We start from the raw sequence: 144,179 nt of genomic DNA on the forward strand, positions 1-144,179 counted from the left end.
CTTGTGGACTGCGGAAGGCCGAGCACGCGCTTGGGGCCGGTTCTCATTAGGGAGTCGAGCTTGGCCTTTACGCTTTACCCCAATTAAGGTACGGCGCGATGCAGACGACATGACTCAGGAAGAATGCCTGATAAGGTCTGGGCAAATTGTCCTCTTTGAGACCGCGTCTTCGATTTGAGACGCGGGCTACAAGTCTTAGGACATTACTAGCCTGTCCAGTGAGCCTGTTGAGGGCCGTCGAGTTAGAGCTCTTGGCATCAGTGAGGAGACCTAGAATTTTGACCGAATCCATCCTCGGTATGAGATGCCAATTTTTAGCTCTGCATCCGTTTCGTCTGGCGGGACTGTTTCATTTCTGATTTTTCGAAAAAGGTGCCAGTCCACATACTGATATCTCGGGGGTGGTCTGGATTTAGCACCCAACAGAATTTCCAGTATATGTAATGGTCACTGCCTAGCCCTTCCTGGAGGTTGTCCCACGTACCTTCGATACCTCGGAGGAAGGTGAGATCGGGAGTCGTATCTCGACTGACCGAATTACCGGGTCTGCTGGGGCAAGTATTACCGGGTCTGCTGGGGCAAGGTCTGTGACAAGTATTAAGCCGAGCTCTGCAGCGTTGAAGGCGAAGTTCGTCCCTTTTGCACTTTTGTAACCGTACCCCCATTCCGTATTGGGTGCATTAATGTCACCCGCAACAACGAGAGACGCGCTTCTCGCCGCCGTAGACGTGGTGCCTAGTAATGTTTTGAAGTCTCTTTTCGTGTCCGATGGTGCGCTGTACACGTTGAGAATGAAAACGTTAGAATTGATTGTTCTGTTGGGTACGATTTCTATTAACTGGGCCTCGAGGCCCACTTTGTACGCGCGGACCTTGTGCTCAACGAACGAGATGTTCTTTCGGATTAGGGTAGCGATACCTCTGCCCTTTTCTCTCCTGTATGCTACCGTGCGGTACCCCGAGTGGGAAATTTCAGCTGTACGTAGCGTTTCCTGTAACAATATAACTTGCGGCTTGTCCGCAATAGACCTGATAAGCTGTACCAATTGGGCCTTGCGCCTCTGGAAACTTGCGCAGTTTGTTTGGATCGGGACCGCTGGTACGATCTGTTGGGAACTCGGCGCTGACGCCCGTGGTTGTACCTGGGTCGCAAGCCCCAAGGGTAGCGTTGGCCTGGCGGCCTGGGGTACAACTGGAAGCATCCGAAGGTCCCGGCAAAGCATGAGTCGACTGGTAACAACGAAACAACTTGTTTATTTTAACATCGCAAAGAGTTGGCGGTCAGGTTTGACCGAAGTAGAGAGACGGGAGAGCACTTCACTCAACAGAAGAAATCGGAGCCCTCCTTTTGGCGTCCGGGGGCAGCTGTTTTTATACTCTCGCAGTTGAGGGCAAGAAGGAACCCCTCAAAAGACGAGCACGTGAATGTACAATGGGCTAATGGTGACGCACACTGTCGTAGCGATGCCGTAGCACCATGTCGAGCACGATCTCGTAGCACCCTGTCGTGGCGCTGCCGGTCGGACACAATGACTGTAATGAGAGAATGGTCCCTGCTTTGGCATCGCCTGTTTCGGGCATAATGACTGGAACGAGATCCCTGCTTTGGCATCGCCTGTTTCGGGCCCAATGACTGGAATGAGATCCCTGCTTTGGCATCGCCTGTTTCGGGCACAATGACTGGAATGCGAGGATGATCCCTAGGCGGTCGCATCGCCGCAGACGCGCCTGGAAACACCTGGCGATGAGTGTTGCGGCGACGACGATCGGGTCAAAATGTCCGCCGCCCCGCCGCAGTCGCGCCGGCAAAACCACGTGTCGCAGGCGAAACGCAACAGACCGCCCCGCCGGGGGAAGGAGATACCGATGGACAGGGGACTGCATCCGCTGTCCGGAGGGATGTCGCTCGATGATGCTCATAACCGAAGTCGGGCGTCCCTCGACGTTTCTTGAGCGCAGCGCACAGAGAAGGCCTCGTTCTCTCGTTCAGGTTCGCACGGGACACTGCAAAGTGACTTCGGGAGAGTTCACATTTTTGTTCTCGTTCCCGGCAAGCGTTAGAACTACGCTGAAACTCAACCGCTCAGTCAGCAAGCACGGCACAACCCTCACTAAGCCCTGCCAGGCTCTTTCCCCTTTTTATACCACTGCCTAGTTCCTTACAGTAGTCTAGCATCACTCAGAACGCGTCCACCAATTGAAAAATTGCACTAGAAAGCATATCATCACTTTGAAACACTAAACAAAAGCAATATGTTAAAAAAAAATCCTGCCTCAGGAAGAAAAACATCAGTAACAAACAATTTTGAGGCTGATTCCTACGTTAGGGGCTTCGACTTAAGCCATCGGCGTTACCGTTGAGACTCCCCTTTTTGTAACGCACCTCAAAGGAATATTGTTGTAAAGCGAGGCTCCAGCGCAGGAGGCGGCCATTTTTGGGAGAGATGGTCTGCAGCCATTGGAGAGGGCAGTGATCCGTCTCAATGATAAACCTTGAGCCGGCTAGATAGCATGACAATTTCTGAACGGCCCACACGAGACATGCACACTTTTTCTCGGTGGCGCTATACGCCTGCTCACGACTGGTCAGCTTACGACTAGCATACAGGACGGGGTGTTCTACTTCTCCATTTTCCCGTTGGCACAGTACAACGCCCATGCCTCGCTCACTAGCATCGCACTGAACAATGAACCCTTTTGTATAGTCTGGCGATCGTAGCACAGGCTGGCTTGTTAGGGCACTCTTTAGGGCGCTAAAAGCTCTTTCCTTGGTCTCGTCCCAGACGACTGTTTGAGGCTCTGTCTTTCTTAGAGCATCCGTCAGGGGAGCCGCGATATCAGAGTACCTAGGGATGTACCTCTGATAGTAGCCGGCGACACCCAAGAACGACCGAATATCGGTCTTGGTGCGCGGTTGCGGAAAGTCTCGCACAGCGGCCACTTTTATTTCAGAGGGGCGGCGACGACCCTGACCAATCACGTGACCGAGGTAGACAACCTCGGCCTGTGCTAACTGGCACTTAGGAGCCTTGACTGTCAAGCCCGCTTCGCGCAGGCGGGTTAGCACTGCCCGCAAGTGTGTCATATGCTCAGACCAGGATGCGGAGAATATCGCTACGTCGTCTAGATACGGTAAAGCGAATTCTTGCTGTCCCCGCAACACTTTATCCATGAGGCTTGAAAAACAGTATGGCGCGTTCTTCAAACCAAAACTCAACACTTTAGGACGGAATGTTCCCATTGGTGAAATGAACGCCGCATACCTACTAGCCTCTTCTGTAAGTGGAACCTGCCAATAACCCCTGACAAGATCTAGGGTGGAAATAAACTGAGCGCTACTAACTTTCTCAAGGCGCTCCTCGATGTTAGGGATCGGATAAATTTGATCCTTAGTGATGGAATTAAGCCTGCGGTAGTCGACGCAAGGACGAGGTTCCTTGCCCGGTACCTCAACTAAAATCAAAGGGGAGGTATAATCACTCTCACCTGCCTCAATAACACCGAGCTGTAGCATTTTCTTTACCTCAGCCTCCATAATATCGCTCTGGCGGGGTGACACCCGATACGCCTTGGATCGTACTGGCTCTGGGGAGGTAAGTTCTATATCATGAGTAAGTACAGAAGTCCTACCAGGCCTCTCAGAGAACAGACCTTGAAACTCTTGTAATAGCTGGTGTAGTTCGGTTTTCTGCTCAGGCGACAGCGGTGCTTTACTGATAAGGTCACTAATGACTTGACCGGTGTCTTCCCTGTTCGTCACTGAGCCTAGTCCCGGAAGCTCGACCGGAAGCTCTTCAGGAACGTTTACCATCATGCACACCACTGCTTCCCTTTGTCTATAAGGTTTGAGCAGATTACAGTGGTAAACTTGCTGTGCTTTCCGCTTTCCTGGCAGACTTACCACGTAGCTAACGTCCGACAGTTTCTGAACAATTCGTGCTGGGCCCTCCCACTGCACGTCTAGTTTGTTGTTTAGCGATGTGCGCAATATCATGACCTCATCGCCCACCTCAAAACGACGGGCCCTGGCTGTCCGATCATAATAAACCTTGGCCCTCTGCTGGGCCTTTGTCATTGCTTCACCTGACAACTCCTGTGCCCTTCTTAAGCGTTCGAGGAGCTTAAGCACGTACTCCACCACGACTGGGTCGTCGCCCCTACCTTCCCATGATTCTCGAAGCATGCGAAGCGGAGATCGAAGCGAGCGACCGTACACCAGTTCAGCTGGCGAAAACCCCGTAGCCGCATGCGGCGCGGTCCTTAAAGCAAACATCACCCCAGGCAGACACAGCTCCCAGTCAGTTTGATGTTCAAAACACAAGGCTCTCAACACGCGCTTCATGACGGAGTGGAGCTTCTCAACGGAATTCGACTGTGGGTGGTACACTGAGCTGTGTAACAGCTTTACCCCACACCTTTCGAGAAAAGTTGTCGTCAAAGCGCTAGTAAACACTGTGCCCTGATCTGATTGGATTTCCGCAGGAAAACCAACTCGCGCAAATATGGACAGTAGTGCATTAACTATCTCAACTGAGCTGAGTTCTTTAAGCGGCACTGCTTCAGGGAACTTTGTCGCTGGGCAGATCACAGTCAAAATGTGTCTGTACCCCGTGGCTGTTACCGGCAGAGGTCCCACTGTATCAATAACGAGCCGTCTAAAAGGCTCCGTTATGATAGGTACCAATTTCAACGGCGCCCTCGATTTGTCCCCTGGTTTGCCCACCCGCTGACAAGTGTCACATGTCCTCACGAAATGGTCTGCGTCCCGAAAACACCCTGGCCAATAGTACTCTTGCAAGAGACGGTCCTTAGTTTTCTTAACTCCTAGGTGTCCGGACCACGAACCCCCGTGTGACAAGCGCAACAGATCCTGACGATAGCATTGAGGCACGACCAGCTGATCGAACTCCACTCCTCGGCGGTCTAGATACTTCCGGTACAGGACTCCACCTCTTTCCACAAAACGCGCAGTTTTCCTGGCGATACCTTCTTTGACATTGCAGCGCACGTTTTCCAGGCTGCCATCCTTTTTTTGCTCGGCTATCAAAGCCGACCGGCTGACTTTTAGCAACCTATCAAGTCCGTCTGACGTAGGCGCGATGAGCAAATCAGTAGATAGCTCTTCTAACTTTCCCGAATCGGGATTTTCCTCTCCAGTATCTGGCGCCTTCAACGCTACAGACTCAATTTTATTCTGTTCGGGCGTGCTCTGAATATCAGCTTGCTGCGCCTCTGACCCTTTTTCGTTGTTTGATAACGTCGGCCCCGCAACTACCGCCTTTGCAGCGAGCTCCCGAACTTTCGACCTGGTTAAGGCCTGAACACTAGCTTCACCAAACAAAAGCCCCTTCTCGCGCAGGAGGTGATCGGACCTGTTTGAAAATAGGTACGGGTACTGGGGTGGCAGCATAGATGACACTGCCGCCTCCGTCTCAAGCGCTCCGAAAGGTCCTTCAATAAGCACTTTTGCTACCGGCAGACACACGCTATGAGCTTCCACGGCTTGCTTGATCCACGCGCACTCGCCCGTGAACATATGGGGTTCTACGTAAGATGGGTGAACTACATCCATCGTAGCTGCGGAATCGCGAAGCACTCGGCACTCTTTCCCGTTCACGAGGAGGTCTCGCATGTAAGGCTCGAGAAGCTTCATGTTCTCGTCCGTGCTGCCTATTGAAAAAAACACAACTTTTGGTGTTGTTTCCGGACACTGCGCCGAAAAGTGACCCGGCTTCTGGCACGTATAACAAACGCCCGCTCGCCTCATCTCGAACCGCTTTCTGCGTTTGGCTGCCGCCGTCTCTTTACGTCTGGTCGGACTGCTTTCACTCGCATCCGCACTACGCGTGTCCCCCTTTAATCTCATGGGCGTGAACCTTGGCCTCTCAAACTGGGAGCCAAATTCACCCTTTTGACCGTCCTGAGCTCCGCGAGCTCGACGCGTCACAAACTCCTCGGCTAGCTCAGCGGCTTTAGCCACCGTACAAACGTCTGGCCTATCCAAGACCCAGTATCGCACGTTCTCCGGTAACCGACTATAAAACTGTTCTAGCCCGAAGCACTGCAGAACTTTATCGTGGTCACCAAACGCTTTCTCTTCTTTGAGCCACTCCTGCATGTTCGACATAAGCCTATACGCAAACTCTGTATATGACTCACTTCTGCCTTTCTCATTTTCCCGAAACTTCCGACGGAACGCCTCCGCAGACAGCCGGTACTTTTTTAGAAGACTCGATTTCACTGTGTCGAAATCCTCTGCCTCCTCTCTATCCAAGCGAGCGACTACGTCGGCCGCCTCGCCGGGTAACAAAGTGAGCAAGCGCTGTGGCCACGTTTCCCGAGAGAACCCCTGCTTCTCGCACGTTCGCTCAAAGTTAACCAGGAACAAACCAATGTCCTCTCCAAGCTTAAACGGCCGCATCAGGTCCGTCATTTTGAACAATACGCGTTCTCCTGCACCGTGTGCCTGACTTCCATTACGAGCGCGTTCCATCTCTACCTCGAGACGCTTCATTTCCAAAGCGTGTTCGCGCTCTTCTTTTTTCTCTTGTTGCTCTCGCTCTTTCTGTTCTTTACGTTCACGCTCTTCTTTTTCTTTCTGTTCTTTACGTTCACGCTCTTCTTTTTCTTTCTGTTCTTTACGTTCACGCTCTTCTTTTTCTTTTTGCTCTTTAAGTTCGCGCTCCTGTCTTTTTGACCTCTCCTCAAAGTCTCAAGGCATTCCGACAGCTCGTCATCCTCAGCCTCTAACTCAAGAATAGCCTTTAGCAGTTCAGGTTTTCTTAGTTTGTCTGAGACATCCAGACCCAACTCTCTTGCAAGCTCCAACAATTTCGGTTTGCGCAACGACTTCAAATCCATGGCTGCTCTGAATGCTGCTTTCTCTACTGCTTACTATTGTCTTGCCGCAAACTAACCCGGCAGCAACGACAACCACAATTACCAGCTCTGTTTCTAACACTAACAAAAGCCTGGCAAAGCTCAGAAGAAGAAAGTCCCGCACTCACCAAACCTCGCAGGCAGGAATTCCGCACAGTCGTTCCGCTGCAGGCAACCAGTCGTCACACAGGGCTCGTTGCACTGCTCCCGGATCGTCGTTGAGCTGCTCAGCATACAGTCAACTGCATCTCTTCGCTGCTGGCCTCCGTTGTCGCGATCTCACCGCTGGCAGACAGTTGTTTGAAGTCGGAGGCGATCTCACCGCTGCCAACCAGATGTTTGGATCGGGACCGCTGGTACGATCTGTTGGGAACTCGGCGCTGACGCCCGTGGTTGTACCTGGGTCGCAAGCCCCAAGGGTAGCGTTGGCCTGGCGGCCTGGGGTACAACTGGAAGCATCCGAAGGTCCCGGCAAAGCATGAGTCGACTGGTAACAACGAAACAACTTGTTTATTTTAACATCGCAAAGAGTTGGCGGTCAGGTTTGACCGAAGTAGAGAGACGGGAGAGCACTTCACTCAACAGAAGAAATCGGAGCCCTCCTTTTGGCGTCCGGGGGCAGCTGTTTTTATACTCTCGCAGTTGAGGGCAAGAAGGAACCCCTCAAAAGACGAGCACGTGAATGTACAATGGGCTAATGGTGACGCACACTGTCGTAGCGATGCCGTAGCACCATGTCGAGCACGATCTCGTAGCACCCTGTCGTGGCGCTGCCGGTCGGACACAATGACTGTAATGAGAGAATGGTCCCTGCTTTGGCATCGCCTGTTTCGGGCATAATGACTGGAACGAGATCCCTGCTTTGGCATCGCCTGTTTCGGGCCCAATGACTGGAATGAGATCCCTGCTTTGGCATCGCCTGTTTCGGGCACAATGACTGGAATGCGAGGATGATCCCTAGGCGGTCGCATCGCCGCAGACGCGCCTGGAAACACCTGGCGATGAGTGTTGCGGCGACGACGATCGGGTCAAAATGTCCGCCGCCCCGCCGCAGTCGCGCCGGCAAAACCACGTGTCGCAGGCGAAACGCAACAAGTTCCACTGCCAGATTTTCAGCTTGTTGCTATTCGCTTTCGCCATTTTGCCTACTGAGAATGATTAATTAGCCCTTTAGAGCCACTTTCGGGATTCGGGTTTGCCTGATTCTGCACTGTCGACACCGTAAGCCTGCCTTTGGCTAGGACCTTGGGTCTCTCTAGTTGAGTTAATCTCGTCGTCTCCATCCCGTAGAGCATTTCCATCATGCGTCCTAGGGTCTTTTCTATGGCAGCTAGCTTTAAGTGAATGCCAGTACATGTTCCCACAGTTGCACTAGTTCCAAAGCACGCCTCTTGCAGGCAAGAGGATGACGCTTTGGAAGCGTGGAGGTTGGGATACACAAAGATGTCGCATTTGCATGTAAAGAACGCGGCCACGAATATAGAGTGAAGAGGGGCTTTCAGCCACTCAGAAAAAAATATATAGAGAGAGAGATATATATTGTTATTTTAATGCGAAGTGATGCCGCAAAGAAGAAGCAGACGACACATGAAAGCCCACGCGGCCATTGAAAAGACGAGTGCTTCCGCAATCACTCCTTGTCACTGCTGACGCCACTGTCGGTGAGAACTGCGCTGTCCTCCGTGCCACCTAAATTATCATGCAGGCAGCACTTCGCAATTGTTCGTGACACAATCGAACACGGTAAATCATTGCACGCATTGTATACACATACATGCGGTGATCCACCGCGCGACTTCGAAGATCACTCGCTTGACGCGGATGGCCAACAGTGTCTATCGTCCTTGCTGCTGCGGTAAATACTTATTGTAACCACAGTGATGGGACGCTGGCAATGTCTTATAGATTGAGAAAAGAAGGTACAAATTGCACAAAAGCACTCTCACAGCTCGAGGTGAAGTGGCACGACCAAAAAAAGATAGAAAAAAACAAGAACTCGCTATATATATGCTGGCGAACGCTTAACACACCAAATGTTTTGTCCGTTGGTGCCTGTCAATTGGGCACAATTCATGGGTCAATGATTACACAAGTTCACTGAAGCGTCAGGTAGGTTTAGCGGCTAGTGTACCGGCTGTGGGACACTGTATCTTTATTTTATGCCTAAATTTATGTATAAGCCCTCTAGAAACTTCTATTAGCGTTTACTTGCCCAATGCCTCGTTTTGAATATTTGCCTTCGCCGCTTGTGGTATTCTGTTTGATGCGCTTTTCAATCAGCCCAGTGTGGCCAATGGGTACGAGCCATATTTTGAGGCAACAATAACAGCAACAAACAAACCCAGTGTCAGGTCAGACACCTTATGAGGCTCAAAACCTCTAAAAAAATATCCCGTTATATCCGTACAAACATGGCATTTTATATTTCATACTAAAGCTAGATCCGAAATGCTGTACCCGCCGTCATCAACGTGAGGATCAGGTCACGGCATAAAGTATGCAAGATCTGTTTACGTCGTGTGGCGATAAGTCTACAAGGTATAATGACGTTGCTCATATATATATATATATAAAATCTCATTTAGGAGAGAAGCAGACCATAGGCCGTCCCTATAGCATCGCCTAGTTTACTTTTGCTTGCTTCTCTTCTCGCGCCCGCGGTCTGAGCACTCAAGCTCAGCCTCAAAGCAAATAATTAAATTAATAAGTAAATGACAAGTCTGAAATGTCATTTCAGTGCTGCTCTAATACCGGAGATGCATGACAGTGCCAAATGATAGTTTCCAAACAATAACGCTGCTCGTTGTGACAGGAACACAACTGCGAACTCCCTCATGCAGGCTTCTGTTCCATTGGCCGTTTCTCCAACATATGTGACATTGGCTTAATTCTGACTCCAAAAGAAAAGGTACGCTTGGCACAACTCCCAAGCTTGTCAAGCGGTGGTTACAAGAGCAATTTATAATCATACATCACACGTGCGCTTTCGTGTAATTACGCGCATATGCTAAGCTTTCTGATCAGTTACTTCCTGTTTTCGTTTTATGTTGATGAATCTATGCCGTTAGTACACGCACCTCTGTGCTAGGACGATGTGACTGCGACTGTCGTGCTGTGTTGTCGCCGTACCATACAAGCAAAGCACGTCGCAGAAAGGCCCGTTTCTTCGCACTCTTCCGGACCGTCCGTCGAAGGAATTAAGCGAGCGGAGGCCATGAAGTCTGGTCTGCTGTGACGAGAGCACATTGCAATCCGGACTCGAACTACCCATATCAGCGGCTGTGATTATACGGCGCTTTGTATCAGTGGGCCGATGGGGGCTCTATAAGCAATCCTGTAGAGAGAGGGCTGCCTGGTGGCCTGTCCTCTCCAGGTGGATGTCCATCTGGGGCGTGCTTACTCCAGGTGGGGACGAAAAATGGAAAGGTATATATGCGCGCATTCCACGACACCGATACACAACATAAGCAGAAAACAACCCCCAACACTAAATTAGAATGTCTCATTGAGACCAACCGGTGTCGCTAAGGAAACAGAAAAAGTGTCTTCGCTGCATGGGCGAATTGCACAGGCGCTGCTTGGGCCAACGACGTGCCTTATAGGTCGAAAAATGATGGGATTTTTACGTGCCATAACCACGATCTCATTATGAGGCACGCCATATTGGGGGAATCGGGAAATTTGAACCACCTGGGGTTCTTTAAGGTGCGCCTATAAATCTAAATGCACGGCAGGTGTTTTCTCATTTCGCCGCCACCGAAATGCGGCCGCCGCGGCCGGGATTCGCTCCCGCGCAGGACGGGCCGCGAGAACTCATAAAAGTGCCTTAAAAAAGAAAACACCAGAGCATATTGTGGGCGAACGCTACGTTTCTTTCTTGTTTATTTTCATGAAATGGAACCATCAAAGACAACTGAGCAAAAAAGCAAGATACGCAAATGTCACGTCAAGCACGCATCAAATCGAATCTTTATTTCCACCATGTATGCATTACAGATGGAGGACAGCGGGAAAAAAGCTGCCAATAGGCGGCTTGACGAGCCCACAGCCCCACGTAATGAGCGGCATCTTGGCTACAGCAATGCCAAAAAAAAAAAAGAAAAAAAAAAAGAAAGGAAACGATGCGAGTACATTTGGTGAGTGCCGAACAAAACTAAAACGCGGTGGTCCGAAATAACAGACGCCAGGATAACTAAAATCAGCCTTCTTCTTCAAAGATAGATCAAAGTTAAGGAGTGGAACACATAATTAAACCGAAATTAGCAGATTGATACTGGTTTAACAGTGATCGCAAAAAAATAACACAGCTAGGCCTTCCGTGCCAGAGTTCAAACGGCGTGCAACAGCATTCCAATATTCTCCATGTCCGGTAGCATAACATTGCTCATTTTATTCCTAAATGTGCCAGGGTACCCAGGTTATTTATATTTTATCTGACTTCATAATTGACTTTATAGTACTCTATCGATAATGGTATAGTTTGTGATAATTACATGCGCTCTATGGAAGAAAAACTGTAGTTGTCGCATTAATAACGAGCGTTGTAGACATGGAGTCGGTATCGATTCTGCGTATAAAACTGTAAACAGAATATATTAGGCACGGCTATGAGACTGGTGTGTAGCATATAGGGCTCAGAGAACTACAATTTTGAAGTAAGTAAACAAAAACGTAAAATGGAAACCTCCGTACCGTCGTATTCGTAGAACGTGAAACAGTCTCGTAGCTGATGCCGACGGGCAGGCAACATCTGTTTTCATTGAGGAGTTATGAAATTGTATTCACAATGCTTCCTATTTATTAACTAATTTCCTTCACACTTTTCAAATATTTTGGCGGCCAGAATAAAAGGTCCAGCCTTAAGAGTCTAATCAGTCGCTTCAGAGGCCAACTAACGAAAACACTCGCGCGTTTTTCATCAGTTCAAAGCTTTCCTCTTGGCAACGCTTACAAACTTTCATCTCTCTCACAGTAAAATCTTAGAGGACAGGTAGTCATTATCTCTAAGTATGAACTTTCAGCAACGGCTCGCTTCCAGGTGAGCGTAGGCGGTACGCGACAACGAGCTCATTGCACCCATTTCCTCTGCGCGTTCGTTGCTCGTGGAGGTAAAAGCCGGCACTACGTATAAGAAAAACACCAGTGCGGATCAAAAGTTGGGCAACGCCCGCGCAGGTAAGATGGCGGTTGGTGACACCCAAGAATAAGCCAAGCGCATTACCGGCCCTTTCCCCTCTGCCGGCCTCCATGGCACGGCGACTGTATACCAGTGTCGTCGCAACGGTCGAGACGCGACGGCGCGTTTCAAGTGGCGGAAACAATTAGTTTCCGTCTACCTCCCCCACGGACGCGTCGGTGGTTTCCACTTCGTCCGGTCTTGCAAGTAAAGAAATAAGGCGGCGGTGGTGGCCGTCTGTCCAGAGGAAGCGCGGATTAACGATGCAGAACGCGCAAAAGAGCGAAAGCGTACGTTAAGCCGGAAGTCACGTGTAGCCAGAAGGTGAAGAGAGGAGGCCGTTCCCAAAGCGAGGCATCGCCGGCTTTCCGGCACTTCCGGTTCACACGGTCTTGCTCGCCGCCGTCCCCCTTCGCATCTTGGAGCCAGGAATCTCGTGCCTCCGGGGGGTGACGACTAAAGGCTAACTGTCTCACGTCAACAGGCACCGACCACCGCCGCCGGACGGAGTCGCAGACCCGAACCGTCGCCGCTCGGCCACCCGTGTGCCGCACGGCCAGTGGCGTAGCAACAGGGCCGTGGGCCTGTTGCTACGCCTGCCGGGGGGCCGTGGGCCCCGGGTGCAAGGGGCCAGTGGGGGGTGTCATACACGCCTGAAGACACCCCCTTTCCGCCGGCTTCACTGGGCGCAAATTGCAAAGAATGCTCCGGTATCCAGTAGCCCAAGCTCACGCACCCGATGCGTTGCGCCGCAGAATTGTCGGCTGCAGCTCTATCAACACCCCACGAAAGAATTGCACGAATGTGCGGGTTCAAAGAACTTAATTCGCGAAATGGTCGCTAAACTACTCGCCTTAGCGGAACGTTTCATGTGGGGTGCGCTCGCGCTGTGCGTTCATGCTGGGAGCAGGAGTCGCTAAACATACAGTGAGGCGTTGTAAGGCGGTGGGGCTCTTGGGTCCCTCTTCCGTTCATAACGCGCAGCGAAGACGAACAAAGACAGCAGCAAGAGGGCGTTCAACCAGCGCGCCGGGCGCTCGCGTTTACGGCGAAGCGTTCTTTGAGAGCGACGTTGCATAAGTGGGGCCGTCAAAAGTCGCGAATGGGATTCTCTGGATCGTCTTCGGACTCGGTTCGGCCGAAGAGTTTGGCGGCGTATGACTCGACAGGCTGTAGTCGCGGGCCCGCCGCAATGTCCGGCTCGCTTTCACTTCCTCTCTTCCGCTCGCTCCGAGAAGCCGCTGCGGAACCTGCCGTTATGTTTCACGCTTTCCTTCTTAACCTCGAAAGTTTCAGAAAACTGTTGTTGTTGCGTGACTTCATGTTACAAGTACAGTGTCTGTATCAGCTGCACAGAATTTTATAAAGAAAAGGTGAATTTTGTAAGGATAGTTCCCGATCGAGATACTATGAAGTTGTGTCTTTCTCTGATTACTAGGAACTCGGTAGCGCGAAAAATATGGCAGATAAAGTAATAACCATATCCTTAATAATCCCGTAATTAGTACTTATAGAGGAAGCACTTCAATATCAGAATTGAGGACTCAAAGTCATGTTATTAACTCAACAAAAACTTCTTAAACAAAACCGTTTTGGGTGCTACAACCTACACTATACTTTGGCACTGTGGACGGCGCCCAGTATATGGCAGCAGCGAAAGAAACATGAAATAGTGGATCAGTGACGTTGATCCGTTAATCCTCTCCATTGCAAGTGCAGACCAACAGTAGTGCAAGCTTTCGCTGGCACGGGCTTCATCGCGGCCTTTTCTTTCTTTTTTTATGGTGACGCCAAGAATCGACGCAAAGCGTGCTCTATACTGTTCCAAATCTTGCAGTGCATGGTACCGCAGCTCGGTTAATCACGTTTGTTAGTATAGCAGCAAATGAAAACAAGGCTTTATTGATCAGAATGAAGAGAACTCGTAATTGTCATAGCATTGGCGCCCGCGCAGCGGGGAGGCAGGTAGCGTTTTCTAATAGGGTGGGGAGATCAGCGTCACTGACAAACAATTTAATTTTCGTTTTCGTTAAAGGCTGCCCACAGACAAAATACTGCGTGCCATAGTGCCTACGACGATTTTTGTGAAGTTGTTGTTGGGCAAGATATGAATGTCGGGCTTCAATTTTGCAAATGCAATATTGGCGCTAAAATTGGTAATTAAAACTTTATTATAAAGATATTTTTTGTTACTTGTGACGTGAGCCATATTTTCTACGATGCCGCATTTGTATCGGCTGCCAAGCCTTACAGTCTGACAGAAGATGTGCACGTGGGCTTATCACACGTTGCCAGTGCAGCACCCTGTGTTACTTGGCGCAGGAAAAACAGCGTGTATATTTGCTGCATTCGCGATCTCTGGGAAAGAAAGCGAAGGAGAGGGGGACCCGGGGAACGTGCGCGGTATCCAAGGCGGCTGCACTGGTGCTTAAACCCGGAAATTGTCGATATCCTCGCCTTCCTCGACTACATCAAGGGGGGGGGGGGGGCGTGACAGAAGACCTATGGGCCCCGGGTGCCAGACGACCTAGCTACGCCACTGCGCACGGCCCTCTCCCATCCACTCCCCCCGTTCCTCCTCGTAGTACTACGAGACGTGACGAGCGCAGACGCGGCCACTCACGACGAGCGTACGAAGCAACTCCATTCTGGCCCGGTCGAGGAAAATGAAAACGGACGCGCGGGTGGCCGCGCTCGACTGAATGAGCGACGACGACGATCGCCACGTTCCCTCCTTTATTTTTTTTTTCTTTCTGTTTTTCCTTCCTCGAGGTAGCTGCGACGGGAATGAGGACGCGATACGACGCTACGCTGCGCCGCTCCCGCTAGCGTAAAGGCGTTGTCGCTCCCCCCCCCCCCCCCTCCCTCGTCGGCGAAACGATCGGCCGAGACAACCGGGGCACCGGACGAACGACGACGTCGTAGTCGGGCGAAGCGCTTTGTTCGCAGGACGTTCGTCCCCTTGGGGGTCGAGACAGCCCCGTCAGTGTGTGTCCGAAACACGCTCTCTATGTGTGACGCAGACCATTTTCCCCGCCCCCTTTCTGCGAGCGCGCGGTGGCAGTGTACCTTGAATGGTTTCTCCTCGCGTACGAGCCTTCATTGACGAAAAAACGGGACGCGCGCGGCGTCACTCCATTGATTGGCAGCGCCGCCTGGCGACGGCCATGCGCCGCACGCCTCCGCACGACGTCCTCGTTCGCCGAGCAGGAAAGCGCATTCGGTGGAAGAAAAAAAAATGGTGTAAAAAAAGCATTAAATAAAACGAGGTGGTGGTGTACGAAGCCGCCCCACGACGGCTTCGCGAAGACCTCGCAATAATGCCGTGCCCCGCTGCATTCGCGTAGTGGGAAAGAAAACGCGTGGGCAGAGCCTGCCGAAACCGTGCAGCCGCGCCCTCCTCTAGCGCCCGCGCACCACCTACGCGCGCGGCGCGCGCGCCATCTTGGATTTCTGTGCGGGGGAAGTGGGCGGAGCCTGCACCGGTGCTATAGAGGGCTTTTCTTTTTTTCCTCTGCTTCCGCAGTCGTGACGTAGCTCCCTCCGGCTGAACGCGAGCGGCCCGCCGTGCGCGCGTTTGCCGCCCATTGGTCGGCAATCTCGTGTCGTCACCAGAAGCGGCGCGTACCCTGTTCGGCCGCTCGCGTCCGGCGCGCCGCCGAAGCTGCCGGGAGAAGCGCCAGTGCCCGCTGCAATGGCGGTGGAGCTGCGCTGAGACCGTGTTCGTCCACTGCCGAGCCGTGCGTGTGTGTGTGTGTGCGCGCGCGCGCCGACGGAGCGTGCGGGAAGCCTGGTTCATCGCTCGTCGGTGGTGTGTCGTACTCCGCGAATAAGTGCCGGCCCATGCGTCCTCGGCCGGCGGTAGCATCATGCCTTCCCGCGAGCTGTCGACGAGCGTGATGAGCGGCTCGTGCCCGACCGTGGGGCCCGACTGGGTCGCGGCGAGGGTTCGCGAGCCAGCGGCGCCGGAGTCGGCGCTGCTCCTGCTCGACTGCCGGCCGCCCGACCAGTTCGCGCGGTGCCGGTTGCGCGGCGCGCTGGGCGTCAGCCTCCCGGCGTCGCTGCTCGTGCTGAGGCGGCTGTCCAACGGCAAGCTGTGCGTCTCCAGCGTCCTCAGGGACGCTCGGCAGCGAGACGCTTTCGAGGCGTGTTACCGCCAGCTGCCCATCGTGCTCTACGACGCGGACGGCAGCTACGCCGACGTTCAGGTCACCGGAGTGCTCGTTCAGCGGCTCCGCCAAGATGGCTGTCAGGTGTCTTGCCTGCAAGGTGAGAGCGCTCTTCCCGAACCTAATACCTCTGCCGGCTCGCAGGTGTGTGTATACGGGAGTGAGCCCATTGTTGTCGCTGCCGTCTCCGCCGTGGCGCATGCACCGTTCTACCGTGTGCCGCTATCCACGCTTTTACGATTGTCGCGTTTCGCCGGAACGATTTCATTGATTCTCCCTCGGATCCTGCTACATCAATAAGCACAGCCTTCCATAGGGAGAATGTAGAAAAGTAAAAACGAGAAATAGCGAAACACGCCTCGGAGGATATACCAATTATGTGGTCGTCGTGGCGAGTGGTTGGTTTCTCTCGCCATATACTGTTCGATACGGTTTCCAATTCGCGCGCGGTGGCTCCGTTGAGTGTACTTTCAGAAGACGGCTTCACCTGCATTGTTCGGTTATGCGGGCGACGGCCGAGCCAGCGCCGATCTTTTACAAGCGGCCGCCCGTGCGCCTGCCGGCCTCTCCTCTCTGCCCGCGCTTGAATCGAGCAGGTACACGCTACACGCTCGCTCGCGCCCACGCGGCGTCAAAGCGCTCTTTTGCCTCCATTAATGAAATCGCTGGGGCCGGTCGGCCTTGGACGAGACTCTGCGTCCTTGTCCCACGGAATGAAGCCACCCCGCTGCTGTGGCCTGTAAACAGCACGCGCTGCCCGTAGCGGGCGTGAGCCAGCTTCCGTTCGCTAGCAGCCGCCCGTGCGGTTTCGTTCACCCCCTCTCTCTCGCCCTCTCTCACTAAAACATACCCCGAAGCAAGCGGGACTAAGCTCAAGCGGTTGCCGAGCGGGTTCGCGCTTCATTGGATAGCTTGAATCGACAAATGAATAATTCCTTTGATGCCACGAAAGGATTCTGGAATCATTTAGTATGCCTGTGCGTTTGTGATAGTTGTGGAAAGCGGCAGACTCAGTCTTTTAACTGTTTCTTGGGTAGCCGGTTTTTAATGTTGCCCACCTGCCCGCTTGTCTACACTCATTACACACAAGCGAGCATGTCGAACAACTTTTCAACACTTCGATGGAATGTTACTTTGCCAATTATAACGCAAGGTGATTTAAAAAAAAAAAAAAAACTAAACGTGACCCTCGTTGCTGTAACGCCTATCGTTTGTATAGCTTGTGCGAGTGCAAGTATGAGGAGGCAGTGGGAGCACCTGCTGTGCTTTATTTTCACCTGTGCGACCTAACCATGTGCAACCTAGGCAATTTTTAGAGACAAATCTAGAACCTTGGCTCGCGTCCTTCACTAAATGCGTTCACTGTGTCCCTATACGAGAGTAACAGGCCCAGAAACCCGCATAGCGGGCTGTGCTGCCATTTTTGACGCCGCCGTTTGTTTGCAAACGTGGTGTCCCCTCCTGCGCACAGCTATCGTTTACCCTTACCCCTGCGTAGGGTAGCAACCCGTTCTGACCTCTCTCTCCTGTTTCATTGGCGTAGCCTCGCTTTGGCATGCTTCCAAATTGCGGCATTCAGTTTAAATATTTAGCTGGCCAAGGCACCGGAGGGGGGGCGGGGTACATTTAGGTGTCATAACACCCTCGGGAATTTTGCTGATAACCATAAGAACATACCCATAACAAAGAGAATCGCGTCATTAGAAGCTCCGAAACATTCGGCGTAGCTAAAAGCAGGATGAGCACCCCTGTATCCTCGGCTCTTTATGCTCCATAGCACGCAATGCGGTGTGGCACGAAGCGTAGAGCTGAATAAGCAGGCGCTGCGGGCGACGGTGGAGCATTTCACAATTCAAAATAATTTGCGGGTTGGGCTTTCGTCGAGTGGTCCCCCCTCCCCCTTTCATTCGCTATCATCTTGCGACGTGTTATACGCGGGTTATTAAGTTATTTGCCCAATGCCAGCGCCCTCTTTCCGTCCATTCGGGGCTACCGCTAGCTGCAGGAGGACGTTACGTTGAAGGGCGTATGGCGCGTGACGGTTACCCGTGAGCGCGTGCGCTCGCCTATAACTTCGACTACGCCGAAAGATGCAGCGTTATCCCAGAAAGTGGCAAAGTTCAGCGGCGTTTCACAATTTTTCGATGCACCTTTAGGCCTGGTAACTCATTACGAGCAACCTGCGTAGCGTGACTTGACTGTTCATGAGCGCAAAAAAAAAAAAAAGAATATTTGTGCAAACTGTACGGCGATAACTTATGTAGATTAGATAAATAGATTAGATAAAGAACTTAGATAAATTTATGTAGTCAAGATATCAACCTCTGCCCTTCAAGTGGCCAACAGCGGGGACATGCCATCGTCTGCCGTTCGTGCCTCTGCCATGGCCTCCGAGACCGGGTGGACCGCGCGCGCTGGCCGGTCTCGGGAGCCATGTTTTATGCCATGACTGTTCGTTTACAAACGTGCAGCTTCTCTACATATTCTGCCGACTGAAGTGCGCTCCCCCGCTCCGTTGTTGAGCATTGCGCAAACTTCGCGTGTCTTAAACGATCACCGCATAATCGCTACATTGTATGCTTAGAAGGATCGTGCTCTACTCGTGCACTGTAGGAAACGCGCGTTGATTTACGACGCACACCTGACGTGCTCGCTCCTTGCCTTCTTTTTAGAAGGCAAGGAGGCACATCTGGCGCGTTCTATCACTCCGAATCACTTTACCTGCTTGGTTACACCGAGTCGCTGCGTTGCATGCTTAATCCTTCCGCCCCACACGGCGGCTACACTTCTTACGAGCCTGCTTATTCTGAGCGCTGTTGAGTCTCAAGATAAACAAGAGAGGAATATGTGAAGCAGTAAACAGGGCGGATCCCGGAGACGAGATTAATGAAATCTGTGCCAATGCAGTGCAACCGAAGTTCGTCGCGTTCATCATTCAGTCCTGCTGGTTTTGCACGATGTGTAGCCCTGTCGAGAGGATTTTGATGCGCATCGTAACGCTGGCCAATCCTGACAGTAGTTAAGCGTAACATATCAGTAGGTCTACGTCGCTCTTTTCCAGCTATTGCAGAATGGAATAGTTTACCGGACCGCGTAGTAATCGAACGTAACCATACCAAGTTTCGAAACATACTAACGAACTTTCTTAGTATTGATGCTTAATGGATTTTACTTTTTTACTATATCACACTTTTTTGAGTGCATTGGTTATTACCTTTTGTGATTGACATTCATTTGATTGCACCTTCTTTGCCCTTCTGAATGTTTATTGCTATTGTTTCTTACTTCAGTCATGACTCTTTGTACGTTTCTCTTTCTTATGTATGCTCCCCCCTTATGTAATAACCCAACAGGAGCCTTTAAGGCTCAATAAATGATGATGATGATGATATATACAAGTGGTTATATTATTTACTCTGCCTGCCCTGCCGGTCCCTTTTTCGCGTTCTGACGTCACGATAATCTCGATGGTGTCAAGTCGCGCATTAAAATAGCTTATATTCCTTTCCAAACCGTCGTGCGCTTACACCAAGCACCATCATTTCACGTGCTAAATGCGCGCGGTAGAGCGTACGCAACTTCCAAAATGTGTGCCATCAGTGTACTACCCCTTTTAAAGGCGCGTTCCCGTTAAGCGTGACGGAGGCTGTACGTGCGTCGTCTGCTGCTTCCAAATGCACTTCTGCGCATCAGCTCGGCTCGCTCTGGACCGCGCGCAGCCCCTGTAGCCGTGGAAGAGAAGCGAAGCCTTGTTATGTGGTTCTGCGGTGTTTGTCTCTCGTTGTTTTTGAGCCGTGCTCGGAGAAGTGTCGGTTGAACCTCCGAGGAGGAGGAGCAGTGCTGCTCATTCAAGCCAGTTTCCTTTCCCCTCCCGCTGCTTTCGGGGTGAACGTTCTTTCGCTTCTCGCTGCCCCCGCTGTGTTAGTGAGCGTGTGTGTTGGTGGCGGCGCCGGTTTTTTTAGCTGCCCCGACGCGAGGGCCTCCGCGTTCGCTTCGACGGCGACCGGGCACGCGCGGAGGCTCGGCTCATTCGAAGCTCCTTTCACCTCGCACATTTTCGGAGCACGATGATGCAGATAATGACAGTAAGAAGCCGTTTATTCACGTACATGGGCATACCCGTATGCAAACTGTAGTGCGCTGCAGCGTAATTGAGGTAAGGGAAGACGGAGCAATACTCACAACTGAGGTTCGTTGGTAGAAATCGAACGCTTTTGTCTGCTTGATTTCTTCACAAGTGTGAAGCCGCAAGTTTTTTCTGAACAAACACTTACGCCATAGACCGGCCCGAGACCGGCCGTTGTGTGAGATCCGTCTAATCTCGGAGGCCATGGTCACGAGGCACGACGAACAGCAGACGCGGCCATGGTTTCGCTAATCTCCTCCGCTGTTCGCCACTTCGAAAGACAGCCTTTAAAACTTGTAGTGTGCTGCTTCGTCTGTGCGTTTCCTTTCCGTAGCGTTACGTCTTATCGCGCTGTTCAGCCAAGCTATTACAGTTTTCTGCAGAAATCACTGATCAATAACAAGTGCATGGACTTGTCTAGTATTCGTGCTTATGGCTTCAGACGTTCTTGTGGCTGTATTTGTTGGGCTTCGTAAGCCTTTACTGGCGTGCATTTCGAAGCATTTGTAGTTTACTAAACGCACAAGGCTACAAGACACTGTGCGTAGCTTAATCGTTGCGAATTGTCATCGCATTTGTAACGCAATATTTTATTCAACATTATCGTATTTCGAAGTCACAAGGCCGTTTGAAGCCACAAACACGAAGTTCAGCGAAATCAATGCGCTGACCATCCATTTCCACGCTGACTCAACCACCTCGCTCGCACCTCCCGTCGACACTAGCGCCAGAGTTTCCCCTAGTGATTTTAATAGCAAACTGTACGGCCCCTTCGGCTTCGTGTCATGCTCAGGGTCATCACGCTCCACGTCACAAGTCGTTTGCAGCACTGTGGATCCCTGCCGGACTCCTTAGCCAATAGGAAGGCCGTATGACCGTCGAGATGTGTTCATCCGCGCCGAGTCGTCTGCTCAGCGGCTGCTGAATTCGCGGTATACGACTTGCATGCGCAAACTTCTTGACATGTCACGTGTCGCTGTAACGTATCATGTACGAGGAAAAAAGAAACGAGACTCTAATGCTGCCATTAATCGGACAGTTACACACGGAACTATGATCCGCTGGCCAAGCATATTGCCTGTGTCCGCCTCTACTAGCTTAGCGGTATTGCCAGTAATAAATATACTACAAAAATAACTGAAAAGGGACCGGGGAACTTCAGAACGAAAGCACCAGAGAATAAAACCAGCAAATAGATATGTATGTTAATAATGCGAAAAGTGGTGTGTAACATGTCAGCCTCCCTGTAGCAACGATTTATTCATGTACAAACTACACATGTGGTACTTGGAGAGAGAGAGAGAGAGAGAACTTATTGAGCGCAGGGCTTGAAACGGTTCGCTGCTCGTCGAAGCGAGCCGCTTTCAACCCCATCTATTCTTTTCTTATGCCTGTCACGTCCCTGTTCTTTCCTTTCACAACGCTCGGTCTTTCTTTCTTCTTCGTTTCTTTCTTTCTGACACGTACCGTAGACTCCGGGGACGCACCGTTCTGCTGCGCGAGTTCCTTTTTCCCACGGCTAGCGACCCCCGGAGTCCGGGCTACGGGTCGTGTTTTTATTTAGACGGCGCGGGAGTCATTTTGGGACTCGGCTGTGTCTTTCTTTTTTATATATTTGCCGTGGTGTTCGCAGGTCGCTCGGTTGCCAATGGATAACTGTCCTTTGCGTCATGGCGGCGCATATACCCCACAGCCTAAAGGTCTTGCACCCGCAGGTGCCGTCCCCCTCTTATGGCTATTCTTTCTTTCTTTTTCTTTTTTGTCAGGCTGTTACGAAGTGAATCGGGCAGTAAATTGTGGCAAAATAGCAACGGCGTTATCAACTATCTTTGAAACAAAATTCAACGCGAGAATGGATGCTGTACTTTCTTGCCTCTGCGGCTGTGTACATTGTCTACTGTGCCTGACCGTTTGTTTTTCTTTGTCGTCTGCGAGCGGCAGTGCAGGTGTCGTCTGTGGCAGACGGCAGCATCTTGTCTTCGCTTCATTCTTTTTTTAGCCCATTTTTTCGTTCAACGCGCTAGGTATAAATACGCCGCGCAGTTTGTGGTCACCTGAAGTAAACATGGCTATTTGCGGCGACGAAGCGAAGAAATGAAGGGGAAAAATATTTTAAAAAACGCGTGCCGTGTTTTCGTTGTGCTTATGTTTACTATGCGCAATGTGAACGGGGTGTCCTACGCCGAAAACCGTTTCCTCGGCGAGGCGTTTCAACGCGCCGTTCTTGGCGACCGGCCTCTACCATGCCTCCGTGAACATTTGACGTCATTTCGGCCGTCGGTAGTGTAAAGGATCTAATAGCGCAGACTACGTAACCCCATATTGGAAGAATTTTCAACTTCTTGTTAAAACGTGGGCAAGCCTTTGTTGAGGCCAGGGATGGCTAAACGGACCTCAGTTTTCAAAACAAACGCATAATTCCAATTTTATGAGCCAGAGTTAATACGTATCAAATCAAATCAAGTTTATTTCAACATACAACTGATGCTGAGTTCCGTGGACAAAAAGCCAGCAAGGCTTGACGTGGTCCATGGGCCCGTTTTACAGGCAGTAACAAATGCAACAAATGATTAGCACGGTTAAATACAATAGTAATTGAAAAAATAGGATTTCCACACTAATAACTGCGAAACATTAATCATGATAACTATGAGCAAGTATAACAAAAAAGTAAAGCTTACATGATGAGTAATTCTCATAAATACAGCTAGTCATGAAATACATCACAAAATACACAAGAGATAACAAAACAAATGCAGCACTATGTACATCACTATTACGACACAATGTATGAAAATATTTAATACAGTAACATATGCAGAAGGATTCGATACGCACAATACAAAAAAAAACATGATTATACAAGAATTGAACCTGTTCAAAGGACATTCATACGTCTGTGTATATTCGCATCTAGATATATGTTTATCCTAGCACAGAAATAAGCATTAATTTATGTTTGCCTTGTTTAAATGGTAGGGTAGTCGAAAACGTAGCATTTGATAAGTATAATTTGTTCTAGGCCTTCGTAGTTCCCATATTTCAGAACTCCTTGTACTGACCGCCTTATGTTTTGCTATTAAGTTGGAAATACGTTTTAGGGTGTCGTTGTTTCTTTTAATACTGGTCATATAATTTCGTAGTAACATATTGTCATAAATGTTAGGCATTGACAGCAAATTGAGCTTTTCAAATAGAGCACTAGTATGTGCTAAGTAAGGGACATCGAGTATCATATATGAGACACCCTACAGTCACGGGTATATTTTGGGACAATCAGAAATACATTTGAATTGCAGAAAACTTGCAAAAACTCAACAGAACCACTGAAAAAAAAAACTTCATACTTAGTTTTACGATGAAGTGCATACTTATTGCAGCTCCAGCGAGTACAAGTTTCCTCAGAGTTTGATGACGTCATTCTACATTCCTCAGTATCTTAGCCGTAAAGTATAGCCGGATTAGCCCGGCCTCATACCTTACATATGATAGACTTAAGTGAAAAGTTGAATAAATCATATCTGCTCATCCGGAGGAAGCCCCCCGTTCCCGGTTCTTCTTTTCTCTTTTCATCATGAATTCGTTTTATAAGAAAAAGATGATCGATTACTGAGGTCTACGGAACTCACACTGCTGCTCACTTGAGAGAATACTGGCAAGCCGACAGGGGTCGTTCGCTCGCGTATTCAGCTGTCACTGCTGTTCCAAAAGAAACCAGTGACGACATGTGCACTTTATTACGGTGCGAAGAAAGCGTACGCGGGGCTGGGGGGGGGGGTTGTAGCAGGAGAACACTTTATTTCATTCCAACGGATGAAACATTCAGCACCGTAGCTTGTGTCATTACAAGCGTTGAACTCGAGAAGTGTGTCCACACCTTTATATCTGAAAATGCCGCAGCTCGCGTCCCCGTTTGTATGCGGTGGGTGGGCGTGACTAAGAATTCTGCATTCACGGACAGATGCGCCGACAGCACAATTTCTCTGAATTCACTCGCAGTACGCTGTCGTGTGCGTCACGCTGCCTGGGGAAGTACCGGGTGTTTTTTTTTTTTTTAAGCACGAATAGCATTCTTCGCATCGTCAGACTAGTTTTCTTTCCGGCTATCTAGCCCTCTAGCTGTCCCACCAAGAATGCGGGCCGCGACCGAATGTAGCGCCAGTCTAAAAAAATAAAAAAATATATATGTTGGTGGACTTCTCGATGGCGCCACCAGAAGGCGCAGCGTGTCCAGAGATAAGCGCGACAGAGGAGCCAGGCTGCATACTTGGATTCGCGTACTTGGATGGTCACCGTATAGATCAGTTCGGCCTTCATTTTTCGTCTTGAGCAGGACACTGGGAAGAAAATCGTGTTTGGGCTGTTTGGATCCGACTGCTGGTACGATCTGTTGGGAACTCGGCGCTGACGCCCGTGGTTGTACCTGGGTCGCAAGCCCCAAGGGTAGCGTTGGCCTGGCGGCCTGGGGTACAACTGCAAGCATCCGAAGGTCCCGGCAAAGCATGAGTCGACAGGTAACAACGAAACAACTTGTTTATTTTAACATCGCAAAGAGTTGGCGGTCAGGTTTGACCGAAGTAGAGAGACGGGAGAGCACTTCACTCAACGGAAGAAATCGGAGCCCTCCTCTGGCGTCCGGGGGCAGCTGTTTTTATACTCTCGCAGTTGAGGGCAAGAAGGAACCCCTCAAAAGACGAGCACGTGAATGTACAATGGGCTAATGGTGACGCACACTGTCGTAGCGATGCCGTAGCACCATGTCGTGGCGCTGCGCACGATCTCGTAGCACCTGGTCGTGGCGCTGCGCAGCACACTGTCGTGGCGCTGCGCAGCACACTGTCGTGGCGCTGCCGGTCGGACACAATGACTGGAACGAAATCCCTAGGCGGTCGCATCGCCGCAGACGCGCCTGGAAACACCTGGCGATGAGTGTTGCGGTGACGACGATCGGGCCAAAATGTCCGCCGCCCCGCCGCCGTCGCGCCGGCAAAACCACGTGTCGCAGGCGAAACGCAACAGACCGCCCCGCCGGGGAAAGGAGATCCCGATGGACAGGGGACTGCATCCGCTGTCCGGAGGGATGTCGCTCGATGATGCTCATAACCGAAGTCGGGCGTCCCTTGACGTTTCTTGAGCGCAGCGCACAGAGAAGGCCTCGTTCTCTCGTTCAGGTTCGCACGGGACACTGCAAAGTGACTTCGGGAGAGTTCACATTTTTGTTCTCGTTCCCGGCAAGCGTTAGAACTACGCTGAAAACTCAACCGCTCAGTCAGCAAGCACGGCACAACCCTCACTAAGCCCTGCCAGGCTCTTTCCCCTTTTTATACCACTGCCTAGTTCCTTACAGTAGTCTAGCATCACTCAGAACGCGTCCACAAATTGAAAAATTGCACTAGAAAGCATATCATCACTTTGAAACACTAAACAAAAGCAATATGTTAAAAAAAATCCTGCCTCAGGAAGAAAAACATCAGTAACAAACAATTTTGAGGCTGATTCCTACGTTAGGGGCTTCGACTTAAGCCATCGGCGTTACCGTTGAGACTCCCCTTTTTGTAACGCACCTCAAAGGAATATTGTTGTAAAGCGAGGCTCCAGCGCAGGAGGCGGCCATTTTTGGGAGAGATGGTCTGCAGCCATTGGAGAGGGCAGTGATCTGTCTCAATGATAAACCTCGAGCCGGCTAGATAGCATGACAATTTCTGAACGGCCCACACGAGACATGCACACTCTTTCTCGGTGGCGCTATACGCCTGCTCACGACTGGTCAGCTTACGACTAGCATACAGGACGGGGTGTTCTACTTCTCCATTTTCCCGTTGGCACAGTACAACGCCCATGCCTCGCTCACTAGCATCGCACTGAACAATGAACCCTTTTGTATAGTCTGGCGATCGTAGCACAGGCTGGCTTGTTAGGGCACTCTTTAGGGCGCTAAAAGCTCTTTCCTTTGTCTCGTCCCAGACGACTGTTTGAGGCTCTGTCTTTCTTAGAGCATCCGTCAGGGGAGCCGCGATATCAGAGTACCTAGGGATGTACCTCTGATAGTAGCCGGCGACACCTAAGAACGACCGAATATCGGTCTTTGTGCGCGGTTGCGGAAAGTCTCGCACAGCGGCCACTTTTATTTCAGAGGGGCGGCGACGACCCTGACCAATCACGTGACCGAGGTAGACAACCTCGGCCTGTGCTAACTGGCACTTAGGAGCCTTGACTGTCAAGCCCGCTTCGCGCAGGCGGGTTAGCACTGCCCGCAAGTGTGCCATATGCTCAGACCAGGATGCGGAGAATATCGCTACGTCGTCTAGATACGGTAAAGCGAATTCTTGCTGTCCCCGCAACACTTTATCCATGAGGCTTGAAAAACAGTATGGCGCGTTCTTCAAACCAAAACTCAACACTTTAGGACGGAATGTTCCCATTGGTGAAATGAACGCCGCATACCTACTAGCCTCTTCTGTAAGTGGAACCTGCCAATAACCCCTGACAAGATCTAGGGTGGAAATAAACTGAGCGCTACTAACTTTCTCAAGGCGCTCCTCGATGTTAGGGATCGGATAAATTTGATCCTTAGTGATGGAATTAAGCCTGCGGTAGTCGACGCAAGGACGAGGTTCCTTGCCCGGTACCTCAACTAAAATCAAAGGGGAGGTATAATCACTCTCACCTGCCTCAATAACACCGAGCTGTAGCATTTTCTTTACCTCAGCCTCCATAATATCGCTCTGGCGGGGTGACACCCGATACGCCTTGGATCGTACTGGCTCTGTGGAGGTAAGTTCTATATCATGAGTAAGTACAGAAGTCCTACCAGGCCTCTCAGAGAACAGACCTTGAAACTCTTGTAATAGCTGGTGTAGTTCGGTTTTCTGCTCAGGCGACAGCGGTGCTTTACTGATAAGGTCACTAATGACTTGACCTGTGTCTTCCCTGTTCGTCACTGAGCCTAGTCCCGGAAGCTCGACCGGAAGCTCTTCAGGAACGTTTACCATCATGCACACCACTGCTTCCCTTTGTCTATAAGGTTTGAGCAGATTACAGTGGTAAACTTGCTGTGCTTTCCGCTTTCCTGGCAGACTTACCACGTAGTTAACGTCCGACAGTTTCTGAACAATTCGCGCTGGGCCCTCCCACTGCACGTCTAGTTTGTTGTTTAGCGATGTGCGCAATATCATGACCTCATCGCCAACCTCAAAACGACGGGCCCTGGCTGTCCGATCATAATAAACCTTGGCCCTCTGCTGGGCCTTTGCCATTGCTTCACCTGACAACTCCTGTGCCCTTCTTAAGCGTTCGAGGAGCTTAAGCACGTACTCCACCACGACTGGGTCGTCGCCCCTACCTTCCCATGATTCTCGAAGCATGCGAAGCGGAGATCGAAGCGAGCGACCGTACACCAGTTCAGCTGGCGAAAACCCCGTAGCCGCATGCGGCGCGGTCCTTAAAGCAAACATCACCCCAGGCAGACACAGCTCCCAGTCAGTTTGATGTTCAAAACACAAGGCTCTCAACACGCGCTTCATGACGGAGTGGAGCTTCTCAACGGAATTCGACTGTGGGTGGTACACTGAGCTGTGTAGCAGCTTTACCCCACACCTTTCGAGAAAAGTTGTCGTCAAAGCGCTAGTAAACACTGTGCCCTGATCTGATTGAATTTCTGCAGGAAAACCAACTCGCGCAAATATGGACAGTAGTGCATTAACTATCTCAACTGAGCTGAGTTCTTTAAGCGGCACTGCTTCAGGGAACTTTGTCGCTGGGCAGATCACAGTCAAAATGTGTCTGTACCCCGTGGCTGTTACCGGCAGAGGTCCCACTGTATCAATAACGAGCCGTCTAAAAGGCTCCGTAATGATAGGTACCAATTTCAACGGCGCCCTCGATTTGTCCCCTGGTTTGCCCACCCGCTGACAAGTGTCACATGTCCTCACGAAATGGTCTGCGTCCCGAAAACACCCTGGCCAATAGTACTCTTGCAAGAGACGGTCCTTAGTTTTCTTAACTCCTAGGTGTCCGGACCACGAACCCCCATGTGACAAGCGCAACAGATCCTGACGATAGCATTGAGGCACGACCAGCTGATCGAACTCCACTCCTCGGCGGTCTAGATACTTCCGGTACAGGACTCCACCTCTTTCCACAAAACGCGCAGTTTTCCTGGCGATACCTGCTTTGACATTGCAGCGCACGTTTTCCAGGCTGCCATCCTTTTTTTGCTCGGCTATCAAAGCCGTCCGGCTGACTTTTAGCAACCTATCAAGTCCGTCTGACGTAGGCGCGATGAGCAAATCAGTAGATAGCTCTTCTAACTTTCCCGCGTCGGGATTTTCCTCTCCAGTATCTGGCGCCTTCAACGCTACAGACTCAATTTTATTCTGTTCGGGCGTGCTCTGAATATCAGCTTGCTGCGCCTCTGACCCTTTTTCGTTGTTTGATAACGTCGGCCCCGCAACTACCGCCTTTGCAGCGAGCTCCCGAACCTTCGATCTGGTTAAGGCCTGAACACTAGCTTCACCAAACAAAAGCCCCTTCTCGCGCAGGAGGTGATCGGACCTGTTTGAAAATAGGTACGGGTACTGGGGTGGCAGCATAGATGACACTGCCGCCTCTGTCTCAAGCGCTCCGAAAGGTCCTTCAATAAGCACTTTTGCTACCGGCAGACACACGCTATGAGCTTCCACGGCTTGCTTGATCCATGCGCACTCGCCCGTGAACATATGGGGTTCTACGTAAGATGGGTGAACTACATCCATCGTAGCTGCGGAATCGCGAAGCACTCGGCACTCTTTCCCGTTCACGAGGAGGTCTCGCATGTAAGGCTCGAGAAGCTTCATGTTCTCGTCAGTGCTGCCTATTGAAAAAAACACAACTTTTGGTGTTGTTTCCGGACACTGCGCCGAAAAGTGACCCGGCTTCTGGCACGTATAACACAAGCGCGCTCGCCTCATCTCGAACCGCTTTCTGCGTTTGGCTGCCGCCGTCTCTTTACGTTTGGTCGGACTGCTTTCGCTCGCATCCGCACTACGCGTGTCCCCCTTTAATCTCATGGGCGTGAATTTCGGCCTCTCAAACTTCGAGCCAAATTCACCCTTTTGACCGTCCTTAGCTCCGCGAGCTCGACGCGTCACAAACTCCTCGGCTAGCTCAGCGGCTCTAGCCACCGTACTCACGTCTGGCCTATCCAAGACCCAGTATCGCACGTTCTCCGGTAACCGACTATAAAACTGTTCTAGCCCGAAACACTGCAGAACTTTATCGTGGTCACCAAACGCTTTCTCTTCTTTGAGCCACTCCTGCATGTTCGACATAAGCCTATACGCAAACTCTGTATATGACTCACTTCTGCCTTTCTCATTTTCCCGAAACTTCCGACGGAACGCTTCCGCAGACAGCCGGTACTTTTTTAGCAGACTCGATTTTACTTTGTCGAAATCCTCTGCTTCCTCTCTATCCAAGCGAGCGACTACGTCGGCCGCCTCGCCGGGTAACAAAGTGAGCAAGCGCTGTGGCCACGTTTCCCGAGAGAACCCCTGCTTCTCGCACGTTCGCTCAAAGTTAACCAGGAACAAACCAATGTCCTCTCCAAGCTTAAACGGCCGCATCAGGTCAGTCATTTTGAACAATACGCGTTCTCCTGCACCGTGTGCCTGACTTCCATTACGAGCGCGTTCCATCTCTATCTCGAGACGCTTCATTTCCAAAGCGTGTTGACGGTCACGCTCTTCTTTTTTCTCTTGTTGCTCTCGCTCTTTCTGTTCTTTACGTTCGCGCTCTTCTCTTTTTGCAGTCTCCCTCTCTTCAATAGTCTCAAGGCATTCCGACAGCTCGTCATCCTCAGCCTCTAACTCAAGAATAGCCTTTATCAGTTCTGGTTTTCTGAGTTTGTCTGAGACATCCAGACCCAACTCTCTTGCAAGCTCCAACAATTTCGGTTTGCGCAACGACTTCAAATCCATGGCTGCTCTGAATGCTGCTTTCTCTACTGCTTACTATTGTCTTGCCGCAAACTAACCCGGCAGCAACGACAACCACAATTACCAGCTCTGTTTCTGACACTAACAAAAAGCCTGGCAAAGCTCAGAAGAAGAAAGTCCCGCACTCACCAAACCTCGCAGGCAGGAATTCCGCGCAGTCGTTCCGCTGCAGGCAACCAGTCGTCACACAGGGCTCGTTGCACTGCTCCCGGATCGTCGTTGAGCTGCTCAGCATACAGTCAACTGCATCTCTTTGCTGCTGGCCTCCGTTGTCGCGATCTCGCCGCTGGCAGACAGTTGTTTGAAGTCGTAGGCGATCTCACCGCTGGCAACCAGATATTTGGATCCGACTGCTGGTACGATCTGTTGGGAACTCGGCGCTGACGCCCGTGGTTGTACCTGGGTCGCAAGCCCCAAGGGTAGCGTTGGCCTGGCGGCCTGGGGTACAACTGCAAGCATCCGAAGGTCCCGGCAAAGCATGAGTCGACAGGTAACAACGAAACAACTTGTTTATTTTAACATCGCAAAGAGTTGGCGGTCAGGTTTGACCGAAGTAGAGAGACGGGAGAGCACTTCACTCAACGGAAGAAATCGGAGCCCTCCTCTGGCGTCCGGGGGCAGCTGTTTTTATACTCTCGCAGTTGAGGGCAAGAAGGAACCCCTCAAAAGACGAGCACGTGAATGTACAATGGGCTAATGGTGACGCACACTGTCGTAGCGATGCCGTAGCACCATGTCGTGGCGCTGCGCACGATCTCGTAGCACCTGGTCGTGGCGCTGCGCAGCACACTGTCGTGGCGCTGCGCAGCACACTGTCGTGGCGCTGCCGGTCGGACACAATGACTGGAACGAAATCCCTAGGCGGTCGCATCGCCGCAGACGCGCCTGGAAACACCTGGCGATGAGTGTTGCGGTGACGACGATCGGGCCAAAATGTCCGCCGCCCCGCCGCCGTCGCGCCGGCAAAACCACGTGTCGCAGGCGAAACGCAACAGGGCCCTTGTCGTTTTTGCTGAGAGGAAGCGGAGCTAGGCAGATATTAAAAACATTACATTTAATTGAGATGTTTGTCTAAGCGCGGAAAATTGTTCCTTTAATTACTCCTGCTTTCGTACAAATGTTGCAATTGCGAAATGGCACCACTTTCCAGATGTGCGATCTCCGAGCATTGTATTCGATCACCGAGCATCTTTTCCCCGTTGTTACTTGTCGTGTCACCACCGTAAATTCGGCGATGACGGCAAACTGGGACTTAACTGACGCTTGCACACCCTGAAGATACCTGCCTACTTTCTCATCAGTACTAAATATAAGGGTACGTTTAACCGAAGCCAGAACGTACCATTTGTAGTGGATTCTAAATGTTGCTTAAGCGGAGCTGTGAAAAAAAAAAAAAAACAATGGTAGCGCTAGCGGAGACAGGTGACTAATTCGAGGAACACAGACACACTGCCAGTGGGTCTAACTGTCACAGACCGGCGCCAACCATGTTATATATATATTTCTTTAGAGTGCGTTTTCGGGCATCACGTTCCGAGGCTACGGGAAGAGGCCGCGAGAGAGGGCGGAGAGGACTGCCCAGGGTCGAGGGGCATCTGGAGACGGTCGGCTTTGTGAGCCGCGCAAGTGGCGGTTCTTCGGAGGCGGCTTCGCTGTCCCCTTCGACGGAGTCGGGGCTTGGCCGCGGTGTAAGATTACCAGAGTGGAGCAGGCAGAGCGCACGGTGAAGCGAGTTGTGCGCCCTGTGTCCACTGTTCGGTCGCTTCCGCTGGTCGGGATCGCGGAGACGGCCGGGGCCATAAATCGACAGTGCGCATGCTGTCTTCGGTGGCACCGAGAAAAAAGAAACGCCCGTAAATAACCGCTGGGCACAGCGCTGTCTTTAACCAGCGTCTTCGCTCCGCCAGCTCGTTAGCAGTTCGGTGGGAAGGGACACAGTCGGTTGGAAAGAGGCAGCGAAGAAGGTGGTGTGAGTCTTTGCGGCGTGCGGGGCCGAATTCCTGACGGCGAGGCGCGCGCTTCATCGCACCGGGCCCGCCGCCTTCGAGCCATCGCCGCAGCGACTGCCACACGAGCCGTCCCCGTTCTTCGCCGCGCTCCGATATGGTCTGTCCGCCGGCTTGTCCTCTTCTTCTTTGTTCTGTTAACTCTCAATGACTCCTGTGCCTCTAAACTCCTTTGTTTACTGTTGTTGTAACCCTGCCTGATTATTGTATGTTCTGGTCGTGTTTCGAATTGTGTGTGCTTCTCGCCAATTCTGTTCGTTCCTACTTTGAATCCTTTGTTCTCTTACTGACCTTGATCAGTTTTGTGTATGATTAAATGCTTGTTGTCCCCTTTCAACGAGTTGCTTCGTGATTGCCGACGCACCGATACACGGGCGCCTTGCTCGGGCTGACCAACCCTGAATAAATAAATGTTGCACAAAGACCACTCGCTTGTAGGCCAGGGCGAAGCGTAAAGCGGACCCCTGTGTTCCGTCGGCTTGCGCCTGGCAGCCGGATCGGCGAGCGACTTGTAGGTTTTTGTGACACTAACAATAACTATTATTAAGAACTATTCCGCAACTGGTCGTTTTGTTTTTCGCCACAACACACGCAGCGTTATTTGCATTCATCAGAGCCGCTGAATTATGGATGTGCAGATGAGAGCGCGAAGTGCACCGGTTCTTGTGACGTTCGCTCCGGTCTATGACGTCATCATCGAGCCCGTATATCGCCGACTGTACGCTGCGGTAATGACTCACTGGCAACGCTCTGAATGGATGACGTATGTGACTGGCTCCCTGCACGCCCTGAATCCGTGACTCGTTTCCTATTCCGATCGGCATGGGTGCGTCGAACGTGACGGATAAGAGGTTCGCATGCGCCGCAGTGTGATTCCAGGACAGGATGCAGCCGACGTGAGGTCAATGATCCGAGTGGCTGGTGGGAAAAAGGTTAACACGGCAGAGAGATTGACAAAAAAAAAAAAAATGAACAAGAAGCCACGATTTGTGTGCGAGAACAAATTGAACAATTGGTTCACTATAGAGTGAACAGAAATCTTCACTTTATAGAAGAAGGTCTTCTCGTAGGTAGTCTTATTCAGTTTATTGTCGATAAAGACCCCCCGGAGGAGATATTTTATTACGTAATGGGTGAGATTTAAATATAGTGCACATCATTTGCACGTCAATAGGTATAAAGTGATCTGTCACGCGCTGTTGGAAAGAGGACGTGCAGATAATGGCAACAATGTCAGCAGGAAGGCTGCTCCAGTCTTTGGAAGGAAGGACGCGGTTGCCTCTTACATGAGGAGGGAGGGAGGGAGGGAGAGGACTTTAGGCGAACCTCGTGCCGGCCCCCTCTGTGGACCCCGTCCTATGACATGCTGCACGTACGCGGGTCTATACGCCATACGTTCTCCGATACGGCAGGGAGCGCCTGGTCCGGATGTGTACGTGTATTCGTCCGCACGCAAGCACGCGGCCTGTTCGTCGTCGCACATAGCCCACCGCCGGCCGATCTGCTTGCCTCGCTCGAAGCCTCCTTTCGGCGGCTGTCCGCAGGGATTCCCTCGCCTCGTTCACCTTCGTTCACCGACTTGGTTGTTCTTCGACTTCGTCGCGTCCACGGTTCGAAGCGAGAGCGTGGCGGAGCCCGCTGTTTACGCACTCTAGCTGACCCCCCGGGCTGCAGCGGGGAAGGGTACTCCTCGCACTCATATATGTTCTCTGTCGTTGTGGCGTTTTTTTGGTTTCGTTTTCCTTTCGGCGCGCGTGATTCCAGGTAGAACGAGCCACTCGCGTGCGTTGTGTATCCACTCGGGGAGGCCGTTCGTGGTCGGGCCTTTTACCACCGGAAGGAGGAGGAGGCGAAGGAAAGTGGAAGGGCCCCACGTTCGTTCCCTTCTCCCTCTTCCTTCTTTTCGATCTGTTGAGCTGGTGGCGCTCTGGCGCCGCGGTGTCAATGACCTCCTTTCTCAGCCGCCAACCCCCTCGCCCTTCTCCCCAGCTCTCGCATTATTACCCAGTGGTGCCACTTCATTTGTAAGCCTCTCCCCCTGTTCCCTTCCGGCCTTCCGTCTCCTCCTCCCGCCCTTCTGTATCTCCGTAGCCATGTCCGTAGGTGACGTGCTCTCGGCAAGTTGAACTGCGAGCGCGTCGGACGCGGTTGCTTCACTAGCGCGTACACACCGGCCTTCGCTCATTTAGTCGCCACCCGTTCGTGTTTGTTGGTAGCAGTTTTGCGTGTGGTTTCTGTACGGAGTGGGGAGGGGGAGGGAGTGGAGCTCCGTGCGGGTTGTAAACAGCGACCGTGTTGTGGATGCCGCTCGCAACACGTGTGTAGTGAGAGAAGCTTCTATAGGCCGAACCCAGACAAACCCTTAGCCACTTTAGTGTTCTCTCGAAATTCTTATTTCCGTTAACTTCGCGGGTGGTGGGTTGATTACCAGATGAGAAAGTGAAGACCTAAATTCCGTATCTGAGTTTCGCGAATAAAACCCCTGCGACAGTACTGCTAGATAGACGTCATGAATTTCAAACTTGTCTGTGCTGTTCTTTTCTTTTTTCGCGTTTACACCGTTTCGGCTCGGTGAATGTACTCGGAACTTGCTATCTTCAGTCTTTCGCTCCTTTAGAATATATGGCAGTCTACTTTACCCACTAAATATTTCTAAGGTCGAGTGTACGCCTTAAAAACTATGACGTCACGACAAGCTAGAGCGGTAGCTTCATGGCGACGTTGACAACCGTCTCTCGCATGTCCGTCTTTTCTTGCTTGTCGAGCCTGCTCTAACGGTAACGATATGTTTTTTGGTATTCTAGTAGGCCAATTATTTACTAATATAGCTCAAGCCATTTCTGCATTTAGTGTCCCCTTAATATACCCAATGTTCGTGCGCCTGCTAATGCAAACACACACACACACAAAGAAAAACCAATGGATCCGAAGGTTAGGAAGCAGGCGTGTGCTGCTCCCATTTCATGGAGTTCCGAGGTGTGTTCTATTCAGTTTAGTGTCTTTCAGTGTTTCTATGGTGTTGGGCTGCTGAGCACGAGCTCGCGAGATCGAATCCTGGCCATGGCGGCCGCATTTGGGTGGGGGCGAAATGCGAAAAACACCCGTGTACTTAAATTTGGGTGCACGTTAAAGAACCCCAGGTGGTCGAAATTTGGGGAGTCCTCCACTACGGCGTGCCTCATAATCATAAAGTGGTTTTGGCACGTAAAACACCATATTTTTTTTTCAGTGCTTTCCGCTACCCACCACGTGCAGTTCTGTCATGTCGACACGCGATCACCATCCGACAGTCCGGTACAATCCTACCGAGTCCCGTTTTTCGTTTGTAATTTAGGATGGCCAAACCACTCGGTCTAATATTCACTTCGATTAAAAACCTTTTCCTGATGATTTTAATGTTGCGTCTGCTGATTGTAAGTCCTCTTTATTAGCACGTGATATCGTTTCTCAGCCGCAGGGCGGGGGGGGGGGGGGAGGGTATATGTGAAAATTTCGCGATTACAGAAATCTGACGTATTGAAGCCAGTTCACGTAGTCTGTGGTAACTGGATCGGACAAGTCTGTTAGGAGCATCGTTCTTTTTCTCTCTCTCTCTCGATTTGTTATTGTTCTTTGTTTCTTTCTTTTCTTTTTTGCTTCCTTTTTGCCGCCTCTCTCGGTGCCCAGGAATTCGCTTCCGCCGGCACCTCTCAGCCTCGAAAACATCACGGTGTTACTGGGCGTTCCAAAAATTGCCGACGTTTTCGCCGCGCTCTAGCCCACGCTCTGGCCACCGGTGCAGTATCCCAGACGACGGCCATTCACTCGCTGCTCTTGACGTCATAACTTTTGACGCCGTGTGGCTGGCAGCCTAGTTGTTTCTCTATCAGCATACCACGATTATACTGCGCGCTAAGGCAAATAACGCCAACCTTTTGCAGCTCTAAGAACTTTTCGTGCGCGAAAGCAGTCCCAAATGCAGTGAGACGCGTGACGTCGCACTAACGTCAACGGGATTCGTGGTTTGAGCACCAAGTTCAACAAAAGTAGTCTCGCTGCCATTTTTGCCGCGGTTATAATCAATGTTTCTTTTTGACACCAAACTTTCCATAGGATTGGTCTAGGTAACTTAACCCAATTTATTAAATATATGTTCCGTTTACTAGGGCACCGACGGGGAGCGTTAAGTTAGGCTCTGTTAGGAAATTTCGGTTTGTCAAAAGCAATACGAGCGCTCCTAAACCGTGGAAGAAGACTTGGTAAGCCTGTAACAGCGCAAAAAATCTAATAAGAAAGAAAGAAAAGAGATAAAGAAAGCGAGAGAGAAAACGAAAAAATGAAGCCGATGGCGGCGCCGTCCCGACGATGCCGCAGCGGCCCAACGTGACGTCACAGATTTCAAGAGCGTTTATCGGGGCTAGATAATTGTTCGTGAGCACACGAGCTCCAGAATAAGCTGCAAAGCAACCAAGTGCTCTGACTAGAAAGTTTGTCGAACACGTCCTACCTTAGAACGGGCACCAATATCGGAAACAATATTTTGGAAGCGTCGTGGCGGTGTCGATGTTCGTGCGCGAAAGTAAGGGACGGGAAATCGACCCTCGTTGTATTTCGGGACGATGATAATTTTCTTTTTCGGTCAAATCAACAAAAATAGGCGTTCGATCTAGCTTAGAAGCGCGATGGGTCGAGCTATAGTCGACAATATCGCACGAGTTACAGCGCAACACGGGGAAGCGCTTGTGCTCGCCGGTCCTGTCCGGTGCCCCGCCTTTCAGCAGTGCCAACTTTATGGGTAACCTTACGGCCGTCTCCGTGAATGTCGGCCCCTCGTGGTTAGGGTTAACCCTTATTAGAGTGTTTCAGTTTAGGACACGCAAGCGGCTTGCGCACGCAAGAACTGGGGGCGACGGTACTGCGCATGCGCAGGCCTCTACGTACGAGTCTGCGCATGCGCAGTACCGTCGCCCCCAGTTCCTGCGTACGCAAGCCGTTTGCGTGCCCTAAACTAAACCTATCTAATGTAAATCGTTCCAAATTACGCGGCGCCTTGCTCGCGCAAGCTGCTCCCCACGGCTCCCCTCACCGCGAACAACCGACGTGGCCCGCGTGTGCACGCTGACGTCAGCGCGCGCAAACCACGCATGCCGCGTATATGCGTTGTATGTATAGACGCGCATAGCTTTCCGCCGCGTCGCCCCACATCGATCGGTACGGTGCGAACTTGGGAGCCCGGACGGGGGCGAGGGGCGGCGAGATGCGCGACCTCTCGTTAGGGGGCGCACCTGTTGCGTTCCACTGCTTTTGCCCCACCGGTGTATGTGTGCGCCGCGTTTTTATGAGGAACGTATCGTCGCACGTTGGCGGTTTGTGCGTGGGTACTTTCGAACGTGCGGTCTATCTAGAGCCCGTATATTCTTTACAGGCGTCGCCGAGTGCATGACTCGCTCCAAGTCAGGCCGTGTCCTGGAGCGACGCGGCTTGACGCAGGGCGTCCATTGCGGCCGAATTCGCGAAGCGTCTCGTGCGGTGCCTATTCTGCTTCTGCCGACGATACCATTGTAAGGCAGCTTTAGAAATAGCGCGCCCGAGCGTCCTTGCGTGTACCCGAAGGCCCACTTACGAGAAAGCTTAGAGGGAAGCTTGGCAGCGTTAAGTTTTGCGCAATCGTGGCCACGCCACGCGCAGGCCGCGGAGGCCTATACCAAAGAACGCGAGAAGATTCACGAAAATGCGTAGGCCTCTGGCGCGCCAATATGTCTGGGCACGCGATTTATAACGTTCCCTGTTGTTACAGTATGCTTCATGTATGCCATACACGGGGCCAATTTCTTTGGGTGAAGGAGTCGACGGCCGCTTCGAGAAGTACAGGCAGACTCTGCGTACCTCTTTCAGCTGTTCGCTGTCACCGCGACGGATTGGCTATGACGACTTTGCCGCAGCGCGTTCGCGAACCCTCCTCTGCGGCCGAAGTGCTCCGTGAAAGCGTGGCCCGAAGCTTTGCCGGTTACCTGTGTTGGCGTGGCAACGGAGCTAGCTTCCTTTCGACGGCGCTTCCGCTGGGGCTTGTACACGCGGCCGGTAATTAAGGCGCCGCTCTGGTTTACTGCGCAACTTTCCACGCGAGAGATTACTGAACGGCTACACACAAATGCTCGCTTGTGTGTTTTCTATGGCCACGTACTCGTCTCGTCTCGATCCTTGAGGAAAGCGTCGCGGTAAACCGAAACGCCGGTAACGGAGCGGTCAGACTTCGGGTTCTTTCTACAGCGAAGCTCTTTACGGCTGTAGGTTCCTGCGGATCTAGTTCCGTGGACATAGACCAACAATTTGTCGTACGTGGGCCGATCCCGGAGATAGTGAAATGCCGGGCCGACCCGCGGCGGAGGTGCAGTGCGCCATTAAAGGGGCCCACATTCACAACTTCGCTGGTCATCCTTCTTCACAGCGCGGTAGGGTGCTGAATTGTTTTCTCTTTTTTGGATTGGCTGCCGCTTGTTTTCCACGGTACGTTGACTTGCAAAGCACCGCGTATTGGGTGGGGTGGACTCAAGATTTTTCCTTCAATGCTTAATGGGAGTTGGTGGCATGCAACAGGCCGCCAAGCTTCGTCCCATTTTGCGCGTTTTTTTTTTGTATTTGCCCCTCTTAATGAGGGGCGCTATAGTCGAACAGAGGACCCTTTCGAAATGTATAGATTGGGGAGGGAACCCTTGTTTCGAGAACTCCTTGTCAGGAGGAGGTTGTGGTTAATTCGCTATTCGTCCACTAGATAACGCCGCCGCGATGGTTTTGGATTATAGGTGTAGCCAGCGGCTATAGTCATGTTTGCGGCGCTGTTACGTGACGGGTCTCGAATTGTGCGTCGGTCGGGTGCGTACAAGAGACGACCTCCGAATCGGATCGTCGTTCGGATCGGATCGTTCTGAAACACGCCTGCGTATAATTTCTATAGAACCGTGCGACGCAGCTAAAGGATCGCACGCATCGTGGCGCAGTCAACTGCCCAGGTGTCAGTCGGTGAATGCACACGGGCGGCGGTATGCGCTCCGTGCCTCCAGGTTCCGCGGTTATTCATACGCCGATTCATTACCGCCGAAGCGCCGCGCAGTGGGAAACGCTCCGTGATGAAAGGGTTTGCGTAAAGCCGAGAGCTGTCTCGAATGTAATGCAGGAAACGGCGCCCGAACGAGGCTGAAATATGGGAGAAGCGGACTACACGGACGGTGTGTCCTGTCTTAGTCCTGTTTGTTTGTTTGGCTATTTATTTATTTATTTATTTATTTGTAGCAAGAATATGTACTCGCAGGGTATCTTCGGCGTTACAAAGAGGAGTGATAATGTCACGCAAAACAAAAAAAATATATAATAACGTGCCACCTGCACGTGCTTATGCAATGTTAGTGACAGCAGGTTTGAATAAAGCGCAGTCGGCATCCGGCTGTGCTTTATTGGTAACCACGCCGTCGCAGCGACAAGCGCGGCGTCTGCCGTCGCAACCTTACGCGCCGTTTCGCTGCGAGCGCCGGCGTCTCGCCGGAGACGTGCGCGGGGCCGCAGCCGCCGTGTGTCTGCGTGCGCACGGGTCGGGGCGGTTTCGCGCCCGTCGTCGAGGACGATCGAGGTGCGAACTTCTTCTCGAGGGCTTTGCTTTTGTTTCCTTCTCGGCGCCGGCACCTTCTGTCGCTCCACGCGCCGCGCTCGTCAAACGCTCGGCTTGCTCGGGGTGGCCGTGGTTACGGCGCGGTGGCTTGTTGACGTAACCGTGCTTTGTACCTGCTCTCTCTCTCTCTCTTGCTCGCTCTCTTGTTTTAAGTCTCTTGGCACGCGTGGCCAGAGCAATAGCAGCGTTGTCAAGCCGAGCATAAAGAGTGAAGGAGACAGCGAGAGCTCCCTATTTGAAAGCGGCGAGGTCTGCCGGCGGAGGAGTGTTCCCGTACGCAAGTGGGGGAGAGAGAGAGGAAGGGAATGGGGTTCCGAGGAACGTGAATAAAAGGAGGGGGGAATAGTAAAGCGAAAAAGAAGCGGCGACAAAGAAACACTGCCAGATGCCTTGATTTCACTTTTGGGTCCAACTTGTCCGAACGTAGGAGTAAATTTGGCTTCACTGCAGGCTTTCTATACGATGTAAGCAGTCTCCGAATGGTAAATGGAGTGTTGAGAGGCAGCCAATTGATTCGAGAATGATCCGAGGCGAAAACGACTGTTTGGCGTTGCATTCGTTGAGTATGCTGCAGGTAACTAATAGCTCCGCATAGAGCAATAATGCAAGGTTACACGAACAAGGAACGAATAGACAAATCTGTGGTTCGCGGGAGCTCTTGGTACAGGTGATATGAGGTTCAGACAGCATGGAAATGACGTGCACTACGTGGATTCGACCAAACTTCCTACTCCACTCATTCGAGCGTCATTGCAAACTGATCATTTTCCGTGAGGTACTGCGTTACGGGTGCGACAATTCTCCACGATTACACTCATTCGAGCGTCATTGCAAACTGATCATTTTCCGTGAGGTACTGCGTTACGGGTGCGACAATTCTCCACGATTACACAACTGCGCATGAGAATTGCCGCGTTGCCGTGCTGACAAAACTACGATTTCTCGTAATTCTGAAAGCAACAATATATATATAATGATTATCATCAGCATACTTTTATGCCCACTGCAGCACGGAGGCCTCCCTCACGTTCGCCAGTTACCCCTATCTTGCGATAGCTGATTGCATCTTGCACCTGCAAATTTCCTAATTTCATCATCCCACCTAATTGTCTACCATCCTCTACTGCACTTCGCTGCCCTCGGCGCCCATTCTGTTACTCTAATGGTGCGCCCGTTATCTACCTTACGCATTGCATGACATGTCCAACTCCATTGTGTTCTCTTGACTATCGGCTATCCGCGTTTGCTCTCTGATCAACACCGCCCTCTTCCTCTCTCTCTCTCTCTCTCTCTCTCTCTCTCTCTCTATATATATATATATATATATATATATATATATATATATATATATATATATATATATATATATATATCTGTGTGAGTGTGTGTGTGTGTGTAAAACATGGCGGTCATGGCGCGTTTCCGGCTTCGCAATTACTCCCGGCAGGCGCTGTTTGCGAAAGCTTTCGAGAAGATCGGTCTCTGCTACGGAGAGAGGAAACCGCCGCTAGTGCGCGGATTCAGACACCATCCGCAAACATCGCCAGTAGAACGCCTGAAGCCACAAACACGACGGTTAAACGAGTCAGTGTCTGCAGCCCATCGCATAGACCACGGGAGCCCAGCGATGGCGCAGTGCCAGTGGTCCCTCTTGGGATTTTAGTGAGAAACTCTGTGAGCGATTGGACGCTTCATCGTTTTATCCGCGGAGTCGGCGCATTCGGTTTTCCGTACGCACGCATTCACGCGCTATTAAAACTCTTGCGCGCTCATTCGTGCCGTAATTATTCTGATTATTCTCGCTGTTACCGCCGCTCACGCTAGCTTAGCCACTCCGCGCGACACCAAGGCCGTCCGTAAATTCTCCCTGTCGCCAGAGTGGCCTTACGTAAGCAGCTGGCGGAGGAGGAAACAGGTCAAGGCGGGAATGAGGGTGTGTTGTGGAACTGCGTTCATTAAAGGCGGTTTAAAGTCGTGGTTCGTTGTTGAACGAATCGTTCTTTTGTTGCGTTGCAGCCGTGAACGCCAGCCGAAGTGATGAAGATAATGAAAGCGAAAGGGAATGTGGCCTGATAACCAATTAAAAATGAAAAAAGTTTTCTTACCGCGAGGATCATATGTATCAATTAATGTAAAGTGAACTGGAAAATGAAAGAAAGCACAACTTTTGTAGCAGGTGGGAGCCCAGCAACTCCACGTGACGCAAGCGACGTTCTATGCAAATTAATATTTGTGCGATGCCAGCTGTCCTCCTGTCTGCCTGTAAACTGCACACACTGTAAACTGATTCACGCCATAATTAAGTCGCGTCCTTACACCCGTAAGGTCGTAAGTGTGTGAGATATCGACCGACTTGCACCCTATAAGGAATCCCCGAGGGTGTAAAACGGTTTACAGGGTAGGAGGCATTTAACACGTGCATCGGTGACGTTACCCTGGGAGTGTTAGACCGCGTTACTCGGTTGTTTCGCGCACACCATCCGGCATACATATTCCTGCAAATTTTACTAAGTGGATCTCTAGCGCTGCTGTCTGTGTGCTCGAATCTCAGTCGTGGCGGTTCAGCCACACAGCACGGGAACTAGGGTGTGCGTGCAGTATACGTGGATTTGCCTAAGCGTCGTCCTTCTGGCTTGGAACCGCTTTGCGACGTTTTGAATTGATAAACTCGGTAGCCGTGCTGTTTTGTTAAAATTATTATTCTTTCGAAGTTTAGAAGGATAAAGCGTAATAACTAACGCAACAAGAAATAATGAGGCCATATAAGCGCAGACATTAAAACAAGTTCACGCATCTGGCGCATAATTCTCGGGGTAACGGAAGAATGGCAGTGGCAGAGTAAGTGTCGACGGGAAACTGCCCAACAGAGCCCCCTCGAGCGGAAGTCGAGATTATTTCTGTCGTCATTTACTGGCAGGAAGAGCACCGTTGTCCTCTCGACGTCGCGAGATGCTGTAAGGGGACCCTGAAAACCTTTTAACAAGAAACGTCAGAGGGCGCGTGCTGCTCAGCGGGTGTAGAGTTACTGTATATGCTACCTTTGGTAGCATATACAGTAACTCTAAGCGGGTGTTCCTCACGCCGCTCTCGTAATGCGTGCGCTTACGAGAGGCTCTTGCGTTGACCCCTGCGGGAGGAGGCGAGCAGGTCGTCGAGGTCGAAGCGAATTCGGACACGTTCGGGGTAAACGGGACGAGCAGTTGACAGACGTATGCTACGAGGCACCGCATACGGAGAGGGGGGAGGTGCAATTTCACGGAGCTGGCGGCCTCGCGTCGGAAGGCTGCAAGAGTCCCGCTCGTCGATTTTGCAAGCGCAACGACGGAGCGGGTGCGTCCGGAGGAGGAGGACAGCGTCGGAGCGGAGCAGAATCTGGCGTTCTGCGGCCGACTTCCTTGTTTACGCTACGCGGGCCTCCGTGGCGCGATTCACTCGTCCGCGGCAGCTGGCACCTGTCCCATGCGACCGCGGTGGCGCCATTCGGGCCTCTTTCGTTTCTTTTTTCTCTTCTGTTTCGGGTTCTTTCTCGCTAAATTTAAACGCCCCCGCTCCCTCTCGCGAGTAGTGGCTGTGACGCACCGCTGCGCTATGTCGACAAGCCGTGCGTGAGCGCGCCCCTGCGAATCGCCTTTGGCAGTCCAGTGATGGCGCGGGGGAGGGGGAAGGCCGGCAGAGGGGGGAGGGAGTGGTAATGAGGTAACGGAGCCGAGCCTTTTCGACTCCCCGCGCCCCGCGGGGCTTATATCGACTCGCGCCGCTACTCTTGCATGCTGCTCGTGGGCTGCGCCCGTTCACGAGGGACCGCCGCCGCTGGCCGTTTGCGCGCCACGACGCACTGCGGCGCGTCGGCGAGCACTCGCTTCCACGGGCCTCGCGGACGCCGTCCTTTCTCTAAAGGCCGTCCGCAACTGCCTCTGCGCAAGAGGCTGAAAACAAGATGGCGTCTCTGAAGAGACGAAACGAACTCCTAGAGGGACATATCGGGTCCAGGGGAGACCCCCTAGCGCAGCCAAAGAAACCCGCGGAACTAAATGGGTCCGCGGAAGAAGTACCGATCCTGGTATTCGTGTGGCCTTCGTCGTTTGTTCTGTCATTGACGGCGCCCGACATCTCGCGCAGAAGATCGGCACTCTTCAAAGGCGCTAACCGGGGTTTCTAATCCGGACGCGGCCGAATTTCGCCGTATTCTCAAACTTCGCAGCGGCGACGCTTTAAGATAATCGGGAAAGCCCGTTGCAATACTGTGAGCCAACGAAAGGGATATCGAGTTCGACACTACCTAGAGCGCCATCCAAAGCTTTGCCATCCTTCTGAGGCACTTATTTTTGTTGTTCCACGAGGAGGGGCACTTGTCCGGGCAGCCATTCACGTAAAGGTCGCATACAAGGTGACGGCGCGGTCGTCGTATGGGCGTGCTCCCCCCCCCCCCCCCCCCCCTCTTAGCGCGACCTCCTTCGCAATCGTGGAAAAAGCTTTAATCGCTGTCGGGGGCTCTGCGTCACGCGAATCAGTGCGCGTACACACGACAGGCGGATCTATATCCAGGAAGCTAAGCGTGAGGCATTTCCTCTTAGACAAAGGAAACAAATAAAAAAAAAGATCCCCCGGCGGAACTGTCGCGCGGTGACGACACCATCCGTCTCCCTTGGAAGATTATTTTGCCCCTTAATAGCCATGCGACTCGCTCACTGTTATGCAGACCGTTGCCCCGGCTGTGGCAGCTCGCCCACAATCTTCCACGTCACGATTGAGTGCACTGCAAACCTCTTTCCTCCCTTGCCAACTCTCCTTTACCTCCTACGCGACAAAGAGCTGTGGGACGATGCCCTCCGCGACGGACCTCCCGAGGTCCCCCGTTCTGTGATACAACGGGCTCGAAACATCGCCGGAATCATCTTAGGGACCCTGGACTGAGGGTTCCTCCCACACTGCTCTCGCCATTCAGATATTATTAATGAAGATGTTTTACTCTCTCTCTCTCTCCTACGAGTTGCATGGAAAAACCGCAAGTCTTTGTCATATCGATGAGGGCGAGCCTGGCTTGCGTGCAGGAGAGGGTATAGCCCTTCAAAACACACGGCACTCCCTCGCTCTTCTACAGGCATAGGCACACCGTTCGCATGTCCGGAGATTTGTGGCCATCCGCCAGTGTAGTTTGTGTAATCTGATAGTGATACGGAAGCGCTGGAGAACAGAGAGCTCCGCGGTAGTTGGTACAGATTCACTGTTAAATGCGCGCAAACAAACGGACACAGAGCACACGTCAGTTATGTATGCTAACGCTGACAACAGAAGCTCAGAGAGATTACTGAAACATTTTCTTATTAACAAGAGCTGCAAATAGATGCGCGAGTTCTTCGTATCGCTTCTAGAATGTCACGTGCTGTCCACGGACGCGACATTTTTCAATTTCTTCCCCACATGTTCTTTGTTCATCTCTCTCTCTCTCTCTGCTTCCTGTATATTTATTCCTCGTTCGAATAAACCAGTTGAGTGCTTGTGGTCGTAGAATTTCCTACTATGATTGCTAGAGGGAACTCTGGCGCTGCCGTCGTTCAAGGAGTACGTGGATTTGTCTGATCTTTGTGCTTGTAGATTCAGACGTTCTTATTACTTTGTTTGTTATGCTTTATATGCCTTCATTATCGTAAATTTCGGAGCAATCTATACTTTTCGAACTGCAGAAGGCGCTGCGAACGCGCAGAATCGCTACTAATTGCAAACATCGAGCTTGTCGAGGTGGCCAAATTGAAACGCGTTTCAAGACACTGGTTTGCTTGCAAGAAATTAGAAATTTGGAGAAAGCTTAAGCTTCGCCTTTAACAGTGGAACGCGATAGCATCCAAAAATCCCTGACTAATTGTCACGCTTTCCGGCAACCTCAGTTTTCTTTCGGATGCGAGCGCCATCTGGATGCATGTTGTTGCAAAGAAACCGAGCGCGCCGCTCTATGAATGGTGGAAACGCAGGAAAGGAGCTTGTGTTTGAGTTTCGGCGTAACAGAATTATGTTTTCTGGAATACTTAAATTACATCGGCGCTACAATGCCTGTAGGTTGTGTTTAGGTCGTACTTTACTATTCTTCTGACGTATTTTACTTTGACAAAATCAATTAGTTTAGTAAAGCCTCTGCGCCACGCGCAGGGCCTGCGCGGTTGTGGTTCGGAAGGATTTTTCGCGAAGCGACGTTCGACGCCGACACCGAACTTTCGTACTTCTCCTATTTTTTTTTTTTTTCTTTTTTTTTGCGACACGGTGCCTGTTCTGTGCGCATCGCGAATGCACGGCCGGACTTTTCTTTCAAGAGGGAAGCGAGCCTTCCTTACTTTTATTGCTTTCTCTTTCACTGGCCCCCGCGGACTCCGAGCTGTGCGCGAAAGAAAGGACCCCGCTCCCTCCGTTCGGTTCCTGGAAGTGACCCAGTGACGACGCTTCGGGCTGTCGGGTGTTGTTTCCCGCGCCTGGGGGCGGCGACGGGGATGGAAACCGCGGTTGGAAAAGCGCGGGACGGGCAGACTCGCCCCACCGGCCCTAGAGAACGGACCACTTTTTCACCAGGGGCTAAAACTGAACGTTTTGTGTATTTTTAACTTGCTTTTTTGACCTTCTCAGTGTAATTAAAGTTTGTTTTAAATGTTCAACTGCGTTCGACCCGTTATCTAGCTGGACAGCGGACGCTTTGATCCCGTCAAGTGCGATCCGCGAGGCCAGCATAGTGCCCTTAACGTTCTCGCGTTACTGTATACATGCAATCGTGCGTGGCGTAATGGTCTCAATATTGGGCATCTGTGCTTGAGGCTCTGTGTTCGAATGCAGGTGTCGGACAATTTTAATAGTGTTTATTGATTACGCAGTACTCTGTTGAAAATGACGAGTTTACCAAAGTTGCGAAGCCGCTTGAAGCCAGAAAGACGAAGTTCGGGGAAATCCACGTACTTCCCACATTGGCTGAGCCGCTCCCGTAGACAGCCTCTGGTAATTATTGCGTGCAACTCTGTGCTTGTAGTATCCGATGTAGTAGTGTCCGTTTGTTTTCGCTCTCTTACAATGCACGGGGAAGCGATATCGCGCCAGCATCTTTGTAGCCGTATGTTGTGCGAGGCGCCCATCTCCGGTCCGACGACGTGAATACTTTTTTTTTTTTCGCGGAAGGTGCAAGTTGATCGCGCATGCCTGTCTACACGCACGACGTCTGATACGAGCGAGTGTGTTTGCCACGGGCACGGTGTAACCACGGCGGTGGCCCGGTGTTGTGCTCGCGGCTGCGCGGTGCGGCTGGTTCACGTCGGGTCCGCGCCTCGAGGAACTGCCTGCAGCGCCCGCGACATTAGCTTCCGTCCCGCAGAGCAGCAGAGAACTGTTCTAACGCTCGCGATCACTCGCCATCGACTGCCTGGATGCGATTGCGGTGATCACTAGCCGTCAAGCCGAGCCGAGCTCTTTGTTGGCCAGTGTACGTTGCGTTTAAATTTTCGACGCTGTCCCGGTTGCAGCCACATGTGCAAAAGGCAAAACGAACAATACGTCATGCCGGCGCGGGCGCATCCTATCCGGTCCGCTCTCTCATCTTGAGGGGCTCTCTACTCACGTCGTTCTCGTCTGGTTCGGGACAGGGCGAGACTCGGGGATTTCCATGAAATGCCGTGGACACACGGAAGACTGCCATTTGTCCACGTTCTTCGAGCGCACAAACAATTTCGCTGCAAGTTGGGTCGTGATTCTGCACGGTCGCAGATAACTGCCAAATATTTCTTTTCTCTCTCTCTCTCTCTCTGTGTGTGTATGTGTGTGTGTGTTTTCATGTTGCTACGGCCGTGGTCTGTTGCCCAGTACAGTAGTTTTGGCAGTTCCAACGAGATCGCGCGGACGCGTCGACACTGGTTACGCCGTTACCTTGAAGGTCGCTTACGAGACGTAGGGTGCTACGCAAAGCTGTGCCAACTGTTAAGGGAACACAGCAAATGCTGGATCCAAGCATCGCTTTGTCATTGACGCACTTCCAAGACGGCGCGCGCTAAGTGCACGTCCTTGCGAACGCTGCTAACGCGAAGAAAACAGCGAAATCGAAGATAACAGTCATGACCGTGAAAAGGTCAAGTGTCCCTAAAACGTCACTCGAGCCCCCTCGAACACCCATGGGCAGTGTGTGGCCTCCGGACAACTAGTAAAATAATTCTGATCGCACAACGCTCCAAATAACCTCCCGCTCTTGTAACTTTGCCCGTGCATCATCCTTACAAGCCCTCCGCACATCTCTTAGAATTTTCAGAATACGCTTGCGCGTTTGGCTTCTCGAACAGCTGCGCCCATTTGGCATTGGAGTGTTTAAGCCTGTCCATAAACTTATTCAAGCTTACGTAATATACCGGCACTACCGATGACGCATACATGCACAGCAACGTTGGTGGCGTCATCTGCAACGAGGACGTCAAGTATAGGGCACACCGAACAGTAATTGGAATGACTATGTTCCACCCATCTGCTTGCACAACAGCGTTGGCAGGAATAACGATGAGCATTTGTGGGATTTTTATTCCCTGTCTGTGAGAACAGCGGTGCCAGGCAATCACTTCTGGCGCGTTGGGGTTAAACGTAGCGTCACGTGGTGACGCTACCAGCTCTGTTACCGTCGACGTCACCGGTGCTCCGGTACACCATTAAAGGTAATAGGTTCGCGGATAGGTCTCATGAGCTCTCCATTAAATTGCTTCTCTCTCGAGACTTATGTTCACGTTTCACGGCAGCCTCAATCGCAGGAAGAGCTTGCCAGCAAAATGATGGAAGGCTAGGTAGTCGTAGCCTCCGCTTAACGCTGACGATAGGTATTTTTAGCTTTTCCGCGAACGTATTAAACCATTTAGTGAATACCTCGATAACGGAGACACGGACGGCAGTAGCAATGCTGGTAGCAGCGACATTATCTGATGCTTTGTTCAGCCAAAACGTGAGTGTTCCCGTCCAACGAAATCTGTAAAAAGGCTGCATGTTGAGCGATCGTGTCCCTGCCAACGATTTACATAAACTGCTTAGCGGCATGTGATTAGCCAATGGGATAACAACGCTTTGACCTTTGTGATTAGAATCTGCACCGCAAGATGGCGCCACCAACACGGCTGTTCACGTCTGCGTCTACGGTAACCCCTGTTTCGTAAATTAAAGGTAACGCGTCACAGGGACACGCTATTACAATGTTTATGTTTACGTTTCTGGGCGTTTGCAGTCGGAGCAACAGATTCGCTCGAAAATAATCGAGGGCTAGCTATTCGTAGCCTCCGGTTATGCTGATAACGTAACGGTCTCGTTGCGGTTGGCGCCCTGCATCGTTTGCAAAATGCGGAGAGCGGGTCTCTCGCACGTATAACCCTACGTTGTCCACGTCCCGTCGCGGCAGAAAAAGCGGCCGTGGGCGTTGGTTTGGCGGGGCGCCTCGCTTCCGCCGATAGCGGCAGGTCGGCCGATACGCGCGGTGCTGGTCGGAGCGGAGCAAACCGTGAAGGGACAGCGTCGGCACTTCCGGTGAGACCGAGTTGCTGCGACTGACTGTGCAGGGGGGCCCCTAAGCGATATCCTCTCTCTCTCTCTCTCTCTCTCTCTCTCTCTCTCTCTCTCTCTCAAAAGCTCGGATCAGGCCGGGCTGATAGGCTCCCGGCGAAAAACGATCTCTTACATAGCAGCTGACCAGTTTACGCAGGTAAAATAATTGCGCGTGAGCGCAGCTGTGCGTTGTATCAGTTGCGAGGTTTAAGTTTACACACACACACACACACACACACACACACACACACACACACACACACACACACACACACACACCTGAGTAGAAGAATCCGAGGGGCTCAATTTTAGTATTATTCACAACCGTATGGCTTCTACGTCTGTTTATTCACAGCTGTGTATGTATATATATTTACCGTGCGTTTCAGAAAACACTTTCAATTTTTTTTTTTTTTTTTTAAGTTGCGTGTGGGCAGATAGCACAATTCTAGTCCATGAAGTGGTCAACCCGAAGAGGCGGGCATTACTTGCACATCGAATTGAAATGTATGATCGACTAACAAAAAAAAATCACTAATTAAGCTTTAACTACTTACATTATGGCACATATTGCAATTTAAAAATTCTAGTCGGGGACTTCGCAAGGCGATCGGATCCACTTCGAACTAATTCTCAGGATGACCCCAGTCTCGAGATATTAATTCCCGAACTTTGCGGAGAAGTGCATCGGCGTTCCAGTTACTTTTGTGCTTCAATGCACGAAACGACGTTTTGCTCAGATAGTAAGTGGAACGACAGTGCATTTTTACCGCATTCTTGACAGTGCATTTCTCGTAAACGGCGTCATCCACACAATTCTTTTTAAGGGGATATGCCTTGCAGTCTCACCCGCTAGAATTTGTAAATTGGGATATGTGCTATAAGGTAATTAGGAAAAAACTTAATTCCAGATTTTTTAAGTTAATCGATTATGCATTTCAATTTATTGTGCATGTCCGCCTCTTCGAGTAGACTACCTCGTGGAGTAGAATTGGGGTATCTGCCACAGGTAATGTGATGTTTTTTTTTTTTTTTGATAGTGTTCTCTGAAATACCCAGGATATATATGCCGGGAATTTTTTATATGGCAGAATCAAAGTACAAAATTACATTATGGGTTTTTGCGTGCCAGAATCACGATCCGATTATGAGGCACGCCGTAGTGGGCGGCTCCGTAAATTTGGACCGCTTGGGGTTCCTTAAGGTGCACCTAACTCTAAGTACACGGCTGTTTTCGCATTTCGCCCCATCGAAATCCGGCCGCCGTCGCCGGGATTCGATCCCGCGACCTCGTGCTTAGCAGCCCAGCACCATAGCCAATAAGCAACCACGGCGGGTAGAACCAAGGTTGACTATCCGAAAGTAGTGACCCGGGGCCAGTAGCCACGTCCACACATTGGTTTCTTTGAGTCGTTCATTATTTGTTTGTTATTATTGTTATTTCCTTCGTTTGCGTCAGCAATCTCCCTGCCGTCTGTTACTATATAGGGTCTCTCGCTGCCATTTTCATTTAGGGTTTTCCCCACACCGTGCTTAACACCCAGCGCATGTGGCTCGCTATAACTATAGGTTCGCTCGGATCTATCGCGCGTTGCACTTATCGCGAGCGGATGTCGTCCCCCGGCGGCTGAGGCAGCAGCTATCGCTTGACGGCTCGTCTTTCTGACGGGCGTCGCCGTATTGAAGCGCTTACTGAGCTTTCCCTCGCGCGCGACGTGCGTTGTTGTGTGTCCGTCTCCGGGATGATGTCCGTGCTGACGTTCGGTGTAGCGCGCGCGCCCTGTCTTGCTCAGTACCAAATGGCCGGCTCGACCATTTCGTATGTGTTTGTTTGTTTGTTTTTCGATTTTTTTTTTTTTTCGGGCCGTCCCTCTATGGGGCTTTTTCGTCACCAAGCAGGCCGTCTGCCAAGGATCTTCCCTTGTTTCTACCCCTCAAAGCTTCGTATCAGTTGTGTGCAGTGCCGCTTAAGGCGTGCCCACGTCCTCCGCACCTTTGCCCTCCCTGCAGCAGTTAAGCTCAACTGCAACGCACTGCATTGTTGAATGACCTCGCTGGTCACTGGCCCAATCCCTTTTGCGTTCTCAAAGGCTAACTGCGGCGCAATTTTAGACCACGTACGAAGCTCGACTTCAGAAAGCGCATGCATATTATATATATATATATATATATATATATATATATATATATATATATATATATGTGACGATAGTGGGAAGCAACGTGCTTTTCTAAGTACAACATGGTAATCAGCCGCCGTACGCATGCGTAATCATTGCGCCTTGCACTTATCACGCTGAAAATGACCAATTTCAAAATCCAGAAGCCGTTTTGAAGCCTGGTTAAACGACGAAGTATCGGCCCCCCAAATCCGTGTATACCGTGATAATACACATCGCTGCCATTCTAGCTGGTTGAACCGTCACACTCGAAGCTGCCACAGACGCTAGCGCCGTAGTTCTCCTAGTAAGCTGTGCGCGAAACTGGTTTACGTGGATGGAAGCTTCTTTCACCTCGAAACCAAAGCGCAGGTTTTCAGGGATGGAAACGTCCGCGCGAGTCCGCCACCTGGACCGACCCGTGGTGCAACACCTGAAGGCCGAGTGAACTGCACGCGTCCAAAGTTTTGCGCTCCAGCTTGCCTCTACAGCGGGGGCCGGTTAATTGCGGCATTGTCCACGGAACGAGGACTGGAACGTTGCTAAGAGCTAGCTGCCAAGCGGGCTACGAATGGGAGAGTCAACAGGCGTTGGCTCAGGGACGACTACTCCGTCGAGCCACTACCACAAGTTCTGCATGAGGAAGGCCTGCGCGCTTTCATTTGAGTAAACAACCATGCCGCAGGGAAAGCTTCGCGAAAAAAGACACGCAGATACCGCTGACGATGCCTGTCGATGTAAGGGGACAGCCGAACGGCTTCGAGAGAGCTCTTCACTTCATTAAAGGCATACTGCGTTTGACGGTGCAAGCTTATTGCAGGGAGGATATTTGGTTGGCGTTTGTCGTTCCATTGCGTAATTCCGTAGAGAACAGCAGTACATAGGCCGCCAGCGCGTGTGTCTGAAGGAGCTACACGCGCGCTTTTTGCCTCAGCTGCGAAAGTGCAAGCTCCGACCACCAACCACGAGAACGAGCGAAAAATCAAGAGAAAGCTGTGCGCTTTAAAAAAAAAAAGGAGAACAACGAAAGAAACAAAGAAGAAGTCATCTCTGGAGGCGCACTCGCGGCGGACGCAAAACAGCACGGTGTACCCTCGTCGTCTCATCTGGCCTGCGACGAGGGGCTCTCGTTTCCGAATCCTCGTCTCTCGTCAACAAGCGACCGCTGACTCAGCGGGGGCGGCCGCGACATCTTCCAGGGTTCCTGTCACGCGCGTTAGCCCCGCATTGACCGTTTCTTCTTTTCATTTCTTTCTCCCTTTCTTCGTCGGTTATTTTTCCCCGGTGTCATTTTGGCCCGCTCGCATGTGCTGGGGAATGTATTTGTCGTTTCCGGTTACCTCGAACATTGCCCACCCTTATGCCTCGTCGTCCTGTCCTCTCTCGCCGATGCACCAATGCGTGAAGGACTGACTGTCTGTGGGTTGGCGTTTTTGGTCCACAGGGCCTGGAATATTGCTTCGCCTGCAGTATCGGTGTCTGAGTTTCCGTTCGTTAGTGACGAGCAGTTTCGCGTTTGAGAGGAGGAAGAAGCAGAAGTAATAGACGATCCAGATTTGCGAAAAGCAGTCTATATTAGAAAAACGGACTGCGCGGCTGGTTAGCACATGTTAGCAGCTAAAAATCGTGCCCGGAAACAAGACAGCACGGGAGACGCGTCCTGGCGCGCTACTTATCTGAGCGCCCGGTCACTCACGTGTCTTGCTTGTCATGTCTCGTTTTCGTACCCTGGTTTTTTTTAGCTGCTTGGAATCTGCCTTGTTTTCCCTAAACATCGAATAATCTCGTATTGATCTCATTCCGGCTTTTGTTCATAATCTCTTAATATCTAAACGCCATTGAGCACGAGACATATCGGTTGCGTTTGCCACGCCCTTCAGTCTGTGCCTGCGACATGTCACGTTAAAAAAGCCTTATCAATACTGGACAATTAATCGCGCGAAGCAGCGTCACTTGGGGCACGGCGTGTAATGGCGTGAGGCGCGCTCATGACGGCGAAAAGCATTCAAAGGCACGCGGGCGTTATTTAGGCGGCAGATGGCAAACACGATCTGCCGGTGCGCACGCACCTACAGCGGTAGTTCTGTTGTGGAAGGGTTGAAATCTGGGCCAGTTGGTACATACTTGAAGGAAAAAACCAGTCAAAAAACACAAAGTACAAGAGGAGAGGTTTTGGTGTGAGCAGTCGTTGTGGTGTGAACCTCTCCTCTTGTCCTTTGTGTTTTTTTACTGGTTTTTTCCTTCCTGCTGTTGTGGTTTTGTAGTTCCAACAGTGCGGGCTCAAATGACTATCTCTCAAGGCCGACGCTTAAATCTACAGGCAGGCTCCGAGCACTTTTGGAAGGCGCCACAGGTGGGCGACGTCTGGAGCGTAGATTACGCTCGACTACATGTGCCCTTTCTCTGTCCTCGCCTTTGGAACCCACCATGTACAGGCGTTCCCTTGAAGCTGTGGCGTGTTAATTGCTGGTGATGGGGGCGGCTGGTTTTTCCCTTATCTTTTTTTCTTTATTGTGTTGCTCTAAAGTGAGGAAAGACACACAGAGTGAAGAGCTGCACTTTACTGTCCCCACCAAGCAGATATCTATCCGTGCGAGGGCGCCAGCCGAGTATGCGTCGTGCGACAAGAGCAGAAGACGAGAAACGCTTCTGCGGCGGCATGCAACGAGCAGCCGAAGGGACGTTTGCAGACTTGGTAGATGTGGCGTCCTGTGACGTCACGGGAGAGAGTGCGCGTCGTGGAAGAAGAAGAAAAAATGAATAAACGTAAGATGAGGAGGGACTGGAGCGGGGGGGGCAGAGTGGCCATAGGCGATGAGGACGTGAGAGGGTAGAAGAAAAAGTGTTGGTGCCCTCTGGCAGCGCCGAAGGGCAGCGGAAGTTGATGGCCGCGTCGGCGGCGTCTGCATTTGGTTTCGGTTGGCGTTCTCTCGTCCTCCTCCTCCTCCTCCTCGTCTTTCGTACGGCCCCGTCCGCCGTCGTCGTCACGGTTGCTGAGCGTGTTGCTCGCTCTGTTCTGCCGCGGAGGCGGACAGCGGGGAGAGCGGACGCCTCCATGGGGCCCCCGTGTTGTGTTTTGGCTTTCAAACCGGACGTAAAATGAGTGTGGCTGACTGCGGGAGCCGAGACGGGGGTTAGTTGTGCGCGGGGAGTGTATGCGTGCCGTGTCTGTAACCTCCAGTGCCTTTCTCCTCTTTTTACGGTCCCCCTTCCTTTTGTCTGCGGCGTTCTTTCCTCCTCGTGTCGGTCGTGGCCGGCGTGGCGGGAAGCCGAGGAGTGGGGTGCGAGATAGGCATCTCTGCGCGGCGGGCATCAAATGCCGCGTGATCGTCGTCGTCTGCTGCGCTGCTGTCTCTCCCTCTCTCTACGTCCTTTCGCTCCCGTCGTCGTCTGCCCGCGAGGTTTCAGTTCTATGTGGTGCCTGCATGCCATGCCGTTTTCTCTATTCGAACTGCTTTTATCTTGGACTAGTTCTTCTTTTCCTTTTCTTTTCTTTTGCTGCTGTGTCTCGCTTTGTTGCTGTTGCTCGGGTCGTTTCCGTGGCGTGCGCGGATGGGGGAGGCGGCTTCTCGGTCGAGCGGGTCTCGATGTGCGAGCCGTGGAAAGGGGGGGAGGTGTCGCAGGGGTTGCCATCGAAGGGCGCCGCGCAGCGGTGCACGAGAACACGTGCAGGCTCGCAAAGATTGAGAAAAGTGCGGCTTTGGCGGGTTGGGGGTGGGGGAGTTCGTTCAGCTACGCGCTGTGTCGTCCGGTCCACTTTGCGTCGTCGTGTCTGAGCTGTCTGTGCCACGATGAAGGGAGGCGTGGACGTCTGAAGCGGTCGCGTATCTTTGTCGCTTTCGTTTCTCCGTAGTCGATCAGCGGGGCGCACCGCTTCTTCCAGACCCATATGTGCGAGCGGAGAGCTTCCCAAAAGAGGAAACCAGGGGGTGCGGCTGTAAGTGAGCGGGTCAGCAGTGGAACGCGTGCTTGTCGTGGGCTGGTGTAAACGAGGAGTGGAGGCTTTTGCGTCCGCGTGCTTCCGAGCAGCGGTGAAGGGTTGTTGTTGCTACAGCTGGTGGGAGAGCGGTCACGTGTTTGGAAAGGTTCGCGGACAGCGAGTCGCACTCGGTTGGCTTGGCTTCACGTGGTGGCGCTGGAGGCTGCTGGCAAATAAAAGACGCTTTCCTTTTTTTTTTTCGCAGTTGCGGTGTAGCGAAGTTGGAGAGTTCGGTGAGCGTCAGTACATAACACCTGCACTGGACATTGTAGGGTAGGCTTACGAGGGCTGGCGATTTTGCCGAACAGCCCTGGGACTGGCAGTACTTATTTGATTTATTTTGTTATAGTGCCGACAGTTAAATCTACTCCAGGTGCACAATAACGCACCCCGTTTGTCATCACGAACTTCAGGAGTCCAGCAATGAACACACTTTGGCCACAGCGCTTACTTAAAATTCTGGATAGTTAAGCAAGCACGGACATATTTGTTTGATGTTCTAGGTCCCTGTTGTTGTTCTTTTTTTCATTTCTTTAGTGCATGTATTGTGATTGAAAAACAAAGAGCCTAGTCGTGTTTTTATTTCTTTCTTTATCCGTCGTGAAGCACTATTGCTGTCGTACCAGCTAGCCACAGCTCTTTTCCACTGCCAGCAGTTCAGACCCTTTTTAACATCCGGGCACATTAATCTTCATTTGAAATCGGGCTCCATAACCTGTCGAGGGCATCAGGCGCCCTTAGGCGCTATGTGTTCTATAGAAAACAAAACTGTAAACTCTTACCATGTGTAACGATCAGTGGAACGAAATGTGATAGCCGAAGTTAAAAGCCGGGAATACGGCGGTGTCGATTAGAGAGGAAACGGGAGCAGCCGGTTGGCACTTAGAGAAAGAAAAGGAGCTGGGCAGGCCACGTGATGTGTAGGGCGGATAATCGGCGGTCTATTAGCGCTACATAATGGCTGCCATCGGAAGGGAAGCGCAGGATAATTTGTAGGGGTAAGATGGTGTGAACCGGTGTTGGGCAGAGGTAATTGGGGATCTCGGGAGGAAGGCTTCCGTCCTGCAGTGGACACAAGTAGGCTGGCGACGATTGCGATGGCCCCGTGAAGATGCAAACAGTTGTTTAAACCGAGTGCCTTGTTCGGAGCGTATACCCATGTCCCACACGTGTAGCGGCGTCGCGCTGAAACCCCTTCCCCGCGCGCGTGACGCAGGCGGCTTCTCGGAGTTCCACTCGCGCTACCCGGAGTGGTGCGACAGCGGGGAGCCGCAGGAGCCCGGGCCCGGCTCCTCCTCGCCCCCGGGGAGCGCCGCCAACCCGGGGCCCGTGTCGGTGACCACGACGCGCGCCCTGCTGGGCCTGGAGACGCTGCGCATCTCGACCGAGTGCGGCTCGCCCAAGGACCCGCGCGACGACCCGGACCGCTGCGACAGCGGGCTGGCCCGCGACGACAGCCCCGGGGGCGCCGACCCGCCCTTCCCGGTGCAGATCGTGCCCTTCCTCTACCTCGGTGGGTCTCCCTCTCTCTTTTTTTCTCTCTCTCTCTTTTTTTTTTTTAGTGCTGCTCTACCGCGGACACAGATAGGTACGCGCAGTTGCCTCCTCACCAGATATTTGGCTCGATGAGTGTTCACACGATCACTTTGGTCTTTATGCATGTTGGCCCCCTCGCGTTATCTGGGCCGCGGTTCGCTACAAAGAGTTAGAGCGTGGGGCAAATCGACTCTGAGGAATCCCGCAAGATGGAGGAAGATTTCTGAAAGGGAAAAAAAAATGTGATCATGCACAGTCGGTCATTACGGCCGTACTACAGTCGTGTGGATGACCATTTCTAGGTGACTAAACAAGGTACTTAATTTTACCGACGAATTTCAGCTACCGATTCAAAGAGCAGTGAGCATCGGCGAATGCGAAGTTTCTAGCCTATGACGCGTGTGTCCAACCAGCTCTGGCTTATTGCAGAGTGGGTCTCCGGTAAACGTGTTGTAGGTTTGAGAATTTGTATCTGGTGGCGTAAACTGCGTTCGGAATTGGTAGCTGAAGCTCGTTAGTAAAATCGAGTACATTGTTTAGTCAGCGATGTTATTTACTCTACCGTGACCAGCTGCTGTTATAAGAAGGTAGCAGATAGCGTGACTATGCTGGGTAGTATAGTAAGGACAACAACCTTTTGTTTTTTCGTGTTTTTATTGACTTCGCCCTCCTCGAACAAAAAAATCTGATTCGTTCAAAATTTAGAGAAATAAAACTTACTAAACAGAGCCACAATAACGTCTAAAGCCACAAACGCGGATTTCGGACACATCCACATTGCTCTCCTTCATTTCTCTGGTATAGAGGAACAATGTCGACGCCAGATTTTCGTCTGGTGACTTTTGTAAGAATCTCTGTCGCCTCGACGACCCTGAATTGCGCGGTCCAATGTTGTAGAGACGCTGCTTCAATAGGTGGGGCGGACTGGAAAGGGAGGGGTCCGCAAAGTACAACACCGGCAGAGTTACTCGTACACAGCGAACATGTATTTCTTCGGACAAAGTGTCGTTTGTACAGCGCGTCTCCTCGACTGAGCGAGGTGCCTCCAGCGTTCTGCCGGCAGCGACGCCACCGCTTTTACGGCTTACGAAGAGGCAGTATAGCATCGGACGACCGCGTACCATCTGGGATGGCGGTCGCTTGCCCCCGGATCCCGCGCACCGTGTTAGCACACGTGTGGCAACTCCAGTCCGATCGTAAAGAAACAATTCTTTTACGAGGGGCTGGGGTTGCCGTCGAACACGAACGGTAGCCCCAGCTGCGCGCCCACGCAGGAGGTCGTTGAGGTGTCCGGGTACGCGAGACTGCCGGGCGTCTGCTGACCCGGCTCTGGTCGCGTGATTGTGCGCGTCGCTAAGCGTCTATTTTGCGGCACGTATATATGGCAGAGGCAGGACAATGCCGCCACCTGGTGCGGCAGGCCGGTGACCGAGTAAGAACGAGATGGAGAAGTATCATCTTCCTAGTGAATTATGCTAATGCTTGAACTAATAAAACCCGGCCGCCGCTCGAGTAGGCGACAGTGTTGGTACAGGTGCGTAGAGGTAAAAGATAAAACGTGTTTACTGCTTACAAGACCAGCACGGCACAGCGGGCATGGCGGACAGCCTAGCCGCACTGCGTCGTCTTCTTCGGCGCACTGACGATCGTAGTAGTCTTCGTCGGTCGTCCTGCTCGTGCCACCGCCAGAGCACTTCGAATTACTAAGCCGAATACCCCGCGGCAAACGTTCCTTTTTTTTTCGAATCTGCACATCTCGGAGGACGCGACGTGCTTGGAAGACGTCGACACGCATCCACTTGTAGAATAAACCGGAGGAGTGTCGCCGCAGAGATCGCGGAAGGAGCGCGTATGCACGCTGGAGGTCGACACACGTCGTCCCATGTAGCACGTGCACGGTGCGTCGCGTCACAGCGGACTCGGGGGAACCTCAACGTTGTCGATCAGTTTCCAGCACTGGTGCCAGAGGGCGCGCCGGCTGCTCTCTTAGCGAAGCCTCCTGCCAAAAAAAAAAAAAAAAACGGCACAGGTTGACTTGAGGGAACCCACAGCCCGCTTTCCCGAACGGTCGTGCGCGCGCTGTACGCCGACCCCTCGAATTGGCTTCGCCGTGGCCACCTTGTAAAGCCCTTCTCGTTTGCAACAGCGCGCGAGGCCATATAGCGGTCAGCCTTTGCTCGACAAGTGGGGCCCTTCTGTCGCGCAAACTCCGTGGGGGATCCGAGTGCAGCGATGACGGCGCGCACTGTGTCGCGCAGGCAACGAGGAGAACTCGCTGGACCTGGACTCGCTGGAGCGGCACAACATCCGCTACGTGCTCAACGTGACGCACAACCTGGCCAACGCGTTCGAGGGCCGAGGCCTCAAGTACATGAAGATCCCCATCGAGGACCACTGGTCGCAGAACCTGGCATCCTTCTTCCCGCAGGCCATCGCCTTCATCGGTGAGTTACTCTCTCTTCTTTTCCGGCTGCCACTGGGGTTTGCTGGTGCAACCGCATACGCCGAAAAAAGAGTTGGCTCTGACCACTGAGGGCTCGAACCTGCCGACGCTTAAGTGCATGCTGGTTAACGCTCGGAAAACGTACTTGATGTCGCATAACTTGTAAAAGCAAAGAGACTTCCTGGTGCTGTCGGCGCAGCGGTGCATTTGGTGGAGCTGGTGACATTTCGGAAATTTTGGAGGCTGAAGGCCGAAGTCGGCTGAAGCGAGGCGGTGATAATTGGAGGTCGCTGGGAGCGCGGCCTTCGTCCTGCAGTCGTTAGAAATAGGCTCATAATTATTATTGTGACGATAGGTGCGCCGAAGAAGGCGGCGATCAACTGCATGTTTATCAATGACGGTTATCGTATGTGTTACGTAATGACCAATTTGTGGAAGGCAGCGGCGAAGTCGCGATATTCTCTCGTGCTCAGAGTCTTACAGCACGGGAGTCTTCGTACGGCTGTTTCTCTCATTTAAAGGATGTTTGAGTGTTTATCGACATTCATAGCTGCTAAATGTCCACATTTCACCCACGGGAAACCCGTGGTAAATCTTCTACAACTTGGAAAAATATACTTTACTAAGGTTGCTACTTGAGCCCCTTGGTGTGACATTAGTATGCATGTCACGTCGCGCGTAGAAGACTCGGACAGTAGCAAGCAACGACAATACGTACACGAAAATGCGTGCCTGTAATTTTTTTTTTTTTTTTTTTGCTTTCCAAGCCAGCTTACCAACACGCCCAACAAATGGCAATGCTCAGCTCCTTTTTATATGCGAAAGCGCGCGGTGCTGTTCTAAGCTGGCGATTCAGCCAAAGGAAACTAGCGTATATGTTGGCTCGTGTCCACGACAGGGCGCGCACGTCTCGCGACGGCGGCTACACGCTTCCTGCATGCATACACAAGGCTGCGAGGGTGAACGCGTACGATCATTCAAACCCGATGCACCCACCTCGGAGAGCACGTGATTAATTTGCCGGCCGCCAAGGCCGTCTCATGCGACGTAATTGCGCGGCTTATTTACATTCCCCCACGAAGGCGTCGTCGTCGTCGCGGGAACGAGATGCGCGCGCCGTGCATGGCTGTCTTAATAAGGTGTGCACGTGAACGGCGCGTGTTCGTGCAGCGACCACACCAGAAAGCGTTTCCGGCGTATCGGTGCCGCTCGGTAGGCCAGCGTGTTTTGCAAAAAAAAAAAAAAAAAGTTGCGGGTGACATTCGATTACGTGTAATAAAAAAAAAGGCAGTTTAAGTGGCCCTTAATAACCACCGTCTGCTCAGTGTCGCGCTCGTCTGCTCAGTGTCGACCGCCAGAGTGTCCGCCCTTGTAGCTGTCATTGCAGTGCCGGCAGCCGAATTCACAAAGTTCGTTGGAAAGTGATCTTTCCCGTTGACTGGTCATCTTTGGTAATAATATTGCTACATGCATATTGCTTGTTTATTTTGGCCAGTGCCCAAAAATATTGGCTGGAATTTCCCCTTACGAACAATCTTTGCGTAACAGATATTTTGTGAAGTCGGGCCGAGGTTATTGTGACACACGCGTGCAGGTTGTCTTTCGCGTAGCGCGCTGGTATTGCGCGAGCTTCTTTTAAAGCGGCGCTTTCTTTTGGAACTCTCGTCGACTTTGTTGACCGTGGATGTCTTGCCGAATAGCTCAACCCAGGCTAACGGATATTGGCTCACAGCCATCTGGTACAACAGCTTCGTTTCTGCCGCTGGCAGCCTCTGGGCCCGTATTTTAACAAACGCACCCGCACACGCGCTGGAATTGTTTCCGACAGTGAATTCCTGGCAATCCCGACGCTGGACACATCATCGGGGAAGGCGGCCAGCCAATGGCACTGGCAGGAAGCACTTACGAACGAAAGGCTTCGTGATCCGGCCCCAGTGCCCTGCGTGTACGGGGCAACAAAATAATATTGCGCGCACCTCGCGCGTCACAGCGTAGCATTTAAGTGAAACGTTTCAATCGAAGTTTCGTGCTTCGCGTAACATCGATTTCAACGAGTGCGTCGTATCTACCGCAACTTTATTACTGTTTTCCTTGAACGCCCGTCGCGCGTCGAGCGCGGCACCGTCTGGCGCGTCGCCCTCACCTGTCTTCATCTGACGCGGAAGCTGTGATTGCGCCGCGTCGTCTGCTGCTGCTGCTGCTGCGTGTGGCTGCGCCGTCTGGAAGCGTCTCGCCAGAGGCGGACGCGGCGAGGACAACACGCCGCGTAATGAATGAACGCCGCGCGAGGTGGTGGTGTGCGTATGCGCGGGAAGTGCAGGCCCGTATGGCGTGCGTTTCTGAGCGGCAGTCACGTCTCTCTCTCTCTCTCTCTCTCTCTCTCATTGTGCGCTCTAGTCGTGCAGGGTATACTGCCGTGTGGAAAGGTGGGATCGCACGACGTGCGTTTGAGAAAAAAGATGCACCGGCGAAACGTGCGAGTCTGGCTGCTTGTTTTGCTTACCCTGTTCTTTCTTCCTTAACATTTTTTTTTTTTCGATGTCGTCTTGCCCTTTGTTTGATGTGAAGCAATAGCATGTGTGTATCCTGCCTTTCGAGCAGGACGCTGATCAGTGGTCGGGCTGTTTTGCAATGAGGTGGAAAAAAAATTAAAAAGTTTTGACAATAGGTAGAAATGGTTGTTTTATTATAGTGACGCTCGAAAACAGGAAGTGAAGCAAAACTTTCTTTCTACCGCTTTGTAAATCTTATTGGTGGCTATACGCGGAGGATAGGGGAATAGGATTAATACAAAAAGCTGCGATTAAGGATAGGGCATAGGATGGATAGTGAGGAGCCTGTACAACCGGAAAGTTACGATCTTGTTATTTCATTTACGTTTCTTTGTTTAATAATTTTACGACCCCACCATTGAACCTTACCACTGCACAGGCGACTTAGCCATTCCTGTTACTGAAAGAACGCCGGAAGTAAAGGTGAACTCCAGCTACATTGTAAGATTACAGCTTTCGATAACAAAGTTGCCATTCATGACGATAACAAAGCTTTTTTTTTTTTTTCGACTAGAGAATCAAAATCTGAAAATTGGAGTGGCGCCCCCTGTTGCAGGCTGTGGTTCATCTCGTGTGACGTCAGCAGTGGCCGATTCGCAGAAAGCGACATAGAAATAGGTGACGGGGAGGTTACGTCTCCTCGTCCGTTTTGGCGTGGGCGAGGAGCAGAAGCCGGGACCTTCAGCGGCGATTTTCTACGGAACAAAGTATAAAGTGACGTATTGGCACAGAGAAAACGATGCGAATAATTTGTCGAGCTAGCTCGACTCAATATTTTCTTTTAGCTACCCTTTAAAGTTTATTATCTGTCCCTCTTCTGCAGTTTCGAAAATTTGTGGGAGTAAGTGGGCGCTCCTTTACGCGAAAACCTTCCGCATTCGGCTGCCCGCTCGATACGTGCGCGCGTCGCCGTCGCGTGTTGATCAACTCCCATTTTTTTTTTTTTTAAGCGCCTCTCTCTAGCCGCGGCTGCACGCACCGTCGGCATCCATGCGTCGCCAGATCGCTCGTGGGTGTCCGCGGCGGCGTCGTTGCGCGCGCGTGGGCGTGTTTGCGCGTTCTCCGCGCCGAAAGAAAAGCCTCGAGTGGGGTGGGCGCAGGCTTGCGCGTGTAGTTGGCTTTGCCGCGAGGCAGGCCGCGTCGCTGCTCGCGCCGTGTGGGCCGGTTGCCTTCCAAGGCGCGTCTGCGTAGGAGAGAGCGCGGCGAGAAAAAAAAAAAAAGAACGCAAAAAAGAAGAAAAAAGAAACCGACGTCGGCGCACCGGTTTGCCTCAAATCTTCCCACTCTGCGCCTTTTGGGCACGCTTAAATTGCGATATACCGCGTCGTTCGCGTGTAGTGTTTTCGTTATTCGGGGCGAAAACTGCGGGGGCGATGCTATAATACACCTGGGACCGATGCGCCTCATTTTAATACCCCCGAGCGGGCGCACGTGGGTGTAACACGACGCGAGTGGCCTACGAAACTCACTTGGGGAGAACTCTGGCGCTGCTGTCGTTGGGCTATCCGTGGGAACGATGGATAGCACATGGAATTTGCCTAAACTTCGTGCTTCGGACGTTCGTTGAGCGTTGTTTATCGAGCTCAATATACATTTTTTTTTAAATTTCCGACAGCATCTTCTAATCAAACGTCTAATAGCGTTCCAAACGCGCGAGAGAATAGGTCTCCTCGCACATACGTAAATGTTGCCAATAGTTGCGTTCGTCGCGCAATACGTTGCTGATACAATGATCGACTCGCAAAGTCACGAAGCCGTTTGAAGCCAGGCTGAAGGACGAATTGGGCGAATCCGCGTACTAAACACGATCGTTCGAGTGCCAGCTGAACCGGCGTGCTTGCGTTGACCGGAGACACTAGCGCCAGAATTAACTGGAATAATTTTTTGCAAAGAAGTGCTGAGAGGTGGAAATCTGAGTTTCTTTCTTCTCCGAGGCTGTGGAGCGGTGAGGGAGAGGGTGGGGATGAAATTTACTTGGCGTTCTTTCGCGTTTCTATATATATATATTTTTCTTTTTTGGCTTCATCTGTGGGCGCCCGCTCCTCTATCACGTGCCACATTGTTTTTTGTTTTTTTATATCCTACCCGCGCACCTATCCTCTATAAGTCCTTACTGCGCTAGAGTTGTTCTGTTGTTCGCTACAGAGAAGCTACAGCACGTGAGAGCAACGAGAAAGACAGAAACACAAGAAACGCGTGGCAGCACACCTCTCTTTCCGTAAGCAACGTCTTCGTACATACAGCCTCTCTGCTACACGACGTAAGCGAATTTCGTTCTTGTTCTTGACGTCACGACAATTTCGAGACAAGCTTTCGCACCTAACTGAAGTATCTTAAAAAGTGTTGTTCTGCAGCCTTCGTGCTAGCGAAGCCTCGGCGTTTTACGTGCGGGAAGTTTGCGCCCAAACGCATGCCCCAGCGGACGGCTCCCTGCGGGGGACGGAAACGGATCACGAAGGTTCCTTATTTTGCGGGCTGCATGCGCCGGATGTGATTGCAAAGACGGAAACACGTCATAGCCACCACGTTTGAAACACCGCCTATAGTTTCTACGGCTTCCGAAATGTCTGTAACTTAAAAAAAAAAAAAGAACTGCGTCAACACGACAGTGCACACCTCATCCGTGCTGTGGGGGTGAAGTGGGCGACAGAAGGAGACGAGGAAAAAGTGGGGAGCAGTCGCAGAGCGAGCTTGTTGCAGGTGCCGCCAGTTCGCATTATTTCGTGTTTCAACCCGCCCCCCCATCCCCCTTCCTCTTGATTTCTCGCTCGTTAAGCCGTGAAAGCTCTCCCACGCTGTCGATTAACGCAGCGAGCGTTCGCTTAACCAGTTCTCCGCCCGAGCGAGGGCGGAAGTCACAGTGGCGTTTTATATTATCTAGCCTGCGTGTCTCCTCCACAACCCGATCTTCCGCCCACCAGCTCGTTTCTCGACATCATTTTTTCCTCGAAATTTCGCACTGCTCGCGTGCTTCCTTCACTCACTCCTATACCGGAGAGGGGATGCGTGGGCGCCCGCGCTTTTCTCCTCGTGTTTCGTTTCGCTTTCTTCTTCTTTATGCGTGAGCATTACAAGTGGAAAGTGGAAAAAATCTCTATGTTTGTCAAGTGTGGGAAGCCGGTCACTTGGTACAAGTTCTCGAATACTATGACTAGATGAAAGGTGTCAATGAGAAAATCGTAGAGCAACATGAAAAGCTCCCGATGCAGCTTTCTGTTGCTCAGTACGTGCTACATAAAAGTGCTTTTCCGAGCATGAAGGAAGCCCGCGAATACACGCAAAGTGTCTGTGCATGTTTTCGCGAGTTTCTTTCGCGCACTGAAATGCACTTTTATATAGCACGTACTGAGCAACAGAAATCTGTATAGGGAGCTTTTCATGTTGCTGCACGATTTTCTCATTGTCACTTTTCATCTAGTCATACTATTTGAGAAGTTGATAAATTAATCAAGGCTAATTATGTAATTAGGCAGAATACAGGAAATGATCGGAGTATCTGCGACGGCAAGCAACATTACTTTGGTTTTGCCCAGCTACGTGGAATTTTCATGTTTTAAAATCTTCGTGCATGATAGTTGGGTCACCCTGTGTATATAACTTGCGCCACCCGCAATTGCGCTTCGCTGCTCCTCGAAGATGCCGGACGTGTGTCGAGTAAGTGAGCTCCGTAACAACACTTGCAAAATGTGTTGAACGCGTTTTAAGCCATGGATCCGGGACCTGGAAGAAGCGCAGCGTAATACTAACGCATTTCTCGCATTCACCGCTAAATCGCCACGGGGCTATCATCCGGCGGCCTACGGCGCCCCATGCGCGAACTGCTCTTGCTGCCGATTTCACGTCTCCGCCGTTCGTTACGTCTTTCAGATGGCGCTGTTCGCAGCGACAGTTAGGGGGCGCGCGGGTCCCCCCGCGTTGTTCCTCTCTCATTTGTCCAGTATCGTTTTGCGGCGCTGCAAAACTCGACAAAAAGGTACTTCGGAGTGTTTGCTTTGTATCCTCTGCCTCCTTCTCTCCACGTCGTCCTCCCTCGTTTCGTCTGTCACCGTCCGTTCGAACTATTTGGAACTATTGGGAAGAGATGTCGTCCCTCTGCCAGAGTATCGGCCTACGTGCCTTGTGAAGAGTGGGAGGGGGGAGGGGCTGCATCGAAGGTGACGGGGGGGGGGGGGGGATTAATCAGCTGCACTCGAGTCGACCGCCTAGTGGGCGTCCTCAGGGCGTTGAAGGCCAGGGAGGGGGAGAGGTCGAGAAGGGTTGGTGTAACCCCGTCGCTCTTTACACCCTTCCTCCTTCTTCTCAACACACATGTATATTTTGTTCATGCTTTCTGCGGAGATCCGAATGTTTTTGTTTTTCTTCCGCGCATCGAGCAAGACTTTCTGCCTGAGTGCTCTCGGGCGGAACCGCCTTGTCGGCCCGCTGCTATTTCGGTTTGAAGGAGCTCTGACAACACTCGGCGCCCACTGCAACCAGGGCGGGCGGCCGGATAGGCGCCGTGGCTGCCCTGTTGATTCTTCTTGCAGTCTGTGTTCGTTTCCTTTCTTTTCTGGGTGATTTCTGCTTTGCCGCGCTCGCCCGTTGGTGCGCGTCTGAGCGTGTGCTAGCCGTTCGTCTCAATGGGCTTTTGAAATTACGGCCGTCCGCCGACTGGTTCTCGGCGAAGAGAAATTCGCGAAGTCTGTTTAATCTTGTGGAGAACAGCGTCTACTCTTTCGTTCTTTTCTTTCTCATCGTTTTCACTCGGTTTCGTCTTGGTTCACTGTGGATCAGCGAAGAAAACGCCTTGTGTACCCGTCGTCTGATGAACCGTGTCGTCAGAGACGGCGGCGCAACGCGATTGGTTGCGACTGTAGCTGCCGCGGTGTGGGGAGTGGTACACGCTCCGTCTGTGGTGGCGGCCGTCCTCTTCTTTGCCGAAAGGTGAAGCGGGCACGTCTGCCAGTGTGTGAGGACGTTTCAGCACGTACTTGTGGGACGCTTCTCACGGATGCTTTATGCAAGTTTCGGAGGCCCTTAAGCTTTACCACTGACTGCAGCTACCGTTTTCGTATCGGTGCCGTTTCTAGACTCGAATTTCATTGTTCGTGCGTTTGCATTTGTTTTCAACCCCGGTGTCGATGCGTTGTCCAGCAGGCTGAACCAGCACCTTCTCCTGGGTTTGCTGCAGCAAGGTGTCGTTCGAACCCGCTAGTTTGCATGCATCACTCCGGACTCAACTTCAGAAGCGAAAGGTGTTGCTCGTGCCAGCCAATCAGAAGAAGTGACTAGAAAAGGAGATCCTCCATTGGCCCCGCCTCCGATCGCACGACGCCGACTACTGCAGCTTCAAGGAAGGATTAGCGCGTAGTGCGTGCACAATGAGGCTGGTCACTGCTGCCTTCTCTGTAACGCGCGCAGTTGGCTATCCGAGCATGCTGATTGGCTTACACTAGCCTTGGCCGCACTGCACGGAGTTGCACAGGGGGAACGCAGGTATTCACGTTCGCCGACGCGAACGCCGGGCCTTGATCGTGCTTCGCTCCTTCCAGAGAGAGAGAACATAAACTTTTATTATCGAGGTTGAGCGCAGTTTTCTTTCCCAAAATCCTTGCGCGAAGCATAGATTTTCCTACAATATGGCGCAAAGGAGATAGCACGTGCAGACGACAAGAGGACGTGTCGCGTCGTTTGTTGCCGGCTTCTGTGTCGTTCGTGTCGTTCTTGGGAGTGGCTCGTCGTAATATACCCGCCTTTTAGACGTCGTTCCCGGGCTGTTGAGGACGCCGAGCCACAGAGACGCTGAAGTTTACGGATGTACCGACCTATCGCGCCGGCCAGCAAACAGCCGTCCCCTTCTTCGTTTTCGTTACAAGAGGGGGGGGGGGGGCGCACCTATAATTGCTCAACAACCTGCAGACCACGGGACGCAGACCACCCCGCTCGCTCCGCCGTGGACTCACAACTTCCGGCGCCGTTTCGGGGACCGGAAGTGGCGGCCGCCGGGGCCCTGCCTCTCCGTTCGTGCCGTTCCCAGGCGGGGGAGGGGGGGGGACGTACATGCGGGGAGGAAACGCGCAGCGCAGAACGCGAACCGGACGCTTCGCGCCCGCGAACGAGAGGGCGCGCGGCCGGCGGTGTTTACACAGGACCGAGAAAGAAAACACTGGGGAGAATATGGCGCCTGCGTTCAGCCGCACCCTCTCCAGAACCGTTTTTCTCGTGGCATCGTTCTTCGCTCTAGTCGTTCTTAAGCCTCATTGCAGCACGTGTCGAGGGAGAGGAGAAAGGGGAATGATACGTGCGGGCATTCGATGAGGCAACCCAGACCTGCGGCGTCTCGCTGTGCAGTGATCAGAACGAATGGCGGCGCAGTTGGGCGGAGGCGAAAGTTAGAGACGCCGTCACTTCCGGTGGCACAGCTGGCACGTAAAGCGTCCTTCCTGTGTGTGTGTGTTTTTTTATTTTAACTAACGCGTGGGGTCGGGGGAGGGGGGAGGTAAATTTAAGGTATTAGTGTTCGATTGCGGCTGCGCGGATTGGATCCTTTTGTGAGCCGGTTTGGCACGGAAGCCCGTCCCAGTACGGACAAACAAAAGCCTTGTGAACCGGATGTTTCACTAACGGCAATTACTTGAGATGGAGAATTTCCGGAGAGAATGACGTCTTACCGACCACGCGTGGTAGCAGCTGCGGACGTCAGAATTAGCCCGAAGTAAGGAAATGCAATTTCGTGGCAGTGAGGCGCAAACAAATACACGTACTGGGGGTCCCGCGCCATGTCCAGTGCCTCTGGCGCTTTTTCTGTGCGTGCTATATTGGAGACGTTTTTTTCCTTAGTCTCCTTAACGTCGGTATAACACTAGGATACGGGGGGGGGGGGGGGGCTTTTGGCCGTTCTGGCAACATATGGGAAGCCGCCCGAAGTGAGCGATTGCCTTGTGGCTCAACGTGGCCGGCGCACGTCGTCACCAACGTCGGACTCGGTGTAATCGATGACACATAAGTCACTCCTTTAGTAATAATAATAATAATAATAATAATAATAATAATAATAATAATAATAATAATATGTTTCTTCTCTGATACATTCGTTGTAATAACCGGACCGCTTAAGTACAAGTGCAAATCATTACCACCATGATGCAAAACAGGGTAACAGCGCATGGGACAGGGCGAACAGAGCAAAAAAAAAAAAGGGACGTTTGTCTTCTCGTGCTTGTTCTGCCCTGTCCGCTGTTACTACATTTGGCTTCAGCATGTTCCAACGAGGCCATATTAGCAGTGTTTTGCGTCAACAAAAGCACCTACGATGCCAAATCTTTAAAACCGCAAAGAACATACGTGACCCTACTCTGAGGTACGTTCATTTCGAAAGGGCCAAGCGTAGCATTGAGACAGTTAACTGAGAACCGACTTAGCATCGGCACAAATGAGAGGAGCGCCAATAATAATAATAATAATATGTAATAGACAGTCCGCCCCCCCCCCCCCCCCCCTTACCGAAATGTTTCTGTGCGTCTTCGTTCTTGCCTCAAAAGGAGTTCCGATTAACTCTCTTCGCGGCTCCGACTCCCAAATTGGCACCTGCGAGGCCCAGCATCCTTGGCTTCGCCACCTACCCAGCCAGGACGAGGAGAAACTTGACCTTCGCTACGACGTCCTTTTCCGGGAGCTGACGGCGGCCCCCCGTACTACCGGCTCTTTCTTCTCTCCGGCGTGACGGCATTGACGCAGGCAGTGAAGTCATTTTGCTCCGTAGAAAAGCCACCAGCCGACAATGGGCGCACCCTTTGCGCGGCGATAGCGTGGGCGTGTCTCTTCTCGGGGCCAGGGCATGAGGAATCCGTAGCACTTCGACGCTCTAAACAAATGGTGTTTCGGTTCGTGTCTTCTTTTTTTTTTTTTTTTCATTCTCGTGCGTAAGGCCACGTCCGTCGTCGACCGTTCAGCTCGGCAGCTCGTTCCCGGAGCTGTGCAGGTTTGGCCGAACGGATGCTCTAAATGTCGATAACGCGAGCGCGCTGCTACTAAACTGCAACCTTGTCGGTCATCGCGGCTGTATGAGTGGGGAAACAACATTCCATGTTGGTTGAAAAAAAAAATTATTGAACAACGCAAACTATGGGACGTGCAGACTGAGACAGACGAAGCGCACCTTGTACCGTTACTCGTTTTCCTTTCTTTCTATCTTTCTTTCCTTCCTTCTTTCTTTTTTTTTTTTTTTGTCTGACTTATACCAACAGGCCAAAGTTAGCACATTATGTCATGCCGGTTAGGCCTCGGTCACTAGAGTAGAGTGGAATACCGGAGACGTAACCGCGAGCAGTGGTGCTGCCCGTGCCGTCTTCTGACGCTCAGTTCAATTGCGGTGATGCACGTCTTGCTGTCTGGCTGCTGACGTAAATGCCATTCGCAGCGACTTAGGCATTGGCTTTCACTTTTGTCTTGCATCCGAAGAGGCGTGCAGTGCACAGGCCTTTCTGAAAAGCTTCAAGTGTTTGAGCAAAACGCAACAATGCGTCGCTGCCAGCGCCCCGCTGCAGTTCCAGGGGCAAATATTGGCAACGTGGCATTTGCAACATGACATTCGCAGCATGGAGCAAATATGGACAATATGCCTGCTGCTCAAAAAAAAAAGAAGTATGACAACTCAGTACATCGTAGTGTAATGCGAGGGTAATCACTGATTCAGAACCATCGCAGTCGTCAAGCTTCTAGAAGCGCTAGTGTTGAAAACTGGTGGACGCGTTATCTATATTGAGGGCAAGCGAAGTTCGGGTTAAAGAAACGCGAAAGCTACGGGGCGAGTTCGTCGCAGGCCTAGGTAACTATACGAGATACAGCGCAGATAGGCAGTATGCTATTTGGTAACGCTCGAGTAACTCACACTGGCTAGCTACCACGTTAAAGAGAATGCGATCAGCCATTGTCATCGTCGCGTGCGGCTGTCCGGGTCTCCAGTATTCCGCGTGAAGAGCAATAGTTGGAAATCCCTGCTTTCGCGGTGTCCGAGTCGTCCACACAGCGTTGCGGCGTGTGTGTGCCAATCGGTGCGCGTCCACTCCGCGAGGCTCACGGCACCCGCATCCTGCCCTCGCTTGCCCTCCCTCTTCTCTCGGGTGGTTTCGAAGAAAGCCGGAAGACGCACCAGCGCTTTCTGCTGCCCCGCGCCTTCTGGAACGGCGTCGCCCGAGGGCCTTTCGACAGAGGGGGGCAGCGTGAGGGGGGGGGGAGGCAAGATGCACGCGCGTATACACAAGCATCGGGAGGGGCTGGCGCAGAGTGAGTCGCGCCGCGGAGTCGTTTTCCCACGGTCGCGTCTTCTTTCAGAGCCTGCTGCTGCCCCCCTCCCTCTTGCCTCGCTAGCTCTCGCGTCTCTTCAATGGTTGCTGCCGTCTCTCTCGGCATTCAGTCTCTGCATAACCCCCCCCCCCCCGACACCCCCCACCCCCCGCCTTCCATATACTCCACTTTCTCCTTTCCGTCTGAAAACGACGCTTCGCTGCCTTGCCATCGCACTCGGGGCTTCTCTGGTTTGTCCATTATTGCTGCTTCCTAACCACGCGTCGCACTTCGCTTATTATTATTTTTTTAATGTTCTTTCTTCCATTCTGCGCCTCGTGGTCCCTCCATCATCGCGTCGTGAAGCACGAGCTCCTTCCTCCCTCCTCTCGCTTCCCCGTGACAGACGAATGCCCCCAACGCCTTGCCTTCATCTTCCCTCCGAGGTTGCTCGCGCAAAAGAAAAGAAAAAAAACAAGAGCACCTCCGCGCTGTGTCAGTGGACGCATAGAAAGGAGACGGTGGTCGCGGAGAGGGTGTTTCGCGTGCCCTTATTTATCCCCGAGCATTTCCCGTAATCTGCCACCACGCGTTCTGTTTACGGACCCCTGCTTTTGTCATACTGCTCCTCTTTCCCCCTAGCGCTCTTTTGCTGTCTTTCTGCTTTTCCTTTCGGATACTCCTCTTCGCTGCAGCCATGCGTTTTCTCGCCGCCTTTTCTCGCGATCACGTGCCATTCAGCCCCCCCCCCCCCTCTAAAGTATTGCCTTCTTTCTTCGTTCCATCTTACGGCGTCACGCGTTCTCCAATCGTATTTTATCTCTCTCGCGTCCCTCGGCTTCCTCATCCCGCTCCCATTCGGCACCCCGTCGGCTATCCGCTGCACCCTGGACGCGGTAAATTTTCTAGAGGCGCTTTCTGATGGGCGGTGGGCGCTTTTCACCGCGAATAACGGCGGAACCCGTAGCTGGCTTCGGTAATTTTTTCACTGTCTGAATAAATTATTTCATTTACGATTCTACCATGTTTACGGGGGTGACGTGTAAGACCTAATTTTGGTGATAATGCAACGATCGTCAACTTCGAAAGTAAACACTGTTCCTATGAACGGATATGTCGAATATTCCATCACAAGGGCGCATTTTGGTGGAGGTGGAAGGTCGTTTTGAAAACCTTACGCAAAAAAAAAAAAATAGAAGAGAGATGGAGCAATCATGCACTCCCAGTATCTGATGGTATATGCATCAAAGACTTCATGATATTTTTTTTATTATTAGCGCGTTGGCATTGCGAGTGTCGGAGTGGAAAGAAGTGTGTCTGTGAATTTGGGGAAGCCGGTCATGTGATAGAGATAGACAGGGGACGGGAAAGCTTATAAAAGCGTATATATATATATATATATATATATATATATATATATATATATTGTACTTCAAATGCTCTCCCTGACTGTAATGACCCTCAAGAGAGGGTTAACGGTACTTCTAAATAAACAAGCAAATAAATACTAATTCAAAGTAAGCCTGAAATGGGCTGTGCGTAGCCGAAAATCGTCTAAAATGTCGGCACTGTTCCTCCAGCCCGCGTTCCCGATCGGGCCGTCGTCCGTGGCTCTCCTTCGACAAGTCGTGTTCTTTTATGCCCTCTCGCTGCGACGCGCTCGTGTGCCGAAAGCTGCCACCCCGCTGCGACACGTCCTCCCTCGTGAACTGCGTGCGAGGAATGTTTGTCGTGGGCACGCGCTCTCTCGTCTTTGCCCTCCCCCCCTCGCTCATCTTTCCTCCCTCCCCCTCCGCGTGCTCGTCGTACTCCTCTCCGACCATATGCCGCTCGTCTTCCTCCTCAGGGCAGGGTGTTTTTTCGAGCTGCACTTGCAGCTTTTCTTCCCTGTCTCCCGCAATCTGTTGGAAATAAAGATATTCAATTCCTCCCGTCGTCGTCTTCGTCGTTGTCGTGCGCACGTCACCACTTGCGCGGCTATGTTATTGCGCTTGGAGTGACGACGATGTCTGTGCGCTGGCGAGATCGTGGGCCCGAAGCGTCAGCAGCCCGGGTCACGCGTCTTCGATTCTCGCGAGGCGCCGTAGCTGCAGAGGCGTAGCGCGGGCCGGCGACGACGGCCCGTGATTGCCTTTGCCAGAACGCGGGGTCCCCGTAAAGCAGCGGAAAAGAAGGAGATACCCGAAAGAAGCCAAAAACGTAGCCAGCAGGCGGGAGGGCTAGCCGAGCCGGGACCAAATTATCCCCTACTCCGCGCCAGGATATTACTGGATCGAGTGACGCATACCTATTCCTACTCGGCCGAGCGTCGATGTATGTGCAGCCTGCCATTGTTGCCGGTAATGTTGCGGCACTTGACAGGTCACGTATAACCGTTGTAGCGGAGGAGCCGATCGGCGTTCAGCCAGTCCGGGCTGAACGTCGGACCAGTCGAGGCGTGGCGCAACTAAACTGTCACGGTACGGGAACCGGCCTTCAAGAAACTGGAAACAGCGCGGTATGTCTGCCATTGCTTCAAGTTTAAAGATAGAGGCTGCACCGGCGTCAGATGGAGATTCATATTGGGATGCCCTTCTAAATGGGGTGTCGACCGCTGGTCACTTAATGCAATTGTGGGGTTTCACGTGCAAAAACCACTTTCTGATTATGAGGCACGCCGTTGTGGAGGACTCCGGAAATTTCGACCACCTGGGGTTCTTTAACGTGCACCTACATCTAAGTACTCGGGTGTTTTCGCATTTCGCCACCATGGAAATGCGGCCGCCATGGCCGAGATTCGATCCCGCGACCTCGTGCTCAGCAGCGCCACTGAGCAACCACGGCGGGTGACCGCTGGTCACTTTCACTGCTTGATGTAATCGGACGTTACTACATCTGTTGAAGTAAAGCATTTTGCCTAACTCTCCGTGATCTTTGCCCTCTTCATTAAAACCTATATCTCTGTATTGTACAGTTACCTAGCATCTGTGTTGTACAGTTACCTAGCTTGTAACGACCGCTGGGCTATAGATCTCTCCCCTGCTTTCTTTGTTTTTCCCCCATCCTCCAAGCGTTGCTTATCTCGACTGCTGACCCGTCAATCTTTCCGTCCTCTTTGAATCCCAGCGCTTTCGGATGGTGGACGATTCCTACGGGGTTCTTGCCGGGATCTCGGCATTCCATCGCGATGTGCCGAGTCGCCTGGTCCTGTCGCGAACGTTAATTCGCTGCGGCACGCCCGTGTCCGCGGGCAGCCACCTCGGGTCTCGGATAGCGAGGCCCTTTGTGTTTTCGCCCCCGGTTCGTTTCTCGCCGCGTGTTCGCGAATCTCCGAGGCGAGCTTGGGCGACACGCAGCCCGCGGGCGCCGTTTCCCGCCGCGCACCGAGGCGTGCCGCGCGACGCAGGTGCACGGCGCGCACCTGACGGACACGTGCGGCAGTGGGCCGCCTCGCGAATTTGTTTCCCTCTGTCTCTTTTCTCCGCGCGCGACTCATCTTTAAGACCGCTCTGAGGGGAAGCTGCGTAGAAACGCCGGTCGTCGTTTATCAGTCCTGCACAATTATCCGCCATCGGGTGCGCCGTAGATTGCGTCGCGCTTATTCTTTTCGCCAAGTTGCGGCAGCTGTCGTGCGTTTCGCGCCTAATGTGCCGCTTCTCGTCGGATCCTTCGAGGACGAGCAGAGCATGCGTACATTACTTAGACACCCCCCCCCCCCCCCCCCACCCCCTCGCCACAGGCGCCAGGCCGAGCTAGTGGTGTGAATCGAGCGAGACATATAAATACGGTTTCCGTGGCAGCGCGATGCCCTCGGCGACAACCTCCCGTGTATGTGTGCCGGATGGTCTGCATCGCGTGGGTTTGCTAGGAAGGCGGTAATTATTCGACCGAAATTCGCGTCGCGAATCAGCCAGCTGCCACAGTCGTGAATGTGCGAGCTCGTGTCCGGCCACGCGCCTGCGCTCAGCCTTCGCCCTTCCTGTCGCTTCGTCGCCGCTCGACGTATGCTCCCGGTAAGGTGGCGTATGCAGCACACCGAGCGTAACCGTAGACGAAGTTGGGCACGCGAGCCCCGACCCTCGCAGTGGGACGAGAATCGTAGCTCGGCACTACTCGCTTCCGATTGAACTGATTCACACTCGCAGATATGAACGGGCGGGTGAGTTCCGGCGAGCTGGGTGGGGCCGTGACAACGAACAGTACTGAGTGCACTGGTTAACGTAGGTGTGCTAACGAAGGTCAGCGAGATTGAGTGGACGTTAGTGCGAACTCGAGCGACTGTCGGCGAGTGTGAGTGGATTTGAGTATGTGCGCAAGTCAGCGCCGTAAGTATGAATGGAAGTGGCTGTAAATAGCGATGCAGTATTTCTGGGTACGAGTGAGCGCGGGTGAGTGAGCACGTAGCTTGCGAAAATAGCGGTGAGTATGTACGCTCATTATGCTGACCTATGGACGAAATGGAGATATGGCGTGAAACACCGCCATCGCGCGACATTGTCGCCTCCGCTGTGCACCGCGCTTGTCTCCGGTCGCAATCCACGAAACCGGGTCCTCGCTCGACAAGGTTGCCTTTCACAGCCCTATTAGGGTGGCTAGCCCCTAACCCTAGCCCTATACCGAATGGAGTCTCAAGTAGTTCCTCCCCGCACCCTCTATCCCGTTGCCCCCTTCCCTTTAGTGAGCGATAAATAAAGTTCATCATCATCCATCTGAAACGCGCGCGTTCTGCGCCGGGTAGTGGCGCATGGCTGCGCTGTGGCACTGTGGAACAATAAGAGACGCGCGTGATCAACGCGTCGCTGAGCGCTGAATGGGACGGAAAAACGGGCCACGCCGGTCACGCGTCTCGAGACCCCCCGTGGAACAGACCGCGTCCTTCCAGAATCGCAGGGTCGTCTCTAATTGCGCGGCACCAACGACGATGGCGAAGAGAGAAGGAATCGCGGGTTTCAACAGCGCCATTTTCCAGCTCTACGCCGGAAGTCGGCTAATCGAGTAACCTTGCGAGAAGACGGGGCCCGAACACTTTCGAAGTGGCAGGCACGCAGTTGCGTCGAGGTAGCCTTCGATCGTTAGCTCCCCCTTTCTATATAATTTCTTGTTCTTTCATTTTTCTTCAATTTATGTTTTGCCGCATCCTTTGGCATTGAGGTCCTTATTACACCGTCACGTTCGTCGGTCCCGGTCGGTCCGTGCCGCGCAGATGGGGTTTCTCCCCCCGACGAGGGAAAGCATCGCCCACTTCGGCCGCCGTGGTTGCGTATGGGGAGGGGGACACTGACCGCCGCCGCGCACACCCGTAACCAAGTGACGACGCCTTGTCGACGAGAGAAGAGTCTGGAGCGCGTCGTCGTGGTGTCGAATGTTGCCCGCGTATTCCTGCGTCGACGCATAGCGTGGCGCTGCGGGCGACGCGGCTTCCGCCGTGCGTCGGGCAGAGCGTCTGTAGCTGCTGCCACGCCCTGGGCGCGGACTGGTTTCCCCTCCCCGCTCAGCGGGCGCCCGCGACTGCACTCGCGCTGCCGTGCTGTGGTGCGCGTTATGTGTTGTACCCCGGCGCAGGGCGGCCGCTTACGCTGCCTAGGCTACGCAGTGCGGGGAGGGACAGCGCTCTTATACAATCCGTCGTTCGTTCGTTCGGCGTGAGCGACGACCTTGGCGCGACCTCATCCCTCGCTCGCCGACTCCCCCGTCGTCGTCGTCGGCCCTGTCGATACGTCGGCAGGCGTCGTTTCTTGGGCCGTCGAGGAGGCAAGGTCGCGTGCGTCTTGTCTGCACCGCTGCTGCTGTTGCCGCCGCCGCCACAAGGGAGGCCGTTGACTCCCCGGTGCCGTAACAGCATGGGGCGCCTGGGCGGGTTGGGATTTCCGCCACGCCTGAGATTATGCGGAAGGAAGGGGTCGCGGAGGGGGAAGAGCGTCGGCATTAAACCGGGAACGACATACGGGGTGGGAAACGGACACCCCCCTCCGATTCCTGGTTCTGCTCCTGTATAAGCAGCGTTATGCGGCGTAGGCGTCGCTTACGGAAAAGTCTGGTCCGTGCTCTTTCTTCAAAAGTGTATCCAGGCCTATGCGCAACAGTCGCCGAATGAGTCTCACCGGTTGTCGTAGCTTAAACACGGTCCTTTGACACACATGTTCGCCGCTTCCAATCTGGTGACAACAGATCAGTACGTTTGTGTGCTCTAACACGTAGATACATAAGTAAGTTTTTATGCTCACGACTTTCTTTGCAGCCGTTCACGCTTTCTCGATCCGTCGTCCTAATGTGGCTTTGTCAGGCCCAACGAATGTAACTTTTTTTTCCCGGCAGAAGTTATGAAGAGTATTATTGTTACTACTGCTGTTATCAGCATTGTTGTCGGCGGTGGGGAGAAGACGGGGCAGTCGCCGCATTGGAGGACACCGCCATCGACGACTACCCACGGCTTGCACCGAAACCGTTGTCGATGCTTGGCAGCATTGAGCCGGGGCAGTATTTGCGAAGACGGCCGTCTGGAAACGTCGAGTGACTCGGCTTCCGTTTCCTGCCGCGCGAGCGTTTCAGCGCAATGACGTTTCATTGCACGCTAAAGGAAGTGTTACGCGTGGAGCTGAAACCCCCTGGGCGTCCAACTTTAGCCGATAGAAGCTAGTTGCGTGCGCTCAACGAATGGCTTTGCATTAGGGATCAGTTTGGCAACCACGTACGTACCTGGCTGCGCACGTGGTCAGCCATATATTAATCGAGGCAAGTCAAAGAGCATTACCGTTCGTTTGCCTTAAGGCAGGAAGTTAGGCTTAAGGACTGCGGTGCCCATCGGTCACACGATCGAGGCTCCTCCATGGCTGGGCCCCGCGCGTCAGTTTTATTTTCCCATTCGTTGTCGGCTTTCCAATCGATTGGAGCGTCCCGTCGAGAGGTTCACCATTACACGGGCACGCACTCCCGGGACGGCGGCGCTTAATCCTTGCATCGTGGCGCCAGCCTCGCGTATGTCTCTGCCGTCATCCGGACGCGCCGTCGAACGGTCTGCTGCCGCAGCCACAGACGTGAGCGGCGGATACGGATCGCTAGAGCGGCGGACTTCCCCTCGGGGGCGGAAGATTCCGGGAACACATCGGCCGCTCCAGTGCCGTGTTACGGAGTCAAGTCCCCATTGGCGCTGTTTTGCTAACGTTTCTTTCGCGTGGTCGGTGCGGGCGGGTCGGCTGTACGTGTGCAAGTTGCTGTCTCTCGTTTCCGGGTTGCATCGTGGAGCTGCTGCCTCTTGAAATTTGTACCTCCTCGCCGCAGCGCTGCGAGCGCGCGTGTGCTTGGGCGTGCGTGAGTGTTTGGGTGTGTGCTTGCATGCGATGGGCGCCCGTTGAGCGCGCGATGTCTGTGAACGGGGTCGGGACGAGGCAGTGCCTTTGCGCTACCGCGGATGCCGACGCGGTTGCGCGCGAAGTACCTCCCTGTATTCCGCGCCGTTTGTGTATGCACGCACATGCAAGACTTGCTCATGAATGTTACATGCAGCTTCGTGTACGTAACCGCAGCTGCGAGTTTTCCATTGAATTTCATGCAGTGGCCTATGAGTCGGAGTAAATTATGCGACTTGCCGAAAATGCCTGCCAGTTTTTCTTGACTGCCGGCGTATCTTATTTCCGCCGTTCTCACGCCCCCGATAGTGGGAGATAGAAGTGTTGAGAGGTGGCGCTTCTTTTTTTCTTTAACTTTCCCCAGACGGCCTTAAATAGAACGACAAGAAAGGGACGCACTTTTCTCAGAAATGGGTGGGCTGGCAGTTTTAGGGGCAATTCCTTCGCACCGCCTTAGCGCATTTTTCGCACCGCTAAGTTAGAAAAGGAGGCAGAAGAAAGGAGTATAAACACTTTCTTTTTCATTCCCCGCAACTAACTTTCCCACGGCTGCGCGCCATACCACGTGACACCCTTCGCTTCCACTTGGCGGAACGCCATCTCTATGGTCCTGCATGTTCGAAGACCGCTTCCTCCTCGAAGTGCCCGATTGTCTGTGTAGGCTGCGAGAGTCGGCCGGATTGCCGTCATCTGCATGCATAGTCCGGTGCATGGGGCTTTCGTAATTTGCTCGTAATTGGATTCTGCCTCGTCTCCCGCGGTCGTTACGTCACCAAGGGACGAAGAGCCCTATCTGCATTGCCTTTTAGCTTGCGACTGTCTTTTTTTATTTTTCTTCGCCGCCTTCGTATTTCGCGGTTCGTATTGCATTGTGTGAGTCGCGACAGCGAGGGTGCGAATTTCGCTGTGAGATGAAGTGGGTGATTGCAACGCGAAATTCGTGCCTGTCCTCGGCGGACGCTGTAGCAGGGACACCCGGTGGGCGATGCTAGCACGTCTTCGTGGTCTCGCCCTGAGCCCGAAAGCACGTACAGTTGTGCTTAACGCGCGTAACTCGCACTTGCAGAAGTGTTGTGAGCCATCGCGCAAATCACAAACATTTGGTAGAATGTCCCTGCCTCGCGGCAGTTCTTGGAAAGGTGGGCTCAAAATGTTAACACTTTTTTTCGTTACTACATTTCTTTTTTCCCGCATTGCTGTAACGCACTTCTGTCGCTCCAAAAGCACTGGATTTACGTCCACTTCAGTTTGGTGTCATTTCATCCTGCGACTCTTGTATGACTTCCTTCATTTTTTTTTTTTTTTGCAAATAAACAATGCTAAGCATAAAGAACTGGAATTTCGACTACTGGATTCTCGTATTCACAGCAGCAGAATTGGTACTCATACAAAAGTTCCTCCTCCAGAATTCCTCAAAAGAGCAAATGCTTGTCAATGACGATGGTGAACACATTGTTAGTGAACGTCGCTGGCGGATGGAAAAGGACACTAATTATGAGAACGAAAAGCTTGGTGAATGCAGGCGCATTTCTTTTAAACGAGTTAAGAACACACATTGCCCCAGTGCGGTGTGGCCGCTTTTCTTCTCTCTCCCTGCCCTCGCTGCGCTGTTTTCGCGCGTGTGTCGCGTAGGCGTTGTAATGTGTATCACGTATATGGGGCGTGCTCGAACCCCACGGGCGGCTATAGCTGCCAGTCGCGCCTGGCAGTTGTGGCCTTGGTCCGCTTTCGGGCCACTACGGGATTTTCATCGTTGTTTTCTTTTTTTTTCCTCCGGGTGTGGGGGCGCGCCGAGGGGCCTTGTGGCCATTTCTATCTTTTATTATTATTATTATTACTATTATTTCGAGTGCGCGTGTCCCTTTCTCCGTCATTTCTGTTTCCCGATCGCCTCTCGCTCCGGCCTCGGCGCGTGGATTACGGGCAACGAGGCGTTGCAGAGAGCGCGATAAAGAAAGCGCGGCTCTCTCCCACGTTAAGAGAAAAAAAAACACGCGACCCAATGAATCGCAGTAAAACGGGAGCCGATCCCTCAGCCGCACTTTTGGGGTCTCGTTGCCAGCTCTGCATGGTTGCGCATGTGTCTTTGCGAACGACGCGCTCATGGCTAGCGGAAGCTGCGGCAAACAACGCTTTATTCTGGCGCAAGAGCGTTTCTCTATCTCTCTCTTCGTGTGTGTGCGCGCGCGTTGGTGTGTACATTTCCTGTATACTCCAAAAAATCACTAAATGCTATGGCCCTCAGGACTTACGCCATCTGCAAGCATGGGGGTTGAGTGAGCCTGAGAATTACAGTTAGCGCACGAGTTTTCCCAAGTTTCTATCTTCTGGCTTCAAAGGCCTGTTGACGACTTTGCGAGTCTCTCATGTGAACAATTAGCTGTGGTTGGAAATGCAACAATTCTCAGTCATTATGTACGTGCGAGGATATACTTTGTGTCTCCACACTCTCGAGAAAAGAAGGTGATTACTGGGTAATTTAGAATAAAACGTTAACAAATAACGTGGCCGGAATGTATTAATTCCGCAAACGCGAATTTTATTCGTTACTTAACTCGAGTGATTGTGGCTCCACGATCGCCAGACTTCTGACATTTTTGTGACAAGCTTTTACCTTGCAAGCATCTGCAACGAACTGGCCTCATCGCCTCAACACCCTCGAATAAAATGAGGGGATACGATGGAATTGCATGGAGTTTAACCGGCACTGAGCACAGGCTGGCTGCCGAAAACAGCATAAGGGACAAAAAGGGGTGATAGAAGGAAAGAAATAGGAAGTACGACCTAGTTCGGCCATGTGGCGCACGAACTAGAATGTTCACCACTGCGTCACGAATGGTCAGCCAGTCCAGTCGACTCCCGAATTCGCAGCAGCGCTTTTCGTGACCTTGCGCTGCTTCGACGTGCGCGGAGCCACACGCCGCGCCAAGTAGCGTCCACTTCTCAGTCGCGCGCAACAGAAAGAGGGAGAGAGAGAGAAAGGATGCATAGAAAGGCAGGTAGTACCGGTTGGCTACCCTGCACGGGGAGAAGGATTAACAGAAGGGAAAGAAAGTGGAAGGGCGAGATAGAGAGAGAGACGAGCACAAACAAACCGCGTACGCCGTGGAGCGGTAGGGGGCGGCGTTCTTAAAGTCTTTCGTGAAGCCCCGTACACCGCAAGAACCTTAGTAACGCTAGGTAAGCCTTCAGCGCGGACGTTCTTTGGGAGGACTGACCTAAAGCTTTTATTTCTGATAGTGGACGATTGTCCAATTGGTCAAGCACTCTGCGCATCACTCCTCTCTGGGCACTATATCTCGGGCAGACGCAGATAATGCCGCGCACAAATTTCATCGCATCCCTTTGTGGAAGTAAGCGTCCGCTGCCAACGTTTTTCTACCACAATGACTAGATCACTATGAATTAATCGTTGAACAGCTTTTCCCTTTCGTATATATAGCTGTTGACGTGCCAATCCGTTCATTTGTTTCAGCACGCTGTGAAATTAATATGTTCGTCTTCGCCCTCCTTCCGCTGTATCTTGAAAGCCATCTGCGACGCGTACATAGTCCGTGCTGCGCTGTATTTTCGCGCCTTAGTTTGCATTGATGCGAGCGGCAGCACGATGATCAATTCGCTCGCTGCTGCTGCCGCGTTTCCTCACTGCAGCGTTTCCACAGCGAGTTTCTGCGGTCATCTGGTGAGACGCGTTTACGTTTGCTTATGCACGCGTGACACCATGCTTGTTAATTCATTTAGTCTGCCCATAGGTTTAATAGTTTATACGGGCGATAAAACTACTATCGTTTCTTCGTATCGATGTTTCGCCTTTCGGGCGGAACTGCGACTTTTTGAAACTCGCAGGCAAACCAACGCCACGGTTGCTCGAAGCAAACGCCGTGCCCATATACATGAAGCTGCGCGTTAAGCATCAACGCGCGCTCCATAGTCCGCGTATGCTTATCCGCACGGCAAACTTGAACTGCAGCGAAGAACGACTTTTGGCATAGCCGTTATGCAAAGCGGGTAAGCTGAACTGCAGGAAAAGTTCGATATTTCCGAGTATCTTCATAGGAGGAAACGCTATTTCAAGTCCCGAAACACAGGATGAGATAAATATCTGAAGGCTGAGAAATCGTCGGTGATATTTATGTTGTGTTTATATTGTGTCCCGTTGTTTCTGTCTGTATGCTGTGCTAAGTTGAGCGGTCTCACGGGCTGGGTGACCACGAGAATGGTTCTTTCTTTTTTTCTTTATTTACCCTCGGGCTCGAAAGAGCTATTGTACAAAAGCGTCTAAACGTGAACTTCTCGAAAGGAGGTGTAGTTTTCGAGCGGCCGGCCGAAGGTGCATCGCACGAACGCGATGGAACGCCGACCACAACTCCGCACAAGTTCGTGCCAGTTGACATCCCGTTGTCGCTACACAGTGCGTAGAGGAAGCAAAATAGGCCGACTAACGCACCGCACCACGGTTCTAGTGCACATTTATCGCGGTGCCCTTACGGAAGCGCGACGCGATAGGGTGCGTCGGCCAGCGTGTCCGCAGACGTGTGGAACGACACCCGCCGTGCTCGGCAGGTGTCAGGGCTGACGCCATCGGCGCTAACCACTGCGCTGACGGCGCGGAAGCCGCTGAGCTGTCGGAAGGCGGGAGTGCCGCACGCCTGTCGACGACAACGCGCTGGGGCGAAAGAAATGTGCGCAACCGCGCTGTCACCGAGCTTGCGGCGCGAACCGGTGCTGCGCGCTGTCCGAACTGGCGGGCTTATTTCCGTTCTGGGCGGTCGACGCGAACGGAGCCGAGCGGCGCTCGGCCGCGCGCCCGGTTATGCCAATGGCGTCTCGCTTCTGAACGTCTACCTTTCTTTGTTCTTTTATCCAGCCGTCGCCGCATGCCCCGTTCTTATTGTTTCGCTTCGGTCTCTTCCGATGCTTTCTCGACGCCTTTGTGTGCGCGAACTCTCTCGGTGCCTTCTTTTTTTCTTTTATTACCCTCTAGTTTCGTTCTTTCACCATCGGCTCCTCCCCCTCCCCCCCTTACCGTTATTATTTTTTTTTTTAATACTCAACGTTCTCTGCGGGAAAACGGCGGTTTCCATGCATGGTTGTTATTTTCTTGCTTGTGTCCCCGACTGAGCTAACGTTCACGCCGTTGCCAGCGGCTGCGTTGCGTGAATCGTTCGTTTTCACTTTTTCTGTTTAACCGCGGCGACGACCGACGTGTTCGTCAAATTGACCGGTGTGGCGAGGCGGCGTTTAAAGCGGGAGCCCTCGTAAAGCGCGATGTGAAAAGAAGCGCCCGAGGGATGCCCGATCCTTAGCTCTGGACAGAGACTTTTAATACGGCTTTTTTTTTTTTTTTACGAGCCTGTTTTCTTGCGATGGGTGGATGTTTTCGATCTCCCGAGATTAGCACGCGGAGCTTCCGAGATAGTTTTGGCGCAGTTCAAGATACATTCGTCCTCACCAGGGATCGAACCAGTGACCAGCACCTTTCTCGACGCGGCCGTCCTACCATCGGAACTCATCGGGCGGCAAGCGGATGCGGCAGAGCGAGAGTCTGTTAATCGACAACTCGAGGCGCACAAAGACTAACAGTAAGGAACGTCGATTGGTCAAGACACTATCGCGGAGCCGTCCTCCACTGCGACACATTTCCCACAGCTTAACCGGCCAGTGTTCACCGTACGCTGCTAGAGGCAGCGCGCCCAATGGGCCACGTCAAGGAACCCATAACCGTTATGCCCCGCGGCACACAACGGACGCACACGAATTGGCGAACGCCACAGCGTTCGCCTTCGGACTGTCGTTGCGTCCGCAGTGTCCGCGCCGTGAACCGACCGTAGCCAGAGAACACGTTCCGCCGAGCTGCTGCCGCGTGAACGAACGCCCAGACCCCGCACACTCTCAAGTTCAACAAATGGCCACAGAGGGCGAAAAATCAATCGAGGCGCGTTTCAGCGTAAGCGCGCAAGTGGAGCTACTGTAATTCGGTCGCATACCTTAATTTGTGCTTTCTCTGCTAGGGGCGCTGAACATGCTGAATTTTTTACTTTACACAAACCATTGACATACACAATCGAGGTGTCTAAGGATGTTTTTTACCTCAGGCAAATAAGCAGTTGATTTTCTTTTAATTTGATTGTTGAAGCTGCTTTTTAGTCATAGCGTCAAGGTTTTTGTACTTGATTAACCACCGACAGCCGACAGCCTATTGGTATCGATGTGTTTCGTGCCTTTGGCGTTCGAATACTACGGCGGTAAAACATTTTCAAAACGCATGCTGGTTTCGTCTGCGAGTCATTACATACACTTGCTATAAAGAGGCCTACTCTTGGCAAAAAATAGTGCCTCATTTGGTTTAGGCGTTGATTATCATAATGAATGCGGCGGAAGTTGAGGGAGTACGCTTGAAGGTACGTTTTTATGCCGTTGCTCTCCATAACACCGTAAGTACGCGAACCGATGTCACAGAACACCCGATGCATCATGGTCATCGCTTGTTTGCTGTACGCCTACCAATTCTTCATTTGTTCTTCAAATGTTGTAGCCTCCTTTTGTCCTTGTTTTCTTGTGCTTCACTTACAGTATGTCGTTCCTTCAGCAGTAATGCGTATTTGCAAAACCAATACATGTTCGATCAGACGCAGTGGTTATCATAATTTCACTACACATGTATTAGGGTGGCACATATGGTTCAGATACGGATACCTGTATGCGGACTTGCGCGACGTTGATACGGAGATTAGGATAATTATAAGTGCAGACGCACATGTTAGCACAGTTTGCGCAAAGGAGCCAACCACGGCCGAGAAATTCGATCCGGATCGGGCTCGATCGCGATCAAAAGTGCGCCGTATGACACCCGTAAAGAAGAGGCAGCTGACGGCCGTAAACTATTGCGTTCTTTCCGCCAAACTACCCGCCCTGGCGGTGCTGGAAAGATGTATAAAAGTGACACGCGGTGACAGGGAAATTATTATACTTAGCAGCCGACCGTACGTTTTGTAGCTTAGGTCTTCTTTCTTGTGCGTTTGTGCTACCCTTATTAATGAGCCATTTCTTGACGATGTTCTCGACTATGTAACCGCGTTTGTTTGTGTGGATGCAAATAAAATATTTTCAAGCTTACTCAATCTTCGGTGTCGTGTGCGTTTATTCCAGTCGAGGCCATCGTGCCACCTGAAAACCGCATTCTGTCAGTAGCCCTACACGGAATGAAACAGCTGGAGCGCGGCGGCACAACTCGGGGTAACGGCGGCGTTATAAACGAAAAACCGCTCGGGATGCCCTTAAAAGTCAGTTCACAGTGTGCCTTAACTCGGTATGACTCAGCGCTACATATATTTATTACGTTTGCCACACAGCAACCAAACTGGCGGGAGCACGATCGAGGCGCAGCAGCCAGGAACCCAGTAAAGCGGCCATACGCCATACTGTGCAAAACCCCGTTACCGTTTCCTGTTGTACAGCGCCATCTGTGGTCGCATACTTTTGTTCACGACGCCACCGCTACGCTTATTTCCGTTGCACTGTGGAAGGTACAGTTGCCCTTCTCTAAGTTTGTATAGGTGTTCTGTGGAACACCATCGTCGCGATCGTCGCCGCGCCTTCCAACTCCTCCCGAGCGGGCTTGTCTCCGTGGGGCGGGAGCCGCACGGAGACAAGCCGCAGTCGATCGATGGCCTCGCCGAGCGCGGCCTCCCTTGCTGCGGAGCGACGCACGCACCTCCTCTCTCCCACCACCGCTGCTACCGCTTTACGTAACAGCTGTGCACCGCGGTGTAGCTACAGCGCAGTGGGTCCGCGCGCGGTAACGCGCGTTCGGCAGCCAGGATTGCGCGGGCGCGCGGCTTTTCTTGCCGGGAAAACGCGGCCAGATTTGCAAAGCCCTTGTTTTCCCGAGGTTCCATTTCGAGGAGATCAAACCCGTTTTCTTCTCGAAGATCGAAAGAAAAGAAAACGAGCATCGCGCGAGCCTCTCCATCGTTTGGCGAGCCGTGATGAAAACATAGCGCTGGCTTTGTTGGGCTCTTTGCTGCTCGTCTGTACCGCAGGGAGCGGCCACGCGACGGATTTGAGGGCATTGGGCAACGCCGTTTTATCCCTTTCGGACCGTAATTGGGCCGTGCATGGTTTCGGGACTTGAAAAGAAGGCTCGTTGTGCCTGTGTGTCTGCGTGTTTGTGTGTGCGTGTATTCGCATGCACGTGTCCCGACGCACGTTCTTGTTTGTCTTTTCCTGTCTTACCCGATCTTTGTACACCCTGACTCGTGCGTGTGCATATAATAATGAACGTTTTAACAGCTGCGAAATTCGCCCTTCTTTCTCCTCATTCGCGTCGACCCTCGTTCGGCAGTCAAAGTGGGTCCGATGAAACAAGGGGGCGCTTCGTTGTAGGTGTCGCCTTTCTGCTGCTGTGACGGCTTCTTCGTCAGTCTTACCTTTGGAAAGGGAGTGGGTGAGGCCTCAAACGCAGAATCTCTCCATGAAACGCTACCGCATAATATAATAGTTGGCACTAACGCAAGTTGGCATTACCGCAAGTGTTATGATGCACGATGATCTTATGAACACTCCCTTCGAAGCGGGGATGGTGGCGGTTCGCCAACAACCACGTTATTAGAGACTTTCAGCAGCGCCAAGTTACCGTACGGAAGGCGCGGAAATACCGTACCGGTCGAAGACTGCGCATGCGCGCGGTACGAAGAGACTTTCAAAAGTACGACATACTAGGCGGTAAGAAGTCGGTAAGGCTCGGCTTGCACCGTGTTTTGCGAGCCGAATCGCACCAAACCGACACAGTGAGAACTGGCGTCGGCCACAGAGTCCACGCCGTGCTTGGCGACGTCTCGCGTGCTTTTTTTTACCATGATGGGACACATGAAATCACCCTCTGCGGATAGACGAAGAGGCAACAAGTAAACAGTGGCATAAAAAAAAAAACCCCAAGTTGGTGGCGCCATCTAGTAATGAAGAGTTTGCTTAGAGTGGATGCAGAGGTTTTATTTTTTGCGATAACTGACTATATTCTCGTTATCTGCTCGTGTAAAGTGTCAGCAGCGGTGTAATTTACAAGAAACAAACCCTTTTTATCTAACCATTAGATAAGAACGCGTATGTAACAAAAGGTTTCACGTGCTGCATGACGAAGTGTCACAGGATGTCGCTACCGGCCTTGTGACTGGCGTCTACGTTTGCCGTAGCCGGGCACTTCTGTAAAGAACAATGCGTGTATGGACAAGCTAAAGCTTTCTGGTATTCGTCAAAATGAATATTTCGCGCTCAGCGCATAGTTATTGTATTCTGCAAAGCCCCAATGTTAGCCGCTATCATCATTATGACGTTACCGTACTTATCGAGCGGCACACGCAGCTAAAACGTCTTCGGTCATCGCGGTAAGTTAGTACGGAACGGTAATACCGTACCGTATACCGCACTTGCCGTACCGTAATATGGCACTGCTAAAACTATTTATTTCGCCTCCTTTCTACGTGTATTATCGGTCCTTAAAATCCACGTGTTTGGGTTAACAAATCATAAAAACCTGGAAAAGATTTATTGTCCCCAAACTGTCTCCTCGTGATGCATATTCCCTCCCTGTCTTTACGCCACCGATATGCCACGCGTCTTTTACTATATTCCGCGGCCAGGTATTCTGTAGTGTCCTTGACGCCCAAGGCCTCGAGCGAGGCAATTGGCGATGTCCTCATTCACTTCTGGATAAACGCTGCGGCATGATAACGAAACCACGTAACGAAACATTCTGTATAGTTTCTGCGCTACTACTACAGGCTACGCATCTGTAATCACCCAGCGACACCTTTTCTCCTATTACACCGCGTTCTCGGACATGCTGATCTGGCTTCGAACAGTACGTGTGACACTGCCCTATGCGTTATCGTAGCTCGACGTAGCGGTCGGTTCCGGCAACGCATTTCGTCATGTTCGCGTTCGCCCTTGTTTAAGCCAGGCTCGGTTATTGCCCTGTCGGAAACTCTGTTACGTGCGGCGTCCGTCGAATGATGGCTCGCATAACAGTTTGGGATCAATCCAGTGTGAACGATGCCTGCGTTGGCATGAACGGCGATGTCGACGTCGAGCACGGAAAGGGAAGCAAAGAGGGAGGTGGCGTAGCTCCGGAGGGAGAACTACGCTGGAGGACAGGAGGCAGCAAAGGGAAGCTACGAGGGCAACGAACACACAAACGACAGAGCCTCTGAAAGTAGTGCGACGTGTTCATCCGCGTGTTCGCCTCCTCTCCCCCCTTCCGCTGCTAATGGCGGTTCGGGTGTCATCACACTGCGCTAGACAGTTGCTGCGGTTAGCAGCAATCTTCCTTGCCTTCGTTTTCCTTTGCTAGTATATGAAATTATTTAAATAAACGGCCAGTTACACTACTGTGTCAAACGTTGTTGGACCACTTCGAGCGGCAACACACGGGCAGAGGCTCCGTCCTCGTAGGATTTCGTCCATCGTCACATAAAGTTGCCCGCGAGTACAGCGCTGTTGCGTTTATCGGTGGCTTCGTCTTTTTCGCTGCCTGCCTGCGTGGCCCTCTTGACCTTTGACACTCACTCGAAGAGAACTGTTGTGCAGCCGCGACGAGTTGTTCGCGAAAGGGAATTTTCCATGGCTCGGGGAGGTGTGTGTGGGGGGAGGGGTGCAGTAGCAGCAGACAGCGAGACGAGATAGGCGCAACGACCGCCGCCGTGGGGCTCCGCACCTCGTCCGACACCCGTCAGAGATATAAGGTGAAAACAAAGCGACGACGCAAACAACCGCCAGGAGAGGATGTTTACTAGAACACCACCGTGTTCGAAAAGCCCCATATGCCACGTAGTCCATAACACTACGTGATCACACATGTTTATGTATGAATATGCGGGTTTTCATGCAATTGATGCTAGTATAGCTCAGCGGGTTTACGGGCCAGTGGTCCCAGCGCCGCAAGAATGGAAGAGACCTCGTTCGGTCGAACGCAGTGAGAGCGGAGCGCCTTGCTGCGCCACCTGTCGAAGAATGTTTGGACTTACTGCGAAACGATCAGTACGCTCGCTTCAGGTTCTCGATGGCGGTCGCCCAACCCATATCGTCGCCAGACGGCCTCGTTGCTCGAACCTGGCGCAGGACGCGGAAGTCCTCTTCCGTGGTGTAAACGCTTCCGAGGCGTTTTCGCCCGCAGACGAGCCACGGCCGCGTTTGAAGACGACGCCGACGACAACGCCACTGTCCGTGCTCGTTTCGCGAAAACGCCGGTCCCGTCCGCTGTGCTGTGCGCTGTCCGTAAAAGCAGCCGCAGCTGGAGCGTACTAGAACCCACCGTCTAGGGTACGCTCTACTCCAGCGTACCGCACGTGCGCAGTGGCGTCTCCGCTGGACCGTGAATCCGCCGAGCTATAAGCTCTCTATTGTCACGTCGTAGTAACGGCGAGCAACCACGGTAGCGCAACGCTAGTCGTGGAACCTAACTCTTTATTCGGCGAACGTGTGGCCAACAAAACAAGTAACGGTCAGCATAACGATAGCCGCAAAGCACCCTCGTCGACCGTCGAAAATCTGATTCTGCGCATCAGATGCATCGCTTATTTATGCACGGCGCAATGAATCTTCCAGCGTAATCGCTGGTGCTGGCGCAAGTTTCAGAATGTACGCCAGTATTCGCGTCACGCACGGAACCTGATTTACGCGAGGCTGGGCGGCAACACGGGCAACAGATCTATAGCACCGTATCGACAACGTCCGAGAAACGATGCGGAAAGCCGCGTCTGGCGCCGTGCGATAACCTTTGAATTGTTTTTTTTTTTTTTCGGCCATTACAAAAGATACATAAGTACGTAGCGTTGCTATTTATTGTTCATTCAGTACCTCTAGCACGGCCATGACGTAGCTTACATCCCCGTTTCTAAATCTAATTAAAACAAAACAAAAAAGAAACACCTGTGAGCGGCAGAAATAGCAGGAACGGAATGCCGGGCCACTCTACCGAAAAATAAATAAATAAATAAAATAGCAAAGGCGCGAAATCCCCGTTGTGTCCCCCCCTCGAGTTCTTCCTGTTATTCGTGGCGCGCCTAGCTGTCGCCAATGCCGCCCATCTGCACCGAAAGGCGCGGGGCTGCTCCGTTATCGCGTTTCCGGTCTACCTTTGCGGCTTGTTGTCGACCCACGCCTCTCTCTCTCTCTCTCTCTCTCCCGCGGTAAGGTAAGAGTAGCGCAGGTGCTACGCCTAGCTACACGCGTGCTCTGTCTCAGTTCGATTCGGTAATTGAGAGCGCATTGCCTGCTTCTTAAACGAGTATACGTTATCCTCGGCTCCTTGGTCGAAAGTGTTCGTTTGCGGAAACTATGGTTCTTTACGGCACTATTCAAGAGACAGCAGCACTCTTTGTCAAGCAAGCGGGCACTGAACTACTTGTTCGTTTTGAACGTTGAGATTACAACGTAAAGTACGCATCTGCAAAAAAAAAAAAAAAGAAGGAATGCGCGCGCGTCTTTGTATACGACAGTTGCTCTTAAAAGGAACTATATTCTCTATGAAAGGCGGCATATGTATCCATCCGCGTTGTTGCAGGGCGAACAACAAGTTGGAAGGGCACCCGTCTCGGCGGCTGCATCGACGGAGAAGCGTGTTACCGTTATCGCCGCGTGTCCACGCGCCCATTCACTGTGCGCGCCGGTCGCTCATCTCGCTATCGACGAGCCGCTCGGCAGAATACCCGGCGCGGCGATTCCGACGCCCGCTTTGGCAGATGCCGACGTCGGTGTCGCGTTGCCTCGCGAACAAGCTCATCCTGGGCGCTGAGCGCCGCCGCTATCGACCCAGGAAGTTGGCTGCGAGTGAGGCACGTCTCGTCTCTCCTCTTCGTGATTGTGTTTGTGTGTGTTCTTTTCTTTTTTTTTTTTTCGCCGTCCCCGTCGGCAGCTTGGCAGTTCGTGGCGAACGTAAAATTTCGCCCGTAAGGACTTTGTCGTCGAAGCAGCAGCAGCAGCGATGGCCGCTTGGTTTTTTTTCCTCCGTTTGCTCGAGCGTGCGCTGCTGCTGCTTGCTATCGCTGCGCTTGTCTGTCCGCGCGCCCTTGGTGCTACGCGCGAGTCTCTCTTTTTTTTTTTTTTTTTTTGCTCTCTCTCTTCTTTTTTCACCCCCCCCCCCCCCCCCCCGCCGTTCTCACTGAATTTTGATCATTTGCGCGGTTCGCGTAGCCATAGCACTCGCAGTGTCCGTCAGCCCCGTCATAGCCCGGTTGGCTAATAATCGTATTACTAAGTGAGCTACCGCTCGCGATCCTGTAAACGCGGAGTGAGTGTTGTTTGCCCAAAGAAGGGAAAGTGAAAGCTGCGAATGGAACTGTAGTCCTGGTTTGAATGTTTAGATTTGCGTCTACAAGTAGCATACAAAAGGGAGAAAGAGAGATCTCTGTTTGTGTGCCTGTGCCTCGATTGTATTTGAATTACTGTGCTGTACTTAGCTACGCGCGGAATCGAAAAATTCCTGCGGTCGCCGCATGGCAGGCGAGAACAATACGCTCGCTTTCCTGTCAGACTGGGGCCATTTGTGAGAGCTCCGTTTCCTGCGTTTCCTCCGTTTCCCTGCGGAGTAAGAAGTACCGGTCGATTCGGCTGTAGTGTTTTGGTTTTCGGTGTTTCGGTTTTGAGTGGGCGAAGCCGTGGTCGTAAAGAGGGTGAGCGGCTTGCCTCCTGGTAGTGGCGCATGTAAAATAACTACGCGTTAACGACAAGTAAACGGTAAACATAAGCGGCTGAATTATTGATTGTGAAAGGTGATAGAGCTGTCAAGAGTGTTATGGGTGCGTGTGTGATATCGATTTCGCTTCGCATGTCGAGGGGGCAGCCGTCGACACTCGAAACAAAGTGGCGGTGGCAACCATCCTTCCGTACGCGCGACCACATGCTCTGCCTCGATTGCTCTCCTGCCTCCCAGAGTGTCGCACTCCCACCTATGAGCTCGCCAACGTGGCGTCTCGCCGATAGGCCTCCTGCGTTTGTCACATTTCGCAGCGGTCGTTAGTCACCGTACGTTGAGTAGCATAACCACGTTGCAAGTTCAGCAGACGCACTAACGAGAACCGGGGGGGGGGGGGGGGGGGGGAGGGATTAATTTTCACTGACGCGTAAGGCGCACTGCTCAGCAAGACCGGCTGTTCATAGTAGGCATTATACGCATGTGTACGGCCCTGAGCAAAAGTATACACAGATCTAGTGTTCCGCAGCGAAGTAAATTATGTATATATAGATTTAGAGCCAACCTCGCCTGACCACAGAAGACTGCAGTTCAAAGTCGACCAGCTGTACCTGCGTGAGCCCGTTTCCATTGGGTATTTTACGCCAGAGAACGTCAGCGATTCCTTGAAAAATTCCAGCGAGTGTATAGTCGTAGGAGCAGTCGATTTGACGAGAGAAGACGTGCATATTTTTCACGATGGCACGTCTTTATAGGGCCGTTTGCTCTCAAAGCCATGTACTGGCTGGCTGTCCTAGTCGCATTATATTTCTACACACAAATGTGACTATGGTCAGTATATTCTAAGGGAGTCTGGCGCTTTTCGCTTTAAATGGTCATAACTTCAGCGCTATATATTGGATGCCTCGACTTCTTCCTTTTCGCCAGGCGTTCTGTTTAGAGCACTCTTTATTAAGCTTTAGCAAACAATAAGATACAGACCTCACGTTTCAGCACAGTTGCTTGCCTCCGTGCCCGTATTTCGACTACTGGAGCCCGCGCCGCGTCCGTTAGCAAAAAAATCGTGCGCGGTATCCACTTACACCTCAACACAAAGTGAGCATAACCGCAGCGCACTTTTTCTTTAAGTTATAAGAGTACGTAAGTTAAATGTTATATGTAAGTTAAGTTGTAAGTGTATGTAAATAATGTAAGAGCAACGACAATGAAACCGTTCAGGTCCTCCTGGAAGAATCGTAGCCGTGACATTTAGAGCTTATAATCCGCAAGAGCCAGTTTCCAAACAGTTTAGCTGTTGCCATAACACGCGACTTTCGTAAGGGTCTATACCGGTGTACGGTTTCGTCTCCTCGTCCTGCCGTCTGCTGGCGATGTCAGTCCGCCGGGGAGTTCTCGAGGAAGACGGAGACAAAGCGCAATCGCTGCCGCTGCTCCCGCTGCAGGGTCCGGCAATCGGCGGGATTGCCTTGCGCCACGCCTTCTTCTGCCGCACGCCCACGTCCCCCATTACCGCTTTCGTCACGTTCTCGCGGAGTAACGCCGCCCGTTCGCCTTAATGAAGAGTTCTTGCTCGTATGTCGGCATAATTGGAAGACGTACGAGTGAGCGTCGCCGCTGGTGGCGCCATCTTGTGGCATTGCGTTTGCAACCACAACGCACAAGACTGCCGTTTTGTAATGACAGGCTCGTGTGACATTCATTGGCCAGGCGTAAAAGGTTGGGCAAATGTGAGATGTACGGAAACTAGTTTTAAAAATTATGTTCCTTAGATGAGCACAGCATGAAGAAGAAAGGCATTTTCTTTGCGCTTTCGTCCCCTTTCTGGTTGAATAAACCGGCAGTAGACGTCACTATACTAGCGCTGCTAAAGTTACACATGTGCTTAAATAATGCCCCGAAATATCGTGGCGCATTCTACCACCCCGTTTCAAAGGGGATCTATATTGTTAAAGTTTATTTCACGCAAATTTTGAGCCATCCTACATGCGCCACCACTGGAATGTGGTGCCGCATTACGCCACCCTTTTTCGATGTGGAATCGACTCCCATTGCGACGCATATCGCCCTTAAAGGGAAGCTGAAACGGTTTTCAATTTCCATGAATTGCTGCGATTGGGAAGAACAGACCTAATAATTTACGGTTCCGAAATTTTTTTCTTCGTTTTGTTAATATAAGGGGCGGAAATCGCTTTCTAAATCACCCCCGCGGACACGCCCCCATCGCTTCCCGGAGCGCCGGGTGAGGTGGTTGCCAGAGGAGAACCGGCGAGAGTGACGTCATTCGCGGGGACCTAGCTGCCGGACCGGCGTGCTGGCATGTGTTGGCATGCCTCTTTCCGTCCTGCGCTTTACTGAACGACGCTACGAGAGAACTGCCGCCGCCGCCGCTCACGTTTGTTTTCCTGTGCGATTTTCGTAAACTGTTCTTTCGTGAAGCTGCCCGTCGCGGCAGCTTCACGTGCATGCTCGCGCGAGCAAACGCCGCTGGCGCGCTGCGAAGCATAGACGGAAACGCGCGCAGTAATAAATTTTGGTGACCGGACTTCGTGCGTAGCTACCACAGCGTTGCACCTGAGGTATGAAATGGAGTGTAGGCTTGCCTAGTGACATTCGACGTACGGTTGCAGTTATCGTGTTTACCACACGGCGGTGCTAAAACTGCCTAATATCTTTATGTCAAAACTAGCATGGAGCACGCATACCGATTCTTGATCGAGCCAGAATCGCAAAGTCGTCGAACCATAGTATGAATATTGCACATATAATGCCACTGGCCATCTCTGGATGTGTATGATAAGCAACTTCCGTGACTGTACCTCGCAGCACTGCATGTGCGCGCTTTGAAACGCGGCACATATGTTCGCGATCGTGTATCAACACTCAAAAAACCACGGGACTTTAGACAAGCAGCGGCAAGGTGCTTGACATCGCGGAATTGCACCCGTGTTTACAATCTAATGAGAAGTTAGTGCTTCGGCATTCTTCCAGCACTAAGTTCCCAGTGACACTTTAGCACATTTTTTCTCCCGTCATTGGAACGTGCAGCTACATGAAAAAAAAACATAAGTACCAGCTAAGATTTCCAACGCGCGAGAAGGTGCACAAATCGCTCTCGCTCTTGGCACACTCAACATCGTCGTTGCCGCCGTTACCGCCGTTGCCGCCATCGTTTTCCGTATCGGCTGTCGGTTCGAACATGTACGGCGAAAATACAAGCTGTCCGAGACAGCGAGAACGTTCCATAATGCTTACAACTCAGCTATGAAGCCAGAACAGAACAGCGTGCTACGCTCCGAAACAGCGGCGCCGACCGGCGACTGCCGCGATTGACGTCACAGCGGCCCCGACCAATCACGCGCAACAGCGGCGTTCGCGCGATGCCCTGAGGCGCTGGTGCGCGTTTTCTTGAAAAAACAGCTGCTTGCGTTTGTTTCCGCCCTTTTTGAACCAGGTATTCGTGTTCAAGGGACTCAAAACTGTAGAATGCCGCAGAGAACTCATTTTTTTCGAAAAGTGTTTCAGCTTCCCTTTAAACCGTCCACGCGACCGCACCCGAGAAGACCGGGCGGATCCCGCGTGGTCTACGCGTTTTCTTGGGCGTGGCCACTCCAGTGGCGGACGAGAGCGACGGGTTCCGTGTTCTGACGCCTCCTAATGCGTGCCCCAACGAACAGTGGTTGTCGGTGATTTAAGACAGAACGCTGTCAGAGTGTGCCAGGCTCCGTCGAGCACGTTCAGGACCAGATTCGGCACTCTGTCATCGTTTGCACGGATTCGTTCGACTGTTTGCGTAGGGAATCCTTTGGCTTCTGTACATCCACCGCTGAACATCCACTGAGCTTTCGCTCAGTGGATGGCTGCGTGCAGTCTCCCCGTGGGCAACGCCGAGGAGTAAAGTAGTTCGCGGGAAAATTATTAAAACTTGTGCGCAGGTACGCGGCGTCACCTTCGTTACCGATACGCTCTTGAAAACCCCAAGTTTTCTTCTGCTGCGGCGCACGCGGTGTGTTACACCGAGTGTAGGATGAAACTGTTTGAAGGGAAGAGCTGACGGTTGGCGAACTCACCCTGTCGCCATTCCGTGTCGAGCCATCGATGACACCAGTGCGCGCGCACTTTCTCTCCTTCGCGAAGCAACGCTTTGCGTACGCACAGGGCTTCCCCCACAGGCCGTTCGTCGCTACCAACTATTACTGGTTAGCTGTAAGGAGGAAAACTATCTACAGTTACATTGAACTCTACATAGCTTTCCTCCTGCTGCACTGTCCTTTCCGTTATTCTCGGTCCTCGTCCTTTATTTTTCATGCCCTTCCATTACAGAAGTAACGCGTGATATCCAATCACATCGCAACAGCCATTACGCTGAAGGCAACCTAAGGTTACTGCAAACGCCACAGTATCTCTATGCAGATTTTGTAGAAGCGATTCCCCTCTTCTCGGCGTTATTTATGGCCAGCTGTCCAAGGTGGCCAAGTTACGGTGCGATAATCGGCACTTTTCTTCGTTTCGCTTTCCACCGTTATCAAAGCACCGATAAGTGCTCTTGCTTAATCACGTATACACTGGCTCACGAACATTCGAGTGCCGACACCTTTTCTCGAAGGCTCACTACGCGAGCGGCGACCGCTTCGCCTCCCGACGACGGCGCCGTGCTCGGCTGCCACCTTGGCGGAGACAGCTGCGGCGAGGGCGGCGACGGACGCCGTCCGGCGTTCGAGTGTCCGTTGTGTAACGACGCTCGAATCCGCTTCTATTTACGCGTGCGCGTGACGCACGACATGATGACGTGCATCGGGGGAACGTGGCACTCGCCTGGTGTGTAGAATGCCCGTCGGTGTGCGAGACGATGGAGACTTTCCGAGAAAAGAAATAAGGGAACGGGGCCTTCGAGGGTGCAGTGAGAGAGTGTGCGAGATTGGTTCACTGGTGTTAGCGCTACGAGAAGAAAAGACGCCTGGAGGAGGATGCGAGGACAGGCCTCTTAATAGTGTCACATCGTGAACTCGGAACAAACGGACAAAAACAGTATAGAAGAAGCGCCTGCGCTGCCCTGGTGGTGCATTTTTATTTCTTCTTATGCTAATGTGCATCACGTTAACTACATTTAACCTACTCACCCAGCAGCAAGCTTTCATTATTGGTGTGTCGCCAGCGCGCCTAAACCAATAGGCAACATCTACTCCGTAGTGAGGTTACGTCAAGGCGCGGTAGTAACGTATCGTCGCGCTTAAGTCGTAAAGAAAATGTGCTGCGTGATTCGGTTTTCTTTCATTATTATTGTCCATTTCTTTTCGCGGTGGGGCAGCTCTTCGGGAAATTTATGGCCCTGTTCGTACAATCGGGGCGATTGCCCGGAATTTTGTAGTCTCCCGGAAAAATCGGGAGGGTTGGCAGGTACAATGCTGCTGTGGCCGTCAGGAGCGCGTTCAAGACGCAAGATCTGTACCACTGTGCAATAACAAAGCGCCAACAGTGCAGGCAATCGAGATGCACACACACACACGCACACGCACACACACACACACGCACACACACACGCACACACACACACATACGCACGCACACACACAAAACAATGCTGTACATTGGCTGTTGGATCACGCTCCAGGATAATGTTTGTTTTTGTTTTTATTTGTTATTATTACTTATCTATTTTTGTTTTTGCTACAACAAGGCCACATCAAGGGCCGATCCCTCGACTAATATTCGCCGCTGCTCGATCTACCGACCCTTGTTGTTCGGAGTGGTATGGCGCGTTCAGATTTCATTTATTCACGATATTACTGCGCACTTATCTTGCCGTTATTACCTGGACGTCGGTATAGGTCGGCAATTCCCTGTCACGAGCTACGCTTACGCCGGTACTCTGCAGCTATTCTTGGGAGAAACTTGATTCCGCATCCCATATTGCGCGCTTCTGCGCACGGCAACCGAAGCGTGCGGTGAAGCTCCGCCAAAGGGCGCGTGTCGTGCGAAGAACCCGTACGGAGGCCCCCACGGGGACAGACGGATGAAAGGAGCCCCGAATTATTTAAATTTCGAGCGTAAGCAAATCGGCGGATTGAGAATTTCGTGCGCTTTCACTTACAGCGGCAGAGACGTGCGCTGAGGCGCCTACAGTGGGTCAGGCTTATGGGGAGAGGGGGGTGTTTTAATCCTTTCTCCGGGGGATGAAGAAAGAGGTCCGGCCGGCGAGGTGGCTGAATTATTCAAATTTTGTCCGTCTGAAGATCGGGGATGAGGAGAACGCTCCGATCCGTTCGGAGAACCTGAGCAGCCATTACTCGGATCGATAAACGCTCTGGAAACGCGCCGAAAAAAATAATAAAGGGAGAGTCGCGCCGACCTCCTTCTTATTTTAACTTTTTCCTTGTCTCTCTCTCGACGAAAAGTGCAGAAGGCATGGAGTCTGGACAAGACGACTAGTTGTCGTTTCCGTGATCATGGCGCCGAAAGGAATCCGTTTGGGTACACTGCAATTGGAGTGAATGAATTAGTATTCCGAAGTAGTCGGACTGACTGGTTGAACGTTGTGCGTTAATGAAATGGTTCGCGCGGCGTGCTCTTCTAACGCCATCTGGTGTACCCTGCAATAAACACCACCCGCCGCCCCTCGTCCTCCCTCCCCCACTTTCTTTCCTAACACTTGGGTTAGGCAGCGACTCCTAGAACGAGACGGCCATGGAAACTTGTGGGCGGTGTGCCGAAGAGTCGCCCTTTACCCGAGTGCAGAGTAGTTTGCCAGAGGAATGTGCATTAGGCCGACCCTGTTTGCCTTTAATTCGCATTAAACCTCTCTCTCCCTCTCTCCATTTCTGTCGAATCTGCTCCTCGAGGGTGCTATATTTAGTTCGCTCGAATCCTTCGGCGTACGGGCTTCAGATGCCTGTTAGGTGACAGTTTTGAAGACCACCAGCTTTTACAACATAGCCGGTCGCCGCTCGTGCCATGCTGTCACGAAAACTTGTAGCTTTTCCTTTTTTCCCGTTTAAGCGTCGCTTCTTTCTGCAGCGCACGTGTAATTGAACTCGGAGGCGAAGCCATGCTTCCGCGGGAAAGCGCGGCAAAGTATCTAAAGGAAAAATTTTTCACCGACTTTAGTCATTTTAAGCTTGCATAAGTCTTTACGGCAATGCTCACTTCCACGTATCAGTGAGCGTTTTGCTGTGATATGTGCAACTTGAGACACGCAAACTTTTACAATGACTGTGTGCGTCGACCTACAGCTGCTCCTGGCGCACTGTAGTAACACGTGCTGCCGCGCAATCAAAACGCAAGTTCATGATAATTGAAATCGTGATTTGACAACTGCACTCTTTCGTAGCAGTACGAGCTTTCTTTGATCATATTCTCAGCTTATGTATAAGATGTAAAACATCCATCCATGTCTTTTGTGTGTGTATTTTTTTTTCATGTGCGTACCAAATAGCAGTACTCTAACAGTGTTGGGTGTATTTCCGGCGACCGTTTTTCGCAGTGCCAGCACTGTTGCAAGGTTATTATCGTTCGTCGCAAGACGCGCCTTCCTGTATCGGAACTTTCTCGAAAGTCGTAAATACTGTTTGTCCAATCAGGTTCCCGAAGCGAATAGTGGCGTACTCTCTCGAGCGCACGGGAGCACCTGCGTTCACTGGTACGACGAGTCGTGTATGAATAGCCGACGCTATCGCGCTCTGTCGGTGTTGCTTGCTCTGGCTAGCTGTGCGCAAGCTCGCCTATTGTAAAGAGGCATGACTATCGTTTTTGACGGTGTCCCATTCGTCGCCGTCCCTTCGACGCGACGACGCGTGCGCGCCTAGCTGTAACAAGCGTCCTTCTCTTTCCCTTGCAGACGAGGCGAGGCAGAAGCGCGTCGGGGTCCTGGTGCACTGCCTGGCCGGGGTCTCGCGCTCGGTGACGGTGACGCTTGCCTACCTGATGCAGAAGCACAAGCTGCCGCTCAACGAGGCGTACGACCTGGTCAAGAAGCGCAAGGCCAACATCGCGCCCAACTTCAACTTCCTCGGCCAGCTGCTCGACTTCGAGCAGCTGCTCGACCTGCGGCCCCAGCGGTGCGGCTGCTGCCACACGCCGTGCCGCTGCCGGCGCGCGCTCCACTTCACGTCGCCGACGCGCACCACGCCCGACTCCGGCATCGACCTGGACCGGTGGACGTAGCGTGAGGCCCGCGGGGGCAGCCGCTTCCAGTTCGCCCCCGCGGTCACGCCCGACGAGCTCGAGCCCGTCCTTGAGCCGGCGTCGGAAGAGGACGACGAAGAGACCGGCGCAGCGGCCTCGCCCGCCGCCGCCGGAAGCGACCACCGGCAGCCGCGGGACGGCTGCGGAGCCGTCTGAGTCGTCGCAAGGGCCTTCCCGAAGTCAGCGCAGCCCTGGGTCCCCGAACGGTGGAGCCACCGGCGAAAGCCCTCGCCCGCCTCCTTTCAAACCCTGGTTGCAATTGCAATGAAGAGAACAACAACCAAAAACAAAAGCGGGCTCCAGACTCGGGGAGAACATCTGCTCTAGCGGATTTCCATGTGCTGGGGATCCGAAAAGTAACTGTGCAGTAGAAATGGTGGCATTGCTATTTCAAGTTTTGGTCGCGGCACCGCAGTGACTATATGATTGGCTCAGTATGTCCACCACCGCCTTGAAGTCAGGTCTACGCATGGTGCTGCATATTGTTAAACATTTGCTGGAGGGTTTATGGTGGGTGGCTGTCTGTGGCAATGTTTGAGGATTCTTCGAGTGCACCCATTCTTTGAGTGCACCACACAGACATCACACAAACCAAAGGTATGGTGTTCTAATATCACATGTGAACTTGCAATGTCATTCACAATTATCATAATAAAAATTATACGGTTTGACGTGCCAAGACCACTTTCTGATTGAGACATGCCGTAGTGGGGGACTCCAGAAATGTGGACCACCTGGGGTTCTTTAACGTGATCTTAAATCTAAGTACACGGGTGTTTTCGCATTTCGCCCCCATCTGAATGCGGACGCCGTGGCCGGAATTCAATGCCGCAACCTTGTGCTTAGCAGCCCAACATGATCGCCACTAAGCAACCACGGCGGGTCATTATCATCATATTTCTTCAAATTTTCTCACTGCACAGTTACTCTTTGTACACCCAGTACTAGTCCTGTGAAAGAAATGGGTGCCTTACCACGGCCACCGGTTAGTTCGAGAAAAGTAGACAAGAGCCAGCATTTGCCGAGGTGACTGGCGGTGGGAAATAGATATTCGTACCAAACTGCTGGAAAACGTCTGCTCTCCGAGTCAGTGCCAGGAGCCCCTTGTGTACATCCGGGCCTATTAGATGGTGCAACCATGTCTACCAACTGTGCTGAAGAAGTTTTGAGGCTAAAGATTTCCAACACAAGGGAAGGGTGCTGACGACCCTTGTACAAGTTCAGTGCCATGTAAGCACTTGTTTCAGTCAGGCAAGACTTGATAGGTTAGGCTCCAGTTTGTGCCAAGTATGAACTCGACATTGGCAGTGACCCAGAGGTAGTTTCCCAATGTGTGTATTACACTGGACATACATGTCCTGGAAAACTTATTACTAAAATTTAAATTTGATGTCTTGCAGCCTCTATTATGCTCAAACCCTTACTTTCCAATTCCAATGTAGGACTCGGTAATCACATGTTAAATGGAATGCTATAGAAACAAAAAAAAATAATTTCTTTATCATCAAAAGGCATTTTCTGTTCAGTACCATTGTATGTGAAAGATGCTCACAGTGTCCCAGTAAATATTTGGTTTGTGAGTTCAGTGTGCATTAATTTGCAACGGCTTTGATTGTTGCCACACACGAGCACTGATAGGCAAACTATCACAAAGAAGGAAATAATTTTTTGACAGTGAGTATGTAAAGTAATGTTAAGAAAAACTGAGGCAAGCAGTATGCATTTTATCAGTGAGGCAAGCATGACATTTCCATTTTTGGCATTATGTTGGGATCTCCTGGGAACCTGCCATGTTCGTAGCAAGTACAAAGTGACTGCTCAGCTAGACCACTGTGCCAGCTGGTTCTGAAAGTGTGGACCATAAAAAAATGCCTTCAAAGGCAACTTTCTTGGCCTCCCCAGGGCATTCCAGGGAAGCAGTTCATGTCACCAGCAAGACATTAGTTGCTTGTAGCAACTTCACTCAGCCAGGTACTGTGAGGCCACTAGCTGCAAAGTGATCAGGTCAGCTGTGTTGATGTGATGTCTTCATATGAGGAATGTATAAAGCTGCTCAATACTTGGCCTGTCTGCAGCATAAAAGTGCTGAACTCTGGTGACAGTCTATGGGACTCCAACATGACACCAAAGCTCTGGAAAGTGTAGTATGTCTGCCCTCTGTTCCTGTGCTTTTGGCCTGTCAATGTGGTTCACATGCAAGGGACTCGTGAAACACAAGTTTGATACTACTGCAGTTGTCGTTTGCTATAGCTATGAACTGGCACGTGTTAAGAGTTCAACTTACAGACGAGGCATGTTAGCATGTGTTGTTCTTCAATGCAAAATGAAGCAGTGCTACTACCCTGGTTCTTCATTGATGGTGGCTGCATGGTTTGTAAGAGGCAGTGCTGAAGGATTGTGCTTATGCCAAGGGCTTCTCATTGGGAAGATAACTGCTTTTTAGACTGGTAGGTTTCCTTTACGAAATCCTCAGTCACAGCCCAAACCTTTTGCAGGCTGGTGAGAAAACATCTGCATGTTCCTAAAGATTTGATCTTGGCAGTGCAATCTTTCTTATAATGTTACCAGTGTTGTGGGCTGGGTTTGTGTGACATGCTTCCCATGTTGCTGCTTCGGTATGACAAGGTAACCTCATTTACGGAACCTTCACTGACCCATTTATATGTTTCAGCATGTTATAGATAACGAGATGCAAACTTTTGCCTTAAAGGCTTTTTTATGGGATGTGCAAATTTTACAAGCCGTTTACACATTGGTTGACTGTGTTTAAAAATGTCTTCCTGCTTCTGCCTTTCAAAGCTGCAGAGTGCATTCTTGGATGAAGCCAACAATAATTTCAAGCATTTAATGCAAGCAAAGCTTTGCCATTATGGCAATTTTTGCGAGGGTAAGCAAAATGGAAAGCCTTCCATTGTCGAGGACAAGCAATACACACATATACATCTTTTGTCTAAGGCTAACCAGTCCTGGTGCCAGCTGTATTATATTCAGCCATAATCTCGCACTCATATTGAAATGTACCTTTGATAGACCAGCACATCATACTCTAGACTTGACATGCAGAAACCTCCAACTTCAGTTGTCTTCCTTCACTGTGCCAAACAACGGCACTGAGCAGCAGTGTGGCAATGTGGGAACATGCTTTCTTATTGGTAGGTGTGCAGCCCTACTCATATCAGGAACAAAGGGACGAACCTATTTCCTTGCAACATTTTATCAGTGCAATAACCTTTATATTCTTTTTCTTACCACCAAAACACGGCACGTAATCATCGTACGTATACAATTGGTGAAGTCAATTTTTCCCCTGCAACCTGGTGCATGAGTAACTGCATTGAAACCTTAGTGCCGCTGGGGAAAGAAAGCATACAGCAAAAAAGTAAACTGTAGAACAATAGGTCTTTTTCTGCTCAGGAGTTTTACCAAGTTTGCGAGCATTTGTGCTTTAGGGAAAGAAATCGTGCAAATGCATCATTTATTGTTTCTAGATGGCAGCATGGGAAGCCCTATTTCACTGCCCAGCCCACCCATCATTGTTTTTATCCTGTAAATAGCATCACTCATTATGTTACATCTGTATATAGTGTACATAAGTGAATGGCACAATGTTATGTATGTTGTTCTTTCGTTTTCTTTAAAAGCACGCTGCCATATCCCTACAGTCTTTGCAGGGAAGTTGGTCGCACGTTGAATGCATACTGTTGACCATAGGAACTCTTCCTTCCAATCCTGATTGTTTGTTGCTTTGTTGTTGATGCACACTTTGCTGTTGATTCATTTGTTAGTGCAACCATGTGCAAACAAGATGAACAGTATGAAGAGCCTGTTATGCATTGCAATGAGGAAGGTGGATTATGAAATTCAGGGCGCTAAGTCATATGTGGTGCGGGAGCTCAGTGAAGGGCATAAGCAGCACAATCCTCCTGAGAAGTGACTAGGTAATTTTTATCCTTCAAATTGTGTAAAGTTGAATTTGGTGCTGCTGATGTAGTAGTGGCTCTCACGAGCTGCCATTAAAACTGGTTTAAGCCAGCTACAAAGGATCAACTTGAGTTTATATACGAAAGTCTTGTAAAACTGCTTCCGAGGTGTAAGTTCGGACAGACTTGTCAAATTTTTCCCTGTTCAGTCACTCACCTTGTCATATGTTTAGCATATCTTGTCTCCCATACTTAATTGGTTTTCCTGTCACCTAATTGTGTGCATGACCTGAATTTAATGTCTCCGAAGGTAGCAGTTTGTTATGCACTAAGCAGTTCATGCATGTCAACACCGGCACCACCTCTGAGAAAGCAACGCCTCGTGCAGTTTACCAGACTGGTCTGCTATCAGTAGCCTGCCACATGCCCTAGCCCCAACTTGCTCATTCTTCAGCTCGTAACGCGGCTGAAAAAAAAAAGTTTGCCAGAGGAAACGATGATCTCGCGAAGTATATGTGGATGCATTGGCTATTCTTCTTATGGTTCTCCACCGCATAAGGCAAGCAAAATAGCTTTGTACTGTGACCAATAGAGAGCTCGTCTTCTTGTAGTTAAATGAAAGGCACATGGCTGAAGCTGGTTGCAACTTGTAGTATCCAGTACAGAAACTAGTAGCGCGCATTTTGTGGTGCACCCTGTTTTAGACCTTTTCACATTACTTGCTGTTAGTGGCACGAAAGGGTACGTAGGCCTCCCTCAACTTTTCGCTCTACTACGTAAGTGTTAATCGGCCTCTCATAAAGTACAAACCTTTCTCCCATTTGTTTGCCGTTTCTTCCCCTAAGTATTCGCGCACACTTCAAAATCGACGCGGTGGTCCTCTGCGCCGTCTGTCACGTTTGGCTAAGGAAACAAGCTTTGCTGATTGCTTTGCGCAGTTCGAGAGATGGTCGCATGCGAGATATATTCGCACGCCTGTCCCGACGCCGACCCTCATCGTCATTTGCGTGCAGTCAGTAACGATCCTGGCCGAATGGTGCGATTATTCGTTAATAGAACGATGTGGCCTACCTAACAAGACGTTGCGTACTGGCACGAACAAATTGTTTCGAAAAAGAAATTGAAGCGAGCCTAAAAGCGTGCACCATCCCTCGTACTAGATCCACGTTACTCTTTGCGCCGTTTTTTGTAAGCGGACCGAATACGGTGGGGTTCCCTCCGTTGTAAATGTTGCCGCACTTCCCTACCTTGCTCGCTTAAGCAGCCGCGTAGCGCAGAGCCCTGTGGCGGTCACAAGTGCGAAGCTTCCGTTGATGATTGAAATTTTCTCCGTTTCCCGGTTTGTCGCGACAGTGGTAGCCACAGGATGCACAGAGTACGCAGTCACAGGTGTGAAAAAGATTTACTTGTAATGTAGACAACTCGACCTAAATTTGGCGCACGGTGGAATCTTGAAGTGCGCAAGGTCTGGTCGGAAGAACCCTTTCTAACCAACAGCGAGTTGAAATTCCTTATTACGCGCGGGTATAAACTTTGCAACTGTGTTCGCTAGCGCGTTCTCGGCGGCTGGCGGTAAACCAGGAGATGCGTGTCGTTTGCAAAGATGAAACAGGTGCATTTTTTGTCCGTTTGTGGCCCCATTTTCTCGATAGATTCACGGCAGGCTCGCTTTGATATTGCCTCAGTGATGGCGAAAGCGGTGGCTTCTGGTACAACCACCCAGTCTTGTGTGGGGGCCAATGTTCGTTAAACGCGTGTTACCAGTGCAGCGTGGTTTGTTGTGCGCCGTGTTTTGGGACTGTTACGTGCGGAAGCGGAGCAGACAGTGTTGCGAGTTAATCTTTGTTAAAGACGTTTGAAAACTGGGAAATTTCGTCCTACCTAAGTCACAACTAGCTGAGCTCCTTGCTCATTAAGGCGCGACAAGGTGCGGCCTACTGCCGTAAGCAACTCTACGAGCGAGGCGACCGAGGACTTGAGCCGCAACCACATGGAGCTTATTTTTGTGACGTACATTCGGCGCCTCAGAAGAGTTAATTTCGCGACGCTAACAGCAACCAAAATACGCGCCACCGAGAATGCTGGTTTAATGCTGAAACGCGCCGAACATATCTGGGCCAAGAACATAGCGCTGTCGTTGCACGACGTGAAATGATGTTCGACGGCGACGCCATGTATGCGCCTAAAATGCGTTCCATGTGGTTCCCGCTGTTGCCGCCAAAAGGCCTAGCGTTCCCGCGAACGTTCTCTCGCAGCGCATAGTGCGGGGCGTGTGTGCCGTCGTTTGACTCGTTCGTGCATGCGGCGCCGTCTTGTCAGAACTCGTGCCAAAGCCGTGCGCGTAGAAAAGCGCGTCGGGTGCGTATAGGTTTACTGGGAGTGTGCCTCGTTTAGCGTGACTCGACCGGACACGAGAAACGCGACTTGTGTGTAGCCCTTCCTTTCTCGCATCTTTGGTTCAGTAGAGTGGACTTGATGTTTCGCTGGCTTCCAAAAAAGAGAAAAAAAAGGGGGGGGGGGGCGGGGGTAGAGGGCGCAGACCACACCCATTCAGCTCCATGAAAATTTATAGACTATCCGTAACTCGCGTCGAGTTGAAATGATAAGAGAAACGGCCCCCTTGACGCAACTGCGGTGAAAATACCTCGAGCAGTCGACGCATCATGACGTCAGCAAATCTTGCGGGACCAAACGTGCTAGTTTTCTGTATTGCTCGACGTCTAGCTTGGGAACGTGAAGTTACGCGTTTTCATTTTTTTTTTCCTTTAACGCCTCTACTACTATTCCGACGAGAATTAAATCCACGGACAGCCGTCATAAACATTCTTTCTTTTTCGGAAGAACCATCCTTCCGCTTTCTTCCCCGATGACGATTTGTAGATGCGGCGTGCGTCGTCCCTCGATCAAGTGCGGGCCTCGGTCGCCTCGACAAGCGAGTGCTTCCGCGCACTGCAGAGACACAGCGTAGGACGTTGAGCTAGCAGCACCCTCTCGCTGTCAAAAAGAAAGCAAGAGGGTAAGGAGCATTGACCCGCTTTCCCAACCTCCTCTTCGTTACGCGTTCCTGTGTTTCAAGGCAACTGCAGTCTATCATTGGATTGTCACTTCGCTCTTTGACTGCCAAAACAACGCCGGAATTGTTATCCCTCGGCGGCGCTCCTGCTCCTCTTTGCGTTCATCTTATCAAAATGTGATAACAAATCAGCGCGTGCTATATATATGTATGTATATGTATGTTTGTTCTGTACATTTCTCCTTGTTCCGCGCTCCTTTTTTCGCTGTTACAAAGAAAAAAAAAATGAAAGCCCGTGCCTGTTGTGCAAAAACGCATAGACTCGCGAAAGAAAGAAGGTGTGTGACGTTGTGTTTGGACTGAGACGGGAACGAGTGTTTTGTGGATCCCCGAAGTCGGCCCCCCTGTGTTGGCGGGGGCCTTGCGGAAAGGGAGACTGTTATAATCTCGGAGATATTTCCATATACATCTGGAAAGCCAATAAAATGTCCATATTTTTCATGAACATACTGACCTGTGTCTCTGCTTGTCCCGATTCGGCGGCGACCGCACGCGCCTAGCGCGCCGAAGGACGTGTGGTTGGGTGGTGTTGGGCAACCCGTACAGCCGACTCTTACTAAATAAGGCTTTCACCTGGCCTTTTTCTTTTAAGGCGAAAGCCTTTCTAGGCTCATGGTAAAGTTTGTGTCAGCAGACATGACCGCCAGAGTGTCCGGCGAAGCGTCATCACGTCATATGAAAACAAATTAAAGAATGAAAAATGATTGATAGTGACAGTTAGTGAATGGTAACGTTATAATAGAGATTAGTAGAGGTTAATAATGACTACTAATGACTTGTAATGACTATGAAATGACCTATATGTCTAGCGACAACTTGTAACGACTACAATTGATTAGAAATGACTAAAATACTTAGTAATGACTGAAATGACTTGTAAGGACTTCTAATGACTAGGATATGACCAACATGTCTAACGACGGCTTGTAATGACCACAATTGATTGCAAATGACTAAATATGCTTAGTGGTGAGCAGTAATGACTAATAATGACTGAAAGGCGAATGATAAGAGATGAAAGACTAGGCTTTCGCCGCTCACCTCTTCAGAGAGATCTTAAGAGACCCTGCTTTTTTTTAATGCTACAATGTTGAATAAACGGAACGAGGTTTCGCAGCAACATGGGGATCGGTCAACTGTGGTAGAACGAGGTAAGTAGCTGGAGATAACGTTTTGAGAAGTGTATTTCTCAGAACGTTGGATATATCCACATCATTTGTTCGACCACTGAATGCTGGATGATAGAATGAATTATTAAATTTTATTCATAATGGGGAGAGAGAGATAGCAAAGAGAGGAAAGGCAGGAGGTCAACCAGATGAGCGTCCGGTTTGCTACCCTACACCGGGGGAAGGGAAAGGGGGAACAGAAAGAGAAAAGCGGTATAGAGGGAACACTGTCTGTGCACGCAGCAAAGTGCGTGAAAATTAGTCAAGTCAAAGCAAGTGCTCTCTCGATACGTTAGGCTGCCGTCAATCTTGGTGGCTCATAGCTGGTGATGCACGTTGAAGTCACCACTGAAGACCAAAGAATTCAGAATGGAATGGCACTGCGGCCTACGCTATGATTTGAACAGTCGTGAGTTAATATACGAAGAATACAAATGAACATAACAGCGAAACAATGAGCCGTAAACAGCAGTAAAATAAAGCTTTAGCTGGTCCGTAAAATTACTGTTTACGGACGTGTACGGCACGCGATGACGATGTTTATTGGCGTGCCCTTTGAAATGTATTGAAACGGGCACGCAGCAACGACGATGATAGCCACATCTGGCGACACTGAGTTTAGGTAGCACACAAAGGAAACCACACTGACCTGCAATATTATATTGAACAAGATTGTGTTGGGTGAGTTGCTTCATGATACGGAATAAATTAAGAACTAAAAATTTAGAAGAGCCCCCGTGTCACCCGCATCTTTTGTTTCTGCTCTTTCAATTTGTTCTACTTAAGAGGACGCTTTAGCACGAGGGCACCTATATCTAAGTACATGGGAAAGGAGAAATCGTTTTTCTCGGGAACCACTGCACCGAATTTGATTAGGTTTGTTACATTTAAAACAGAAAGAATGTAATGACTTTTATTAATCATATCATGAGAAGCCAACAAACAAAGGCTGTCTTTGTTGGCTTCTCATCATATTGTCACGTACGAGTTTGTGCCGCTGTGAACAAAAGGACGTTGGCATGTGAAGAGGAGGCTGAAGTGTCTCGACGATCGGTAGATGGTGTTACCCTGGCTACTGAGTTACAACCTTGTGACTGTATGTATTGTAAATAGATATATTTCCTTCCCGTAACGTTTTGGTGGACGTTCGGGGTACTCTCGCCACAAGCCGGCCCTGGATCTTCACAGCGGGCGTCACATCGGTTCCGCTGTTATGGCTACTGACGCTGCCTCCGCCGCTCAGACACCAAAGGAAGTAGTGCTGACCCAACTACGTCACCCGAGAATCTTTATCGGCACTGGCAAGGTCGACGTCGAAGACTGGCTGACGTCGTATGAACGCTTCGGTAAGCACAACAAATGGGATGCCACACTTTTGCTGCGCAACGTGATCTTTTACTTAGGAGGAACCGCGAAAGTATGGTTTCGAGACGCATGAATCCGTCGTTAGAAGCTGGGACTCCTGTAAGGAAAAGCTACGCGATCTTTTCGGAAGAACTGTGGGACTTCAAATGGAGGCCAAGGAAGAGCTAGCGTCTCGTGCCCAGACATCAACCGAATCGTACGTCGCGTATATTCAAGACGTTCTGGCTCTCTGCCGTAAAGCGGACGCGTACCTGCTGGAGATCGATAAGGTTGGACACACCTTGAAGGGCAACGCGGACGATGCGTTCAACCTCCTGCTTTGCAGAAACTGCTCAACGCTTGAGTCCATCATTAAGGAATGCCGGAATTTTGGGCAAGTGAAGAGCAAACGCATCGTACAACGCTTCGACCGACTTCCGAATACGGCTGCCACTTCCTCCTGCGACGACCCTCCGGCGTCACATTCGCTTACAACGTCAAGCTTGGCGCCGTTCATCCGTCGCGAACCGTCGGCTATGGCTCCAATTTCTTATTGCCCCCATACGCATGACAACAGGACCATTTCGCTCATTCAAGCTGTTGTCCGCCAAGTAATTGCAAACATGGAGATCCAGTCTGCCGTCGGCCCATGTCCGCCCACGTCCACCCCTACAGCTCCTGTCATTGCCTCTGCTGCACCTCGACAGTCGTTCCCGAGTCGCTATCGGAACCCCCTCTGAGTGGCGAACACCGGATGATAGGCCAATTTGCTTTGCTTGCTCCCGGGTCAGTCACATCTCCCGCCACTGCCATGGTAGCCGCTGGTATACTTCTCGCCTCGACCATATATGCTGATCGCCGCTTCAAACGAGACCGTCGGCCTCTGTCGCCCCTCTCTGAACCATTCCATGCAGGCCTTCTCTCTCGGGGGAAACGCCACTAGCCGCTCCCCCTAGCCGCAACGCCGTCAGTCCCGTTCGCCTACACCGCGACATCCCTCGTCCCAGTCCTTCGCGGGCCGCCTCTTGGCAAACTAAGCAATGCAACCCCCGGAGGTGAGGCGGCATTGACAACTCGGACTGCAAAACCTTTGCTGACCCCTGTTGCTCGACCGAACCTTGTCAAAATTTTTGTTGATGATCTACCCGTTCAAGCCCTCATCGATACTGGCGCTTAGATATCGGCTACGCGATCAGATCTTCGTAGCCGTCGCCGTAAAGTCCTGACACCTGCCGAGTCGCCTGCCGTCCGAGAAGCTAATGGCAGTACAACAGCCGTGATTGGAATGTGCGCCGCCCGCGTTACCATTGCCAGCCGTCCAGTGTTAGTCCTGTTCACTGTACTGACCGAGTGTATCCACGAAGTGATTCTTGGAATCGACTTTTTGCCCATTCAGCACTTATTGACTGTGCAACCGGCACCCTTGGCCTTGAACTGCCAATTACTTTGCCGATCCGACCGACGACCACAAGTCCCGCCTTCGTTCTACTGAATTTGTTCGACTGCTCCCTGACGCTGCGACTTAAGTCCTCATGTCGCCTTATCCACCCCTGCGAGATAGTCCTTACGTGGTGTCCCCACTTTGCGACGTCCTGCTGGTCCGTCAAATAGCACAACCAAGCTCAATTGTAACTCTTGTCAACAATCAAGCGTGGCTTCCTCTTCTGAAATTTGGTTCGTGTATGCAAATGCTTCCAGAGGGTGTATCTCTCCCTGTGCTGTCCCCTTTGGAAGATTGTGGAGTAGCTACTCTTACGCCTGAACCACGATTTCACACTGCTGCAGCTTCTGCGCCTCCTAGTTCACGCAACGACAAGTTTACACGAATGATAGCTCCTGATTTACAACCTGCTTACGCCGGCGCCCTTCACCGCATTCTGATGTCCTATCAAGACATCTTTGATTTTGGTAATCGCCCGCTAGGTCTAACCTGTGTCGTCACCCATCCAATCCACACTGTTGACGCTCCTCCTATACGCCAGCGGCCCGGGCCTACCGTGTGTCTGCGGCTGAACGCCAGGTGATCCAAAGGGAGGTGGACAAAATGCTCTCCAAAGATAATATCGAGCTTTCCTGCAGTGCGCGGGCGTCACCGGTCTTTTGGTTAAAAAGAAGGACAATACCTGGAGATTTTGTATCGATTACCGTCACCTCAATAAGATTACCAAAAAGGAGGTGTATCCGCTTCATGACGCGCTGGACTGCTTGCACGGTGCCAGTTAATTTTCGTCGATTGATTTGCGCTCTGGCTACTGGCAAATCGCAGTAGATGAACGAGATCGCGAAAAGACCGCCTTTATCAGCCCAGATGGTCTCTACCAATTTAAAGTGATGCCTTTCGGACAGTGTAATGCCCCTCCTACCTTCGAGCGTTTGATAGACTCTTTTCTGAGCTGATTCAAATGGACCACATCCCTCTGCTACCTTGATGACGTCATTATTTTTTCACTGACGTTTGAGAGCCACCCTTACCGACTCTCAGCTATCCTTGCTGTTTCTCGACGAGCTGGCCAACAACTCAATTCTGCAAAATGGCATTTCGGCCACGGCCAAATACGAGTACTTGGTCACTTGGTGGACGCTGCTGGCGTCCCTCCTGATCCTGATAAAGTTAGTGCCGTTGGTGAGCTTCCATTTCCGCGTTCTTCTACCGATGTCCGAAGTTTCCTAGGGCTGTGTTTTTATTTTCGGCGATTTATCCAGAACTTTGCCGAAATCGTTCGTCCTCTCACAGACCTCGTCAAAAAGAACACTTTTCGTTGGGGACCCGACCATGCTGCAGCCTTTCCAATGCTTATCAGTCGCCTTATGAATCCACCCGTGTTGGGTCATTTTGATCTGCATGCCTACACAGAAGTTCGCACTGATGCCAGCGGCCATGGCATTGCCGCTATCTTTTCCCAACGACAGCGGTACACCAATCGCGTGATCGCGTATGCTAGCTGTCTTCTTTCAGCAGCAGAGCGCAACTATTCCATAACAGAACGTGAATGATTGCCCCTTGTTTGGTCGAATACTAAGTTCCGTCCTTACCTGTTCGGTCGGTATTTCACCGTCGTGACAGATCATCATGCCTTCTGTTGGCTATCCTCACTCAGAGGCCATCTTCGCTGCTGGGCCAAGACGGCCCACCAGCCAAGGTTGTCGACGACCTTCTTCGCTCTTGCTCCACGTCCCACAAGTTTATGACGGCTTGCCACCCACAGACAAATGGACTTACCGAGCGTCTCAACCGCACACTCACGGACATGCTCTCCATGTACTTGTCTGATGATCATCGGGATTGGGACTGCACTTCACCCTTCGTGGCGTTTGCATACAATTCGTCGCGTCACGCTATTACTGGTTATTCTCCGTTCATTCTACTATATGGCCGTCACCCACTCCTGCCTCTTGACTCGCTTCTCCTTTCCGATGCCAACAGTACCACGTTCTGTGCTCACGACGCCATTATTCGCGCGGCCACAGCACGTCGCATTGCCCGTGAGCGTCTTCTGGCATCTCAGACTATCCAAAAACACTGTTAGGACAGTCGACGTCGGGACGTTCATTTCAGCCCTGGGTCACTTGGCCTATTTTGGTTACCCTACCGTCGCGTCAGCCTTTGCGAAAAACTGATGCCGCGATACGTCGGGCCATACCGAGTTCTTCGCCAAGTCACCAGCCTCACATAGGAGATATCACCTGTGATTTCGACGTCTTCTACCCCTGCAAGAACTTATATCGTGCACGTTTCGCGACTAAAGCCATCTAACTCGCACACTCATTCGACACCCTAAGAAGCATCGAGACAATGCTTCTGCCGCTGGTGGTTAATGCCATGTACGAGTTCGTGCCGCTGTGGACAAAAGGACGTTGAGAGATGAAGAGGAGGTTGAAGTGTCTCGACGATCGGTAGATAGTGTTACCCTGGCTACTGAGCTTCAACCTTGTAACTGTATAATATACAGTTACAAGTTACAAGTTACAAACAATATATTATATTGTTGCACGAAGAAAGCAGGCCCACGAGTGTAAAATAATGTATATTTACAACTGAGGTTAATGGCGTTCAGACAACTGCCAGACTTCGTCTTCCTCTAGTCCAATCCAACTTCTTCCTTTCGTTCATCGTAACATCACCCTCCCGGTGGAGTAGCTCCGTCCCGGTGCAGGTTATAGAGCCTCACTTAATGGGGGGACTTAGGGCTTCAGCCTGGCGACGTGAACAACATCGCTGGTGACGTTGGGAGGCACTGAAGGCTGACCGACTGGGGCGATCTCGTATGTCACGTCGGGCAGTTGGCGTAAAATCTGGTACGGACCAGAATAACGGGAAAGTAGTTTTTCCTACAAGCCGACGCGACGTGAAGGCGTCTAGAGAAAGACAAGGAAACCAGGTGAAAAATGGGAGTCTCGGTGCCGAAGGTCGTAGCGTCGCTTTTGAGAAGCTTGCGAGACTGTGAGGCGATGACGGGCGACTTCTCGGGCCTGGGCGGCTAAGTCAATAGCATCGCGAGCGTAACTAGTGCTGGGTGATTGTACTGCGGAATGCAGCAACGTGTCGAAGGGCAAGGTAGGGTCGCGGCCATACAACAGGTAAAATGGTGAAAATCCGGCGGTGTCGTGACGGGACGAGTTGTATGCGAAAGTGATGTACGGTAAAGCGACGTCCCAGTCGCGGTGATCGTCGGAAACGTGTCGAAGGGCAAGGTAGGGTCGCGGCCATACAACAGGTAAAATGGTGAAAATCCGGCGGTGTCGTGACGGGACGAGTTGTATGCGAAAGTGATGTACGGTAAAGCGACGTCCCAGTCGCGGTGATCGTCGGAAACGTGTCGAAGGGCAAGGTAGGGTCGCGGCCATACAACAGGTAAAATGGTGAAAATCCGGCGGTGTCGTGACGGGACGAGTTGTATGCGAAAGTGATGTACGGTAAAGCGACGTCCCAGTCGCGGTGATCGTCGGAAACGTACATGGCGAGCATTTCAGTTAGCGTGCGGTTGAGTCGCTCGGTGAGGCCGTTCGTTTGAGGGTGGTACGCGGTAGCAATCTGGTGTTCTGTAGAACAGGAGCGGAGCAGATCATCGACGACCTTCGACAGAAAGGAGCGGCCGTGATCCGTCAGCAACTGGCGAGGGGCGCCGTGGTGCAGGATGACGTCGTATAGTAAGAAGACAGCCACATCTGTAGCGCAGCTGGTTGGTAGGGTTCGTGTGATCGCATATCTCGTGCCATAGTCGGTAGCTACAGCAATCCATTTGTTTCTTTGTACGGAAATTGAAAACGGGCCAAGGAGGTCTAGGCCCACACGGAAGAAGGGCTCTGTAGGGATATCAATTGGTTGCAGCAAACTAGCGGGAGGCATAGCAGGCGTCTTCCGGCGCTGACACAGGGCGCAAGAAGCGACATAACGGCGCACAAAGCGATAAATTCCGGGCCAGTAGAAGCGGCGCCGCAGGCGGTCGTATGTACGAGTAATGCCCAGATGTCCAGCAGTAGGAGCGTCGTGAAGTTGCTGGAGCACGGCGAGACGAAGGTGCTTGGGAACGACTAGGAGGAGCTCCGGGCCGTCAGGACGAAAGTTCCATATAAGGTGTGAAGTTCCATCGCGCAAGGTGAACATCCGGAGGGACGGGTCATTGGGCGAGGAGCTTAGGCGTTCCATAAGTGTTCGAAGAACAGGATCTTTGCGCTGCTCGTCGCCAATATGGAGGAAGCCGAAGAGGGATAGAACACTGATGTCCGAGTCTGCATCGGCATCGTCCGGTTGATCCACGGGATTGCGGGACAGGCAGCCAGCGTCTTTATGCAGGCGCCCTGACTTATACATAATAGAAAACGTATATTCTTGTAGACGCAATGCCCAACGTGCAAGTCGTCCAGTTGGGTCCTTCAAAGAGGAGAGCCAGCAGAGAGCGTGATGATCGGTTACGACGCAGAAGCTTCGACCGAAAAGGTACGGCCGAAATTTCGCGACCGCCCATACGAGCGCGTGACATTCTCTCTCAGTAATGGAGTAATTTCGCTCGGGCGTGGAAAGAAGGCGGCTAGCGTAAGCGATGACACAGTCTTGGCCCTGTTGACGCTGAGCGAGGACAGCGCCGATGCCATGACCACTCGCGTGAGTTCGTACTTCAGTGGGCGCAGAAGGGTCAAAGTGTGACAGAATTGGGGAAGTTGTAAGCCGCTCAATCAGGGTAGAGAAGGCTTTGTCCTGCAGTGGTCCCCAAGAGGAAGAGACGACTTTCTTAAGAAGGTCAGTGAGAGGGTGAGCGATGTCAGAAAAATTTTCGCGAATCGCCGGGAATAGGAGCATAAGCCCAGAAAACTACGGACATTGTTTGTTGAACAAGGCACAGGAAAATTTTGCTCGGTGTGAACTTTCTGTGGATCAGGTTGGATTCCGGCGGCGTTTACGAGATGGCCGAGCATGTTAATTTCACGGCGACCGAAATGGCACTTGGAGGAGTTTAGCTGAAAGCCAGCCCTGCGAAACACAGAGAGTATGGTTGTGAGGCGCCGCAGATGGCTCTCAAAATTCGGCAAAAACACAATCACATCGTCGATGTAACAGAGGCATGTAGACCACTTCAAGCGGCGCAAGAGACAGTCCATCATGCGCTCGAATGTAGCTCATTGCGTAATCCAAAGGGCATGACTTTAAATTGGTACAGACCGTCCTGTGTGACGAAGGCGGTTTTCTCTCGGTCCATCTCATCGACGCTAATCTGCCAATAGCCGGAGCGGGGGCCGATTGATGAAAAGTAGTGGGATCCGTGAAGGCAGTCAAGAGCGTCATCAATGCGAGGCAGGGGATAAACATCCTTCTTTGTTATCCTGTTGAGGTGACGGTAGTCAACGCAGAAGCGCCATGAGTTGTCTTTTTTCTTTACTAAGACAACCGGTGATGCCCACGGGCTACTGGAAGGTTCAATGATGTCCTTGTCCATCATTCTGCCTACCTCTTTCTGTATGATGGCCCTTTCTGTCGCGGAGACATGATATGGCAGCCTATGAATGGGGCTGGCGTCACCGGTGTTGATGCGATGCGTGACAACAGATTTCTGGCCAAGTGGGCGGTCGTCCAAATCAAAGATGTCCCGATAAGATGACAGGAGGTGACGAAGAGCTGCTGTTTGCTCGGAAGGAAGGTTAGGGGCGATCATCTTAGAAACATCGTGCGGAGGCGTCGAGTACGGAGGAGTGGGTGACAAAGGTCCGTTGGTACTGAGGAAGGACTGAGAGGTCAAAGAAGAAACCTGAAATTCTTGCAAAGGAGTGACATGTGCTATGGCGATATCGTGTGGCAACACATGCGACGAAAATCCAAAATTGAGGATGGGCACGCGAGTGCAGTTTTCGCGGATTCGGATTAAGGTGCTCGGCAGGGCAATATTGCGCAACAAAACCACGTCAGTAAGCGGCGACACAGCGCACTCGCCATCAGGTACGGGAGGGCAGGGCGTCAGGAGGACATTTGTAGCCGCCTGTGGAGACAGCCTTGCAAACTCAGCAGAACATAAGCGGTGTGAAGTACAAGTTGTTGCGTCGGCTGGAAGCGGCAGATCCAACTGTACAACACCTGCGGAGCAGTCAATTTGGGCAGAGCGTTTCGAAAGGAAGTCGAGGCCGAAAATTAGGTTGTGCGGGCAGTGTTCAAGGACGATAAGTAGAACAACGGTATAATGGCCCCTAATGGTCACACGTGCTGTGCACATTCCAAGGGCAGGTGAAGTACTCCCATCGGCGACTCGTACAGTGCCGGGTATGGCGGGTGTCAGAACCTTTTTGAGCCTGCGGCGGAGAGCAGCGCTCATAACTGAAAGCTGTGCTCCTGTATCAACGAGAGATCTAACAGGAACGCCATCAACTTCAATGTCCACTAGGCTTCCGTATGTAGGCAGGGTCAGCAGAGGATTTGAGGGCCGAGTCGGAGTTTCAGCTTCACCTCCGGGAGCGGCACCGCCTAGTTTCCCGAAGCCAAGCGACCGGTTGCAGAAGGGGACGAAGAGCGGTGAACGAGAAGCGAACGGGACCTACGACCTTGCGGAGACGGGGAGCGGCTGGATCTTGGTTGAGCACTGTCAGCGTTGATGTTCCTAGTCGGCGTATAGGGCGAGAAAGTACGATTGTCCGGTACTTGGCGGTAGTTACTCGGAGACGACTACCGAGGAGGCGACGACCAGTGGTTGCGGCAATGACGGGCGATGTGTCGAATACCGGAACAATTATGGCAGATGGGTTTGTCATCCGCTGTGTGCCAGTCAGCTGGGTTGCAACGGAGTGGCGGAAAGCGTTGCGTCTGGGAGCGAACGGCCGGAAAAATCTGGTAGGTGTTTGTATGGCGGACCGAGCAGAGAGATGGAATGCCCAAACTTGCTATTTTCCGAAAGTGGTTTTGGCACGTAAAACCCCAAATATTAAACTTGCTATTTCCTCCCGAACGACCGCTTGTATAAGGGAGATAGCGGGCACACTTTCCCGACAGTCGGGACTAAGGAGCCGGAGCCATGGCCTCAAGCTCACGGCGAACGATGCGCGTGATATCCTCCGGTCCTGCAGGCTGAACGAACCGCGGCGGCAAGAAGATGTTGCGGCGGTATTGGGCAATCGGTCGAAAGTTTGAGCAACGCGGCGGCCCTTCGCTTGTTCGAAACGCCGGCACTCCTTTACAATTGCATCCACAGTGGCACAATCCTTACACATCAGGAGATTGAAGGCATCGCCTGCAATACCTTTCAGTATGTGGCCAATCTTGTCTGCCTCGGTCATGTTGTTATCAGCCTTACGACAGAGGTCCAGCACATCCTGTATGTACATGACATAGGATTCTGTGGACGTCTGAGCGCGGCACGCAAGTTCTTTTTTTGCTGCCAGCTGACGACCGACAGTTCTGCCAAGCAGGTCTCGCATTTTTTCTAAGCAGACATCCCAGGTCGTTAGGTCAGCTTTGTCTGTGTCGTACCATTGCTTCGCAGTTCCTCTTAGAAAAAATATCACGTTTGCTAGCATTATTGCTGGATCCCACCTGTTGTTGTCGCACACTCGCTCGTACATCGTAAGCCAGTCCTCGACGTCGACGTTGTCTGTGCCACAAAATGTCCCTGGGTCCCGCGGATGAGTGAGGATGACCGTTGGCACGGGATGCTGAGGTGTTGTCGCTTGTGTCGGTTGATTTGCCATTGTGGCGGCAGGTAGATGACGTCCGCTGTGAAGTTCCCTGATTGTACCCCGCACCTTCCACCAAAACGTTGCAGGAAGAAAGCAGGCCCACGAGTGTAAAATAATGTGTATTTACAACTGAGGTTAATGGCGTTCAGACAAGTGCCAGACTTCGTCTTCCTCTAGTCCAACCCCACTTCTTCCTTTCCTTCACCATAACAATACTGTAAATAGATATATTTTCTCCCCCTAATGATATTGTCACGTGGTCTTGACGTCAAAGAACACAGTAGCAATACTGTGAAAGGCAAAACTAGCTTTTATTGGGCGAACCTGTGCGCACAAAACAGGCTACACTTAAAGCACAACGAGGGCGGCGAACACAGTCGGCGATCGTCGAAAATCTGATCAGCAGGTCAAGCGCGACGGCTTTTATACAGCAGTCGTCGAACGTTCCAGACTAATCGTTGGGACCCGCGTGCCTTCCACAAAGTTCTACACCATTCGCGTCAGGCGATGAAATCAGATAACACAAGGTTCGGCGACAACAGACAGCGGATAGAATCATCGATAGCTTTCCAGAAACTTCGGATACATGCAGGCGCGTCCCGTGCTGTGCGATAACATTTGTTAGGTGGCTAAACGTGGTCGCCCGATAAAGATAAGTAGACGTGTCAATATAATTAATCAAAAACAGTCTTTGTTTGTTGGCTTCTTATATGATTAATAAAACAGGGCCCTCGGTCAACCACCTTTCTTCTCGTTCTTACATAACAAGGGTCTGGAATCCGGCAACATTGGTGCCTTCAGGTAGCATGCGTGTGTTTATTGACCAGTTGCCTTCACCCAGAAAGGTCACGTACTCGTGACGCTTGCGACAGAAAAGATGTTCCACATACGCCGCCTAGTTTGTGAGTGGTGGCGCTGGCTAACACTGGCAAGGTTAGTTCTAGTAGTAACACATAAATACCCAAAAAAGTGGATGGGGAAAGCGCGCCGCGGTAGCTCAATTGGTTAGAGCACCGCACGCGTAATGCAAAGACGTGGAATCATTCGCCACCTGCGGTAAATTGTTTTTTTCATCGACTTTCATTGCCATTAATTTATCATTTCTTTATTTCAATAAGTAAGCACAAGTAATTTACCCTATGTTTTCCTTGGTGTCATTGTTTGTTGGCTTCTCATGATTTGACCCAAAGAAGCTTCTTTTATTCACAGAGGATGGCTTAACTACAGACCACAACACCAGCAGTGGAGTTCCACAAGGAGGCATTTTGAGCCCAGTCTTGTTCAACCACGCTGTGGTTGGGCAGGCGGAATCCCTGATACTGTCGTTCAGTCTGTAAATTTAAGCAGATGGCATTTGCATCTGGGTTTCAAGAGTAACTCGCCCGCAGGGTGGCGCAAGATGGCAAACTCTGCAGCGCTGATGTCTGCTTATCTTCAGGAACAAGGTATGGGCCTCTCAACAGCAAAATCCGCGTTCGTTCTAAGCGTGTCGCCACAGACACGCTTGGAACCAAGCTTCGACGCCTTGCTCGACTTTAGTCTGAACGCCTTGCTTCTTTTTCCGAAGTGAGACCACGGATGCGATCTATCCTCTCTTCCATCCGATTCAACGCCTGCAGCGAGATTACCGTGTCCTTTGCGATGTCTCCGGCAACCACAAGTGTGGCTCTCCATTCCAGGAGTTGGAAAGAAGTCCGACTTGCCAACGTGCGCCCTAGATCAAGCCGCTCTACATCTACTGCATGATTCCTATACTACAATAGAGTTCGCATTTATAAAGATGGCTCCTCGACTATAACCAGCTCTACTGGTGCGGAAGTCATTCCGTCGACGTCATTCTGGAAAAAGTTCAAAATGAGCCGCGTCACAGGGCCTGAACTTGCCGCCCTCCGTAGCGCTGTGATTTATGTGCATCAGCAGTTTCTTTCTTAAGCTGATCAATGACCGTATTGTCTGTGTTTTGCTTAGGTGTCTGGACCGGACCGGACCTGACCGGACCCTCTCGCAAGACGCGTGTCATAGCCTCTGCGAAGCTCACCTTTTCTGAAATCTGACGGCCTTTTGGGTCGACCTGGATCTGGACCGGGAACGGCGTGCTCCGAGTCGGGAGCGGGAGCGGCAACGGTGTTCGGTGTCCATAGGCGGGAAATCACCTGGTTGAGGGGTTGATTGCTCCGCCGTACGTTGTTCCCAGAGGCGTTTCCGGATGAGGTGTGGCGTTTTGTATTTGGCCGTGCACCCTTTGTCCGCCGTGGGGTGGGGCCCACCAGACAGCTTGCACTTGGGGGTGCACTGATGGTCTTGGTCGGGATTACGGGCGCCGGAGCCCCTGCAGACCTTGTTGCCAGGGAATGAACAAACATCCATGCTGTGCCTGAGACGGCCACAGTGGTAACATATGTCGATTTGCTTGCGATACAAGGAGCAGGGGATCAGTGTAGCGCTGTATCGGACCAAGTACGGCACACTGGGTCCGTCGAAGGCAATGACGACGGTCTTGGCGGAACCGATGCGCTTAGTGGCCAGGGCTAGCCACTCCGGCGCTAACATTTAGGATGTTAGCGCCAAATTTCTGGGCGCCGTCGGTGAGGGGAATACTTCGGATAACTCTTTTGGTGGTGTGGTCCGGGGCTGCCTCGTATGCGTTGACTTCGTGTGTGACACCTTTGACGGGGATAGATTTCATGCGCACGTACCTGTCAGCATTGTGTGGTTGGGACGTGCTGATCACGACAATGTTTCGTGGAACGTTCGGACAGATCGTGTCGTCTTGGCTTTCTTCCGGGCTAAGTTGTGTTGCTTGGAAAATGGCTGCAGTCACTGCGGGGCTGCCGACATTGGGGATATTTAGTGCCCCTTCAGCTCTGACGATGATCTTAATTTCGTTCTTGGCTAATTGGGGCATACGTCCGGCGTTGAGGATTTTAGGGTTAACGCTTTTCCCGGCTTTAGAGCGAGAGCGGGGGTCTTGCGATTGGGTTCGGTCGTCGTGAGATATGTTTTGGCCACGTTTCTAGTCGGGATCGCTGGAACGGGCGGTGCGCCAGCCCATTTCGGTGGTGAACTCTTCTGCAGTGGTATCTTCACCGATTACTTGAACCTCCGTTCTCCGCTCCATTTTCGGCGCGCCCTTAGGCTTAGCGCGGCGACGGCGTGGTCGTCGCATAAAAAAAAAAGAAACGTTCGTAACACCGGGAAAAGAAGTCTCTCACCTGAAAAGTAGGTGTCCACAGGATCCTGGTGACCTCACGAATCGAGTGATGTAAAATTCAGGCCAAAATTCGCCAGAAATCGCTACCAAATCACTCGGTGAAGCCGGAGCGCAGCCGCTCTCAGAGCTGCTTGAGCGTAGTCGTCTTCCCAAAAATTGCAGCGATTATAATTTCTTTTCGGGCCGTCTTCCAACAAACAGTTTCAAAATACAAAGACGAATACGACTGCAAGCATTTCGACTTCCTATCTGACAATAAATATAAACGCGCGTTGTTCGGTTTTCTCCGCTGTAGGAAAGTTCTTGCGTGTGCAATTAATGTTGACTCTATAATCTTAAGTAGTAATGAAGTAAACTAATCACTAGAAGAAATCGCGAAGGGATTATAAATTACATTTTCTTCAGTTTTGCCAAATTGTTTTAGTTTGCGAAGGGCATCAGAAGATTTTGTAGAAATTGTCATGTTAGAATTGGCTGAAATCGTGGAGCGACTGTAACACTTAGCTCCCGATGCAGATGGGGTAATCTCTACAATGTTCAAATTTTTATTTAAAGAAGCCCCTGATTACCATTTAGCTATTATAAATCATTCAATTAGAGTTTCATAGATTCCGTCTGCATGGAAAATTGCTAAAATAATTCCAGTTCTTAAAAATCACGGGGAAGGATATACAACAGATAACATTAGACCAATCGCGCTAACCTCAAACTTGGTGAAATTAATTGAAAGCATCGTGTATTTCCGTATGCTTAAATTTGTAGAGAACAAAGCCTTGCTTAATCCCTGCCAAATTGGATTCCGACCATCATGTTCAATCTGACGTATTCACGTGGACTTAGAAAGTAGAATAAAATTATCACGGCGCTAAAGGCAGATAGGTGGTATTGTGACATTATACACCTCCAAAGCCTCCGACGGGGTAGAATACGTAATTTATTTGGATATATGACGAAATCTAGAGATTCCAAATTATCTTGCTAACTGGATAGGTCAATTTTTGAATGGGACGAAATTCTACTGCTCTCTAAGCGGCTTTTCTTCGAGCATACATAATCAATCCCGTGGTGTTCCTCAAGAAGCTGTCACTTCTACAATATTGTTTTACGTTCTGATGAGTTCCATTCCTCGGCATCCAGTTGTACAAACATATGTAAGCGCAGACGATATTCCTTTCTATGTATCAGACACTGATATTCACCCCTTATATTATTGACTACAGAACTATCTCTACGCCACGGAAACCTGGTTATTTAAACAAGATTCGCCTTTCACTTAACGTGAGAAAATGCTCGATATTGGTTTTCCCCTTAATGATCCCATTAACGTATCTTTATCTTACCGTGTCGAGACTATTCCTCAAGTTGAGTCGGTGAAGTGCTTAGGTGTAGTCTGACAGCTTCTTCAGTTGGCTTGGTCATATTCATCATATAGTTAAAGAAGGGGTGAGCGCAGTTGGCATGCTACGTAAGCTATGCAGCAGTTGGTCGTGGATGCGGAGAGACCCACTACTAATGATACATAACATGTACGTGCGGCCAATTTCGGAATTTGGATGTGTGCTATATTTTGGTGCGCCAGCTTATAAATTACGCCCCCTTGTTCTGGTTGAGCGGGAAGCCCTGAGATTGTGCTGCGGATTACCGAAATTTATGGCTAATGACATACTAGATCAAGGAGCCAGGTGCCCTCAATATTGTGCAGACTTCGGTTACTGACAATGCAAGCATTCTTAAATATGTAGAAGATCGGAAAAAATATTTATTTCCCAAGCTGCATTACTTTGCGGAGTACACTGGCCCAGATTTCATACACCACAGGCGGTCTTTGTACATTGATATAAACCCTTAAATTTGCGTATTTGGGAGGTGCCACCTGTTTGTGATAGGCTAGAGAGACTACAAATCATCTATTATGACGTCTACCCAAACAACGCAAAATTGCTCTCTCATAATATATTAAATGGACTATTACAAGGTAATTTATTGAGTTTAGATATAAATACGGTCATTGCAACAGACGCCCCACAGTGTGGAGAAAAATGTGGAATTGGCATTTTCGCTCCTGCTCTAGACTAGTCATTCTCAATTAGGATTCCGGACTACTTATCCGTATTTGTGGCTGAATTCTGGCCTTAGGTAAACTAAATTCTTCAATATCGACGGTAGCCATAATAACGAATTTTTTATCATTAGGTACATCGCTCCCAATAAATAATGGTACTAACCTTTTACGTACAATTATTTTTCTAGTGTCTGCACACGTAAGCACACGTAAATTTAATTAGATTACGTCGGGCGTCTGGTCATAGGGAATTATACATGAACGAAATGGCTGACAGTCTCGCGAGAGCGGCCCTCAGTGGCCCTTTACTATCATTACTGCCCGAATCAGCTTACCTAACTACTACTAGATTCAGGAGATATGCAACAGCTCTAGACTTTTTGAATCCAGCGATAGCAAATTTTTCAGGATATCGACACCTCCTATTCCCTTGACACAAAAATTCCTTTCACACCAGAAAAACTGCAGTAACTTTTACACGGTTACGCTGTCGAACACCACTATTAAAATTTTATCGTCACAAGGCTGGTCTGGCACCCTCCCCTCTGTGCTCATTCTGTGCAGTAGATGAAACCATGGACATTTCTGTCTTATTCTGCACCCGTTTTTCTGCTTTATGGAAGAAACTTTAGAACCAACATTCAAACAATTTGGTTTATACTTCTCCATTTTAAATATCCTTTCTCTAGGAGCCTCCTCTCTTGGAAACTACTACAGGGATGTCTGCTCAGCCGTGGCGGAATCCAAAGTCGTTTCAAGGCGTTTTTCTTAAGTTCTTCATACATTATTTTTATCCGTTTCCATGTGACACTTTTACCACAATGCGTTGGCGGGCTAGTTGGTGCGAATCCATGAATACTTTGTTAAGCGCAAAAAGACAGACACAAGAAAGACGACAGGACAAGGCGCTACTTTTTTTTTTTTTGTAATACCGACATCTTACCAGTTTTTGTAATACCGACATCTTCCTAATACCACACAAATCTTCGCCAATCCCCCGTGGTGGGTACAAGCGCCATCGAAGAAAGATATCCTATGCTATCATATCCATCGCCGTTTTTTTACGATCGGGCACCTGTGGCTTCGAACCCCGTGTGCTGGGCAGTCGCGCTGTGCGCTTGCCGCCTGGCCCGCAAGGATGACACAATGGCCCCACACGTCTGCCGGCAATCTGGGAGAAGCTTCCGTCGCAAGCACCTACGACGGACCTGCTTGCAAGTCCTGGAAGACCAAATCAACGTGTCGCCCGGCGCCTGTGTTCGTCACAACGGCGTGAGTCAGTGGTCGACGACTTCGCAAGCACTCCGCATTTCGTCTAGGGCGCGCCGTGCTGTCTAAAGACGCTTCGAATGAAGGACGTTTTTAGTGTAAAATGGAGACTACATAATCGCTCTGGTCATTGACCGCAGTGCTTAGGTCATTTGCCGTTGCCATTTATACGTCTGCATATAAACTTGTGCCCTGTCCGCTGTCATAGAGTAGTTTTCTATGAGCAATAATTGTTTTCCCCGTTGCACATCTACGATCCTGGACACACAATTCCTATCACATATTGGCAAGTACCCATGGCCTCTGAGTGTAAAGAAGTCACTGCATTTTCATGTGACTCTGCACTATACCAACTTAAGTACGCGCCTTTTGGCATTAAGACAGTACTTGCTGTCTTCAACCGATTGATGAGGGAGGTTGTCGGAGACATACCTCATGTTTGCTATTACTTCAATGACGTCCTCGTGGCCACAGAAACATGGGAAGAGCATTTAAAGTCATTAAATTGCATGTTTCAATGAGTGCGCATAGCCAAACTAACCATGAAACCCAAGAGAAGTGAAATCGGCTCGCCAGAAACGTGCTTCTTAGGCCATGTGGTAGGACAAGGGGTTTTACAGCCCTTGAAAGACACAACCGACAAAATCAACACTGCTAAACGACCTGAAACAAAGAAGGAGCTCTGGACCTTTTAAAGACTCACGGGCTATTACCGAGACTGTGTTCCAAACTATGCTGAGCTTGCCCTTTCCACTCACTGACCTTACAAAGAAGGGCTGTCCGAACCGACTGAATTGGCAGACACCGCACGAAGAGGCACTTATGCGACTAAACGAGCTGTTATCACAACAGCCTGTGCTAAACGCTCCAGACTTGAGCAAACATTTCTCGTTACGCACGGACGCCTCTTCTAGAACTCTTTGAGCAGTTCTTTTGCAAGAACACTACGGACATTTGGACCTCGTGCCCTACGCTAGCCGGAAGCTTCTCCCACGTGAAGCTGCCTACTACACAAATGAGAAAGAGAGAGAGAGAGTGCCTCGCGATACTGTGGAGGGTACAGAAATTTCATGTGTAATTTTACCGTCATCCGCTCATCCTGCAGTCCGACCACCAACCAATGCAATACCTCAATTCCGCGAAGCACGTGAACAGTCGTCTACTACGCTGGAGTTTACTCCTTACGGATAACGACTTTCATGTAGAGTACATTCCTGGCTGTGACAACGTTAGTGCAGACTACTTAAGTAGAATAGCTACGGACCTGTATTGATAAGCCACGGAAGTTACAGCGTGAACTGTGTGACTCTCGATACTGCGTAGAGCTACTACCCTCCTCGACTTATTAACTTAGGGGGAAATGTGATAGGAGTCTATACTATTTGAATTGCGCAGCCGAATGAGCGTGACAGTTGTGGTGCGGCGTTGGAAAAAGAGGAGAGGCCGGTATCTGGCGCTGAAGGGGCAGCCGTGTCACTAGCTTGAGCTGCCTGCTCTGTACTTTCGTGCCGAGCGAGCCGAGCAGTCCGTCTTTACAAGGTCGGTGTTCATGGGTGTGCTGGAAGAACAGGACGGGCTGTCCTTGGGCTTGAACCGGCCTGCTCCACTGCTGTCCGAGCACAAGACACCGGCGGGTTGCTGTTGCAGCCAAGCCTTCCGAGAGGTGTGGTGGGCAGGCGTCCCGACCCTGCTGTTAGGTGAGGGGCTCGTCGTGGGCCGGGCCGCCGCCCAGCCTCCGTCCCCTGCGCCATTCACTGCTCCAGATCCATCGTTGCGGCTCCTCGTGCCGTGAGTGTGTGACACGGACACGCGATCAGACGTCTTCCCACAGTGACGCTGCGCATGACCACCTTAGCGACAGACAACCATGAAGTGAATCGTGTGTGTTATCGTGTACGTTGCTACCCTGGTCCCGTCCCCATGTTATTAAAACCTCTCTGTGTTCATTGTACCATCCCTGTGTTTCAGGCCTAGGCCGAGGCCTCATCCTATCATAATATATTACCTAATATAACCTTGGGCGAAAACTTCTCATCTATCCGCGCGGGGGGGGGAGGGACTGGGGCCCCACCAACTATCCGAACCCCTTGCACATACATACATACATACATACATACATACATACATACATACATACATACATACATACATACATACATACATACATACATACATACATACATACATACATACATACATACATACATACATACATACATACATACATACATACATACATACATACATACGGAAATTTTCGTGTATTTGCGGGCTTCTTTCACGATCCGAAAAACCCTTTATGCAACTCGTATTGAGCGACAGAAAGTTGATTTGGCAACAGAGGCAGCGCGAAGGAAGGACGTCTCGCATTTCTCTGCTTGATTTTCCAGGCGTACCAAAAGCAAACCAACACAGAAGAACAGTAGACAAACGCAGCGTGACCACTGCTCAAGTGGGTGCTGCCAGACCGTCCGGTTATCAGCTGATCCTGCTGAACCTTGCTGGATCACGCGGAGCTTGTCGCCACCGGAGCCTGGGATAAAAGCACACTCGCATCGAAGAAGCAGCATTTGGCAACGTAGGCAGCGCGAAGGAAGGACGTCTCTCATTTCCCTGCTTGATTTTCCAGGTTTGAGACTTTACCTTATAGTGAAACTTTGCTGCCTCTGTTTCAAAACCACTGCTGTCTTTGACTGCCTTTCATGATGTCAACGGAAGTGTCAAATTTAGCGCGTGAACTTTGCAAGGAAATAAGGGAGCTTAAAAATAGTCTTGAGTTTATCAACAAAGAGTTCCAAACACTCAAGCAGGACTGTTCTGAAGTGAAAGTGGAAAATGTAGCTATCAAAACATCGCAGCTATCACTTACGCAGGAAGTCGAAGCACTAAAAAAACAATTGCGTGTGCGACGAGGTGTATTGTCGTTCACAACGTAGTGAATCGCTAGGTAAAGGCACTGCAAGGGCTGTCCGCAGTCCGGGGCTCACTCGCGATCAAGGTCGTCTTCCTCGTCAGTTGGCACATACATAGGGGCGCTTCTGCTTCATTACAATGCCCCGGGATCGAAGCGTAGTCGTCCTGGTGACTCAGGGGGCGGGGAAGATGAGTGGGTCGTAATAGGGTTTCAGGCGGTTTAGATGTACTGTCTCTCGGCCACGACGACGCAGGTCTGGTGACACTGTGAGCGGTTCGACAATGTAGTTGGCCGGTGAAGTGGCCTCGATGATATGGTACAGACCGTGATAACGCGCCTGGAGTTTAGAAGAAAGGCCAGGAACGTGGGCTGGTATCCAAAGCCACACAAGCAAACCAGGAGCAAAGTTGTGCGGTGGTTGATGAGCATGGTCATGTCTTTTGACGTGCTTGTGTCTCACTAGTCAGGGCACGTGTCAGCTGACGGCAATCTTCAGCATATCTGGCGACTTCGGAAAGCGGAGTATACTCTGTAGCGTCAGGTTGGTACGGCAGTATGGTGTCCAATGGGCCTGAAGGCTCACGGCCATACACAAGGAAAAAGGGAGAGAAGCCGGTGGTCGCTTGCGTCGCGGTGTTGTATTCGAATGTAACAAAAGGGAGTACGGTGTCCCAATTGGAATGATCGGATGAAATGTACATCCGCAACATGTCGCCAAGAGTGCGATTGAACCGCTCGGTCAAACCGTTGGTTTGGGGATGGTACGCGGTCGATTTGCGGTGAATTATCCGGCACTCAGCAAGGAGGGCTTGGACGCCCTCTGACAGGAAGACACGGCCTCTTTCACTCAGTAGTTCTCGGGGAGCACCGTGGCGAAGAACAAAATTGCGAAGGATGAAGAGACCAACGTCACGGGCGGTCGCTGCTGGCTGAGCTGCAGTCTCAGCATAGCGAGTAAGGTGGTCTACGCCGACAATAATCCACCGATTTCCACACCCGCTACAGGGAAGTGGGCCGTAGAGGTCGGTGCTGACGTGGTCGAACGGACGAGATGGGCACAGTAGCGGCTGCAACGGTGCTGTTAAACGCTGGGTAGGTGTCTCGCCTTGTTGGCATGTAGTACAAGACTAAATGTACTTTTGCACAAAGTTGTACATGCCTCGCCAATAATAGCGCTGACGCAACCATGTCTAAGTTTTCAGGACGCCGGCATGAGCGCTTAGCGGATCAGCGTGAAAAGACGCGCAGATGTCAGAGCGCATATGACGAGGTATAACAAGGAGCCATTTCCGAACGTCGGGCATGTAGTTGTGGCAATATAGAATGTTGTCCCGCACGGAAAAGTGGGTTGCTTGGCGACACAGTGCTCATGTCGAAGGGCCGACAGACGGAGCGGCAACGTAGTCAAGTAACATTACAAGTGTTGGGTCCTTGCGCTGCTATGTGAGCATGTCAGTGATGGCCAACGGTGACAGTGTGGACGAGGAAGGTGACAAATACACCATATCAGGCGTCAGTGGGGAGCGAGAGAGCGCATCAGCGTCTGAGTGCTTGCGACCGGAGCGGTACATGACGCGGATGTCGTACTCTTGCAAGCGAAGCGCCCAACGTCCCAAACGTTCCGAGGGGTCTTCCAAGGAAGAAAGCCAACAAAGGGCACAGTGGTCAGTAACTACGGCGAAAGAACGGCCGTAAAGGTATGGGCGAAACTTGCTTAGTGCCCAGATGATCGCTAGGCACTCCTTTTCTGTGACGGAGTAATTCTGCTTTCTTTAGAGTACGGCTCGCATAAGCGACGACGTATTCATCATAGCCAGCTTTCCGTTGCGCTAAGACCGCGCCAAGACCAACTCCGCTGGCCTCACTATGAACTTCTGTGGGACCATCAGGATCGTAGTGGCGAAGAATCGGTGGTGAGGTAAACAAGTGGCGCAACTGCTGAAATGCTGCACCACATTCAGGTGATGACGCTGCTATGTCGTTACTGGCGGGAAGTAAACTTGTCAAGGGCGCCATGATGGATGCGAAATTGCTTACGAAGCTACGAAAATAGGAGCATAAGCCAATAAAACTTCTCAGGGTTTTGATAAACGTGGGCTTTGGGAAGTCTGCAACGGCGCGGAGCTTGTCTGGGTCCGGGAGGACGCCGTCTTTTGAGATAACGTGACTCAAGATGGTTAGCTTGCTCGCAGCAAAACGGCACTTTTTGAGGTTACGCCGTAGGCCGGCAGATACGAGACAGGTCAGAATCTCATGCAGGCGAGCGAGGTGCGTCGGAAAATCGGTTGAGAAGACGACGACGTCGTCGAGGTAACATGAACAGGTCTTCCATTTGTGGCCGCGAAGGATGGTGTCGATCATACGCTCAAAAGTAGAAGGCGCGTTACACAGCCCGAAGGGCATGACGTTAAACTCGTAGAGACCATCAGGTGTAACGAATGCTGTTTTCGGACGGTCAGGTTCGGCCATAGGAACTTGGCAATGCCCTGAGCGCAGATCCAAGGAACTGAAATATTCTGCGCCTTGTAAAAAGTCGAGGGCGTCATCGATCCGAGGCAGTAGATAAACGTCTTTTCTCGTTATCTTGTTTAGGCGTCTGTAGTCGACACAAAAACTAATGGAGCCATCTTTTTTCCTCACCAATACGACAGGTGAAGACCAAGGACTTTGAGAGGGACGGATGACTCTACGTTTGAGCATGTCGTCCACTTGCTCCGTGATGATTCGGCGCTCTTCGGCGCAGACACGATACGGGCGCTGTCGCAAGGGGGAGTGGGAACCGGTTTCGATGGTGTGAGAAACACCGGTGGCACGGCCCTGTGATGTCTGATTACAGTCGAAAGAGACAAACTTGTGAAAGAGAGCGAGGAGTTGGCGGCGATGAGGTGGGAAAAGAGCAGAGTCGATGGCGTTGTCAAAACCCACTGAAGGTGATGAGCCGGAGACCGAAGCGATGGCGTCAACGTGATGGAGGGAGTCGGTAGGACCATCTAGATCGTCAACATAGTCGACCGCCTGTTCAGCGCGTAGCTTACGCACAGCTGGGCGATCAAACACTTCGGCAAAAAGAGTGTTAAACGCGGACCAGCTTGTAAAGTGTGATTCGTGGTTGAAGAACCAAAGTTTGGCTACGCCGGCGAGGTAGAAAAGCACGTGGGTCAGCTTAGACTGGTCATCCCATTTGTTATGGGCACTTACACGTTCGTACGATGAGAGCCAGTCTTCAACGTCGCGTTCGGCGGTCCCACTGAAGATGGGTAGGTCGCGTTGACGAGGGACGCCGGCGCAGATGACAGTGGCAGCCGGTGGTGCAGGCAACGAGGTGGCGGGATCAGGCATAGTGCAGGGCGATCTCGTAGGCAGGGTTCTAGTGCGCAGCTCCAAGACGAGGCGAAGGATCTCAGCAACCTCCACCAAATGCGACGAGGTGTATTGACGTTGACAACGTTGTGGACCGCTAGGTAAAGGCACTGCAAGGGCTGTCCGTAGCACGGGGCTCGCTCGCGATCAAGGCACGGTCCTTCGTCTTCCTCGTCAGTTGGCACATACACAGGGGCGCGTCTGCTTCATTACACATGAAATATCGCTCAAGGTCACTGCTCAAGACCAATACTCTCGGAACAAAAACATCGAAATAAAGGGAATTCCGCATGGGAAAGCTGAAAATCTCGTTAATGTGCTATAGGCAAAGTAGGCGACGCACAGGGCGAACCGATTAAGAAGGAAGACATCGAGATTTGCCATCGAGTCGCGTCACGAAGGGCGGACTCGGAGCAGAGCGTTGTGGTTGCTTTCAACCACCGCGCAAAGCGTGAAAACGTGCTTGAGAAAACACGGAAGGCTAGAAGTAATTCCAGTGACCTAGTATTTGACAAGCGGCAAGCAATATTTATAAATGAACATCTTTGTCCGCAGCTAGCGAAGCTTCTGGGCATGCCCACCGCTAAGAAACGGGAACTGAACTGGCGTTTCGTTTGGGTGAAGGGCGGTAAAATCTTTGCACGGAAAACGGAAACATCGAATGTTATTCGAATTGGTAGCGAGGTAGATGTGCAAAAGATGTGCGAGTAGACGCGCCTACATAAATATTTCACTGATCTGTTTCATATCTCATTTGCGCCTTGGGAATGGTTTCATCAAGAGACATCATAAAGCCGAATTCGCACGATTACCCTTAATTTGTTCACTGTAACGCACAATCAGCTAGGCACAAGCATGACGAGTTGATCACGCTTATCGGTGACTTCCCGTTTCAATTTGTCGTAATGATAACGGAAACATGGTATAGATCAGACGAAGAAGTGTTTCGAATGCCTGGTTTCCAAACTTTTTATTTGAACCATTCTGATAGGTGTGGCGGGGGTGTATTACAGCTTGTATCTGAGCAAATTTCATGTAGCATGCTTCCAGGTTACTTTGCATTGACAACAGGTTACGAAGTGTTAAGTCTAGAATCACACAAGTGTGTTTTCACTGTTGTGTATCGTCCCCCTAGCGGCGACATTGGGAATTTTTTCGCGTTTCTTGAAAGATTGTTGTGCTTTATCAGCACAAATCTCTTGCAACTTGTCATTGGCGGGGATTTCTATATTATTCTTCTAGTAAATACGCCGAAGTCGCGAAGATTGCAGATTATTCTTGACTATTTCTGCTGTAGGAACATAATTACGGCACCCACACGAATTTGTACCAACTCCGAAAGCTTGCTTGATTTGTTTATCACAAATAGCTCGGACGGGTATGTGCAGTCTGGTGTAATTGAAGGAAACATAGGAGATCACTCACCCGTGTACATGATATATAAGCTTAATCGCGCATTTTTGGAAGTCTCATCGTTCTGAGCCACGTCAGATACAAGCAATCAATCAGAAAACTCTAGAAAATTTTCACATGGAAATTTAAAAAATAAGCTTCAGCTCTCTACTTGCCTCCGCAGACGCAAACGAAGCGTATAATATATTTATCCATACACTTTTAAACGTTTACGAAGATTGTTTCCCTTACAAAAAAAAATGGAAAAATCAAGAAAAATTAGAAAACCATGGCTTACTGATGAATGCCTCGCAATGATCCACGAAAAAAATTGTTTGTATGCAAAGTTTCTTAAGACTCAGGATCCTGCGGAGTTCACTTCCTTCAAAAAATACAGAAACTGTTTAAATAAATTCCTGAGAAATGCCAAGAACAGACATTTTGAGAACGTTTTTAATAGAGCGGGAACTAGGAGCGATGTCGTTTGGCGTGAAGTAAATAAACTTCTACTGCCGGGATGTCATAATAAGCAGGAATTAGAGCTGACAATTGATAACAAAGCAATTAGTGCTGAAGATTTAGCTGACAAACTTAACAAACACTTTACGTCTTTAACCTTAAGCACGCATAATATAAATGCAACTTCCTTTCTGGGAAATCCCAATACTTACACAGCTTTTTCTGAACCGGCAACACCAGAAGAAGTGTACTCGACCTTTATGTCCTTAAAGAACAGCACACCGCGTGATATAGATGGATTGAAGATTAAACCCATTAAATTTGTGCTTGACCTTTTGTTACATGTGCTTATTCACATTTTTAACATTTGCTTATTAAACGGCGCCTTCCCTGAGAAAATGGACATGCGAAAGTAATTGTTATATTTAAGTTCGGAAACAAAAACGAGTTAACAAATTATAGGCCAATATCTATACTTCTTGTAATTTCGAAGGGTCTTGGAAAGATAATTTGCGAGATAATTAAGTAATTTTGTGATAAACATAGCATCCTAACAGATATGCAGTTTGGTTTCCGATATGGAATGTCTACAGAGCTTGCCTTGCTGACGCAAAAAGAAAGAAATTTAAATAATTTTGAGAGCAAAATGTTAACTTAGATGTATCATTGACTTTTCAAAGGCTTTCGATTTGATTAACTATAAAACCCTATTTTCAAAATTAAACTACTATAGCTTTCGCGGGATTCCCCTTAAACTTTTGAAATCATATCTTGAGCACAGAAGGCTGTGCGTCGCAATTGGATGAAAATTTTCATCAGCAAGGAAATTAACACAAGGCATTCCACAAGGAAGTGTACTTGGACCCATTTAACATTTATATTAATAACATAACGAATTTTAGTGAACATACACAATTCATAGTCTATGCGGATGATACCAGCCTTTTTTTCAAATCACTTGATATTGCGCAACTTACAAATTTGGCAAATAAGACTTTAAAATTATTGCAAAACTGGAATAATCTAAACTCATTAGCAATTAACGTGAATAAAACTAAGGCTGTGTTGTTTACGCCACCACAAAAACAGGTAAACTACAATACTGTTCTTTACCTCGGCACAAAGAGGATAGAATTAGTTGATAATGTAAAAATGTTAGGTGTAATTTTTAACAAACATTTAATTTTGGATGCACGCGTTGAGCGTATTATGTACACTTAGGCGAGAGCATGTGGAATAACCTGTCGATTACGACACATACTGCCCTCTAAGGTAAAACTGATGTTATATAACAGTCTCTGCCTTTCACATGTTAGCTATTGTAATCTAGTGTGGGGTACGACATCGCAAGCAAACATACGAAGCTTAAAAACAATACAAAAGAAAACTGTCCGACATGTTCTTCACGCACAGTTTGATGCGAGAGAGAGAGAGAGAGAAAGGCAATGGAAAGGCAGGGAGGTTCATCATCATCATCATCATCATCATCATCAGCCTGGTTACGCCCACTGCAGGGCAAAGGCCTCTCCCATGCTTCTCCAACAACCCCGGTCATGTACTAATTGTGGCCATGCTGTCCCTGCAAACTTCTTAATCTCATCCGCCCACCTAACTTTCTGCCGCCCCCTGCTACGCTTCCCTTCCCTTGGGATCCAGTCCGTAACCCTTAATGACCATCGGTTATCTTCCCTCCTCATTACATGTCCTGCCCATGCCCATTTCTTTTTCTTGATTTCAACTAAGATGTCATTAACTCGCGTTTGTTCCCTCACCCAATCTGCTCTTTTCTTATCCCTTAACGTTACACCTATCATTCTTCTTTCCATAGCTCGTTGTGTCGTCCTCAATTTGAGTAGAACCCTTTTAGTAAGCCTCCAGGTTTCTGCCCCGTAGGTGAGTACTGGTAAGACACAGCTATTATATACTTTTCTCTTGAGGGATAATGGCAACCTGCTGTTCATGATTTGGGAATGCCTGCCAAACGCACCCCAGCCCATTCTTATTCTTCTGATTATTTCCGTCTCATGATCCGGATCCGCCGTCACTACCTGCCCTAAGTAGATGTATTCCCTTACGACTTCCAGTGCCTCGCTGCCTATTGTAAATTGCTGTTCTCTCCCGAGACTGTTAAGCATTACTTTAGTTTTCTGCAGATTAATTTTTAGACCCACTCTTCTGCTTTGCCTCTCCAGGTCAGTGAGCATGCATTGCAATTGGTCCCCTGAGTTACTAAGCAAGGCAATATCATCAGCGAATCGCAAGTTACTGAGGTATTCTCCATTAAAATTTATCCCCAATTCTTCCCAATCCAGGTCTCTGAATACCTCCTGTAAACACGCTGTGAATAGCATTGGAGATATCGTATCTTCCTGCCTGACGCCTTTCTGTATTGGGATTTTGTTGCTTGCTTTATGGAGGACTACGGTGGCTGTGGAGCCGCTATAGATATCTTCCAGTATTTTTACATATGGCTCATCTACACCCTGATTCCGTAATGCCTGCATGACTGCTGAGGTTTCGACTGAATCAAACGCTTTCTCGTAATCAATGAAAGCTATATATAAGGGTTGGTTATATTCTGCACATTTCTCTATCACTTGATTGATAGTGTGAATATGGTCTATTGTTGAGTAGCCTTTACGGAATCCTGCCTGGTCCTTTGGTTGACAGAAGTCTAAGGTGTTCCTGATTCTATTTGCAATTACCTTAGTAAATACTTTGTAGGCAACGGACAGTAAGCTGATCGGTCTATAATTTTTCAAGTCTTTGGCGTCCCCTTTCTTATGGATTAGGATTATGTTAGCGTTCTTCCAAGATTGCGGTACGCTCGAGGTCATGAGGCATTGCGTATACAGGGTGGCCAGTTTCTCTAGAACAATCTGTCCACCTTCCTTCAACAAATCTGCTGTTACCTGATCCTCCCCAGCTGCCTTCCCCCTTTGCATATCTCCTAAGGCTTTCTTTACTTCTTCCGGCGTTACCTTTGGGATTTCGAATTCCTCGCTTTATGGAGGACTACGGTGGCTGTGGAGCCGCTATAGATATCTTCCAGTATTTTTACATATGGCTCATCTACACCCTGATTCCGTAATGCCTGCATGACTGCTGAGGTTTCGACTGAATCAAACGCTTTCTCGTAATCAATGAAAGCTATATATAAGGGTTGGTTATATTCTGCACATTTCTCTATCACTTGATTGATAGTGTGAATATGGTCTATTGTTGAGTAGCCTTTACGGAATCCTGCCTGGTCCTTTGGTTGACAGAAGTCTAAGGTGTTCCTGATTCTATTTGCAATTACCTTAGTAAATACTTTGTAGGCAACGGACAGTAAGCTGATCGGTCTATAATTTTTCAAGTCTTTGGCGTCCCCTTTCTTATGGATTAGGATTATGTTAGCGTTCTTCCAAGATTGCGGTACGCTCGAGGTCATGAGGCATTGCGTATACAGGGTGGCCAGTTTCTCTAGAACAATCTGTCCACCTTCCTTCAACAAATCTGCTGTTACCTGATCCTCCCCAGCTGCCTTCCCCCTTTGCATATCTCCTAAGGCTTTCTTTACTTCTTCCGGCGTTACCTTTGGGATTTCGAATTCCTCGCTTTATGGAGGACTACGGTGGATGTGGAGCCGCTATAGATATCTTCCAGTATTTTTACATATGGCTCATCTACACCCTGATTCCGTAATGCCTGCATGACTGCTGAGGTTTCGACTGAATCAAACGCTTTCTCGTAATCAATGAAAGCTATATATAAGGGTTGGTTATATTCTGCACATTTCTCTATCACTTGATTGATAGTGTGAATATGGTCTATTGTTGAGTAGCCTTTACGGAATCCTGCTTGGTCCTTTGGTTGACGGAAGTCTAAGGTGTTCCTGATTCTATTTGCAATTACCTTAGTAAATACTTTGTAGGCAACGGACAGTAAGCTGATCGGTCTATAATTTTTCAAGTCTTTGGCGTCCCCTTTCTTATGGATTAGGATTATGTTAGCGTTCTTCCAAGATTGCGGTACGCTCGAGGTCATGAGGCATTGCGTATACAGGGTGGCCAGTTTCTCTAGAACAATCTGTCCACCTTCCTTCAACAAATCTGCTGTTACCTGATCCTCCCCAGCTGCCTTCCCCCTTTGCATATCTCGTAAGGCTTTCTTTACTTCTTCCGGCGTTACCTTTGGGATTTCGAATTCCTCTAGACTATTTTCTCTTCCATTATCGTCGTGGATGCCACTGGTACTGTATAAATCTCTATAGAACTCCTCAGCCACTTGAACTATCTCATCCATATTAGTAATGATATTGCCGGCTTTGTCTCTTAACGCATACATCTGATTCTTGCCAATTCCTAGTTTCTTCTTCACTGTTTTTAGGCTTCCTCCGTTCCTGAGCGCATGTTCAATTCTATCCATATTATACTTCCTTATGTCAGCTGTCTTACGCTTGTTGATTAACTTCGAAAGTTCTGCAAGTTCTATTCTAGCTGTAGGGTTAGATGCTTTCATACATTGGCGTTTCTTGATCAGATCTTTCGTCTCCTGCGATAGTTTGCTGGTATCCTGTCTAACGGAGTTACCACCGACTTCTATTGCACACTCCTTAATGATGCCCACAAGATTGCCGTTAACCCGAGATTATCTCCAGCTGGCAACCCTGTACTGGGGGAGGGGCAAGGGGATGCAATAGATGAGGGAGAGAAGGATAAAAAAAAGAAAATTAAAACCTAAACAGACACACGCATGTACACACGAACTGTTTCTGTGGGCACTGTCACGCAGCCCGCAAAGGCGTTCCCAGTCTTACACAGAGTCACCGTACAGTCCTACGTCCCACAATGTACAGTCACAACTTGTCATAAAGTGCTGTGTTTTTCAACTATCGCAGTAGCGCCTTCATAGCAGATTGCGCTGACGTTCGCGTAGGCCAGCTTCCAAGGATCTTGTTTTCTGACATTGGGCGCTTGTCCAGTTCGTCTAGGGTGGCTGAGAGGACCGCTCTTTGTGGGTTAAAACGAGAGCACTGACAAAGAAGATGCTCGATTGTTTCATTCCATCCGCAGAAGTCACAAAGTGGGCTGCTGGCCATTCCGATAAGGAAAGAGTAGGCCCCCATTTGTATATGCAACTCCAAGCCATAGACGGACTAGAAGGCTGCAGTCACATCGTGGAAGCTCGGGTGGAATACGGAGCTGTAAATGAGGGTCCAGGGTATGAAGGCGTGCACTTGTGAAATCGGATGAATTCCATTGGGATAATGTCAGGCCACGCGCAAGTGCGGAAAGTTTTTTCGCTACGTCGGCTCTCGAAAGAGGAATGGCAACGCAGTTGACGCCGTCATGGGCAGATCGAGCAGCTGCGTCTGATCGATCATTGCCATGTATGCCACAGTGACTTGGCAACCAGTGATATATTATATCGTGTCCTTCGTCAACTAGTTGATGGTGGACTTCTATGATCTCTGCGACGAGCTGCTCATGTGATCCATGGCGCAGTGCTGAGAGTACACTCTGTAGGGCTGCCTTGGAATCACAGAAGGTTGACCATGCGTGGGGTGGTTCCTCCTGAATTAAAGGAAGAGCCGCACGCAAGGCTACCAGTTCAGCAGCTGTCGTTGATGATACATGTGATGTTTTTAGCTGTATTCTGACGGATCGTCTTGGTACCACCACAGCGGCAGCTGCACTTGCAGGTGTGACTGAGCCATCGATGTAAACGTGTACTGTGCACCTCATGTAAAAGTTCTAATGTGGCCTGCTTAAGGGCAGACGACGGCATGTTGGCTTTCTTCATGATTTCTGGGATGGTGAGGCGTATTTCAGGTCCGTGCAGGCACCATAAAGGTGAGGATTGTCTTGCTGTAGGCATGTCGTTCGATGGCAATGAGGTACGATTGGCATCGATTATACGGCTGAATGTTGTGTGTAGCTTTTCTGTGGGTAGAGCGGCAAGATGGTGAGAAGGTAATCGGGCAATGTGCCGAATATGCGCCCTGAGAGCGTCGGCTGCCAAGTACGTTGACATTGGGTGATCTCGAGCTATGACAATCGTTGCCGCTGTAGACGCACACCTCGGAAGACCGAGACACGTCCTTAGGGCTTGAGCTTGTAGCCATTGGAGTGCACGCTGGTGTGCTTTGCAGGTGCTACCAAGAACATGGAGGCTGTATCTTGCGAAACCGAGGAACAGGGTGTTATAAAGCTGCAGCATTGACCACACCGAAGTGCCCCATGACTTCCCGCCGAGAAATTTGAGAACATGTATTATTGTCAATAATCTCTTCTTCAGGTATGAAACATGCAGGCTCCATGATAGGTCGCGGTCAATAATTACCCCTAAAAATCGGTGTTTCCGTGCATTTTCAACTGCATGCCCATTGACATTTACAGTGTAACGCTTCATTGCCTTCCGAGTGAATGTAACAAGGCAGCATTTCTCTGAAGAAAGCTCTAAGTTCTGTTATATATATATACGAGCACGGCTACAAAAGGCAGCTACGTTAACGTCACTACACTTGCATACACTCGAGATGTTTCGTGCTCTTAATGTGCTCCCTATTGAATATTTTTATGATAATATTCTAGTCATAAAAATTAACAAAAGTATTTTCGGTGCAACAACAAGGCTGTCATAAATTTGTGCAACTTAGTGAAATCAAGGGAACCGTTATATGAATTCAGAGAACAGAGCCAGTGGGTGTTACCTTTCACAAGAACTAATTACGGTTTCGAGCGATTGCACTACCAGGAGCCGAGAATATTAAACGTAATGTATGCTTGCCATACCGAACTAAATGTCATTACGAGAAAGCCACTGAAACTAAATTTAATTAATAAAGGTCAAATCTTATAAATGATAATATTTGCAAATTCTTTACCAAGTTCCAAATCTTTCGCTTTTCCATCGTTCCGCATTTCTTTTTATGGTCCGCTGAACATTGGCGTTACATTCTGAGTAAAATTTTTGGTATTATTTTTAACGTGTATTTTTTCAGGTGTTGCTTATCATTTGTGCGTGATCATTTTCCCCCTTTTTCTGGGTATAGATGCATGTCTATATGTACAGATGCAAATATGTATAGATGCTGGGTTGGTGTAGATATGCATGTTAATATATGTACATAGATGTTATAACCCGCCGTGGTTGCTCAGTGGCTATGGTGTTGGGCTGCTGAGCACGAGGTCGCGGGATCGAATCCCGGCCACGGCGGCCGCATTTCGATGGGGGCGAAATGCGAAAATACCCGTGTGCTTAGATTTCGGTGCACGTTAAAGAACCCCAGGTGGTCAAAATTTCCGGAGTCCTCCACTACGGCGTGCCTCATAATCAGAAAGTGGTTTTGGCACGTAAAACCCCAAATATTAAAAAAAAATAGATGTTATAAATGTTCTGATGTGAATATCGATGTCTGTATAATATGAGTTTGTTTTGTACATATGTAACACACTCCATTTGTGAATATGCTGCAACTGTTCGTCAAAGACAGGGGGCAGGAACATCGTCAAGCTGCGATTGTGCACCTTTTTGATCCTGCCTTTGCATTTTCTTTTGCTGTAGAAAGGAAAAATGCGAAATAAAGTTGAAAGTTGAAAGTATCGGGAGCTTTTTATGTCGCTCTACAATTTTCTCATCGACAATTTTAATCTAATTGCGATAATTGAGAAGCTGAGTAATTAATTAAGAATAATTATCTCATTAGACAGAATGGAAAATATAATCTGAGCATCTGCAAGCGACGGCAAAGAAATTACTTTGTTTCTGCCCGGCTACGTGGCATTTGCACATATTTAATGCTTGGCTCGAGTTACGGCTGCGCAGCGGGACGAACGCCCCACGTGCGCCACCTTGCGGCAGCGGTGCGCAGCAGCCATACTCTTAAGCTGCTGCACGGCTGGCTTATAAAGCATCGACTAGGATGCTATCGTTCTGACGTCACGGAATTGCTTGTCCGATGAAACTGCAGCTGGCGGATGGCGCATGATCAGAGACAGGCCGTCACACAGTGATGTCGGCGATACCGACAATCCTTAATTAAAGAGGGTGCATTTTGTGTATCCCTCATTCGTGTATAATACCCGTCGCGCCAAGTGACCTGTTCTGGCGATAACGATGGCGTCCTAACAAATGTAAAAATAGTGAGAATTGAAATGGATGATTGCAAAATACCGCACCAGGCGTATGAATCGCTTGTTCCGAAGTGTGCTCGCAGCTGGTAGTATTCTTCAAAGAATCCCTAGTTATCTCAAAAAAGGCACCAAATCCCTAAATTGATCAATAAAACCCTTGATCTAGGCATACATTTCTAGAGATGGGATCACTGACGTCTGCAATGAAGCAAATTTGGCTTGCTCCTCCCCAACCGGTAAACTCACTAGTGATGTCGCCGGTCAAAACGTGGTCTAAACGGTATCAGTGAACCAACGAACATCGCGTAATTACGCCAACGGATGTACGTATGTATAACTGTAGATTCTCTAACAATGTAAAATTGTACATAATCATCTCTAAAATTACAATGTCGTATAAATGTTTTATCTTCATAACCTGCGCTGTACTTATCGTTTCAGCAAACCACCATGGTTCGTGAGTGCCCTTCTATAAACTACCAAACAACGAATGCTTCGCATTGCATACGGGGCAACTGAGTTGTGCCTGCCAATTACTTTTTTTTTTTGTCCCAATTTTGCGCCGTAGGCTTAGCAACAATATGTCAGCGTGAAGTTCCGGATACCGAAGTATTATCGCATATTTTGGCTGTTTCGTTTTAAGAAATATCTTCTATATCTTTTTTTGGATGAGTGATAAGCTGATTTTGCATGTAACGTGTTTCTTCTTCACCAATAAACGATTCACTAAAGCATGTAGACGCTTTCAAAATGCATGACATCACGGCGAGTCAGTGATGCAAATTTCAAGGCAGCGTCACCATCCGTGTTTCATCTTTGTGTCTCTTCAGGTTACCCACGCCTCGTCTCCCATAGTGCTAAGAGTACCACTGTGTTATTCTGTGAGTGTAACTTGAAAATTAGGCTGAACGTATTTACGCATGTTATTTATGCTTTTACGAGCGTGCTTTTTATGGTTGCTTTATTGAGATAAAAATAAACAGAGGGGTTGTCGTCATTTGCTGGCGATGGCTACCCTTATTGCTTGATTTATAATATAGTATAAAAAATAAATTAAATATAATTGCTTGCACTTGGTAATGCCTAAACAGAAAAAAGTAAAAAGAAATACGTACACCACACTAAGAGTCAAATTCTACTTCGAGAAGTTTTCATTTCCGGGGATGTCTGGTGCACACATGTTTCAATTGCACGAATGAAAGAATTACTCAGGACACACTATAGAGTCAGTAGTCGTCACCAATGACGGCGTCTTCAAAGAAGCGTTCAAGTGCTTTCATAGCGCTGTGACGCACATTTTCCCTGCTTGCCTCTTCACGTCATGTGCATGGGTGCACTTATTGGTGGCAAATAAAAATAAAAATCAGCTCAAACTCAAACTTGATATTCCTCTCAACTTTCGCTTTACTCTTGTTGTAAACCTCAGCGCTGACGCCCGTTGTTGCACCTGGGTCGCAAGCCCCAAGGGTAGCGTTGGCCTGGCGGCCTGGGGCACAACTGGAAGCATCCGAAGGTCCCGGCAAAGCATGAGTCGACTGGTAACAGAACAACTTGTTTATTCAAGCATCGTAAAAGAGCGGGCGGTCAGGTCGACCGAAGTGGAGAGACTGGAGAGCACGTTACTCAACAGAAGAAATCGGAGCCTCTCCTTTGGCGTCCGGGGGCAGCTGCTTTTATACTCTCGCAGTAGAGGGCAAGAAGGAACGCCTCTATAGATGCGCACGTGACTGTGCCGCTCGGGCACGTTGGGATGAGTAGGTGGCGCATCCGCCGGGCCGGCGCCGCTCGGGAACGTTGGGATGAGTGGGTGATGCATCCGCCGGGCCGGCGCCGTTCAGACCTCCTCGCTTCACAGTTGGGGGAGCTCCTCTCCCCGGCTGCCGCGCTTTGACAAGCGTGGGCACTAACATGCACACACACACACACGCACACCGAAGACACGTGGCATTGGAACATGCCTGGACGCGCTTGGCGGGGAGGCGTAGCAGCGGCGCCGAACGGGCCAAAATGTCTGCCGCTTTGACCGAAGCCCCAGCGTCCGTTGCATCCGCGCCGGCTATACCGCGCGTCGTAGGCGAAACGTAACAGACCGCCCCGCCGGGGGA

At 50.8% G+C, this 144,179-nt stretch overlaps 1 protein-coding gene across 1 annotated transcript; it reads left to right on the forward strand.

Moving 5' to 3' along the window:
* The first annotated feature begins 15,673 nt into the window (after positions 1-15,673).
* Mkp3 (Mitogen-activated protein kinase phosphatase 3) lies at positions 15,674-108,066 on the forward strand. The gene is made up of 4 exons (XM_075704150.1): positions 15,674-16,323; positions 56,860-57,156; positions 59,438-59,623; positions 100,282-108,066. The coding sequence occupies exons 1-4, from the start codon at positions 15,924-15,926 to the stop codon at positions 100,605-100,607; spliced, it is 1,209 nt and encodes a 402-aa protein (XP_075560265.1). The 5' UTR covers positions 15,674-15,923; the 3' UTR covers positions 100,608-108,066.
* Positions 108,067-144,179: the final 36,113 nt, after the last annotated feature.

This window comes from Dermacentor variabilis, chromosome 9 (genome assembly GCF_050947875.1).
Source record: "Dermacentor variabilis isolate Ectoservices chromosome 9, ASM5094787v1, whole genome shotgun sequence".
In the NCBI taxonomy this organism is placed as follows: domain Eukaryota; kingdom Metazoa; phylum Arthropoda; class Arachnida; order Ixodida; family Ixodidae; genus Dermacentor; species Dermacentor variabilis.

Excerpts from the sequence above, each read along its gene's own strand:
- Mkp3 (XM_075704150.1), top strand. The coding sequence starts at position 15,924 with ATGCCTTCCCGCGAGCTGTCGACGAGCGTGATGAGCGGCTCGTGCCCG. Across the intron at positions 16,324-56,859 it reads TCAGGTGTCTTGCCTGCAAG|GCGGCTTCTCGGAGTTCCAC; the intron begins GTGAGAGCGCTC and ends CGCGTGACGCAG. Across the intron at positions 59,624-100,281 it reads GCAGGCCATCGCCTTCATCG|ACGAGGCGAGGCAGAAGCGC; the intron begins GTGAGTTACTCT and ends TTTCCCTTGCAG.